We start from the raw sequence: 143,202 nt of genomic DNA, 5'->3' as shown, positions 1-143,202 counted from the left end.
CTGTGTTTTAAATTGTTGAAACTCTCCCTGGTGCCTTAAAGTGAAGGACACTTATTTATTTATTTATTTATTTATTTATTTATTATTATTATTATTAGTATTATTAGTATTAGTATTATTATTCTATATCCCGCCTTTTCCCCAGACCAGGACTCAAGGCCTCTTTCACAGATAAAATAGAAAAAGCTAAAACAAAACATAGAAAAGATCGTCTTTCAAAAGTAATTAAAGGCTGATAGCACCAAAACAATATAGAAAATATATATTAAAAATACAGATAACAAAAAGTAAAAAATAAAATAAAGCCCACATCAGAGTCCTAGCCCTTTCCAGTCAGATCCTAAATGACAAATCCTAAAGGAGGTTGTCACCTGCTGGCAAAAGGAGAACAAGGAGGGAGCCAGCTTGGCTTCTCTAGGGAGGACTTCCACAATCTTGGAGCAGATTGTACTATTGTACTATTAGTAGTACAATAGTAATAGTAATAGTACTAATAGTACTAATAGTACTATTACTAATTGTAATAGTACTAATAGTAATACTATTAGTATTAGTACTAATAGTAATACTATTAGTATTAGTACTAATAGTAGTACTAATAGCAATAATAATAGTAATACTAATACTAATACTAATAGTACTAATAGTAATAGAACTAATAGTACTAATAGTACTAATAGTAATAGTAATAATGGTAATGGTATGGTAATAATAATCTCTTCCATATGCAGAACTAAGATGCAGAACTAACAGTAACTCTTATTCAGCAAAATATTGTTGGAATCAATCTGTCATGCTATGGAAGCAGCAATCATTTTGTGAAAAGTGCTCCATTATAATGGGGGGAATGTACAAGATGGATTGAATGATCTAATAGACCTCACCTCTTCATTCTGTGATTCATCGAGAGCACTGCAAGTCTTAATTCCTCCCCCTGAGGCCTCCCTCTCATAATTTCTTTTTAGTTAACATCATCTTCCTAAGGTACATTAAAACAGAAATTATCCTACTGTTTTTAAAAAGAATTTTCTCAGAGAAAGTACATCTCAGCCAAAATGGGGGATGAATAATACTTAATAACTATACTTAGCATTTATCTAACAAATTGTAAGTATTCCACATTTCGGTAACCTTTGCAACAACCTCGCATTATCATCATCCCCATATTCCAAGTACCACATTCACTCTGCTTTGCAATATTCAAAGTAAAGTAGAAGCAGAGCTCCCCACCCCCACCCCCGTACAGAAAGTTTGGGGACTGAGTGGGCAGGGCTGGCGTACATGAGGACAGAGCTTATATGCACATTCCTGTTCCCATTCACATGTTCAGGTCAGTGGAGGCTGGTGGGGTGAACTGTGGGTGGGGCCAAGAGGCTCTCGTGGGCGGGACCAATGAGGTCACATGGGCTGGGGCCACATGGTTCTGGTTTTTGTCCCATCCTCCTCCCCTTGAAAAGGGACGTGGGTAGTGCTGTGGGTTAAACCACAGAGCCTAGGAGGTTGGTGGTTCGAATCCCTGCGACAGGGTGAGCTCCCATTGCTCGGTCGCTGCTCCTGCCAACCCAGCAGTTCGAAAGCACGTCAAAGTGCAAGTAGATAAATAGGTACCGCTCTGGCAGGAAGGTAAACGGCGTTTCCATGTGCTGCTCTGGTTCGCCAGAAGCGGCTTAGTCATGCTGGCCACATGACCCAGAAGCTGTACGCCGGCTCCCTCGGCCAATAAAGCGAGATGAGCGCCGCAACCCCAGGGTCGGTCACAACTGGACCTAATGGTCAGGATTCCCTTTACCTTTTGTGTTGTGTTTAGTCGTTTAGTCGTGTCCGACTCTTCGTGACCCCATGGACCAGAGCACGCCAGGCACTTCTGTCCTCCACTGCCTCCCGCAGTTTGATCAAACTCATGCTAGTAGCTTCAAGAACACCATCCAACCATCTCATTCTCTGTCGTCCCCTTCTCCTTGTGCCCTCCGTCTTTCCCAACATCAGGGTCTTTTCCAGGGAGTCCTCTCTTCTCATGAGGTGGCCTGTGTATTGGAGCCTCAGCTTCACGATCTGTCCTTCCAGTGAGCACTCAGGGCTGATTTCCTTCAGAATGGAGAGGTTTGATCTTCTTGCAGTCCATGGGACTCTCAAGAGTCTCCTCCAGCACCATAATTCAAAAGCATCAATTCTTCGGCGATCAGCCTTCTTTATGGTCCAGCTCTCACTTCCATACATCACTACTGGGAAAACCATGGCTTTTACTATACGGACCTTTGTTGGCAAGGTGATGTCTCTGCTTTTTAAGATGTTGTCTAGGTTTGCCATCGCCTTTCTCCCAAGGAGCAGGCGTCTTTTAATTTCGTGACTGCTGTCACCATCTGCACTGATCATGGAGCCCAAGAAAGTAAAATCTCTCACTGCCTCCATTTCTTCCCCATCTATTTGCCAGGAGGTGATGGGCCCAGTGGCCATGATCTTCGTTTTTTTGATGTTGAGCTTCAGACCATATTTTGTGCTTTTTTTACCTTTTACCTCCACTTGAAAGGTGTGGAGACAAAAGCATTGTGACTGTATAAGCTCTTATATACAGTGGTACCTCGGGTTACAGACACTTCAGGTTACAGACTCCGCTAACCCAGAAATAGTACCTCAGGTTGAGAACAGAACAGAAAACACACCACCACAACAACACAGCAACAACAGGAGGCCCCATTAGCTAAAGTGGTGCTTCGGGTTAAGAACGGACCTCTGGAACGTATTAAGAATGTAACCAGAGGTATCATTGTATATATAACATTTTAAAGCCATCACTGCCACCTATGGAAGCAAGTTCCATAATTTAACTATGCACTGCATGAATAAGCACATGAATCATCCAGCATTCATCTACATTGGATGTTCACAAGCTCTAATGTAATAATAATAATAATAATAATAATAATAATAATAATAATAATAATTTATTTATACCCCGCCCATCCAAATACCCGGACCAAAAATACACTAAGATGTCACACAGTAAAAACTTCCCTGAACAGGGCTGCCTTAAGATGTCTTCTGAATATCAGGTAGTTGTTGTTCTCTTTGACATCTGATGGGAGGGCATTCCACAGGGCAGGTGCCACTACCGAGAAGGCCCTCTGCCTGGTTCCCTGTAACTTTGCTTCTCGCAATGAGGGAACTGCCAGAAGAACCTTGGAGCTGGACCTCAGCATCCGGGCAGAATGATGGGGGTGGAGACGCTCCTTCAGGTATACTGGAGTTACGAGAGAGGGAGGAAAAACGTCTCTCCATCCCCTTGCTCCATGCCATACATAATTTTATAGACTTCTATCATGTCACTTCTAACCTTTTCTCTTAACTAAAAAACCCCAAACGCTGTGACTTTGCTCATGGGAGCGTTGTTCAATGCCCTTGATAATTTTCTGCACCTTTTCCATCTCAATAACATCATTATTGAGGAGAGGGGACCAGAATTAGACCCAGTATTCCAAATGTGGTTGCACCATAGATTTGTGTGATAGCGTTGCGATGATAAAATGGGCAGTTTTATTCTCAGTTCTTGCACTCCATGGGACTCTCAAGAGTCTCCTCCAGCACCATAATTCAAAAGCATCAGTTCTTCGGCGATCAGCCTTCTTTATGCTGTAGCACAATTTCAGGGCATTAGCTACCCCACCCAGTATGCTATCATCTGCAGACTGGATGAGCATCCCCTCAATTCCTTCATCCAAGTCCTTTATAAAGATGTTGAAAACTCTGGATCCAGGACAGAACAGTACAGCACCCCACTCGTCACTTTTCCCCAGGATGGTGATGAACCACTAGTGAGCACTCTTTGAGTTCAGTTAATCGACCAACTACAAATCAGCTACCACACACCAACTATCTATGCTCCTAAATTTGGTATTTCCTATTACCATTACCCCTCCACCTGCAGAGTAGTATCCTCAGCATCAGAGGATGGCTGCTTTTTCTCCAAAGAATGGGTCCGTTCTAAGTCTGCTCACCCCTTTGGGGGCTTAAGCCCCCTCCGCCTATCAGGATCCTAGCCTGCAGCCAGCTTTGGCTAATGGGGATGTAGGCTGGGGGCTTGGGATGTGCCAGAGGGCAGAGCCAAAGGAGCAGGTAGGATTCCCTTGGATCCACCCCTTGCCCATTTAAGCAGCCCACTACCTGTTTGTTCCTTTGCCAGGTTTTTTCCCTGCCTACCTACCCTCGCTTTAAGCTGATCGCCAGTGACTTTGCTGTGGCTACGGTGGTCGCCGTTCTTTAAAAGGAGCCGGGTAGAAATTTGCCCACCGGGCTAATGGGCACTGACGCGGTGGTTTTGCCTACCTCATAGCAATTGCCACAACTGGTTGGGCATTGGGGCAATCCTTTGTTTTGGATGGAGGGGTGGTTGTAGTCTCCACCTGCCCCTCCAAACTATCCCGTTAAAGGGATCTGGGAGGAGTGGTCATGTCTGCATGCCCAGGTGGAGCCAGGGCTGAAGGCACTCCCTGAGACAACAGTTCCTACGGGGTTCACCCTATTTGATGTAAATCTTGGGAATCCCCACCTGAATTGATCAAGCATCACCTCCGGCAGACGGGCCAGAAGTATTTAGATTGCCCCATGCCCAAGCCAGATTCTGAGTCAGCAGATACATCACTGTATTCAATAACGTTGTGGCCTGATTTGACCCCCAAACCAGCTTCATTGGTCTCTTATTTGCCTGGGTGGGGTAGGGAAACCCAATGCCTGGTCCCGCAAGGGATCATTTCCCTCTTTCTCAGAGTGACATCCTCCTTCCCTGAGACCCTCATTCTCCCTTCCAGCAGGGGAGCTAGGACACAGCTATAACGTCCCCAAAGACCTCGTCCAGCCAGTGGCGTAGCGTGGGGGGTGCAGGGGGGGCCGGCCGCACCGGGCGCAACATCTGGGGTTAGGGTTAGGGGGCGCAAATCCACGGGTTAGGGGGCGCAAATTACTTGCCTTGCCCCGGGTGCTGACAACCCACGCTACGCCACTGCGTCCAGCAACCTCTCGGTGCCTCGCAACTTTTCCATGTCAGACACCTTGGCCTCAAGGGAACGAACTCATCCCCAGAAAGCAAGAGCTCACTGCATTGCTAGGAAGATATCTGCACATGTGGCAGACAATGCAAAACACTGGGAAGCCTTCACCAACCCACCCTTTATGCTGGCTTTCTATTGCCATAACTGATTTATTTTTATTTATTTTTTAAGAGTTTATGGAGTTTGTTTGGGTAGCGGAGAAGAGAAGGCAGGTGGGGGTGCGCAAGCTTCCTTGCCCTGCTGCCAAACTCTCTCTGCAGTTTCCAAGGGGTTAGACAGTTCTCATGTTGCAAAGACTTCCATAAACTGGATGTTGTTTCACAGAAGAAGGGATGTTGTGAGTCGGCCTGAGATAAACTTAGCCTGTTTTCCCCTTGTTGTTGTGAGCTGCCACCGCCACTGCTCCCTGTTTAGATGCCTCATGGATGGGCAGCTTTCAATGGAGAATAGAAGAAGGCTCTGGTAACAGTAGGTGATCCTGCTGGGACATCTTCAGTGGAAATTACACAATGAACATTCATTTCCAGGTGGAGATTCTGGGTCTGGAATAATAATAATAATAATAATAATAATAATAATAATAATAATAATAATAATAAATTATTATTTGTACCCCGCCCATTTGGCTGGGCTTCCCCAGCCACTCTGGGCGGCTTCCGTAGAAACCAAAAATACACGAAAATATCACACATTAAAAACTTCCCTGAACAGGGCTGCCTTAAGTTGTCTTCTGAATGTCAGGTAGTTATTTATCGCTTTGACATCTGATGGGAGGGCGTTCTACAGGGCGGGTGCCACTACTAAGAAAGCCCTCTGCCTGGTTCCCTGTAACTTGGCCTCTCGCAGTGAGGGAACCGCCAGAAGGCCCCCGGCGCTGGACCTCAGCATCCGGGCAGAATGATGGGGGTGGAGACACTCCTTCAGGTATACTGGACCGAGGCCGTTTAGGGCTTTAAAGGTCAGCACCAGCACTTTGAATTGTGCTCGGAAACATACTGGGAGCCAATGTAGGTATTTCAAGACCGGTGTTATGTGGTCTTGGCAGCCACCCCCAGTCACCAGTCTGGCTGCAGCATTTTGGATTAGTTGTAGTTTCCGAGTCACTTTCAAAGGTAGCCCCACGTAGAGCGCATTGCAGTAGTCCAAGCGGGAGATAACTAGAGCATGCACCACTCTGGTGAGACAATCGGCGGGCAGGTAGGGTCTCAGCCTGCGTACCAGATGGAGTTGGTAAACAGCCGCCCTGGACACAGATTTGACCTGTGCCTCCATGGACAGCTGTGAGTCCAAAATAACTCCCAGGCTGCACACCTGGTCCTTGAGGGGCACAGTTACCCTATTCAGGACCAGGGAGTCCTCCACACCAGCCCGCCCCCTGTCCCCCCAAAACAGTACTTCTGTCTTGTCAGGATTCAACTTCAATCCATTAGCCGCCATCCATCCCATAGCGGAATCCCATAGCGGAATCCCATAGCAGGGGATGTTCTGCCTGGAAACACCTGTTGCCCCTGCACCTCTGTCTTGGGATATGTTTCTGGAAAGGTCTCCTCAGTTCTGATCAGTTCTTTAAATCATTTCTCTGCCTTCTTTTATAATCTCTCTGCCAGCTCAAAATATCATTTTGAAAGCCTGTGGAGGTTTTGTTTAGTTGCACTTCATCCAGCAATTCTGACAAAACCGGAGGAGAATGAATTATAGGAAGATTAACACAGGTTCAGAAAGTATTTTCCAGTAATTTTGTAAAGTGTAGGTGTGTAGTTATGTCCAGATTCTGAGTCAGCAGATACAGCACTGGTTTCCAAAAATAGGCACCACTTTCCTTTTTCACATGTGCTACACGTGCCCTATTTCTGTGCTTGTGCTTTCCAAAAATAGTACTCATAGGTGATTGGCTGTCATGAACACACTCATGAGGATTTTTCTGTCATCTGCGCTGCAGAAGTAGTATTATAGTGCAGGCATTCTCAAAATCTTTTTATAGCCTGTGCTCAGCAGGGAGGTTATCTCATTGACCATTCACAAATGCACTCCCCAGCCACGTGTGGTTGCATAACAGCCCGACAGCAATTGCAGCAAACGCTCACGTGGAGGAACACTGCTAGGAAAGCGTTTTGATGTTTTGTTTCATTGAGCAGCTGGAAGCTGAGCAAACACCACTGTTCCTGGGTGGCAACTGCATGTTCTCCGCAGAGAGCCAGCAGTTGGTGATGCGGTCAGTGGGGATCTCACAGAGGAGGGGGGGGGAGACAATGAATGAATTAAAAAGGCTTTCGGCTTAGAAGCTGAACTAAGCTTCCTTCTTCTGTGGTTGATCACACAGTCATAGAATCAAGGATTTGTAGAGTTGGAAGGGATCCCAAGCATAACCTAGTCCAACCTCTGCAATGCAGGAATCTCAGCTAAAGCATCCATGAAAGATGGCCATCCAACCTCTGCTTAAAAGCCTCCGAGGAAGGACAGTCCACCACCTTCTGAGCGAATCCGTTCCACTGGCAAACAGCTCTTAAGGTCAGGAAATTTCCCCATTTGTTTAGTTGGAATCTCCTTTCTTGTAACTTGAAGCCATTGGTTTGAGTCCTATCCTTGAGAGCAGGAGAGAACAAGTTTCCTACATCTTCTATGTGACAGCCCTTAAGGTATTTGAAGATGGCTATCATATCTCCTCTCAGTCTCCTCTTTTCTGGGCTAAACATACTCAGCAACTTCAACCACTCCTCATAAGGATTGGGTTCCAAACCCTTGATTATCTTGGTCGCCCTCCTCTGCACACCTTCCAGCTTGTCAATATCCTTTTTAAATTGTGATGCCTAGAACTGGACGCAGTATTCCAGATGTTGTGTGCCCAAGGCAGGATAGAGTGGTACTGTTAGTTCCCTTGATCTGGGCGCTAGACTTCTCTTGATGCCGCCTAGAATAACATTAGCCTTTTTTTGCTGCTGCATCACACCGTTGACTCATGTTTGTGGTCCACTAAGACCCCTAGATCCTTTTCACCCAACTTATATTTGTGCCAAGTGTGCCCCATCTTATATTTGTGCATCTGGTTCTTTCTGCCTAACTGCAGAACTTTACATTTGTCCCTATTGAAATTCATTGTGTTACTTTGGTCTCCAATCTGTTAAGGTCATCTTGAATCTTGATTCTGTCTTTTGCAGCATGGAACAGAATCATAGAATCATAATAATAATAATAATAATAAATTTTATTTATATCCCGCCCTCCCCAGCCGAAGCCGGGCTCAGGGCGGCTAACAACAATAAAACAGTACAAAGGTACAACATAAACAACATTCTAAAATCATTCATTATAAAAATTAATTAATTCAAGCCACTAGCAACCATTGGGCCAGAGCTCTGCGAAGATTGCCGAGGGAGGGAGTCAGGCTGTGCCCTGGCCAAAGGCCTGGTGGAACAGCTCTGTCTTGCAGGCCCTGCGGAAGGATGTCAAGTCCCGCAGGGCCCTGGTCTCTTGTGACAGAGTGTTCCACCAGATCGGAGCCACAGCCGAAAAAGCCCTGGCTCTAGTTGAGGCCAGCCTAACTTCTCTGTGGCCTGGGACCTTCAAGATGTTTTTATTTGAAGACCGTAGGTTTCTCTGTGGGGCATACCAGGAGAGGCGGTCCCGTAGGTACGAGGGTCCTAGGCCATATAGGGCTTTAAAGGTTAAAACCAGCACCTTAAACCTGATCCTGTACTCCACCGGGAGCCAGTGCAGCTGGTATAGCACCGGGTGAATGTGATCTCGCAGCGAAGACCTCGTAAGGAGTCTCGCTGCAGCATTCTGCACCCGCTGGAGTTTCTGGGTCAGTCTCAAGGGCAGCCCCACGTAGAGCGAGTTACAATAATCCAGTCTGGAGGTGACCGTCGCGTGGATCACAGTGGCTAGGTCAGGGCGAGAGAGGTAAGGAGCCAACTGCTTAGCTTGGCGGAGATGGAAAAATGCCGCCTTTGTTATAGCTGCAATCTGCGCCTCCATGGAAAGGGAGGTGTCGAAGATTACACCCAAACTCTTAACGGACGGTGCTGGCACTAATTGCGCCCCCGCAAGAGATGGGAGTTGCCCCCCCAATCCCATATCGCCCCGTCCCAGCCACAGGACCTCTGTCTTCGAAGGATTTAGCTTCAACCGGCTCCCACGTAACCATCCAGCCACAGCTTCCAAACATCTGGTCAGTGTGTCTGGGGCCGAGTCAGGATGGCCATCCATCAACAGATAGAGTTGGGTGTCATCGGCATACTGATGGCAACCCAGCCCAAAACTCCGAACAAGCTGGGCGAGGGGGCGCATAAAGATGTTGAAAAGCATCGGGGAGAGTATCGCGCCCTGAGGTACTCCACACACCAAGGAGTGGCGCGATGACAATTCCCCCCCAAGCGCCACCCTCTGTCCCCGACCAGAGAGAAACGAGCGCAGCCATTGAAGGACTGTGCCCTGGATCCCCACGTCGGTAAGGCGGTGGTCCAAAAGTTCGTGATCGACCATGTCGAAAGCTGCTGATAGATCTAGAAGAATCAGCAGCCCTGACCCGCCTCGATCCAGCTGTCTACGAAGGTCATCTGTTAGGGCGACCAGAGCCGTCTCGGTCCCATGACCAGCGCGGAAGCCGGACTGGAATGGGTCCAGAGCAGATGTTTCATCCAGAAACCTACCAAGCTGTTCAGCAACCGCTCTCTCAATCACCTTACCCAGGAACGGAAGATTCGAAACCGGGCGGTAATTGGATAGATCTAAAGGATCTAATGATGTTTTCTTTAAGAGCGGACGCACCACTGCCTCCTTCAGTTCCCCTGGGAATGTCCCGGTGCCAAGGGACAAATTGATGATATCCCCCAGGGAGGCCCGCACCTCGTCTGGACACGCTCTAATCAGCCAAGACGGGCACGGGTCGAGAGGACAAGTGGTGGGCTTTCCAGCTCGGAGGAGTCTGTCCACATCGGCTGGGGATATCTGGTCGAAGTGGTCCAATACTGGACCCGAGGACAGTCGAGGGGCCTCCAGTTCTTTTATTGTATCCAAATTGGCAGGGAGGTCATGGCGGAGCGACAAGACCTTCTCCGCAAAAAAGCTCGCAAATGCCTCACAGCCGTGTGTCAATTTGTTATTTAAATTTGGCTGTCCCTCAAGGGACGTTAAAGACCTAATAATACTAAATAATTGCGCTGGGCGAGAGCTAGCGGATGCAATGGAGGCCGAGAAGTATGACTTCTTAGCAGCCTTCACCGCCATCTCGTAGGTTTTCATAAAAGCCCTATAAGATGTTCTTGAGGCTCCGTCACGGGCACCCCGCCATACTCGCTCTAGCCGTCTGAGGTCCCGCTTCATTTTCCGAAGCTCCTCGGTAAACCAGGGAGCCCGGTTTCTGCGGGGTCGCAGAGGGCGCTTAGGTGCGATCTCATCGATGGCTGCCAGGAGCTGGGCATTCCAGCCCTCAACAAGCTCAGTCAATGAGTCGCCAGGGGGAGCAAGGTCCCGCAAGGCTTGGCGGAATCTCTCGGGGTCCATCAGCCTCTGCGGGCGAGCCCAAATTGGCTCGCCACCTAAGCAGGGTGGGGGTGGAAAGTCAATCCTGGCTTTCAGAGCGTAGTGATCAGACCATGGCACCTTCGTCGGAGGAGACATGATCACATCTATACCGACGCCAAAGATCAAATCCAGCGTGTGGCCTGCTTGATGTGTGGGGCCCGAAACAAACTGGGAGAGCCCTAGTGTCGCCATGGAAGACACCAGGTCCAGAGCCTGTGAGGAGGGAGTGGCATCGGCATGGATGTTGAAGTCCCCCAATACCAATAGGTTAGGGAACTCCAAGGCCCAGCCGGCCACCGCCTCCAGCAGGCCTGACAGGGTGGCTGCTGGTGCGCTAGGTGGCCGGTACACCAGCCAGACAGCCAAGCTCTCCTCGGAGCCCCACACTAGGCCAACACATTCGATGCCGGGGATCGATGGCGATGGTAGAGCCCTGAAAGGACAATCTTCCCGGATTAATAATGCATAGAGTTTGAAGGGACTCCAGGGTCATCTAGTCCAACCCCCTGCAAGGCAGGAATCTCAATAAAGCATCCATGGCAGATTGCCATTTATGAAGACATTGAACAGCCATGGGCCCAAGACAGAACCCTGTGGCATGTCACTTGTCACTTTCTTCCAGGATAATTAAGAACCGGGTGGCGCTGTGGGTTAAACCACAGAGCCTAGGACTTGCCGATCAGAAGGTCAGTGGTTCGAATCCCGTGATGGGGTGAGCTCCCGTTGCTCGGTCCCTGCTCCTGCCAACCTAGCAGTTCGAAAGCACGTCAAAGTACAAGTAGATAGTACAAGTAGTACAAGTAGTACCACCCTTTCCTAAAATAAGCATGAATTTTATTTTTTTAAGTGTCCCCGGATTCCTTGAAAAAAATCTGGTAACCATAGGCTAGTCAACCTGCTCTGTGCCTCTCCTTCCTCCAAGACAGGCCTTGGGTCATGGCCCAGCAGAATTGGCCCAGTGAGAAGCAAATGCCAGGGGAACTGAAGATGAAGCAGTAGCAGCTCCTGGTGGATCAAATTGCTCCTGTAAGCAGAGCAGACTGTTTTTTGTTTTTAAACTACTTTTCCGTGTGGTTATAAGCCCTGTGAGAAGGGCGAACTTGAAGGGCACAAGCTGCTTTGAAAGTGTGTGAGAGTGGGAAAGAGAAAAGTGCCAGGGAGAGGGGGGGTTTTGGGGGGAGGGAGAACAGGCCAGAAGAGAGAATTGCCAGTGTTTTCTAAATCCCTGCTTAGCTTACCTACCACCACCACCACGCTTTTGGGGCATTTTTAGAAACCATCATAGTAAAGTTTAATGAAACCTGTGTCACTGCTTTGTTGTCTGTTTGTGTGCTCGTGTAGCATGACACCCCAAAATCTGAGAGGCGCGAGATTCATCTGTCCTCAGATGTGGAAACAAACAGCAAAATGCATCTTCCCTGTAGAAAAATATCAGACAAGTTAGCAAAGGCATTAGAACACACATCATCTAAATCAGATATTAAAACACAACTACATTTTTAACCCGACACCCGTGGGGTTTCCTTTCAAGCAATGTTTCCAGTCCTTCAGGATCTCTTCAGGCCATAGCTGTCAACTTACAGATTTGAAAATAAGGGACCAGCAGCCTCGAAAATAAGGAATCAGCAGCCAAAATAAGGGATTTTCTGGGCACGGGTATGTTCAACTTCTGAGCCAAAGGCAGAAAGCCCAGCCAGCAGCCAAACAAAGCCTCATCAATAAGGGACAGCAACGGGACATGGCGCTGGGATAAGGGACTGTCCCGCCAAATAAGGGACGCTCGACAGCTATGCTTCAGGCCTCTCTTTCTCCTTGGTACACATTCCCTCGCTGTCGTTTTTCTTCTTCTGGCCGAAGGTCTCTCTTCAGAAGCTGCATCCACTCCATAATTTAAAGCACATCCCCTCAAATATCCAGGACACTGTCGTTTGTTAAGCGTTCCAGGAATTGTATCACTGTAAAGGCTAGTTCCCAGGATTCTTTGGGAAAAAGTAGTATGTGTATTCAGCCAAACTCAATTGCATGCATGCTTATCGTTATCTGATGAGGGAAGCCTTTTGACAAGACACTGCTGCATAATTTTATTGACTTTCACAGTGTGATTTTGGGAACATAAATATCTGCAAGCAAGAGCTGATTGTACACAGCTGAGTCAGGTTTGAAGGGCTACTAATCCACTTCACTTTACTCAAATGGGATTGAAACAAGGGAAACCTTTTATTTTATAGCACCGTCCTAACCGTGTCTGCTCAGAAGAAAGTCTTCCTGAATTCATGGGGCTTACTCTTAGGTAAGTGGAATTAGGATTGAATAAAGGATGGAATAAAGGAACACCTGAAGACATCTACTTCGAGTGCTCAGCTGGTGTCTGAAAGCAAGACTGGATGAAGATCAATAAACTGAAGCTTAATCCAGACAGAATGGAGGTGCTGTTGATATATAGAATCATAGAATCATAGAGTTGGAAGAGACCACAAGGGCCATCGAGTCCAACCCCCTGCCAAGCAGGAAACACCATCAGAGCACTCCTGACATATGGTTGTCAAGCCTCTGCTTAAAGACCTCCAAAAAAGGAGACTCCACCACACTCCTTGGCAGCAAATTTCACTGTCGAACAGCTCTTACTGTCAGGAAGTTCTTCCTAATGTTTAGGTGGAATCTTCTTTCTTGTAGTTTGGATCCATTGCTCCATGTCCGCTTCTCTGGAGCAGCAGAAAACAACCTTTCTCCCTCCTCTATATGACATCCTTTTATATATTTGAACATGGCGATCATATCACCCCTTAACCTCCTCTTCTCCAGGCTAAACATGCCCAGCTCCCTTAGCCGTTCCTCATAAGGCATCGTTTCCAGGCCTTTGACCATTTTGGTTGCCCTCCTCTGGACACGTTCCAGTTTGTCAGTGTCCTTCTTGAACTGTGGTGCCCAGAACTGGACACAGTACTCCAGGTGAGGTCTGACCAGAGCAGAATACAGTGGTACTATTACTTCCCTTGATCTAGATGCTATACTCCTATTGATGCAGCCCAGAATTGCATTGGCTTTTTTAGCTGCCGCGTCACACTGTTGGCTCATGTCAAGTTTGTGGTCAACCAAGACTCCTAGATCCTTTTCACATGTACTGCTCTCAAGCCAGGTGTCACCCATCTTGTATTTGTGCCTCTCATTTTTTTTGTCTAAGTGCAAAAAAAATGTTATGTTTTGTCTGGGTGGGGAGGTGGTTCAACATGTCTTGAATGCTCCTGCAGTTTTGGCTGATTAACATTCTATGTTAATGTGTTTGTGGGAAAGGGGTCAAAGGTTTGTTTTTGTTTTTGTTATTGTTATGCATTTTGTGTGCTCATTTTGTATTTCTATGTTGTGAATCACCCTGTGGTCTTTGAATGAAGGGCAGTATACAAAATAATAATAATAATAATAATAATAATAATAATAATAATAATAATAATAATAATAATACTTTATTTATATGCCACCCATCCGACAGGGTTGCCCGGCCATTCTGGGTGCCTCCCAACAAAAAATAGTAAAAAAAAATACACAACATCACACACTAAAAACTTCCCTGAACAGGGCTGCCTGTTTATCTGTTTGACATCTGCTGGGAATAATAATAATAATAATAATAATAATAATAATAATAATAATAATAATAGCTGATTGGTCAACCTTGTTGCTGATGAGTCCCTAAGACTGAGAGTTTGAGGCCCATCAGCTCCCCTCACCTGGTTTAACAAACCAGTCAACACCGTTCCTGAGGTTTGGCCGCTGTTGCATGCTGACAGCTTCTAGAAGCCACAGGTGAGAGCTGAGCGCATGGTGGGGAACAAAGGTGGATGACCAAAGCTGGACGAAATACCATAGGAGGAGCATGATGTGTCCCCCACCAGAGGTACTGCCCCTCCCCTAACACCCCATACACCCATCCTGTCAACATCATATAATATAATACCTCTGCTTTGGAAATTGCATTGGCTGCCAATATGCTGCCGGTTTTGCTTTTAGCATTTAAGTCCAGCAATTGCATTTCTCAGATATGGTATTGCTAAGTACTGTATGCTCCAAAGGCATGCTTGATTTCAGGGTTGTTGTTGCTGTTTTTTTGGTGTATGTGTTTTTATTAAGGCTTTCAAAGTTGTGACTCCAGTCTCTGGAATAAGTTTCCTGTTGAAATTAGACAAGCACCTCTCATTCTTGGTTTTAGATGAAAACTTATCCTTTTCCCTGAACTGTGACTCGGCCATTTCATAATGTATACTAAAAAGTGTGCAAGTTAATGTGTTTAAGGCTTGCTTTTAAATAGTTTTGCATGTATTTATTTCTGCTATGTGATTTGTTTTTCAAAACCTTTATTGTGCATTACTTCAGGAACATTTTGTGGGGAAGCAGATCATAAATTATTCAAAAAGTAAGTAAATATACATTTAATATGGAACAGGCTTATCACCCCTCAGTTCTCCAATAGGTAGGGAAAGAAGAAACTAGAAGTATACTCCTTCTTTTTCCTCTTGGAAGGTGTTCAGCTAGTAGCAGTAGCTTCCATAAATAGATACCTAGGTGATAGAGATAAATGGGAGAAGAGCTACGTCAGCAGAAAATAGACAGATTTCTGTCTGACCTTTATTTCCTCGGAAAGTCATCCCACTGCAAAAGTAGACTGCAGCATTAACTCAAATCTCATGCACATTCAAAGAACTTGCTTTCCCTCAAAGAATTCTGGGCATTGTAGTTTACTCCTCATAAATTTACAGTTCCCAGCCAACCCTTAAACTACATTTTTGCTTCTTTGAAACATCACTTTCTTTTGTAGACATCTGCTTGCATGATTTCTAGAACAGTTGCAGGGTTTCAGTATAATCCTTGAAGGAATAAAAAACATGAAAAGTGTAGCTTTAAGGGCCAAACATCAGAACTACATACTGAGGTTCAAGCTACACGTGATTCAAAAAGTGTGTTTGGGTGTCATATCACTGCTCAGTTTTACTCTTCCTACAAGCATATGGCTTGATAGTCCTCCAGGATGGCTGCTTTCAGCTTGCCTCTTAAGTTTGTGTGGGAATGTTCAGGGATACAGGAGAGGCTATATTGTTTGATTATATCCTTTCTAACTTGTGTTAACAAGTTCTACAATTTAGAAGAGAAACATTCCCCTTTTTAAACTTGCGTTTGTTCAGGCTTGCTAAAGTCTCTAAAATAAGTTACCTGGTAATTTCCCCTTTAGTCCCTCATAACAGAAATAGACACAACAGTCTTCTATAAAAGTATAAAAGAGTTTACTCACTCACATTCTGTTCACAGATGGATCTCAGAAGGCAGACTTAAGTTACAAAAGTAATATACCTGGAAACTATCCCATAAGGAGACAGCATCTTAGGCTAAGCAGATGTTGCTTCTTCGATTAATGTAGTCAGAGAGAGAGAGATGGCAGCCAGTCCTATAGTTTTGTTACCTGCACAGGTGAGGCCACACACACCTCTTGTCACATATAGAGGAAGTCTGTCCCAGCCTAGGAGGAAACAGGAAGCTCCAACTGGCTGGTCCAGACATCCCCTTTTTATGTCCACTCTAGGGATGTTGTACTTGACTGCTCTGTGTTTCACATCCCCCAGTTTGGACCTGAAATGTCAAGCCTTGCAGCTGGAAACCGTGGTGTGATGAGCGGCTGAGTTTGGCTTTTCCCTTTCCTGATGTGTTCCCAATGAAAACCACCCCATCCCAGCTGCTTGTTACCCAAGAAAAACACAGCACCTGGGAGATTGGACCATGTCAAAGAAGAGAAGAGACCCCTGTTTCCCTGTGTACCACAGTCCTCAGCAGTATTGGGATCAGGTGTCCTGATCACCTTTTTCAGGGCTTTATATCCAGGTGAAGTGTTAAGTTTGCTCCAGAAGGAATCAGTCCAGCTGAACCCTGTTTTGGAGATGTTCTCTTCAAGGATGCCAGAATGGAATTGTCCACACACAAGTCTAAGATGGACCAGAAATACAATAATCTGTCTGGCAAAAAGCAAATATCCTGGGCTTTGCCCAATGTGGACATTGAGGTAGTAAGTTGGTCTTTGTTTATCTGAATGTGGCCCTTTATTTGCTCATTAGTTTGGGACTCCATTGAAGCAGTGTTGCGACATTTTGCTTACTGCTGTAGTTTTGTTCTCCCTCATTGGGTATGTTGGTGTTTCTTGCTTTCTTTGGCAGATATTACAGTGGTGCCTCAGGTTACAAATGTGTCAGGTTACAAACTCTTCTAACCTGGAAGAGTTAGCTCGAGTTGAGAACTTTGCCCCAGGATGAGAATGAAAATTGTGTGCCGGCGGCACAGCGGCAGCAAGAGGCCCCATTGGCGAAAGCACGCCTCTAGTTATAAGAACAGTTTCAGGTTAAGAACAGACCTCCGGAACGAATTAAGTTTGTAATTAGAGGTACCACTGTATGTTGCTGCCATTTCCTATCAAGAATCTTATTTGTATTCACTCAGTGATCCTTTAGACCCAGAGGTGAGCAAGCTGCTCCAGTGCTGGAAGTGAACTCAGTATTAACTGGGTTAGAAAGTGGGATGTGTTCTGAGGTAAATTATTGTTGTTGTTTAGTCGTTTAGTCGTGTCCGACTCTTCGTGACCCCATGGACCAGAGCACGCCAGGCACTCCTGTCTTCCACTGCCTCCCACAGTTTGGTCAAACTCATGCTGGTCGCTTCGAGAACACTGTCCAACCATCTCGTCCTCTGTCGTCCCCTTCTCCTTGTGCCCTCCATCTGTCCCAACATCAGGGTCTTTTCCAGGGAGTCTTCTCTTCGCATGAGGTGGCCAAAGTATTGGAGCCTCAGCTTCACGATCTGTCCTTCCAGTGAGCACTCAGGGCTGATTTCCTTCAGAATGGATAGGTTTGATCTTCTTGCAGTCCATGGGACTCTCAAGAGTCTCCTCCAGCACCAGAATTCAAAAGCATCAATTCTTCGGCGATCAGCCTTCTTTATGGTCCAGCTCTCACTTCCATACATCACTACTGGGAAAACCATAGCTTTAACTATACGGAGCTTTGTTGGCAAGGTGATGTCTCTGCTTTTTAAGATGCTGTCTAGGATTGTCATTGCTTTTCTCCCAAGAAGCAGGTGTCTTTTAATTTCGTGGCTGCTGTCACCATCTGCAAATTATTACCCACAAATTATTGCCCTCTCCCTGTCAGGGCAAAGTAGAAGCTCTCAGCTTCTACTTTCAGCTTCTACTGGCTCTCAGAGGCCTCTCTAATGAACTTACAGGAAAACTCTATCATGTGCCTTTCTAGCAAACATGCATTGTTGGTTTAACTGCATTGTAAATATCCCATGCAGAGGACTGGCTCATATGATTCACACCATTTGGCAAGACTTGGAAGGAATTGGGACTTATGTTTCAGGTATTCACCTAACAGGTCTGAATTGTTGGGTATGGAAAAGATCTGTTTGCTCTTATAGGATGCGTAGAGCAAAAATGTGTGAAAATTGAGATATTAAGAAGTGAGCCATCTACATATTCAATCTGCTTCTCAACTTTATAGGTTGGTACCTTGGTTCTCAAACTTAATCCGTTCCAGAAGTCCGTTCCAAAAGCAAAGCGTTCCAAAACCAAGGCACGCTTTCCCATAGAAAGTAATGCAAAATGGATTAATCCGTTCCAGACTTTTAAAAACACCCCCTAAAACAGCCATTTAACATGAATTTTACTATCTAATGAGACCGTTGATCCATAAAATTAAAGCAATAAACAATGTACTGTGGTCAGACAGTCAGTCAATGAGTAGCTGAACTGGGTTCCACACAGTAACACACAAAAAAGAGCCGCAAAAACAAAAAAACAAAACAAATAGCAAAAGCAGACAGAGCTCAGCGTGGCACCCAAAGCGGAGCATGTTTGGCTTCCAAAAAAAGTTTGCAAACTTTGCAGTGTTGGAGTTCAAAGTTGTTTGAGTACCAAGGCGTTTGAGAACCAAGGTACCATTGTAATGAGGTTCAGCTCTCTACTGAAGAGTGTGATCTTTGCTTGGAGAAACTGCAGTGTGATCTATTGGACCTGTTGGTTAGCAGGTGAGGGTAGCCAGGCTCTTTGGCGGCAAGTAGTGCAGACAAGGGGATTAACATTTGTCCCTGGTGAGCAATCAAAGACAGCTTTGCAGTGAGGAATATGTAGCCAACATACCTAATACAGTGGTACCTCGGGTTACATACGCTTCAGATTACAGACTCCGCTAACCCAGAAATAGTGCTTCAGGTTAAGAACTTTGCTTCAGCATGGGAACAGAAATTGTGCTCTGGTGGCGTGGCAGCAGCAGGAGGCCCCATTAGCTAAAGTGGTGCTTCAGGTTAAGAACAGTTTCAGGTTAAGTACGGACTTCCGGAACGAATTAAGTACTTAACCCGAGGTACCACTGTATTCCCGAGGTACCAAGGGTGGCGCTGTGGGTTAAACCAGAGAGCCTAGGACTTGCCAATCCGAAAGTCGGCGGTTCAAATCCCCGTGATGGGGTGAGCTCCCATTGCTCGGTCCCTGCTCCTGCCAACCTAGCAGTTCAAAAGCACGTCAAAGTGCAAGTAGATAAATAGGTACTGCTCCAGCAGGAAGGTAAATGGCGTTTCTGTGCGCTGCTCTGGTTCGCCAGAAGCGGCTTAGTCATGCTGGCCACATGACCCGGAAGCTGTACGCTGGCTCCTTCGGCCAATAAAGCGACATGAGTGCCACAACCCCAGAGTCGGTCACGACTGGACCTAATGGTCAGGGGTCCCTTTACCTTTTACCACTGTATTGCCACCCAGCCCCAGCTTATAGAGATTATTTTGATGCAACATCCTTGAGTCCTCTGATGTTCACTATTCCAACCTATGACTAGCAGCCATGGAGTTGTCAAACAGGTGAGCTACCTTTCTGGCAAGTTGGCAATGAAATGCTTTGACTGGTTTTGAAACATGGTAGTGATGCCCAGCTGAGGAGATATATGGAAATTCCCCACTTATCTTCTTCAGATAGGTATGCCAACTACAACAAGCTATTGTTCTATTGCCGCATATTCACTAAGTGTTTCAAGCTAATAAAAGTTGTGACTTTTTAGACCATATTTTTGTTTCTCATCTTCATGCTGGGTATGGGGGCAACCAGTCTACCACTGCCCAGTGGCTATTTTTATTTGCTTTTTTGCCTGTTTCTTGCCTGTTTCCAGCACTCTGAGCCCTTTATAGTGATGAATGAGGTAAGGAAATGCCGCCACTCATTTCAAGCCTTGGTGATAAGTCAGGATGTTAATCTAAATTATTTAATAAAGTTTTAAGGTACTGCCAAGGTAGCTCTGTTCATTTTCCTCCCTGGATCCACTAAAGTTAATAACAGCAAAAAAAACTGCAGCGATACAAGCTGAACAGGAAGAGAGGAAAAATTGGGTTGCAGCTGTGGGTATGGTAAAGACGTCATTGTACCTTTTGTGTTGTGTGATTCATAAATTACTGCAATGGCATGTAAAACAATGTCCAGGGGTTCTGATCACATGGTGTTCCATGGATTCAAGACCCCCTTGGGCAGGAGAACTGTGAGGGCAATGTTCCTTATGGGGGGCAGCTATTGTTCAGCTGCAGGTCAGCACGGAGACTCAGAGACGAGCAGTAAAATGGATTCTTTATTCAAGGAAACAGAATACAAACAGAGAAACCCAGAGACGATCTGGGCCTCCCACTTCCCCCTAGGTCTCCTCCCTCGCCAGCTGTTTTCCCAACAGTCTTAAACTCCACTGGGGAAGGGGGTCTTCCGCTCTCTGTGCTCTTTGCACCGCTACCTGCAAAACTATTGATGCCCTTGGAGACAAGCGAGGGCTGAATACAGTAGGACTGACAGGGTCCTATGAATCTGTTGCAACCTCAGCGCCCACCTCCTCTTCGGCTGCCTGTCCTATGTCTGCAGTGCCTTCTGCCTCTTCTTCCTCTCTCTCACTTAAACCTAATAAAAAAAATCCTTCCAGTAGCACCTTACAGACCAACTAAGTTTGTTATTCATATGAGCTTTCGTGTGCATGCACACTTCTTCAGAGACACTGAAACAGAAGTCACCAGCGAGAGGGTGGGGAGGGGTATTACTCAGAAGGGTGGTGGGAATGGGTGATTGGCTGATAGGTGTGGTAAACAAGTTGACGACTGTTAATGTCTGCAGTTGGTCTTATAGGGAAAAGCAAAGGGTGAGATGGCCAAAAATAGCTTTATCATGTATAATGAGATAAGAATCCAATGTCTCTATTCAGACCAGGTCTCTCCATGGTTTAAAGTTTGGTAATAGGTTTATTGTAATCCAAGGCCTTCTATACAGAATTTCACTATTAGGTAAAAGCAGAAGTGATCTACTGGTGGCCTACAACACCACAACAAGCTCCTCAATAATTTTATTTGTCTCCTGGTAGCCCAACCACTGGAGGAGACTCTTGAGAGTCCCATGGAATGCAAGAAGACCTTGGATTCCTTTGTACCTCAGTTAAGAAACACTGGAGTTGTATCCACCATTGCACACCTGTAAATCAGGTGATCTGCCCCAATTTCTTGAGAAAATTAACATGGTGAAAATTATAAAGCATTTTCTGCCATAGCAAATCTGGCAATAAATTTAGCGGACTGCATTACTTTATGTTGCATTCGGTACCTGGTCAATTCATAATCATCATTATATTCTAAAGAGTAAATTGCTCGATTTGGTTTTGTTATATATTTCATGTTTCTGTTTGTGGCTTTGTAAGGACATTTGATAGCGTGTGCCAGTCCTGTGCGTTTCTATGATATCCTTGAGTAGACGGTATTGATTAGGCTAGCATTATAAAAGCAGCAAGCATTTACCAGATTTATTATTTATGCTACTAACCCTTTCCCTCTAGGCAGAAAAATAAGCTGAGCAAAACATTTTAAAACCTTCTGTTACGGCTCCTCCTAGTGGTACAAAAACGAAAATCACCCATGACAATTTCAGTAAGTGGTACCTCGGTTTTCGATCTGTCCCTGAAGTCTGTTCTTAAACCAAAGCCGTTCTAAAAGCGAGGTGCGCTTTCCCTAATGAGGCCTCCTGCTGCCGGTGCCCTTCCACCATTGGGCTTCCGTTTGTAGACCGAGGTAAAGTTCACAAACCGGAACACTAATTTCGGTTTTGTGAAGTTCGTAAACTGAATAGTTCGTAAACAGGGCTGTTCGTAAACTGAGGTACCACTGTATACATAAATAACTAGAATTTTTCACTGAATATTTGGCATTTTGTTTATTTACTAGTACCGTCCAGAATTTTTAGTAATATAGAATGTATTTTTAAATACAGTGGTGCCCCGCAAGACGAATGTCTCGCAAGATGAAAAACTCGTTAGACGAAATTTTCCTATTCGCTAGACAAATTTCCCTATGGACTTGCTTTGCAAGACGAAAACGTCTTGCGTTTTTTTTTAAAAGCCGCTTGAAGAGACGCAGTTGCGACGGACCATGCTTCGCAAGACGAAAAACATCGCAAGACGAAAAGACTCGCGGAACGAATTCTTTTCATCTTGCGAGGCACCACTGTACACTGGTACCTCGGATTACATACGCTTCAGGTTACAGACTCTGCTAACCCAGAAATAGTGCTTCAGGTTAAGAACTTTGCTTCAGGATGAGAACAGAAATCGTGCTCCGGCGGCGTGGCGGCAGCAGGAGGCCCCATTAGCTAAAGTGGTGCTTCAGGTTAAGAACAGTTTCAGGTTAAGTACAGACCTCCAGAACGAATTAAGTACTTAACCCGAGGTATCACTGTAGTGTAATTTGTGAGTAGGTGTGACCATTACACCATCTTGATTCAAAATGGTGCCTGGCACCCAAACATTGACCAAGACCCCCAACCCAGGAACCCTCATTCCAAGTTTAGTGATGGTACCTTGTGGCAGTTAAATCTATGCCAACAAAAAAAGGGTGAAGCATACCCTCCAACATTTCTCTGATGAATATAGGGGTGTCCAGTTCCATAATGATAATTTTGCTATTTATACCCCTCACATCTTACTGGGTTGCCCCAGCCACTCTGGGCGACTTCCAACATATATAAAAACATAATAAAACATTAAACATTAAAAAAAAAAACTTCCCTATACAGTATTGCCTTCAGATGGCTCAGGGGTCGGATAACTCCATACCCTCCAACATTTCTCCAATGAAAATAGGGACATACTAAGGAAAAGTAGGACATTCTGGAATCAAATCAGAAAATGGTATGACTCATCTAAATCAGGGATGTCCCTGAAAATACAGTGGTACCTCGGGCTACAGACGCTTCAGGTTACAGACTCCACTAACCCAGAAATAGTACCTCGGGTTAAGAACTTTGCTTCAGGATGACAACAGAAATTGCGCGGCAGCGGCACAAGGCCCCATTAGCTAAAGTGGCACCTCAGGTTAAGAACAGTTTCAAGTTAAGAATGGACCTCCAGAACAAATTAAGTTCTTAACCCGAGGTACCACTGTAGAGACACATGGAGGGTCTGGTGAAGTAAGGCCAAAGTGGTTTTCTCCCCCCCCCCCCATCTTGATTCGAAATGGCACCCTGTGTCCAATCAGATACTAGATCTGCTGCCTCACCTGTTGTGCAGTGACAGGGATGCCAGGGCTGGCAAGACAAGGACGACCCAGAGGAGGGAAGCAGTGGCTACTTGGGGTCCTTGAGGATTGGATCAGGACCACTCAGCACCCTCATGGAACAAGAAAAAGCACCAGAGAGGCTAGGGGCCAAAGGTCCAACAGGAGAGCAGGAAGACAACATGGAATACTAGGAGCACAGGGAAGAAGAGATCACACAGCCCTCCAACACAAGGGGGCTGTTCCCTGGAGGAACCCGACTCCCCACCGACACCTAAGAACCAGCAGGGGTGGAAGACTGCAGCATAGCTAGCCAGTGCACAGAAGCCACCAGCCCTGAGAATGGGGCTGAGAACATCTCCAGGGCCAGCACAGAACGTGGCCCCTGACCTCGGCTCCCAGCACCCACTGAAACACCCCCTCAGAATCCTCCATGCCATGTTTATTTATTTTTTAAAAAGATTTTTATTGAAGTTTCACAAATTATATAATAACAAACAAGACAATAATACAAAGAAACAAAAACAAGTATAATTTCAATCCCTTATTTTCTTGTAACTTACTTCCCCGACTTCCTCATACCTCCCCTTTCTGTATTCCAATTTCCAATTATTAATTGAGCAAATCCTCTCTCTTGTTATCCATTTAAATTTTTAGACTTTCTTTTCTTTTTACTTAATCATTACAGCTAGAAACCACATAGTTTCTAAACCCACGTCATTCTAACATTCAATAATGTTTCCTAAGATAGTCCTTGAATTTCTTCCAGTCTTCTTCCGCTGTCTCTCTTCCCTGGTCTCGGATTCTGCCGGTCATCTCTGCCAGTCCCATATAGTCTATCACCTTCATCTGCCATTCTTCCAAGGTGGGTAGTTCTTGTAACTTCCAATACTTTGTGATGAGTATTCTTGCTGCTGTCCTCCATGCCATGTTTAGAGACAATATCTTGGGAGGCAGCAAAACCTATGCCGAAAAAAGGAAGGAAGTCAGCCCTAATTCATGTTTCAGTTTGCCATCTTGATTTTAAATGGCAGCCAGGGTTTCAATATTGATTAGGATTGATACCCCCATCTCAGGAACCCTCGTGCTGGGTTTGGCAATATCTCAAGAGGTATCCGAATGCATAGAGAACAGATGGACAGGCAAGCCATATTCTGTAATATATAGTGGATTGAGTAGAAACTAAAAATATTGGCATCAGATTTTGCAAATACAGTGGCACCTCAGATTTAGAACTTAATTCATTCTGAAGGTCTGTTCTTAACCTGAAACTGTTCTTAACCTGAAGCACTACTTTAGCTAATGGGGCCTCCTGTTGCCGCCGCCGCGCAATTTCTGTTCTCATTCTGAAGCAACGTTCTTAACCCAAGGTAATATTTCTGGGTTAGCAGAGTCTGTAACCTGAAGCGTATGTAACCCGAAGTACCACTGTATTCATCATTTTTAAAATCCAGTTTAGTGCGATGGTTTCCCTTGTTTGCTACTTCCTCCTCTGGTCTAAATTAGCTACCTAGATGATCTAATCTAGTCAGGGATAATGTAATAAACTGGGTAATCTGCACAATGGGGTGAGCTCCTGTTGCTCTGCCCCAGCTCCTGCCAACCTAGCAGTTCAAAAGCACACCAGTGCAAGTAGATAAATAGGTACCACTGTGGCGGGAAGATAAACGGCATTTCTGTGCACTCTGGCTTCAGTCACAGTGTCCTGTTGTGCCAGAAGTGGTTTAGTCATGCTGGCCACATGACCCGGAAAGCTGTCTGTGGACAAACGCCGGCTCCCTCAGCCTGAAAGTGAGATGAACACCACAACCCCATTGTCACCTTTGACTGGACTTAACCGTCCAGGGGTACTTTACCATGTTTACTTTTACCTAATAAACTGTGTGATCTCATAATGCTATATTTGATGCTGTAATGTCATTGCCAGTGCCGGATTTACATATAAGCTAAACAAGCTACAGCTTAGGGCCCCGCTCTCTTGGGGGCCCCAAAAAAATTTAAAGGAAAAGAACTGGATGTACTTTGATAAAATACATTATTTTGTTATGTGCAAATGGCTTTAGATGCCTATTAGATCCATAAATTACCATATAGCATATATTCAACACAACAAAACAGTGACAATTTGTAGTTGACAAAGGACAGCAGGGCCCCATTACCTTCAGTAGCTTAGGACCTCATCAAACCTAAATCGGGCCCTGGTCACTGCACACCATTAAATAAAATATCGTACTACTGAAGTCAATTGAAAACGAGGGCAAACACTTTTCCCCAGAAGTGCTGAAAAATCAGCCCCAATAGGAGGTGTTTGGGGCAGTGATGCTGAAAATATACCGTATTTTTCGCTCTATAAGACACACCCGACCATAAGACGCACCTAGTTTTTAGAGAAGGAAAACAAGGAAAAAAATATTCTGAATCTTTTATTTCTGTGGAGCCTATTTTCAAAAGCTTGATTTTGCAAGTGAACAGTAGAAGCATTTTAACAGACATTAGTGCTTGGATTTCATTCTCTCACAGAAAACCCCAGAAAAAAAATTGGATCATCTGGCTGTTTGGAGAGACAGAGGCACATGGTTTGAGCAGTGATGGAATCCAAGACTGACGGAAGAGGGAAAACAAGAATAATGTTCTCCTGACTTTTTGTCAAGTTGCTCAGGGGGCTAAACAAGGGCTATCACACAACCACCTCACAACAACTCAGTGAGGTTAAGGTGGCCCTCTCTGCGCAGCGCCTCTCCAGCGAAGCAGGAGGAGAAATGGAGCCCCTTCCGTTTCTCCTTCAACTTCGCTGAAGGGGCGCTGCGCAGAGAGGGAGAGCTGCGCAGCGCCATTCACTCCATAAGACGCACACGAATTTCCCCTTACTTTTTAGGAGGAAAAAAGTGTGTCTTATGGAGCAAAAAATACGGTATGTTAAAAACCATGGTTGGGGGACGCGGGTGGCACTGTGGGTAAAACCTCAGTGCCTAGGACTTGCCGATCGTATGGTCAGCGGTTCGAATCCCGGCGGCGGGGTGAGCTCCCGTCTTTCGGTCCCAGCTCCTGCCCACCTAGCAGTTCAAAAGCTCCCCTAAGTGCAAGTAGATAAATAGGGACCGCTTTATAGCGGGAAGGTAAACGGCGTTTCCGTGTGCTGCGCTGGTGCTGGCTCGCCAGAGTAGCTTCGTCACGCTGGCCACGTGACCCGGAAGTGTCTGCGGACAGCGCTGGCCCCCGGCCTCTTAAGTGAGATGAGCGCACAACCCTAGAGTCGGACACGACTGGCCCGTACGGGCAGGGGTACCTTTAAAAACCATGGTAGCTGAAATCTAGCAATTGATTCTGCTGTTGCTGAGTTTCACACTTCCTTGCTTGGAAAGACAGGGATCGGAACCTCATTGCGCTCACTTCAAATACAACGCAAGCATTTCCACTCTGAAAGTTCTGCTTTAAGCGAGATTTCAATCCCAACCCCTTTTTGAGCCCCCCAGAACTCTCTGTACTCACGTGTCCCAAACCTGCCATGCCTTTGCTTTTGAATCAGAGTTTTACCCTGTAAATGCCATGGAAATAAATGGACTTGCATTTTCAATATAGTTAAGAGTTGGACTGTTGTAGGAGAAATGTGGACCTGATTGAGAAAGAGGGGGAAATCAGACACCAGGGTATCACAAAATCATAGTTCAGCACAAAAAGGGATGTTTAATTATCTGTACTGTTCAAACTGACACTGGCCAAGGATTGGAAAACATCATCCTTGAACTCCTTAGAAACCTGGAATATAACGCAAACTGAAAAAGTAACCCACAAATGAAGAGTCATGAAGAGAGGACTAGAAAAAGACAAATTTGTGGCTACTTGGTATTGTTTTATTGATCCAACAAAGACACCGATTTTACACCACCTCAGACACATGGAGACCTTTGGGAAACTGACTTGTGATAACTGCTGTATGCAAGGAAGATTCCAGAAGAACAGTGGACTATAGACCAATTCCTCGTGTCATTCCAAAATGCATAAACTTTTTATTCCCCCCGATTATTTTGACTGGGTATAAGGAACTTTCCTATGTTCCTAACCAGTTTAAGCGTATAGAGTGTATATGCACACTAGATACAGGTTGCTCTCACATCAGGCATTATTATTATTGTGGAATAGCTACACTTTATATGTTCACTATTTACAGGGTGTCTGCACAAAACAATCCGCTCCAGGAATCAACTGTAACTCTTCTCATCAGGAGGGCTTTAAACTGACTAATGTGGGGGAGGGAGACAGTGCTCCTGAAGGTAGGAGCCTATCAATTAATGAAGATGATCATCCAAATGTCATAGACCAAATGGAGAAAACAGCACACGGACCTAGTGGTGGGAGGAAAAAATCCTTAAATAAGAGACACGGGGGAATGATTAATGGACTTCAATGTCTGTACACTAATGCGCAAAGCATGGGAAATAAACAAGATGAGCTTGAGCTCTTGGTACAGCAAACTAAATATGACATAATAGGCATCACTGAAACCTGGTGGGATAAGTCCCACGATTGGAATGTAATAATGGGGGGATACAATCTATTTCAGAGAAACAGACCAGACAAGAAAGGAGGAGGAGTGGCGTTATATGTCAGGGATGTGTATACCTGTGAAGAGATCCAAGATTTAGATCCTCAAAGCCAAAGTGAGAGCATTTGGGTCAAAATTAAGGGAGAGAAGAATAACAGAGACCTCATTGTGGGAGTTTACTATAGATCCCCAAGCCAAACGGAGGACATAGATGATGCCTTCCTGGAACAGATGGCCAAGCATGCAAAAGGAAGGGAGATAGTAGTAATGGGGGACTTCAATTACCCGGATATTTGTTGGACGTCAAACTCAGCCAAGAGCATAAGGTCAAACAGATTCCTCACTGGCCTTGCAGACAACTTCATTGTCCAGAAAGTGGGAGAAGCAACAAGAGGAACAGCCATTTTAGATCTGGTCCTAACCAATGTTGATGACCTGGTTAGTGGGGTAGAAGTGGAAGGATCATTAGGCGCGAGTGATCATGCTCTTCTGAAGTTTACTATACAGCGGAAAGGAGCAGCCAAGCATACTAGGACTCAATTTCTTGACTTTAAGAAAGCCGACTTCATAAAACTTAGGGAAGTGCTGGGTGAGATCCCATGGACAACAATACTAAAAGGAAAGGGAGTTCATGATGGCTGGGAGTTTGTTAAGAGGGAGATACTAAAAGCACAACGTCAGGCAATACCAATGAGACGGAAACATGGAAGGTGCCTAAAGAAGCCAGGGTGGCTATCTAAAGAACTTTTAACTGAATTAAGATTAAAAAAGGATGTGTACAAAAAATGGAAAAGGGGGGAAACCACCAAAGAGGAATTCAAACAAATAGCCAGCACATGTAGACACAAAGTCAGAAAAGCTAAAGCACAGAATGAACTCAGGCTTGCTAGAGAGGTTAAAAGCAACAAAAAAGGCTTTTATGGGTATGTTCGTAGCAAAAGGAAGAACAAAGAAACTGTGGGGTCACTCAGAGGAGAAGATGGTGAAATGCAAACAGGGGACACAGAAAGGGCTGAACTACTCAATGCCTTCTTTGCCTCAGTCTTCTCCGATAAAGAAAACAATGCCCGACCTGAAGAATTTGGAGCAAATGATTCAGCAAAGGAAACACAGCCCAGAATAACTAAGGAGATAGTACAAGAATATTTGGCTAGTTTAGATGTATTCAAGTCTCCAGGGCCAGATGAACTGCATCCAAGAGTATTAAAAGAACTGGCAGATGTGATCTCAGAACCACTGGCAGTCATCTTTGAGAATTCCTGGAGAACAGGCGAAGTCCCGGCAGACTGGAGGAGGGCAAATGTTGTCCCTATTTTCAAAAAGGGGAAAAGAGAGGACCCAAATAATTACCGCCCAGTCAGTCTGACATCAATAGCAGGGAAGATTCTGGAGCAGATCATTAAGCAAACAGTCTGTGAGCACCTAGAAAGGAATGCTGTGATCACCAATAGTCAGCATGGATTTCTGAAAAATAAGTCATGTCAGACTAACCTGATCTCGTTTTTTGACAGAATTACAAGCCTGGTAGATGAAGGGAACGCAGTGGATGTAGCCTACCTTGATTTCAGCAAGGCATTTGACAAGGTGCCCCATGATATTCTTGTAAAGAAGCTGGTAAAATGCGGTCTTGACTATGCTACCACTCAGTGGATTTGTAACTGGCTGACTGACCGAACCCAAAGGGTGCTCATCAATGGTTCCTCTTCATCCTGGAGAAGAGTGACTAGTGGGGTGCCACAGGGTTTTGTCTTGGGCCCGGTCTTATTCAACATCTTTATCAACGACTTGGATGATGGACTCAAGGGCATCCTGATCAAATTTGCAGATGACACCAAACTGGGAGGGGTGGCTAACACCCCAGAGGACAGGATCACACTTCAAAACGACCTTGACAGATTAGAGAACTGGGCAAAAATAAACAAGATGAATTTTAACAGGGAGAAATGTAAAGTATTGCACTTGGGCAAAAAAAATGAGAGGCACAAATACAAGATGGGTGACACCTGGCTTGAGAGCAGTACATGTGAAAAGGATCTAGGAGTCTTGGTTGACCACAAACTTGACATGAGCCAACAGTGTGACGCGGCAGCTAAAAAAGCCAATGCAATTCTGGGCTGCATCAATAGGAGTATAGCATCTAGATCAAGGGAAGTAATAGTGCCACTGTATTCTGCTCTGGTCAGACCACACCTGGAGTACTGTGTCCAGTTCTGGGCACCACAATTCAAGAAGGACACTGACAAACTGGAACGTGTCCAGAGGAGGGCAACCAAAATGGTCAAAGGCCTGGAAACGATGCCTTATGAGGAACGGCTAAGGGAGCTGGGCATGTTTAGCCTGGAGAAGAGGAGGTTAAGGGGTGATATGATAGCCATGTTCAAATATATAAAAGGATGTCACATAGAGGAGGGAGAAAGGTTGTTTTCTGCTGCTCCGGAGAAGCGGACACGGAGCAATGGATCCAAACTACAAGAAAGAAGATTCCACCTAAACATTGGGAAGAACTTCCTGACAGTAAGAGCTGTTCGACAGTGGAATTTGCTGCCAAGGAGTGTGGTGGAGTCTCCTACTTTGGAGGTCTTTAAGCAGAGGCTTGACAACCATATGTCAGGAGTGCTCTGATGGTGTTTCCTGCTTGGCAGGGGGTTGGACTCGATGGCCCTTGTGGTCTCTTCCAACTCTATGATTCTATGATTCTATGATTCTCTTTCAAAGAACATTGCCTTTGTACCAGGCATAGGCAAACTCGGCCCGCCAGATGTTTCGGGACTACAACTCCCATCATCCCTAGCTAACAGGACCGGTGGTCAGGGATGATGAGGATTGTAGTCCCAAAATATCTGGAGGGCCGAGTTTGTCTATGCCTGCTTTATACCGTTCCCCTGTTTTTGTTTCCCTAAATTGAAGTGGGGGGAGATTATGATCAGGAATACAGCAGAGACAGAGACAAAGAGAGAGAGAGAGAGAGAGAGAGAGAGAGAGAGAGAGAGAGGAAGATTTTAACCCTTCCTGCACACAGAGTTGTCTTCCCTCCACCCAGAGCTGGCACAAGGAGGACTCATCACCTGGCCACAGAAAGTTAGAAGTCTGGAACCAGAGTAACTATTACACTTCTTGCTTAAGACAGAACAGCAATGGCGGGCTGCTGCTGCTACATTGTCTACATTTGGAAGAGCCCACAGATACAGCACCTGGAAATCAGTGACAAAATTATTCCCCTGCTGAAATAAATGAAATAATTTGTACATTCATTCAATGTCAAATGGCTGTTGCATGCAACCTTGTACCTTTTCACATTTTATGGCCTCTTGAATCACAGCAACACATGCTGCTGTTCACATGACCACCAGCCAAACCTTTGTGATGTAAGATAAATTTATTCAACCCCATTTTGAATTCCGTTCTGTATTTCAAATTGTGCCTTTAAATGTTCTAAAGCAACTTAATCTCAAATTGCAATAAAACTACAGGCTGGTCCAGGCTTCCCTTTGCGCTTTTAGGCACAAGTCCAGGTTTTTAAAGCTCTCTGCCTGAGTGTTCTTTCCTTTTCCCTGTCCCTGCGCTTTCTCTGGGAAAATCCGTCTTTTGCAGCTGAATCAGAGCAAACAGCAGTCAGGTTTTCTATGAATTGCTGTGTGCTCCGATTCAGTGGTAAAATGCAGGTTTTCATGGGGAAAGCACAGGGACCAAAAAAAACCACCACTCAGACATATAGCTTTAAAGCACAGATCTGTGTCTGAGAATTGCGGCGCAAAGGGAAGTCTGGATCAGCCTCAAACGGTTTTCTAGAACATACACCAGCTGAAAGTTTCCTTGCACAAGCTCCCATTGCACTGGTCTGGATTTGATTTCAAAAACAGGATAACTTTCTGCTGCAGTCCTGAATGCCCATGCAGAGATGCAGCCTATTGAACTCAAAAGGCCTCGCTCCCAGGTAACTGTGCTCAAGATTAGTTTGTTGGTGCACATAAAAGGAAGAAACAGGGCAGAAATTATTTTTATCTGTCACAACCTCTTTGGAGTAGTTAAAAGTAGTTTGGTTCTGGAAGCTGGAATGTTTAGCCAGCCCTTTCCTTGCTTGGAAGCCAGAGTTAGCAAGGTATGGAAAATAAGTCTGGGAGGTTGTTATGGAAACAGGTCCCTGAAGATGTTTTCTTTCCACAGACATTTCACAAGGCTGTACTCTGTCTGGCAGGCAGCTAAAAAGACACTTTGGGTCAGGGTATTTTGGAAAGGACTTCAGATCCCACCAGCTCCATGGGAACTAAGAATTCTTAGGCCATGTTTTCCTAACACCCAGGGCAATGGGAGATGTGCTGTGTTACTGGCAAGCTGGTCATCAACAGAGGCTGCTCACAGCAATCCTCAGACCTGTATCGCCTGAAAGTCACATTGGCACAAACGCCTGCACCAGAGCCAGGTTATTTTTAATGACTGGAGGTATCGGGTAAAATGGAGTGGAAGCTATTTTAAGTCAGTGTGAAACAGAAAACGTCGAAATACAACATGCTATGTTAATTCTGGTTTGTTGGTTTTTTAAAAAAAATACTTCAATAGAAAAAAAAATATGTTGATTTTAAAAGGCGGGGTCTCCGGGGCATATCCCAGTGCTTTTGCATTCTTGGGGCAGAAGACTGGAAAGTGGGAAGAGGTTTACTTCTTAATGGATATATTAGATAAAATACTGGTGGCATGTTTTGTCTTAGCTCCCCAAGCAAACAGTCAATTTATTCAAGTATTTCCCATCAAAGCAAAAAATTAAGATACCTGGAATATTCCTAAGGAATATTTCTCAGCCATTGGTTGTTGATGTTGGGGTGTGGGAGGGGGTACAATTTCCAGAAATTAAAAAGAAAGAGCCAGCCAGACAGTTCCTATTTGAAGCAGAATGTCTAGTTTGATCCAAAGGTACAAACACACAAGGTTGCAAACTCGATCCATCACATTCCTATCTGGCTTCAATGAAAGCAAGATTACATTTTGTTAGGCCTCTGTTTCCCCTTAATAACCCTGACACTCTTATAAAAATCACCTAGAAGACTTCTTCCAAAATTCCTGGGATTTTTTTCTGGCAGAGTTCCTTGTTTTCCATCATCTGCGTGCTGTGCCACTGCAAGGACAACAAGATCCAAAAACAACGTGCCCATGGAAATGTGGACTAGTATCATGATCCATCCAGTAGTGATGTATGGAAGTGAGAGCTGGACCATAAAGAAGGCTGATCGCCAAAGAATTGATGCTTTTGAATTCTGGTGCTGGAGGAGACTCTTGAGAGTCCCATGGACTGCAAGAAGATCAAACCCATCCATTCTTAAGGAAATCAGCCCTGAGTGCTCACTGGAAGGACAGATCCTGAAGCTGAGGCTCCAGTACTTTGGCCACCTCATGAGAAGAGAAGACTCCCTGGAAAAGACCCTGATGTTGGGAAAGATGGAGGGCCCAAGGAGAAGGGGACGACAGAGGACAAGATGGTTGGATAGTGTTCTCAAAGCTACCAGCATGAGTTTGATCAAACTGCGGGAGGCAGTGGAAGACAGGAGGGCCTGGCGTGCTCTGGTCCAGGGGGTCACGAAGAGTCGGACACGACTAAACGACTAAACAACAACAATTCATGATCCATAACAAAATAGTGTGGTGGCAGGTGGTGGAGAGAGGGTTAAACACTCCCACCTCAGATACTTCTACACTCCAAGTTCACTGGCTTGGCCCCATGATTAAGGGGGCCGGGGCCATATAGTGTTCACATGTCACACGACATGCTGAGGTCATGTGCACACGCCACACAACATGCTCATGATATGCATGCATGCAGCGCAACATGAGTGAGGTGAGCATGTCACACCACGTGAACACACAACCACCACTGAGTTTTTGAGGGCCTCGGCCCCCTCCTTTGAAATTTTGAAGGGCCTTTGCCCCCCCAAAAAACCACTCCTAGATGGCACCCCGGCTACACCCATCGCTCCCCTCTCAAAACTAATTTTCCTAAAAATATTTCAAAATATATATTTTTTAAAATATTCACTTACAGAACAGGAAGTTCTCCCGGAGGTAACTAGAGCTGTGACTTTTTCATTTCTTGAACAGAACTGCAGACTCAGAGGGGCTGCAACTCACTCACACATACAGAAAGAGACACAGAAAAAGAGGGTCTCCTGTCTTGATAATAATAAAAATAGTTTGGTTCACAATCCATACTTCAAATCTATATTCTTATCTCATTGTCAATACAATTAATAAATAGACCTAAACCTAAGGAGCAAGTTTCTTGCTCAATATCTTAAGGGAATTGCAGATGATACGATTGAAGCCAAACTGAGATATCTACTAATTGATGATGACCCCCTAAAATCACTCATGTTTGCCAGATTCCTGATCAGCGTCCTATCCCTAAAGAAGAGAAACGGTCTCCTGTGTGATTCGGACAACCCCTTTAAACCATGACCTGTGTTTTAGGTGATATCACCATTGTTTTAAACCATGATCTATGTTTTAGGCGATATCACCATTGATATCCCTGATTAATTTATGAGCAGAGGGCGATGTATAGGTTACAAAATTATTGTAATGTATGATGGTGGTTTCTGTTTGTATGATGGTGGTTTTTGTTTTTGTTTTGCTTCGGTTACTGTTTGTCTTCTGTAAGTTTAAATTTGGAGGTTTAAGTATAATATGTCAGTATGGGAAACTGTCGTGTAACAGGCCAATGGCCGTAATAAAGATCAATCCAATCCTAAACAGAAGAAGGATTACTGCAATGTGTTCACTGTGGGCCTGGTTCGGAAGTTGCAGATGAGCTTATTGCTCATCTGCTAAGCCAGAATAGAGTAGAACTATTACTTCCCTTGATTTGCAGTCTAGCCTAGCTTTAGCTTTTTGCTGCTGCATCACACTGTTGACTCATGTGAAGTTTTTTTGCCTACTAAGACCCCTCAATGCTTTATACATGTACGAGTGGCATGTATGTCCCCCGCCTTATATGTGTGCATCTGATTATTTTTTCCTAAAGAATAGAACTTTACATTTGTCTCTGATTTTGAATTTGTGTTCGTGTTTATTATAGATATAGATACCGTTGTAAACCACTTTGGTATTTTTTATGATATAGTGGTAATATACATATTTTTATAAATAAATAAGAATAGTATGGTATAGGGTTCAATTTTGTCTTATGCCCTTGTCCTCTGCTAAACCACCTTAGACCTCAAGCAACACTGGCAGGAATCTACTCAGTTTTTTTCTGCTTTATCTCAATCTCTCGAGGTAGATTCTTCTTCCAAACCCGTGAATTTTTCAGCATTCAGTCAGTTCTGGGTAGCTTCCTCAAAAACAGACACAGGAGATGCGATAGCCGTCTTCAGATAGCTACAGGGAAGATGGAGGAAGCTTGTTTTCTCCTGCTCTGGAGGGTAGGACTCGAACCCATGACTTCAAGTTACAAGAAAGGAGATTCCGGCTAAACATCTGGAAAAACTTTCTGACAGCAAGAGCTGGTTGGCAGTGGAACGGACTCCCTTGGGAGATGGTGGACTCTCCCTCCTTGGAGGTTTTTAAGCAGAGGTTGGGTGGCCATCTTGTCATGGATGCTTTAGTTGAGATTACTGCATTAAAGGGGGCGGGGGCTGGACTAGATAACTCTTGGGATCTCTTCCAACTCTATAATTCTAAGATTTTCAAAATAACCTTTTCCAGTGCCTCTCTCAGGGATGAGCTGCAAAACCTCTCTCGCGTTGTTAAATTATGTAAACTGTTTTGCATATTACTTATCTTAATGGAATACTACACAATGCATTATTTATTGTGTTTTCCCCTCACCTCTTTCACTCATATGCTCGTTTTTGTTGGGGGTCGTTTGCCAGCAAACCACCTGGACTTCCCCCCGAATGCGCACTCGGCGCATGAATGTATGCTCCACTGAACCACTGAAACCCTTGGCTCTCTCAGGAATACATGTATGGCACATGCGTTTTCAAAAAGATACATGTGATGCTTTTAAAAAAATAATGGTGGGGTTTTTTAAAAGGTGGACAGTCTACTGGAAGCATGTCAGAAAGGGCAAGACTGATAATGCATGCCAGCACTCAGTTTGCCGACAGGCTATTAGCACTTTGGCACAGTGTATGAAAGGAGGGGCATCACATCAACAGGCCTACTTACATTCATTATAAGGCCCTTTCCCAATGAATACAACACAAAAGCAGGATTCCCAGGCAATTAGAGAAAGCTCCCTTTGGGAACAGTTGTGTACACAGGAACATTTTCAGACTTTAAAATGAATGTGCTTAAGTCTGGGGGAGAGCTTGCTACGGCAATCACTTTCACACAAACACACTGCATTCATTTGTACATGTCAGAACATCTGAATGGTGTGTAGAAAACCCACTGCCAGCCTTCTTTTAATCTGTGCTATGTTTTTCCTCCTGCTCCAACATACTGCATACAACCACTAACATAGAGAATTCCATGTACATTTCATTCCAATTACTTTACTTTTTTTCTTTTCTACAAGAAAAGAATCATCTAGTCTCCAATCATGTTTTTTGGGGGGAAATGAAATGGGTTTTAAAGTTTTAACAGATGCAGCACTAATATTTTTCAGTGTGCACCTGTTAAAGTTTTAAACTCAAGACCTACGGTGCTCCTTTTCATCCCCTCTTTCTCACAGGCCTGTCCCAGCAGACTGAATGGTGTTGGCAGCCCCTGGAAGCAAAATTCCAGCTACTCCAGCCTAAGGGAAGGCAAGAGAGGGCAGCTTGCAAAATTAACCTCCAGGGAAATCAGCAAAAATATCACGAGCTCCTCCTATTTTTGGACCAAGCATGGTTGATCATAGACTTTCATCGCAAATAAATTAGTTCTCGGAGCTGTGTGTATTCACAAACAAGCACAACATGACACAACATGAATACAAAGGAAAATTTGTGAAATTGCATGCTGCAATGCTGAACGACAGCTTTCGTTACTCAAAGGCATTAGCCAGTGCTTAGGACTGATGTGGCTGTAAGAAATGTAAGGCTGGCAGTGGAACTTGAGGGCGTAGCAATTCCTAGCCTAATTGCAAACTTGATGTGGCATATTGCTTTTGCTTCTGTGAGTAGATAAGATAATAAGATCCATCCGCAGGCAACCGCTGGAAGAAAATCTTCTCCACCCCCAGAAAAATAAATAAATAACGGATACACAACAGGTAACGCCCTGTGATTGGGGAAGGAAATTAAGCAACTTATTATAGAAGTCAACGAAGCAACATAAATGAGGGAGTCGGTGTCCAAATCACAGCAGTCTTTATTCCAAGGAGCACAAATCATTTCCATTCAGACAAACAAGTGTTGTCATTCTTCTCTCTTTCTCCAATGCGAAGATGATCAGCTGCAGTTTTCGTCTACACAGCTTGAAGCCAGCAGGTTCAACTGAGGGCGATGGAAGTGATCACACCTCTGTCAACAACTTGTTCTCTTTACAGGCGTGGTTGCTGGCTGGAATAAAGTTGGAGTATTTTGCAGATTCTAAATCTTCCGCCTCCAGGAAGTCTGATTTACCGAGTGTCCGGTTGCTGTCACCTTTCTTGGGCTCCGAAGAAGGAGATTGCTGCTGTCCGCAAGTGACGTGAGTATAGCGGGACTGCTCCTCCTGGTCAGTTTCTCGGTGGTAGAAGTAGTTGAAGTTGGAGACAATGACAGGCACAGGAAGGGCGATGGTCAGCACGCCGGCAATGGCGCACAACGACCCCACAACCTTGCCCCCAATGGTCATTGGGTACATGTCTCCATAGCCCACTGTGGTCATTGACACTACTGCCCACCAGAAAGCATCTGGGATGCTAGTGAACAAAGAATCCGGGTCATCGGTCTCTGCAAAATACACAGCACTGGAGAAGAGAATCACGCCGATGAAAAGGAAGAAGATGAGGAGGCCCAGCTCCCTCATGCTGGCTTGCAGGGTCTTCCCCAAGATCTGCAGCCCCTTGGAGTGCCTGGAGAGCTTGAAGATCCGGAAGACCCTGACCAGGCGGATGACCCTCAGGATGGCCAAGGACATGGCTTGCTGCTGGCCTCCGTTGCTGCTGCTGCCCTGCGGCTGCTCCTTCTTCTGCTGCTCCTGAGCCAGCTCCGTCCCCAGCGTGATGAAGTAGGGGATGATGGCCACAATGTCAATGATGTTCATGATGTTCCTGGAGAACTCGGGCTTGCTGGGGCAGGCGAAGAAGCGCACCAGCAGCTCGAAGGAGAACCAGATGATGCAGAGCGTTTCGATGAGGAAGAAGGGGTCCGTGAAGAAGGGGCGGGCGCTCGACGGCGGGCGCGCGGGCGAGGGGGTCCCTCCGTCGGGCTGCAAGGAAAGCAAGTCGTCCTCTTCTGGCAGCAGGTCCCGGGGGGACTCCTCCCCGTAGCTGCCGCCCTTGCCCTCCAGGCGGAACTCGGGCAAGGTCTCCAGGCAGAAGATGACGATGGAGATGAGAATGACCAGCACGGAGACGATGGCGATGCCCCGCGCGGGGCCCGAGCTCTCCGGGTACTCGAAGAGGAGCCACAGCTGGCGCTGGAAGGGCTTCGAGGGCAGCGGCTTCTCGTCCTCGGCGATGAAGCCTTCGTCCTCGCGGAAGGCGCCGATGGCCTCCTCGCCCAGCTGGTAGAAGCGCAGCTCCTCCACGAAGAGGTCCAAGGGCACGTGCGCGGGGCGGCGCAGCCTGCCGCCCGACTGGTAGTAGTGCAGCACGGCGTCGAAGCTGCTCCGGCTGCGGTCGAAGAAGTACTCGTTGCGCAGCGGGTCGAAGAAGCGCGCGCGGCGCCGGGGGTCGCCCAGCAGCGTGTCCGGGAAGGCGGCCAGCGTGCGCGGCAGCGTCTCGAAGCGCAGCCCGGACACGTTCAGCACCAGCCGCTCGCCCCCGACGCCCGGCGCCTCCGGGGAGGAGGAGGAGGAGGGCGGCGCCGCCTCCTCCGCGCGGCCGGGGACTCCCCAGGGCGCGTCCTCCGGCCCCGCCATCGCAGCCCGACCGTGCGCCCTCGCTGCGCCCGCCGGGCTGGCTCGATCTCCCGCCCGGCCGCCCCGTCGGGCCGCCCGCCTCCTACCTTCGCGCGCCTCCCAAGGATGCCTCGCCCCTTCGCGGCTCCGCTCCTCCTGTTGCTGCTGGCGGGCTCCGGGCGCGTCTGGCGCTGGCTCGCTCCCCGCTCCCCGCCGGCGCTGCTTCGGCTCCTCCTCCCGCTGCTCCGCCCCGCCGCTCTCCTCCGTCGGACCGGCGGCACACCGCGCGCCTTTGCGCTGCCCGCTTCCTTCCGCGGAGGCACCAGAAGGCAGTGGCGTAGCGTGGAGGGTGCAGGGGGGGCCCGCCGCACCGGGCACAACATCTGGGGGGGGGTGCGCTCGCACTCGCAGCTCTCTGTCCCTACCGGGTTAGGGGGCGCAAATTACTTGCCTTGCCCCGGGTGCTGACAACCCACGCTACGCCACTGCCAGAAGGCCATCTATTCCGACCCCGGACCAGGATCACCCGATCTCCCCGCTCTCTCCCTCTGGACCAGGCGACGCAGGTGAGAGCTGGGCAGCGTCGCTACCTTTGTTCTGGCAAAAAACAGGACGGGGCGGGGCGGTAGGGGCCGAGTTTTTGTTTCATCTGCTGCTGAAAGTGACTTGAAAGCAATCCATTACCGTCTATCGCAGCCTAACGGGATGACCCCTCTGGAATTGGTCGCGCGTGCACAGGCATACACGTGAATTTGTAGTTACAGGTAGGTAGCCGTGTTGGTCTGCCGTAGTCAAAACAAAATTAAAAAATTCCTTCCAGTAGCACCTTAGAGACCAACTAAGTTTCTACTTGGCGAGGCGATTGTAAGACGAGCTGTTTGTACAAAGGCTACCAGTTGTGGAATGACCTTACTAAATGCAAACACAGGCTCCTCACTGGTGAGGCGGCAGGTGCACTCTGTGCATGCTCATGCCCTTCATTTCTGAGGCTTACATTTCCTCCTCACGTCTCCTCTGCTCATGTTTGTGGAAGGAGGTTTGCAGGGAGGAGGCGTTTGCCCACCTGAGTGATGGAAGTGGCACCTGGCAACTTCTCTCCTTTGCTAGCCCCCTCCCTTGCTGCTTTACGGCTTGCAGGAACAGGGCAAATGAGGGCACCTTGGAGGTGGCTCAAGGAGAAGCAGGGACTGCTTTTGTTTCTTTGTTCACCTGCCCTTTCACTCTAGGTCAGGCAGGGAGAACCACAACCATCATCCCTGACCGGGGCTGATGTCCAACATCTGGAAGGCCACAGGTTACCCATCTCCTCTTCTGTGAGGGGCAGATGTAAGGGCTGGACCCAGTGATCTGAAAGTAGGTGGGGAAGGAGATAAAGGGAGAGCGAGAGAAGCAGAGACAGGAGGGCAAGTATTAAATTGAAGCTAACTAAGGAATGAAAAAGGGACGCGGGTGGCGCTGTGGTTAAACCACAGAGCCTAGGACTTGCTGATCAGAAGGTTAGCGGTTTGAATCCCCGCGACAGGGTGAGCTCCCATTGCTCGGTCCCTGCTCCTGCCCACCTAGCAGTTCGAAAGCATGTCAAAGTGCAAGTAGATAAATAGGTACCACCTCAGTGGGAAGGTAAACGGCGTTTCCATGCGCTGCTCTGGTTCGCCAGAAGTGGCTTGGTCATGCTGGCCACATGACCCAGAAGCTGTATGCCGGCTCCCTCTGCCAATAAAGCGAGATGAGCGCCACAACCCCAGAGTCGGCCACGACTGGACCTAATGGTCAAGGGTCCCTTTACCTTTAAAGAGTGAGGAGTCTTGAGCAGAGATGAGAGGAGAGAGGGGGCAGGGCTTAGCAGGACATCACACTGAAGATGCCCTGGCTTGATGTGGTTCAGGAAGAAACAATGTGTTTCTTTAGCCAAAAACATGCCAGACATAGAGATGATTTTATACCGGACAAAATCAGTCAACTCTTTTGGGCTTTGTACACACATTACAGAGCCACTTGCTCTGTATCTGGTGTGTTCCCATTGTTGATGTGCAAAGCAGACTACACATGACATTAGCCACGATTCATATATACCCTGTAGTTTCTTGAGAAATGTTGTTGTTTGGAGCATTTGCCTTCAAACCAGCTTCCATCCAGTTTGCGCAGATAAGCCACAGTTGTGCTGTTTGAAGCAGCCATTGCACATTTGCAGATGACCCCTTCGTTGAAGGGAGTTCTGTGTGGGGAAACAAATCAGGTAATTCATGCGCATTGGGTGAAAATTCCCCTGCTCCCTCTCTGGTGTGTACACCAATGTAAAAAAAGGAGTTGATATTCAGCAGGGGGAAATGACCTTGAAGCATTTTAAACCAGTAATGTGTACATAGCCTTTTTCTCCTCCAGAGGGCATGGTTAGAGATACTGTACTCAGTCTTCTGTAAAGAGACTGAGCCATAGCTGGAGACAAGAGGGCTGAATACCCGGTATGTCATTGGAATAGGAGGACAAATATGTCAAGGGGTTGAATGTGAATTAAAGGCAGAAGGAGATAGCAGACGGGGTAATGATTCAGAGAATGCCACTAGATCAATGGGATGCAGGTCACAGAATGAGCATGAAGCGGAAATGTTCTGTACATGAATGATGTTCCTTGTGGAAGGAGATGAGGCATTTACCAGACAGAAAATTCTGCATTAGAGGTCAGATGGCTGAGCTCTTGGTGAAGCCAAGATCAAGAGTGTGGGAGGAGTCCGCCCCAGTGGCGTAGCGTGGGGGGTGCCGGGGTGCCGGCCGCACCGGGTGCAACATTGGGGGGGGGCGCGTTTGGCCGGCCCTTCGCAAGACAAAAGTCCATAGGGAAATCTCCAGGACAGCGGGGAAGCACAGCGCGTCTTCCCCACTGTCCTCGGACCTCCTCCGAAGCCTGGCGGCGGTGGGGCAGAGAGACCTCCTCCCGCCGCCAGGCTTCAGAAGGATGCTCCAAAGGCTGGCGGCGGGAGGAGGGCTCTCCGCCCCACCGCCAGCCTTCGGAAGGCTGCTCCGAAGCCTGGCGGCGGGAGGAGGTCTCTGCCCCACCGCCAGCCTTCGGAAGGCTCCTCCGAAGCCTGGCGGTGGGGCGGAGAGACCTCCTCCCGCCGCCAGGCTTCGGAAGGCTGCTCCGAAGCCTGGCGGTGGGACGGAGAGACTTTCTCCCCGCGTCAGCCTTCAGATGGCTGTCCTGAAGACTTGTGGTGGGAGCAGTGGCATAGCGTGGGGGGTGCAGGGGGGGCTGCCGCACCTGGCGCAACATCTGTGGGGGCGCGGAAGAGACTCGAGTGCTAAAATCCATGGGTTAGGGGGCGCAAATTACTTGCCTTGCCCCGGGTGCTGAGAACCCACGCTACGCCACTGGTCCGCCCTAAGCTGAAGAGTGAAAGAGGAAATTATGGAGAGGGGCTGGAGGCAGCTGAGTGAAGGGATTCTCAACATAGTAGCTAATGCCGTAGAAGACAGAATCGGGATTCAAGTTGACCTTAACAAACTAACAAAATTAATTACTATTGGGACAAAAGAAAGGTTCTGCACTAGGCAGGAAAAACGAGATGCACAAATATAAGATGGGGGTTTCCTGGCTTGCTAGCAGTACATGTGAAAAGGATCTAGGGGTCTTGGTGGACCACAAGCTTAATATGAGTCATCAGTGTGATGCAGCAGCAAAAAAAGCTAATTCTAGCCTAGGTTGCATCAACAGAAGTACAGTCATACCTCGGGTTACGAATGCTGAGGGTTGCATGTTTTTGGGTTGCAGACAGCGCCGAACCCAGAAGTACCAGAATGGGTTTCAGCGCATGCGCAGAAGCACAAAATGACATCATGCGCAGAAGCACCGAATCGCGTCATGTATGTGTGCAGACTTCAGTTCGTAGCTTCAGGCTATGAACTCTGCAGGTTGCGAAAGTGCCTCCCACACGGATCACGTTCGCAACCGGAGATATGACTGTATAGTGTTCGGATCAAGGGAAGTAATAGCAACATTGTATTCTGCCTTGGTCAGACCACACCTAGAATACTGTGGCCAGTTCGGCATTTTTAACTGTGTCATTCCAAAGCTCTTACACATTCCACGTTCTTCTTAAAACGTGCTTTGGTGAAGAGTCTCCTCTTCTCCAGGCGAAACATACTCCACACTGCTCTTTGAATCTCCAGTTTCCAGAGGTTCCATGCTGCTCTTTAAGCCTTTGAAAACCAGAGGTTCAAGGAGCAGTGTGCGTCCCCCTCCCAGAGCAAGTCCCACCCTCCCCAACTATCAGCTGATGGGCCCCAGCAAAGGAATAATCAGGAGCTCATTTTCAGTTCCCAGTTGTTCCCTTGAAGCCACAGCAGTACTTGCCCCAGAACTGATGTCACATATGATGTCAGAGGTGGGGTGGGTATGGTTTGAGGGGAAAGGCCTTGCAAACCATATTGGACTCCTGGCAGGCCCTGGTTTGGCCTGTATGGTGGATTACTGCATTGTAGGGGATTGGACTAGAATGACTCCTTCTATCCATACAATTTTATGAGTCCAAGTTCCCTGGCCCCTGAGTTTGGCAGGGGGTGGAGTCTAAAAGTGGCAGAATTTGGCAAGAAGGCCAACGCTGCTGCAGCAGCCTTTGGGGTGTGGTTTGTGGGAAGAGGGGCTTTCAACAGAGTCAATTACAACAGTGTCAGAGAAGCTTTCAGTGAGAGCAAGTAGCTGGGGGAAACAATAATAGAGTTAAATAATACATTATCCTGACTGTGTGAATGCAATGAAATAGCAGCTGAGGACTTTTAAAAAAGCCTTTGTTTACAGGGCAACTGGGCGCACTGTAAAGCACAATGCCAGTGAGATTGCAGCCCCCTCTTATCTCAGTTTGTGGAGGTCCCAACCCATGTATATTGCCATGGGTCCTGTTGACACTCCATAGCTCAGAGTAAGCCCTGATGGCAAGAGCCAGAGTCTTCCCCAGCCCCCCTACAAAAGTTCACCTAAATGTAAAGTAACATATGGAAATTTGTGCCAGGGGACTGTGCCCCAGGTTTTTCAAGTGCTTAGCACTTGAAAGGTGTCTGTCCCCTACAGAGCAGTGCGGAGAAGTCCATGCATGGAAATCCATCTTTATAGATGTTTAGCCTGGAGAAGAGGAGGTTAAGGGGTGATATGATAGCCATGTTCAAATATATAAAAGGATGTCACATAGAGGAGGGAGAAAGGTTGTTTTCCGCTGCTCCAGAGAAGCGGACACGGAGCAATGGATCCAAACTACAAGAAAGAAGATTCCACCTAAACATTAGGAAGAACTTCCTGACAGTAAGAGCTGTTCGACAGTGGAATTTGCTGCCAAGGAGTGTGGTGGAGTCTCCTCCTTTGGAGGTCTTTAAGCAGAGGCTTGACAACCATATGTCAGGAGTGCTCTGATGGTGTTTCCTGCTTGGCAGGGGGTTGGACTCGATGGCCCTTGTGGTCTCTTCCAACTCTATGATTCTATGATTCTAGATCAAACCTGGAGTCCAATGACATTTGCACAAAGGGCAAGCCGCAGAAGTCCTCTGAGAACCATCTCTCATTTCATAGACACTCATGACAACTGGATGCAAAGTAAGGAAAGCCAATGCTTTCAGCGAACTTTCAAAGACAAGAGGAGGAAATAGCTACAGATTGGTTTACAATTTAATTTTTATTTTAGTCCAAGGTTGAGGTCAGTAACAATGTGAAGACAAGTCTCACTTTTGTGCCATGATAAACCTGCTCCTGTGCCTTAATGGGGAGACAGATGATATTGTCAAATGACTGGGATACAGCTCTACATAATTCATCCCATTTCTCTTGTAATTCCTTCCCAGAGCTTTGAGAGAAGGATTCTTGTGCCATAATGGAACTGTATTTTTTTATATATAAGAAAAACCCCTTAATCTTTTATGGAAGGAGCACATGTCAAATGGCTGGGGGCTGTTGCATTTTTAATGCAAACTGCATATCCCAGGTTTGCTTTGAAATATTGAGAATGGTTCTCATACAGTTCTGCAGGCTAATAAAGATGCTTTGTAAATAAGGGTTCCAAAATAAGTGTACTGTATCTTTCTCTCTTTGCAACGTTTAACCAGCGAATGGCCACTGCAGTTGTAGAGGAACCATTCTTCCATCTTCTTGTCTATATTGTGGGAATGTTGAGGGTGGCAGGAGAGGATATATTATTAATATCCTTCCTATCTTGTGCTAGCAAGTTTCTTCACTTAGCAGAGTGCATTCCCCTTCTTACACAGCAGAGAGCTGGTTGCAAACTCGTGTGAGTTTCTTGAGACAATTCAATCTGGCTTGCCCAGATTGAGATATATTCTAATATTCCTGGTAAGACTCCTTTGGATCCCTCCTAAAAGAATAAAGACACAACAGTCTTATTCATAAGTAACAAAAAGTAGTTTTTACTCATGATCAGGCAGAGCTTTAGGCTTAAACAGGTTTACCCCATATGGGAGATAACCTGGGGGACTTGGCCTTTTATCAGGTCTGGAAAGGTCACGCCCACCTACCAGTCACATGCAAGGAAGGATGCTCCAGGCGAGGAGGAACAGGAAGTTCGAAGGGCTGGACTAACACCCCCCTGCATGGCCACTCTAGGAAAACAAGGAATGTTGTACTTGACTGCTCCCAGTGGATTATACTGTATATATATATATATCCCAGAAGTTAAGAAAAAATGACTGGAGATTCTGTATGTGATTCTACATATATCTGCATCTTCTTTTGGGAACTTCTACTGATACATACATGTACTCTTGCCATTGGTGTGTGAGATCCAGGGGGAAAGGCACACTGAAGGCCTCATTCTCCTTGATCCATAGTAGATGCTTCAAGAAATGAGGTAACTGAAGACCAGGCAAAATAGCTAGAGGTTAAAGGTAAAGGTAAAGGGACCCCTGACGATTAGGTCCAGTCGTGGCCGACTCTGGGGTTGCGGCGCTCATCTCGCTTTATTGGCCGAGGGAGCCGGCATACAGCTTCCGGGTCATGTGGCCAGCATGACTAAGCTGCTTTTGGCGAACCAGAGCAGCGCATGGAAATGCCGTTTACCTTCCCACCAGAGTGGTACCTATTTATCTACTTGCACTTTGATGTGCTTTCGAATTGCTAGGTTGGCAGGAGCTGGGACCGAGCAACGGGAGCTCACCCCTTCTGATCGGCAAGTCCTAGACTCTGTGGTTTAACCCACAGCGCTACCCGCGTCCCAAGCTAGAGGTTACTACACATTAAAAGGGATTCAAACAGGCCCTGTCCCTAGTCCCCTTCAAGGTTTTATTTAACTTTCTTATGGATATGATGCTCCTTCAGTCGCTATTGTACCCCCAAAATAGAAGACTGAGGCCATTTCTCAGTTGGGGGTCCCAAGAACCTGGGTCCTAGTTCTGGTTCCCGGAGCACCTGCTAATGGGAAGGTGGGTATGTGTTAGCAAATAAAACCAGAATAATGGCAGATGTCTAACATGGTGAAAACGTCAGAAACAAACCCAGGAAACTCAGAACTCCCCAAATCCATGGAAGATTTATTTGAAGAGAATTTCGGAAGGATTCCTACTCAGTCTGATTTTTATTTGGGGGGTAAAAACTGAAGGAAAACAAGTTTTGACTGTGATTCTCTGATTCAGGGTGGCATTGTTCTTTCTTCATATGCTCTTGACTGGAGTCAAGAGCAGAAAACACAAGTCAGTTTTAGACCAGATGTACCAATACGGACAGCAATGAAGTGTCTTCTCTTATCCAGGCTAAACCACTGTTCCTCATAAGCTTGGTTTCCACACCCTTTTCCATCTTGGTCACCCTTCTCTGCACATGTTCTAGCTTGTCATTATCCCTCTTAAACGGCAGAGACAAGAACTGGACACAGGACTCCAGGCAGTCAGACCAAAGCAGAACAGAGTACTGCTGATACTTCCCTTAATCTAGACACTGTGTTTCTGTCAATGCAGCCTACAACTGAATTCACTTTCTTTGCTGCTGCATCACACTGATGACTCAGGTTAAGCTTGTGGTTTATGAAGACCGTTAGATCCTTTTCACACATAGTGGTACCTCAGGTTAAGAACTTAATTCGTTCAGGAGGTCCGTTCTTAACCCGAAACTGTTCTTAACCTGAAGCACCACTTTAGCTAATGGGGCCTCCAGCTGCTGCTGCACCACTGCTGCACGATTTCTGTTCTCATCCTGAAGCAAAGTTCTTAACCCGAGGTACTATTTCTGGGTTAGCGGAGTCTGTAACCTGAAGCGTCTGTAACCCGAGGTACCACTGTACTGCTGTCAGGCCAGGTGTCCCTTATCCTGTATTTGTGCATCTGATTATTCCTGCCCAAGAGCAGGAACTTACAGTTGTCCCAACTGAAATTCATTTTGTTAGTTCTGACCCAGTTTCACAACCTGTTAAGCTCATATTGAATCCCGATTCCATCTTCTGAGGACGCCCATTTGGTGTCATCCACAAATGTGTTGAACGGCCATCAACTCCGTCATCCAAATAACTGGTCAGAGAGTATAGCAGGGCATCTGTTGCTGAAGAAATAAGGTTGCCTTCAATTTCTATGTAGGAGAGCCAATGCAAGTTAAGTGTAAATAGTGTTTGACTTGGATCTTGGAGGCTATGATTCAAATCTTTGCCCAGCTCAGTAGGAGAGCCAAGTCAGTCTCATCTCTAAGCCTGACCTACCTTGAGAAACTATGAGGCTAAAACAGTGATAACCTCCATGTCCCCTTGAAGTGGGTAGGATACACTCACTCCAGCTGCAAAAAGGTGCAACAAACTCCTGGGTTGCAGCTGTTGAGGACTCTATTATTGGTTTTAGTGCCCCAGCTGTTTAAAATGTTTAAAAGTGTTTTTAAATTTTGGTTTTCATTTGCCTTTGTTTGAAATAAAAGGGCATAGGATGTGCCTGGGAAGAGAGGAGCAGGGGAGAGCAATATATATAATGAGATGGAAAAACTGTTGAAATATACATTCAACAAGAAACCAGAAGCATTTTTAGTGGGCATTGTAGGAGATGATATAAACAGAAAGGACTGTAAGCTGTTTTTATATGCAATGACGGCAGCAAGAATATTACTGGCACAAAAATGGAAGTAAGAAGAACTACCGACGATAGAAGATTGGAGGATGAAATTGATGGACTATGCAGAATTAGACAAACTAACAGGAAGAATTCGAAACCTGCAGGACCAGAGATTCACAGAAGATTGATGTAAATTTACGGATTATTTGAAAAGTAATTGTGATGACCAGATTACATTTGTAGGTTCGCAAGAAGTTTTGTGAGGTGAATAATTTGAACTACAGTGGTGCCTCGCAAGACGAAATTAATTCGTTCCGCAAGTCTCTTCGTCTTGCGGTTTTTTCGTCTTGCGATGCACGGTTTCCCATAGGAATGCATTGAAAATCAATTAATGCGTTCCTAGGGAAACCGCCTTCAGACCAGGTCCGGGGGCAGTCTATCCCCGGACCTCTTCTGAAGGCTGGGGGGGGGGGACAAGGGCTTTTCTTCCCACCCCCAGCATTTTAAAAAACCCCGGGACAGCGGAGGACTTCTCCGCTGTCCGGGGCGATCTTAAAATGCTGGCGGGCGGCATTTTAAAATCGCCCCGGACAGCGGAGGACTTCTCCGCTGTCCTGGGCGATTTAAAAGCCCCTTGGAAGGCAGGCAGGGGGGACAAAGACTTTCGCCCCCTGCCCGCCTTCAGAAGGTGTTCCCGCCCCCCGCCCCACTTCGGAACAGCTTTCCGAAGTGGGGCGGCTGGGGCAGGCGTCCCCGCCCCCCCTCCCCACTTCGGAAAAGCTTTCCGAAGTGGGGCGGCTGGGTCAGGTGTCCCCGCCCCCCCTCCCCACTTCGGAAAAGCTTTCCGAAGTGGGGCGGCTGGGTCAGGCGTCCCCGCCCCCCCTCCCCACTTCGGAAAAGCTTTCCGAAGTGGGGCGGCTGGGGCAGATGTCCCCGCCCCCCCTCCCCACTTCGGAACAGCTTTCCGAAGTGGGGCGGCTGGGTCAGGTGTCCCCGCCCCCCCACCCCACTTCGGAAAAGCTTTCCGAAGTGGGGCGGCTGGGGCAGGCGTCCCCGCCCCCCCTCCCCACTTCGGAACAGCTTTCCGAAGTGGGGCGGCTGGGGCAGGCGTCCCCGCCCCCCCTCCCCACTTCGGAAAAGCTTTCCGAAGTGGGGCGGCTGGGTCAGGCGTCCCCGCCCCCCTCCCCACTTCGGAAAAGCTTTCCGAAGTGGGGCGGCTGGGGCAGCTGTTCCCGCCCCCCCTCCCCACTTCGGAACAGCGTTCCGAAGTGGGGCGGCTGGGGCAGCTGTCCCCGCCCCCCCTCCCCACTTCGGAGCAGCGTTCCGAAGTGGGGCGGCTGGGTCAGGCGTCCCCGCCCCCCCGCCCCACTTCGGGAAAGCTTTCCAAAGTGGGGCGGCTGGGGCAGATGTCCCCGCCCCCCCTCTCCACTTCGGAACAGCGTTCCGAAGTGGGGCGGCTGGGGCAGCTGTTCCCGCCCCCCTCCCCACTTCGGAACAGCGTTCCGAAGTGGGGCGGCTGGGGCAGCTGTTCCCGCCCCCCCCCCTTCGGAACAGCGTTTTAAAATGCTGGGGGTCGGGAGCGAAGCGCTGCCGACCCCCAGCATTTTAAAATCTCCCCGCGTCCCGGGGAGGTTTTAAAAAGCTGGGGGTCGGCAGCGAACGCTTCGCTCCCGACCCCCAGCATTTTAAAATCTCCCCGGGACAGAGACTTCTCTCCTGTCCCTTGGAGATTTTAAAATGCTGGGGGTCGGCAGCGAACGCTTCGCTCCCGCCCGCCAGCATTTTAAGATCGCCCGGGGCAGGCGGGGGGAAGGCAGGCGGGGGGGAGCAAAGACTTTTGCCCCCCGCCGGCCTTCAGAAGAGGTCCTCTTCTGAAGGCCGGCTGTGGGCGAAAGTCTTTGCTCCCGACCGCCAGCATTTCCCTATGGGCTTTCGTCTTGCGATGCAAGCCCATAGGGAAATTCGTCTTGCGAAGCGCCTCCAAAACAGAAAACCCTTTCGTCTTGTGGGTTTTCCGTCTTGCGAGGCATTCGTCTTGCGGGGTACCACTGTATTGCATAACTGGATAAAAAGGGAGACATTAGTTAAGAGAATTAAAGGCAATATGAATTTAAGAAATGCAGAAGAAATGATATAAATGGGGGATCATCAGAGGTGTTGATGGAAGTCCAAAAGATTGTATAAGTTGTGAAATTCGTTGTATGTATGACAATAGGTTTAAAAATGAATAAAAATTACTTTTAAAAAAAAGAGATCATCTTCTGAGGCCCTTCTTCGTGTGCTTCCTACATGAGAGGTCTGGAGGGTGGCAACACAAGAATAGGCCTATTCTGCAGTGACTCCCTGCTTGCAGAATGCTCTCCCCACGGCATTCCTCTTCAACCAGGCCATTGGCTGGTTAACATCTTATACTCCTTTTAAATGTGTTTGTGGGACGGGGGAGGGGGGTTACTGGTTTTTGTTTTTTATTCTTGTTTTATTATGCATTTTGCGTTTTTATATTGTATTTTATGTCGTGAACCATCTTGAGATCTACGGATGAAGGGCGGTATACAAATTTAATAAACAAACAAAGGCCGAAACTGTTCAGCATCGCTGGCACTGGTCTGGAACCAGTTGTAAGGATAAAAGAAGTGTAGACAAGCAACCGCCCTTGCAACCCAGCCTTGCTAATTCTGATACTGAAATCTGGAATTGCAGAATTCCACTGTATTCAGGAGGAACAATGCCTTTGTCCTACACATTGATAGAATTGAGTAAAAACCACGACCACTCAATGGTTAGGTATGTGGAAGAGAAATCAAAGGCAGCATTATTTCTAAAGTATTGATCCTCTACTGATCTGAAGTGCTTAGCTCAATGTTTTTAACATTTCTGAAAGCAAGGGACACAGATCCAATAGATACATACTCTTGAGCAGGGGTCTGGTACCCTCATTACGAAAATCTACAAAGGGATAATACAGAATTTTCCTGGCATATCGTACTCCTGAATAAAACAATTGACACCAGTATCGTAAAGGTTACATGATTTATATAGGGTTTTAGCTTTGTATGTACAGATTTCTTCAGAAATGAGTGCAGTGTAACCAGTCTGAAAAACTCCCAAAGTAGATTACATGTCGGTAACAGGCTTGGCTATTTTTGCTTCCTCAAGCTCAGCTTCCAGCCAGCGGAATGTGCGGTGGCGACGCAGGACTTCAATTGCTTTCTGTTCTATGGGAGTTGGGACAATACCCAAGTCCTCCAAGCCAGGAAGATCAGGGAACTTCATGTCTGTGGTATGGAACTTCAAACAAACAAAGAAGAAATGAGTGAACGGTGAGCCAATGATAAGTCCATCTCTCACACAGCTGTAACTTTACAAATCAAGTATGCAATATTATATCTTATTTTTTGGGTGGTTCTTTGGATTCCAAAGAGTTCATTAAGAGTTTCACATGAAACAGTCTGAAATCAAAAAGTTAACTTCAGCTACAAAATATACAATTAGATTTCCCCTATTTTAACATCTATCTCTTATACCTGGTCAGAGGCAAGAATATTTATTGAGTGTATTACCAAAGGACAGTTTGGATTCTATTTTCCTATCTGTGATTAGACTAGAGTCACAATTGTGACAACTTTTGTGTCTGGACTTAAGCTCCTGCAAAGCAGAAGACATACCTAAGGCTCTTTGCAAAGTTTCCACATTTTGCATTTGTCATATACAACACCCACCCACTCTTATTGTGGGATTGCAAACAATAACTTCTAGGGAATACCTGATCTCCGATAGACCCACCAACAGAAAGATGCATGCTGCTTATTAAGAAAAAAGGAAGGGTAACGGGAGATGAAGCCTTTAGAACTACATAGGTTCCAAAGACAAGAAAACAAGAAAGAAGCAGGAAAGAAAACTGCACTAAAGGGGAGGGGAAAACAGCAGCTCTTTAGGACCCCAGGGATTCCTCTCGTCTGGCGCCCAAACAATTCTCCTGTCAATCACAGCTCTGACATTGCTCATTGGCTAGAACACCAAAAGGTGGGAGCAGCCAGGCAGATTCATCCCACGGTAATTGCTTAGAACGGTCTTTACACATTTGCTTTATAACATTTTCTCTAGGACGTTAAATACTCTTTTAAAATGAAAGCTCAGAGTCAAGGCCCCCTGCTAGCTTTGGATCTGGTACATCTGTTCCCCCTGCATCTACCTCTTGGCAGTCTTGAATGGACTCAACAGTCTAAAGCCGTCTTTCCCAGCCTAAAGATCTCCAGATGTTTTGGAGACCAAGCATTCCTGACTGTTTTTCATAATGGCTGGAGTTGTAAACAGAAACATCTGGAGGGCATCACGTTTAGGGGGGCTAGTCTGGAAGAAGAGTACCTCTGCTTCCCCGCTCTCTACAAATAAGAAGTTTGCTTCAAGTAAGGCAGATTTAATTCATGGGTGGGCAAACTAGGGGCCGGATCCAGCCCAATCGCATTCTAAGCATGTTTTTACATGAGTAGAATGTGTCCTTTTATTTAAAATGCATCTCTGGGTTATTTGTGGGGCATAGGAATTCGTTCATATTGCCCCCCCCCAAAAAAAAATATAGTCTGCCCCCCCCACAAGGTCTGAGGAACAATGGACCGGCCCCCTGCTGAAAAAGTTTGCTGACCACTGATAACTGATACGTTGCAACTCAAAAGCTAAACACTGATTCCATCCCATTAATAAAATAAAAACTCCATACGTATGTAATGTTAAGAATGCATTCAACCCTAAAAATAACACTGAGAAAGAACACACACAGATAAACTTGTTCTGTATTCATATATATATATATATATAGAGAGAGAGAGATAGTTCTTATATTGATTATCATTCTGATATTTTGTATTAATTTGCATTTTGTTCCATTCTTAGCCACCTTAGGATTCGCAGGTGATAAGCAATAAACGAGATGAAAATGAAGGCAATCTTACCCGATCCACTTTGTCCCTTGTTATCCATGGCTCAAAAGGACTTATCTCAAAAAATCTTGCAAATAAGCTGTAATTCAAAGTGCCACAATAATTAATACCATGGCTGAACATAGGCAATGATCTAACTGTTCTTCTCTCAAATCAGCTAGTGAAGTTTCACTCGCTTCGAATTGCTCCACCAGACAAAACAGACTACTTTGTATTTATTAATTCTATCAACCAAAGTAACTGTTGAAAGGGAAAGTTAAATGAAGCCACAAGACACACGTGCTGAAGTTGGGAAAGTGCTGAGAGAACGGAGCTGGCACATCAAGTGAGGCTGGGAGAGGGCGGGACTGGAGCGACTTATGAGCAGAATTTGACAATTCCCTTAAAGGTAAAGGGACCCCTGACCATTAGGTCCAGTCGTGACCGACTCTGGGATTGCGGCGCTCATCTCGCTTTACTGGCCGAGGGAGCCAGTGTACAGCTTCCAGGTCATGTGGCCAGCATGACTAATCCGCTTCTGGCAAACCAGAGCAGCACAAAGAAACGCCATTTACCTTCCCACTGGAGTGGTACCTATTTATCTACTTGCATTCTGACGTGCTTTTGAACTGCTAGGTTGGCAGGAGCAGGGACAGAGCAACGGGAGCTCACCCCGTTGCGGGGATTCGAACCACCGACCTTCTGATCGGCAAGTACTAGGCTCTGTGGTTTAACCCACAGTGCCACCTGTGTCCCTGAAAATGAAATGAAACCTGAAAATGTTGTAACAGTAATTTCTGTTCTGCAAGTCTCACGGAGGGCATCCATCATGTTTGAGATGGTACCAACCTTTGGAGTACATATAGACAGGGCCAATTCCAAACGACTTCACCAGGTGGGATGGCAGATGGGGGGATGAAGGATTATGAAGGATATGATTTGGGTCTGCTGCCCTTCCTGAGCTTATTATTAGAGTAGTCCTTGAATCCATGTCTGCTCTTTACTGGATGAGACCTGCCACAAGGCTCCCAATTTCCATTGATGGAAAGGACTTCCTGGACCTGCTAAGTCATCAAGTATCTTGTGGCTACTGCATAACCTAGGTGAGGGCCTCATACCCAGAAAGATCAGGCCAAGGAATGAAGGAGGGAAGCCATGGCCAGGGTTCATGGCACCTTCCCTAGGACGCCAAATGCCCTCTAGGGGCCTCTGGAGAAAGTTCCTTTTTAAAATGATGGGGAGGGGGATTGTTTCTTCTCAAAACGCATTACGGTTCCCTCAGTGCGAGAAGTGAGGTTACAGGGAACCAGGCAGAGGGCCTTCTCGGTAGTGGCGCCCGCCCTGTGGAACGCCCTCCCATCAGATGTCAAGGAAATAAACAACTATCTGACTTTTAGAAGACATCTGAAAGCAGCCCTGTTTAGGGAAGTTTTTAATGTTTATTGTATTTTTCATATTCTGTTGAGAGCCTCCCAGAGTGGCTGGGGAAACCCAGCCAGATGGGCGGGGTATAAATAATTTATTATTATTATTATTATTATTATTATTATTATTATTATTATTATTATTATTATTATTATTATTACTACTACTACTACTACTATTATCCAGTTAAAAGCTTTCCTGAGAGCATTTTTGTTGCCAGTTCAAAGGTCCCAAAATAGAGCTACAGTAAGGGGGGGAAGTATTTGATCTGTGGAGGGAGCTGAAGGTTCGAGTAGCTACACATCAGCCTCGAAATCTTACTGACTTGGAGAGGATCTGCAAAGAGGAGTGGGACAAAATACCTCCTGAGATGTGTGCAAACCTGGTGGCCACCTACAAGAAACATCTGACCTCTTTAATTGCCAACAAGGGTTTTGCCCCCAAGTACTAAGTCATCTTTTGCAATGGCATCAAATACTTATTTCACTCATTATAATTATAATCTTTGACTTTTGTCTTCTGGGTTTATGGGGGTTATTTTCCTGTTGTTATTCTGTCTCTCAGAGCTACAATAAACCTACCATTAAAATTATGTACTGGTCATTACTTCGTCAGACGGCAAACGGGCAAATTTAGCAGGGGATCAAATACTTTCCCCCCTCGCTGTACATGCTCTTGCTTAGGGCTCTCTTCACCTTGAGTGACGGAAGGAAGGCAGATTCTCCTGGCACATATTTCTAATGCCACCTCCCTAACTCAACATTCAGGCTGCAGAACCTGAGCCCAGACTGATTACAGCTCAAGCTACACATGACACCTAATGACGTCCAGTTCTCTAAGGATCTAGGAGTCTTGGTTGACCACAAACTTGACATGAGCCAACAGTGTGACGCGGCAGCTAAAAAAGCCAATGCAATTCTGGGCTGCATCAATAGGAGTATAGCATCTAGATCAAGGGAAGTAATAGTGCCACTGTATTCTGCTCTGGTCAGCCCTCACCTGGAGTACTGTGTCCAGTTCTGGGCACCACAATTCAAGAAGGACACTGACAAACTGGAACGTGTCGAGAGGAGAGCAACCAAAATGGTCAAAGGCCTGGAAACGATGCCTTATGAGGAACGGCTAAGGGAGCTGGGCATGTTTAGCCTGGAGAAGAGGAGGTTAAGGGGTGATATGATAGCCATGTTCAAATATATAAAAGGATGTCACATAGAGGAGGGAGAAAGGTTGTTTTCTGCTGCTCCAGAGAAGCGGACACGGAGCAATGGATCCAAACTACAAGAAAGAAGATTCCACCTAAACATTAGGAAGAACTTCCTGACAGTTAGAGCTGTTCGACAGTGGAATTTGCTGCCAAGGAGTGTGGTGGAGTCTCCTCCTTTGGAGGTCTTTAAGCAGAGGCTTGACAACCATATGTCAGGAGTGCTCTGATGGTGTTTCCTGCTTGGCAGGGGGTTGGACTCGATGGCCCTGGTGGTCTCTTCCAACTCTATGATTCTATGATTCCTCACTCCCAAAAGCAAGCATACAGCAATTGCAAGCAAGCTGACAGAGATAGTAAATAGAGAAGAGGGATGTCTTAAGTTTTTCTTCTTTGCCAGTCATCTACCTCCCAAAAGCATTCCCCATCCCCAAACTACTTTGGGCTTGTGGAGAGAAACAGAGGTAACATCTCTTGCGTTCCCTCCAAAATCCAGGCCTAGTCCCCTGATGAAGAATGCAGCCTGCGCACCTGCTTTCAATGGCAGAGATGAACAGATCTGTGTGCGCACACAAGGGGAAAAAACCAAACAACCAACACAGGTATAGTTGGAGCCTCAGAGGTAACAACTTGTCAACAAAAAACATATTAAGACTTACTGATACAGAGGACGGGGCATAGGATATGGAAAGAAATGTCTGTGGAGTACTGAATAAGCATACTCTACGAGGTCGTGAAGGACGTATCTGTTAGGGCTGCAAAGGAACAGACATTAAGTTGTCAATTTGAGAAAGAGGCCTTGGTCTAAAATGGGGTGCTGGTACCACCAGGAAGGACGTGTGACAGCCTTTGTTTTAGCCACGGTGGTCACTGGTAATGAGCAGCTTTCACCAATCCCTCCCCACAAACCTACAACCAAACCTTAATTATGTAAAAATATAGCCAAAAGTACTGTCACAAAGGTTGCATGCCAATCTCTGCCAAGTGGTAGCAAGGGGGGTTCCAGGTGGTCATGTTTCCATAGGGAAGCAAGACGCAGCGAACATGCTGCGTCTTTAAGAAATATGGTTTATCTTACACATACAGTGGTACATTGGTTCTCGAACTTCTCACAACTGACTAACACAATATTCTTGTAAAATTATGCAGACTTTAAGGGTATAATAAAATTAGGGGTTCAGGTATGTGAACAGGGAAAAGAGCATTCTCCCCAAATGCTTACACAACTGCCTTTTGAAACTGCAATTTATGGAAAGGAGCTGCTGGCTGAATGTCCAATAAAAGAAGGTATCTGTAGTGAACACATACCATCTAAATCAGGCTTCCTCAAACTCGCCCCTCCAGATGTTTTTGGCCTACAACTCCCATGATCCCTAGCTAGCAGGACCAGTGGTCAGGGATGATGGGAATCTCAAAACATCTGGAGGGCAGAGTTTGAGGAAGCCTGATCTAAATCCACTGCAGAGTTTTTAATAAAAACAACAGGGGGCCAGGAAATGCCTGTAGTGATTTAAGGTGGTCTGAGTAAAAATAATAATAGTAACCAACAACCTACCCAGTCAATGCATAAGTTTTTCCTTTTGAATCGGGGTCCTTAATAGCACTAATTATAGCCTTTGCTACATCAACAACCTATGGGATGATATTTAAGAAAAATTAGCATATATTTTAAAGTTACCTTTTTTTAAGCAAGGTCAAAAATGTAATGAAATATATACAAAAGGAAAAGAGGTATGAAATATGCATCATAAACTATATTTTCCAACAATACCTACATAGATAGGCTGCTTCACAGTTTTCTTGCCCATAGCAATCATAGGCACGCCCCAAAACCAGCGCATGTCTGAATTAAGAGAGATAAATTATTGGAGGATAGGAGTGAGGCTGTTAAGAGGTCAAAGAGCAATAACAACAGTACTGGAAAGTAAAGATCCAAAATTTCCTTTATTTCCCCCCCTAAAAACTAGGTGCGCCCTATGGTCTGGTGTGCCCTATGGAGCGAAAAATACGGTAAGTACAAATGCAGTGTACTTGCTTGTTTCCCTGACCTCCTCACACCTCCCTTTTTTGTATTCTAAGTCAATTATTTGTTTTTTGTTTGTTTTGTTTTTAATTGTTTTTATTTTTGTTTTTTATTGTGATGTGTTGTTTTGCTATTGTTTAATTTGGTGGGTTTTTTTGCCTTTTTGTAAACTTAAAACCTTAATAAATACTATTTTTTAAAAAATGCAGTGTACTTGCATCCCTTGCTCTCTGATATTACTTTCTCTCAAGGAAACAAATTTTATGCTGCAAGGAGTGTACTTACTTGCATAATGGTTGAAAAACCTATCCTCTCTCCCGTACATTTCAGAAGGCTTCATAATGATGGCATCTGGAAATTCTTCCCTCACAACCTTCTCTCCAACGGCCTGCCGTCAGGTCATTAGAAAGTGATTAATTTCCCATGCAAGGTGCACAGTGCTATGAAACTATAATAAAATTTAGAGATACCCTTGGGTTTCACATTGCATACACTTGGGCTCTTTGGCATAATTTAATTAAAAAATAAAAAAATCCAGCCTAGGTTTACAAGAATATACAAATCTATATATTAACATATGGCAATGTAACAGTATTTTTTCTTTTCTTTTTTCATTATCACACACTTTCTTTTCTTTCATTCTTTCTTCCTCGCTCTCTCTTTTTATAAATGAAATTCTCTTAATAAAATATTATTATTATTATTATTATTAAAATGTTCCAGTCTATCGGACAGAACACATATTTAGCACCATGAAATATGTAACCTAGGAAACACAAGAATTAACAGCAAGCAGAATGAAGTCCGTGCAGACAGCAGGGTAACTACAATGAATGTAAAGACACAAAATTCATCAAAGGGCTTATCTACACTTCCGTTTGGGGACATGGGTGGCGCTGTAGTCTAAACCACATGCTGATCAGAAGGTCGGCGGTTTGAATCTCCATCACGGGGTGAGCTCCCGTTGCTCGGTCCCTGCTCCTGCTAACCTAGCAGTTCGAAAGCACATCAAAGTGCAAGTAGATTAATAGGTACCGCTCCAGCGGGAAGGTAAATGGCGTTTCCGTGCGCTGCTCTGGTTCGCCAGAAGCGGCTTAGTCATGCTGGCCACATGACCCAGAAGCTGTACACCGGCTCCCTCGGCCAATAAAGCGAGATGAGTGCCGCAACCCCAGAGTCGGCCATGACTGGACCTAATGGTCAGGGGTCCCTTTACCTTTACCTTTTACACTTCCATTTGCTCCAGCACTTTTCCCTAGGAAAACCCAGTTTAGGACTGAACTGGAGCAATCAGTAGTCAGGTTTTCAATGGATTGCCGTTTGTTCTGATTTATCGCTAAAGAGCAGGTTTAGGTCCAGTCGCGGACAACTCTGGGGTTGCGGCACTCATCTCGCTTTATTGGCCAAGGGAGCCGGTATACAACCTCCAGCTCATGTGGCCAGCCTGACTAAGCCGCTTCTGGCGAACCAGAGCAGAGCACGGAAACGCCGTTTACCTTCCCGCCTGAGTGGTACCTATTTATCTACTTGCACTTTTGATGACTTTCGAACTGCTAGGTTGGCAGGAGCAGGGACCAAACAACAGGAGCTCACCCCATTGCGGGGATTCGAACCGCCGACCTTCTGATCAGCAAGTCTGATCGGCAAGTCCACCCGCGTCCCTTGCAACCAGTAAGAAACACTGAGTGACTCCGATTACTTAAATTTGTGTACACTTGCAACCAGTAAGTGTACACAAATTTAAGTAATCGGAGTCACTCAGTGTTTCAAAAAAAATATTTTTTTGAAATATTTTTCAAAAGCAGCCTCATGGCCTCTAGGAAATCTGTATGAAAGGTGCAGACATACACAATCCAACAATCACACACACACACACACACACACACAGACACACACACATAACCACAGATAACACTGTAATTAATCATAGCAGAAAGTGAACAGATTAGTGTTAGCCACACATAAGAAAGGACAAAAGACACTCAAATCAATAGTTAACTTTCCCTACAAATTTAAACAAGAGTTTTAAAGCTGTTCAAACACTACGTAAACCTCATTTTGCTCTAGAAGAGTTTTTGGATTAGGAAATTTACTGAGTACCCTGAATCTACGTAATTATTACTAATGTGGAATATAGTGTCATATCTTAGCAACCATAAAAACTCAGCAATAATTCTTGAAGATTTTCTCACCCCAGAGGTTAAGAAGTCTCCCCTCAAGTCTTTTTGTCACTCTCTTCCTTGTCAAATCTAAAACAGCAACTATTGAGGGACCAGCAGGATTTAAATATACCTAATTCCAATCAAATTTTGGCTTCCTGTTGGGACCATTATGGGTTTTTTTGCACAGAATACCCTGAATATGGAATTGCAAAACACCAACATCTAAAAACAAACACAAACTAATGGAAAACTTACTTTATTTCTAAGGTATTTTGAAGGACTTTTCATGTCTGCATTCAGATGAGAAATGTGAACCAAAGTTTCTATCCCAGCTTCCTTTGAGAGCTTAGCAATTTCCCTGGGAATATTAACAAAGACGTCTTCATACTTAAAGTTTCTGGAATAAAGCATAAAGAACAGAATAAAAACCAAGCTCCTTCCAAAATTTAGCAAGTCATCATATCAGTTTTGATATCCCTCTTATCTACAGGACCGCCTCTCCTGGTATGCCCTGCAGAGGACCTTAAGGTCCATGAATAACCAGTTTAGAGGTCCCAGGCACTAACGAAGTCAGACTATCCTCCACCAGGGCCAGGGCCTTTTCAGTGATGGCTCCGACATGGTGGAATGCTCTGTCCCATGAGAGCAGGGCCCTTCAGGATTTAACCTCCTTCTGTCAGGCCTGTAAGACAGAACTATTCCACCTGGCCTTTAATCTGAATTCAGCCTGATCTTTTATTTCCCTTCTCTTCCCTCCCCTTCCCCTTTTATGAAGATTACCTGTTCTGAGACCCCACAGCTAATTCTCCCCTGGCCTCCTCGCTGGCCCAAGTAGGACCAATTCATCCAGCTAGCCCTGGGGATTATCTAATGCTTATTAGATGGATTTCCCCTAAACTGATTTCTGAACTTTGAATTTTATTGTTATCCATGTTTTTATACTGTATTTTATGCTGCTTTTACAATTAAGTGTTTTAAATTTGTTGTTAGCCGCCCTGAGCCCGGTTTTTGAACCGGGAAGGGCGGGGTATACCGTATTTTTTGCTCTATAAGACTCACATTTTCCCTCCCAAAAAGTAAGGGGAAATGTGCGTGCGTCTTATGGAACAAATACAGGCTGCGCAGCTATCCCAGAAGCCAGAACAGCAAGAGGGATCACTGTTTTTTTTCTTGTTTTTCTCCTCCAAAAGTAGGTGCGTCTTATGGTTTGGTGCGTCTTATGGAGCAAAAAAATGCGGTGCATAAAATTTATTTATTTATTTATTTATGGTGAAGAGCAGTGTCTAAGAGTGCAATCCTAAAGGAGTACAAAACCCCACAAGTTACTGGGTAGCCTAAGGTAACTCAGTCTTTTTCGGCAACAACCATGTGTGACTTGTGCAGCTCTGTGTTTTTGTTTGCTTTGCTCATTATGGCAAGTGTGCCACTGCCGTCTTGTGACCAAGGCAAACCCCAGCTTTCTTCTCAAAGTCAGTACTGGTCTTTATCTGCACAATTGGGGGATTAACTGGGGGTTATCCTTGCTGCGAGATCACATTCACCTGGTGCTATACCAGCTGCACTGGCTCCCGGTGGGGTACAGGGTCAGGTTTAAGGTGCTGGTTTTAACCTTTAAAGCCCTATACGGCCTAGGACCCTATACCTACGGGACTGCCTCTCCTGGTATGCCCCACAGAGGAACTTACGGTCTTCAAACAAAAACATCCTGAAGGTCCCAGGCCACAGAGAGGTTAGGCTGGCCTCAACCAGAGCCAGGGCTTTTTCGGCTGTGGCTCCAATCTGGTGGAACGCTCTGTCACAAGAGACTAGGGCCCTGAGGGACTTGACATCTTTCCGCAGGGCCTGCAAGACAGAGCTGTTCCGCCAGGCCTTTGTCAGGGCACAGCCTGACTCCCTCCTTTGGCAATCTTCACAGAACTTTAGCCTAATGGTTGCCATCAATTTGATTTGAATTAATTTTAGAATGAAATGATTTTAGAATGTTGTATTATTTTATTGTTGTGGCTTCGGCTCGGGAGGGCGGGATATAAATAAAATTATTATTATTATTATTATTATTATTATTATTATTATTATTATTACTACTACTACTACTACTACTATTATTATTATCTGGCTGCAACTCAGCAGCACAGGGTCAAACCAGAAAATCAGCTGTTACCCTTTCTTACCAAGGGCAACCAAAAATTGTGAGCCGTTGAAAAATGAAGACAAGATGTACTGAAAATGCCTTCCAGGGCCGTTGCAAACAGCACAGAGGTAATGGGCATGAGATGCTTTGAACAGACAGAACCCAGTCCCTCAACATGGCAGAAACATACGCCAGCTCTGAAGTTGAGAGAGTACTAAAGAATTGAGTCCTAAAAAGCAACAGCAAATAGAAAACCAACCACCCCTCCTTCACTTTCCACCATGCTGGCACAGGTCTGGTAGGCCACGGGATACACAGGGTAATAATAATAATAATAATAATAATAATAATAATAATAATAATATTATAATAATTTATTATTTATACTCCACCCGTCCAGCTGGGTTTGCCCAGCCACTCTGGGTGGCTTCCAACAGAATATTAAACAGAATAAAACTTCAAACATTAAAAACTTCGCTAAAAACACCCTTCAGATATCTTCTAAAAGTCATAGTTGTTTATTTCCTTGACATCTGATGGGAGGGCGTTCCACAAGGCGGGTGCCACCACCAAGAAGGCCCTCTACTTCTGGTCCCCTCCCCTCTGTCCTTTTGGACTTTTGGCTGGTTCCTAGATCTGGTTTGCAGATTTCCACAGATACAGCAGTTTCTTTCATGCGCAAAAGATGAAGGAATCTGAGCAGACAAGAAGGTATGAGAACTGTACATGCTTACAATATATGGGGTTGTAATTGCCTAATGCTGTCAATTTCTGTGTCTGAGAGAGGAAAGGGGCAGCTAAAGTCTTTTAAGTTTTGCCTCAAGAAGTACATCACTCATTTTAGACTTCATATTTGTGTTACAGTTTTCCATTCAAAAACATCTGTGCTAGGGGAATAAACCTTCTTCGTGCTTCCCCCCTGGGTCTTCGTCTCACTAGGTTGCATCCACAAAGAATATGTAAGGCATAAGAAACAGGGCTTTTCTCTGGAAAAAAATCAGATTGGACCCTAAAACCTCATACAGTTTTAGTTTTCTCTTTTTTAGAAGAAAAAATTATGATACAGTGGTACCTCTGGTTGTGAAGGGGATCTGTTCCGGAGGCCCGTTCGCAACATGAAAAGGGCGCAACACACAGCTGCGCGTCTGCGCATGACATCATTTTGTGCTTCTGCGCATGCGGCGAAACCCGGAAGTAACCCTTTCCGGTACTTCCAGGTCAACGCGGGACGTAACCTGAAAGAACATAATGTGGCGGTTCCCTCGCTGCAAGAAGTGTAGCTACAAGGAACCAGGCAGAGGTTCCTTCAGATGTGAAGGAAATAAGCAGCTATCTTCTCTTTAAAAGACATCTGAAGGCAGCCCTGTTTAGGGAAGTTTTTAATATTTAACGCTGTACTGTTTTTAACACTTGATTGGGAGCCGCCCAGAGTGGCTGGGGAAACTCAGCCAGATGGGTGGGGTATAAATAATAAATAATAATAATAATAATAATAATAATAATAATTATCATCATCATTACATCATCATCATCATTACATGAGGTATGACTGTAACTATCTTCAGTCTATGTGACCTCAATCTATCCAAGAGAGTCAAAGAAGAAAGTTACCTTGTTTCCCACTCTTTGCCAACAAGATTGATGACTACATTGCTGTGCTCAAGAGCCCTTCGGGTAGAATCTTTGTCACGCGGATCCCATTCCTGATAGCCACAGCACAAATCAAGAGAGAAATGAAATAAACGTACAAAAAGCCTTTCAGGAAGATGTTATTTATGGCCCGTACCAAACTTCCAACTATTTAGCAAGTGATCCCAGCCAATCATGAACCAGACTGGATTATTACAAAGAGCATACCATGAACAGGAGCTGTCCCAGGTCACCCATGGGTCGAAGGTACATGACGTCATAAGGCTCACAGCGATGTGGGACGATGACTTGGGAGCCGATACGCCCTAAAATTAGAAAGGGGTTTTAAAAGGAGAACTAGGGCATGATATTAATTGAGGATGTTCTATTTTAAGCACTCGGAAAACATCAATGCTTGGCTATATAACTCTACCTGCTGTAATCAATACAATAACTTTAATTCTTCAAAGGTGTTTTCAAAGGGGCTTCATGGAATCCACAATCCTAACACTACATATACCCTACAGAAGGGATCAGCAAACTTTTTCAGCAGGGGGCCAGTCCAATGTCCCTCAGACCTTGTGGGGGGCCAGACTATATTTTGAAAAAAATATGAACGAATTCCTATGCTTCACAAATAACCCAGAGATGCATTTTAAATAAAAGGACACATTCTACTCATGTAAAAACATGCTGATTCCTGGACCGTCCGTGGGCCGGATTTGGAATACAATTGGGCCAGATCCGGCCCCCAGGCATTAGTTTGCCTACCCATGCCCTACAGACATTTTAATTTTGATTTCACAGCTTCCCACAACACAGCAAGCTACTCTGGAAACTGGGGGAAATTTCAAAAGGGAACAGGGGAAAGGAGCAGCTGGGTCTACTTGATTGATTGACCTACTTAAAATGTTTTTAAAAGTCTGTTACTCCCCTGCTGGGAGTAACTCAAGTTCTTGAACACACTTAAAAGATGGCAGTTGCAAAACCAACATGGTGTTATTGGTTTTGGGGTGGGTGTAAATTAATAAATGGTAGGATTTTGATTATTTGATTATTATTAATGCAGAGGCTTTAACATGACAAAAGGTTTGATGGCCCATTTTAGAGGACTCTTGGGCCTGCAGGGACAGAGGTTGCCAAGGTGATGGGTGTGTGAGAGAAAGGTAACAAGAAAAGTGTATTTAGCAAGGTGTGCAGGGAAGAAGATGGGGGAACAGAGACAGAGACCCATCTTGGGCAGGCTGGAAAAGATGCCTTGGACTCCAGAGCCGCACTGCTGTGGAGAACAATACCGTGCTGGAAGATCTGTACTCCCTCTAGACTGAATGTGTAAATATGTGACTAAATCGTATTTCTTAGGACAGCCTCCACCATATCTTGATTGTCAAAAAACCCCCACAGATCCTGGGTGAGTGACCCCCCTGGAATCTTGCCACAGCTTGACAGCGATTGAAAGTGGCATTCAACCTTTGTAGGGGGGGGGGGACTCAGAGAAGAAAATCCTCACTTAGTACAGGTGATAAAAGGGTTGAAAACTACCAACTTGAACCATCACGGCTCCTTGGGGAATTAGCCTGTTTCCCATCCCTATCTGCCACCAGCATCTTGCCCGAAGGTCATTCATTTTTCATCGTACTTGAAATAGGTAACAGAAAGAAAAAAGAAGTTTGGTATTTAGGCACACAGTAACTATTGGGACATTTAGTGAACAGCAAGGCATGCAATCAGCTACAAAGGGTCTAGACCTTCACATTTCAAATATGTGTAAGCAGTACAAGATATTGAGTCCCAGGTCCCAGGGTCAAGCAACACTAGGAGGAATCGTAGACCTGCAGAGTTGGAAGGGACCCAAAGGGTCATCCAGCCCAAACCCCTAAGCTTTGTGAACTTACACATTGGTTTACATCTTGCAAGAGACACTATATCAGATTCATTTCCCTGTTAAATATCCAGACATCTCAAATTTAGTTTTGGAGAAAATTACCCAGGCGATTGACGACATATCGTCCCAGGAAGCCTGTAGCCCCAAAGACAGTAGCCGCAATGCCACTGACAGAGGAGCGCCCACTCCTTCCATGAGGAATCACCAAGTGATGAACTTGACGGTCTTGCTGGACAACAGGAAATGCAGCTGGAGAAGCACCATAGCCTAAAATACAAGAAAATGGAAGCGATACGTGAATAATAATAATAATAATTTATTATTTATACCCCGCCCATCTGGCTGGGTTTCCCCAGCCACTCTGGGCAGCTTCCAACAAAACACTAAAATACAATAACCTATTAAACATTAAAAGCTTCCCTAAACAGGGCTGCCTTCAGATGTCTTCTAAAAGTTTGGTAGTTATTTTTCTCTTTGACATCTGGTGGGAGGGCGTTCCACAGGACGGGTGCCACTACTGAGAAGGCCCTCTGCCTGGTTCCCTGTAACTTGGCTTCTCACAGTGAGGGAACCGCCAGAAGGCCCTCGGCGCTGGACCTCAGTGTCCGGGCAGAACGATGGAGGTGGAGACTCTCCTTCAGGTATACTGGACGAGGCCGTTTAGGGCTTTAAAGGTCAGTACCAACACTTTGAATTGTGCTCGGAAACGTACTGGGAGCCAATGTAGGTCTTTCAAGGCCGGTGTTATATGGTCTCAGCGGCCGCCCCCAGTCACCAGTTTAGCTGCTGCATTCTGGATTAGTTGTAGTTTCAGGGTCACCTTCAAAGGTAACCCCACATAGAGCGCATTACAGTAGTCCAAACAAGAGATAACCAGAGCATGCACCACTCTGGCGAGACAGTCCGCGGGCAGGTAGGGTCTCAGCCTGCATACCAGATGAAGCTGATAAACAGCTGCCCTGGACACAGAATTCACCTGCGCCTCCATGGGCAGCTGTGAGTCCAAAATGACTCTCAGGCTGCACACCTGGTCCTTCAGGGGCACAGTTACCCCATTCAGGACCAGGGAGTCCTCCACACCTGCCCACCCCCTCCTCAAAAACATGCGGGTGGCACTGTGGGTTAAACCACAGAGCCTAGGGCTTGCCGATCAGAAAGTCAGCGGTTGGAATCCCCGCAACAGGGTGAGCTCCCATTGCTCGGTCTCTGCTCCTGCCAACCTAGCAGTTCGAAAGCACACCAGTGCAAGTAGATAAATAGGTACCGCTCCGGCGGGAAGGTAAACGGCGTTTCCGTGTGCTGCTCTGGTTCGCAAGAAGCGACTTCGTCATGCTGGCCACATGACCTGGAAGCTGTACGCCGGCTCCCTCGGCCAATAAAGCAGGATGAGCGCCGCAACCCCAGAGTCGGCCGCGAATGGACCTAACAGTCAGGGGTCCCTTTACCTTTACCTTACCTTCAGTAGCTTAGGGCCTCATCAAACCAAAACCCGGCCCTGCCTCTGAGACTGTCCAACTGCCCCACCAGACACCGTTGAGGGAGTCTGGGAGGCTTTATTCGGATGAATAAAGCCGATAAACAAGGGAAAGTTTGGGGGGAAGTATGTGTACATGTACAGTGGTGCCCCGCAAGATGAATGCCTCACAAGACGGAAAACTCGCTAGACGAAAGAGTTTTCCGTTTTGGAGGTGCTTCGCAAAACGAATCTCCTATGGGCTTGCTTCGCAAGACGAAAATGTCTTGCGAGTTCCTGCTGGTCCCCCCCCCCTTTTTCTAAGCCGCTAAGCCGTTTATCAGCTGATCCGATCAGCAGATAAGCCGTAAAAGCCGCTAAAAGCGCTTTTGGGCATTGCATTACAAGAGGATCTGTCCTGGAGTGTCAACACAAGGGGGCTTGTGAAGAAGGCGCAGCAGAGACTGTACTTTTTGAGAATTCTAAGGAAAAACCATCTTCCGCAGAAACTGCTGCTTGCCTTCTATCACTGTGCCATTGAGAGCGTGCTCACTTATGGCTTATGTGTGTGATATGGAAGCTGTACTACTCGGGACAGGTTGGGGTTGTGCAGAGTTGTTAAGGCAGCAGAGAGCATTGTTGGCTGCCCACTCTCCACCTTAGAGCAGATTTATGCCACAAGGTGCCATAGGAAGGCACTGGACATAGTAAAAGATCCATCGCATCCTGGTCACTGTCTCTTCGAGCTCTTGCCGTCGGGACGGAGATACAGGACGATGAAGACAAGAACGAGCCGTCTTAATAACAGCTTCTTCTCCAGAGCGATCTCGGCCCTGAATGGGAAGCCCGGACTTTGAAAGTCATCTAATCTCCCTTGCTGTTTTATTCTGTATTGTTTTAATTAGTGTTTTTATAGTTGTTTTGATTTTGTGTGGAGTGCCCTACCTGGGTGGATGGAGCAGCCAAGTAATTTCGTTGTTCTGAGAGGGGGCAATGACAATAAAGATATTATTATTATTATTATTATTATTATTATTATTATTATTATTATTAGCGCTAATCCACTAATCCGTCAATGGGCTTGCTTTGCAAGACGGAAAAACCGCTAGACGAAGAGAATCACAGAACGGATTCTTTTCATCTTGCGAGGCACCACTGTACAGTGGTACCTCGGGTTAAGTGCTTAATTCGTTCCGGAGGTCCGTTCTTAACCTGAGACTGTTCTTAAACTGAAGCACCACTTTAGCTAATGGGGCCTCCTGCTGCTGCCGCGCCGCACGATTTCTGTTCTCATCCTGAAGCAAAGTTCTTAACCCGAGGTACTATTTCTGGGTTAGCGAAGTCTGTAACCCGAAGCGTATGTAACCTGAGGTACCTCTGTAAATAAAAAGAAGCGAGAAGCGGCTTTCGGGATTTTGCCCTTAGAAGCGTCCCGCCGCCTCTCGCCTAGCAGAGGGAAGGCGCCTGCCTCAGACTCCAGTGGCAGGGAGTTCCGAAGGGCAGGCGGAAAGCTTCCCAAAGAGGAGGCGCGTCGCCCAGGGGGGACCTCGCAGGCTCACCGGTCCCTGGAGCGGAGGAAGCGCCGCCGTGACCTTCCCGAAGGGCGGCCCTTCGGCGGAGAGGAGACCCCGCGCTCTCCCCCCTCCCCCCCGGCTACGAAGAGGGAGAGGAGGGAGGGACACCCCCCCCCATTCGCCTCCCCCGCCGCCCCCGCCTCTTACCCGCCCTCGGAGGAGTCAGGAGGGCCCTGCAGGGGAGCCGGGAGACCCGAGCGGAAGCCGCCATCTTGCCCCCGTCGCCTCGCCCCGCCCCGCGACGGGTGCCGCGCGAGGCCAATCGAGGAGCGATCGAAGGGAAACGGCCTCTCCGAAAGCGCGTCGGGCGGGGACGACGGAGCGCGCGGGAATTGATCTGCGGGTTTTCGACAGGGCGGGCGGGCGAATCTGTTTTCGGGTTTTTTTAAATAACAATAAACGACGGAATTGGGGTGCATTATTTTATATGAGGCACAGGTATTAAAGAAGGACCAGCAGTTCTATTTTGTTTTATTTTTATATTATTATTATTATTATTATTATTATTATTATGCATTTTTATCATTAAGGTAACTGATGCACATGAATGATGTTGAAGAGTAGTATCTCTGAAAATAAAAAAAATGCAGAATACAGGACTATAAGGTGTTTCCTAACATTTTAATGGAATTTGAATCGAGTTTCAGAAGGGGGGGAGGGAATCAAAGACTCCCTCGCCATCAGTGAAAAGGACTTTCTAAATGATTTACTTTCTATAAAAAATGACTGAACCTAAAGTTACCCAAAATCAAAGGGAAGGCCTTAAGACGTCAGCATCGCAGAAGATGAAATAAAATAAACAATTAGGAAGCATCCATCGCCAGGTGAAAATGACAGGTGAATTTTATAAATAAATAAAAACCCCTATAGTAATATTTTGATTCCAAATTTAGAACTACTTTTTTAATAATTACTGGAAGATGAACCTATTACAGATGTCTGGTGGAAATCTAGAATAATATTACTTTTGAAATCAGGTAAATATCCCAGTTGTATGGATTGTTGTAATTAATCAAGATGTGGAAATAGGTTTTTAAAGTAGTAGATAGGTAGCCGTGTTGGTCTGCCATAGTCAAAATAAAAAAATTCCTTCCAGTAGCACCTTAAAGACCAACTAAGTTAGTTCTTGGTATGAGCTTTCGTGTGCATGCACACTTCTTCAGATACACATCGTGTGCATGCACACGAAAGCTCATACCAAGAACTAACTTAGTTGGTCTTTAAGGTGCTACTGGAAGGAATTTTTTTATTTTGACTAGGTTTTTAAAGTTTGACGGGTAGACCATGTCATATAGCACCTAAGGTTATTAATTTGAATAATTAAATCAAGGAAGATAGCTGACTCTCTAAGGGGAGCATTAAATATAATTAATCACTGCAGCACTCCTACAGTGGTCCTTTCTATTCAAGCAACCAAAGCTTTTAATAAAGTTAATTGAGATTTTCTTAAGAGCTTATTAAAATTTCAGAAATTTGGCCCCCCAAAAATATAGGAATCATTAATCAACTTTAAAGCAACCATTTGGCTCATCTTCATATCAATGACAGGGATTGTAATATTTTTTTTCAAATTGTAATGGTATTAAACAAAGCCTTATCTCCACTTTTATTTGCTTTTTATCTAGAACCTCCTGCTGAACTATAAGAAATGACCCAGAAGTAGAGAATATCCAAATAAATCGCACGCAACACTGTATTTGAATATTTGCTTATTCTTTTATTATTAACAAACCATGGACAATCAACAAAGTAATCTATGTCTTTGATTTCGGATTTTGGCAGACGGTCGGGTCTTCAAATAAACTTAAAAGATATCAGAAATACTACATTTGAACAGAAATGGTTGTTTTCTGGGAAGAGAAAACAACTTATGCAAGAAATTACATATATATCAACACATTACAAGTCAATAAAATATTTGGTAGAGTAGAGATTCTCCCTAAAAAAAACTTGTAATGCTAGAAAAGACATGCAAAGGGATGTTTGGTCCAGCCAGTCGAAAACTTTCTGTTCCTCCTGGCTGGAGCATCCTTCCTTTTTCATGTGATAGAAGGTGGGCATGACCTAACCTGTCCAGGTAACAAGAGGATGAGTCACGTAGCACCCTTCCCTCTTTTTGACTTCCGTCTTCGTTTGACCAGCTATTAGCTAGGACTGCTCTGCTAGCTCTCAGCTAACAGAAGCACTTGGGTTATTACCCCATACGGGGTAGATCCACATGTACATATTTGTAACTAAGTCTGCCTTCGGGAATACAACTGTGAACTGATGTGAGTAAACTAATTTTATCATCTTTAAATAAGATTGGGGCGTCTTTATTCTGTTTAAGAGGGATTCAAGGGAATTTACCAAGAGCGTACAATTCAATCTGAGACAGATTGAATTGTATAATAGTGAGAGGCTCACACGAGCCTACAACCAACTATCTGCTGTTCATGTAAGAAAGGGGAATGTAACTCTGTTGCATAAAGGAACTTGCTAGCGCAAGTTAGGAAGGAAAGTAATAAACAAGATATCCTCTCTTGCCACCCTGAACATTCCCACATATTTTAGGCGCAGAGGGCTTCTCTTTTCCACAAAGGAATGATTAAAGGAGCCTTTAATTTCAGATCTCATGCCAGCCTTGGGCTAGCCTGGCCCCCTCCTTGCAGTGTTGACTGTTGCCATGGAAAAGCCAGTTTCTCCTGGTGCTTTGTGATGTCAGTCTGCATTCTGGCAAGTGGAGGGTAAGAGAGGTGACCAGAGCGTGGGGAGCTCTCAAAGAATATCCTGGAAGTTTTGGGCAAAAATTCTTCTTTTTTGGTGGGTGGGAATTCTTTTGGATGCTCGCGTTGATGTGATAGAGGTAGGCAAGGACCCTTGGTTCTGGAGTGAGCACATTTTGGGGAATTTAAAGCTGTGGAACTGGGTGGTGATAAGCAACATCTGCTGAAATTCCTTTTCCTCCAAGACTTCTGAAGGCATGTTCTCTTTCCCATTTGGTGACCCTACTGAAGAGAGCTCTTATTTGACCAGGGGGCAACCAGAGAAAAAGAATGAACTCATGAATTATTACCAGCTGCGTTGTACTTTTCTGTTCATCCACTCCAAAGATCGATCCAAATGGCCTTGCTGCTGTTTTGTCTGTTGTGTAGTAGGCATTATAAAGGTAAAGGGACCCCTGACCATTAGATCCAGTCGTGACCAACTCTGGGGTTGCGGCGCTCATCTCGCTTTACTGGCCGAGGGAGCCGGTGTACAGCTTCCAGGTCATGTGGCCAGCATGACTAAGCCGCTTCGGGCGAACTAGAACAGCGCACAGAAATGCCGTTAACCTTCCCACCAAAGCGGTACCTATTTATCACCAAAGCGGTACCTATTTATCTACTTGCACTTTGATGTGCTTTCAAACTGCTAGGTTGGCAGGAGCTGGGACCGAGCAACGGGAGCTCACCCCGTTGCGGGGATTCGAACTGCCGACTTTCTGATTGGCAAGTCCTAGGCTCTGTGGTTTAACCCACAGCGCCACCCGCGTCCCTGTAGTAGGTGTTAAGGATCAGGCAATTTCCCTTCTAGTGGGGCCCACCTAATTAATGAGAAGTGAATGAAAAATAGAATATTTGCATTTCTTCCAGGTGCAACGTTAAGAGAGTAAAGGGGAAAGTTCCTGTTGCTCTCACTCTTTGCCCTATTTCTGAGGTCACATGAGGAAATGTCTCAGCTGCACCTTTGTGTCAACCTAGCTCATGGATCTTAAATATTGGGCAGCTGTTATTTTAAACAGTTTAATAGGGCAATATGCTAGGCGGTCACACCAAAGGCACAAAGGAAAGCCATTTCCTCTTTCCCAGGCTAAACATGCCCAGCTCCTTCAACCATTCCTCAAAAGGTTTGGTTTCCACATCCTTGATCATCTTGGTCACCCTCCTCTGCACCCGTCCCAGCTCGTCAATATCCTTCTTAAAATGGTGGCACCCATAACTGATCACAGTACTCCATGTGTGATCTGTAAATTTATTTAACAAGTTAACAATAAATAAACATTAGCTTTCGGGCATGAATGTGAATTCTGCATAGCAGATCGGGGGGCACAGGAAGAGGAGAGGGAAGTTTTGTTGTGTAAATCTCAAGGATACTACACAGATCAACTTAATTAATAATTCTGTTCATCAAAATATATGTATTTTATGTCAGAAAAATTCTTTGTGAAGCGAGATGGGTGAGATGCACAGGAAATACAGAGTGATGGGCAAAAGTGTGTAATTTTAGAAAATCTCTGCTGTATCACATTCTCATTTTGCTCAATTAGTGGCACTCAGAATTGCAAAGGACAATTCCATTAGAGTAAATGGGAGTTGCTGAAGAGCATCCTGGTACTTAATTTCATTTCAACGGGTTTGGAAAAGGATAATTTTCCAATGGATTATGCCCAAGGATATTTGCTGTACTGGATTTGATGTTAATGCCCTACAACATAGTGGAGAGCTGTCAACAGCAATTTATTTTGTTCCTCTCTCATAGATTCTTTTATGTATATATATATATAGCAACTTATGGAAGCCATTCCTGGAAGTTGAGAGTGTCAGCAACTTTTCAGAGACGTCCCTTGGGCCTACAAATCGTATGAAAAAGAATGGTGGGTTTTTAGAAAAGGAAGAAAAAGGACAGAAATGTTACCAAAGCATAAGAGACTGAAAAATAATATTGGCATTCTTGAAGATGGTTGATATCTTGGTTGTATTTTTCTGCAGCTATTCCTAATTAGTTCATTTTGTGCTGGGGTTTTAGGTAGCTAATTTTTCTAAAGTCACTGGGGTATTGTGATTCATTGTTGGAGTGCTTTGATAAGTTAATAATGAGTTTCGTAGTTTCCTTGAATTATTTGCATTGCTAATTTTGATATTGTTCTGCTTTGGTTTTGCTGTCTCCTTTAGGCTTTCTTCGAACTGGAAAAGTGGAATGTAAATATAGATCTTTAAGAGAATCTGCTTCAGATAGTGATTGTAATACTGTTTGTTTAACACTTTTTATTATCCTCCAGAAGCTAAGCTACACAGGGTGGTATTCAATGACACAGTTCTGCAAAGTGCAGTGAACTTTCCAATCCTCTCTTCTTGTACTCGCTAAATCTGTTCTGGAGTCCCCCCCCCACCCAGGGCTAGCTACACCCCTGTTCCCCCCAACCCTCCATATCAGATTGGGGGGCACAGGAAGACGAGAGGGAAGTTTTGTTGTGTAAGTGTACATTCCTTGCACTAGTGAAAATACTTGGTTACCGCCCAGTTAGAGTAGCTAGCTACAGCACGTGTATTGTACCTAAAATAGCACAATTTCTCCCTTACATTTCCTTGTTATTTAAAGGGTTTGCAGAAGCTAGGATGGCATTTACCAAAGCCTAGTTAAATGTGATATCTTGAGCTATTTTAGAAGGTACAAAAATTGTGCATACCCAGTACTTTTTTTCTTTTTAAAAAAATGTGCAGGGGTACTCTAGTTTTGACTCAAGAAAATCACCATTTTATAGTTCAAATCGGGGGAAATAAATACAGTCAATCCACAAAAGAGTCACAAAATGTTTAGGGGTATACATACCCCTGCGTCCCCCCAGAAAAAGCACTGTACATACCTGTTCTTGTGGTTTAAGATCTTGTGCATATTAATGTCCCTTGTGTAGAAGCAGCTTGTCTGGTGGAGCAAAGCTGCCGTTCTAGCTTCTGGCCAGGGGTCTTGCTGTTGCTTAGAATGAGGGGTGAGGCATTGTGCCAATACAGCACTCTAGCTCAGTGGGTAGACCATTAGACTCTTAAACTCAGGGTTCGAGCCCCATGTTCGGCAGAAGGTTGGACTAGATGACCCTTGTGGTCCCTTCCAACTCTATACCTCCCCTCCCTCTCTCCCTCCTGGTAAACAGCATGAGACTCTGTCCTTATATAGTGGTGCCTTGCAAGACGAAATCAATTCGTTCCGCGAGTTTTTTCGTCTAGCGAATTTTTCGTCTTGCGAAGCACGAAATCCCATAGGAATGCATTGAAATTCAATTACCGTATTTTTCACCCCATAGGACGCACCGGCCCATAGGACGCATCAAGTTTTTTGGGGGGGATATAAAGGGGGGGAATTTATTTCCCCCCCCCCGGCGCTTGTGGGGCCGGCAGCGGGGAGAAGCGCTCTTCTCCCCGCGGCCCGCCTTGAGATCAGGTCCGGGGACAGCGGGAAGACACGCTGCGCCTCCCAGCTGTCCCCGGAGCTTGCGGGGCTGGCGTCGGGGTCTCCCCACCGTCAGCCTCCAAACCACTTCGGGAGACAGCGGGATGGCGGCGTTCCGCCTCCCTCTGTCCCCCAACCTTGTGGGGCTGGCGCTGGGGCTCTCCAGGCTTCAGCGAAAGCCTGCATTCACCCCATAGGACGCACACACATTTCCCCTTCATTTTTGGAGGGGGAAAAGTGCGTCCTATAGGGTGAAAAATACGGTAATGCGTTCCTATGGTCAAAAAAAGTCCAAACAAAGCCAAATTTGGTACAACAAGAGTTTATTAAGTCACACATACTGTAAAGAGCATTTCAAAAATTGAAGGAACAATAATTTAAGTTTCTAAACATGGCAGAAAAACATTTAAAAATCAACAAAGTGTACAGTACATTTTCTAAGACTCTGGCGGACCACTCAAAGAAGGTTCCTCTTCCACTCTTTGCTTCTTGCTGAAGAACCTTTCCATGGTCTGCTGCTTCATCCGCCTTTTCAGCACCTCCCTGAAAGGCGACATGACCCTCGTATCAAAAGTGTTCACAAGGTCATGTGCCACGTGCTTGTTAGGGTGGTGCCGCTGTGCAAAAGCCTGCACATCCTTCCACTTCATGCAAATGTCCCTCAGTTCTTTGGAGGACAGCAGTTCCTCAGTTGCTTCCTCCTCTTCCAGCGAGGCCTGCTCCTGCGCAGTCTCTGCCTGCAGTTCGACCAGCTCCACGGTGGTCAGCTCGTAGTCGTGCTCCTCCACCAGCTCGCTGACGTCCTCCTCTGTGACCTCCAGGCCCATGGTCCTCCCCAAGGCAACAATGTCCTGCACCACTGTTGACTCTGGTGCATCAGAGTCACTTGGTGCCACACAGTCCAGCCACAGGCTGCGCCAAGCGCAATTCAAATTTCTCTGGCTGATCCCGTTCCAGGCCGTGGTGATCATCTTCAAGCAGGTGACGATGTCGAAGTGGTCCTTCCAGAATTCCCGCAGGGTGATGGTGGTGCAATCAGTCACCTCGAAGCATCGCCTGAAAAGCTCCTTGGTGTAGAGTTTTTTGAAATTGGCGATGACCTGCTGATCCATCGGCTGGAGCAGTGGCGTGGTGTTAGGCGGCAGGAACATGATTCTGATGAAGCTGAACTCCTCCAACAAGTCCAACTCAAGGCCTTTAGGATGAGCAGGAGCATTGTCCACACAGAAATTCAAATCCAGAATTTTTTTAAAAAAACAACAACATGGCCCAATGGTCACAGAAAATCATAAAAATTAAAGAAAAACCACACAAGCTCCCAGATTCTTGCAAACTCCTCCTCAACTGTTCCCCCAGCCACCCACCACACAGAAATTCAAACCCATATTTTTTTTTTTAAAAAAAACCAAACAGAGTGGCCCAATGGTCACAAAAAATCATAAAAATGCAGAAAAAAACCACACAAGCTTCCAGATTCTTGCAAACCCCTCCCCAACACCAAGTCCTTGAATTCCAAACACCCCAACCCAAAATCCAAAAACCCCCCAAAAAGTTTTAAAAGTTTAACTTACCAAATGGCTGCAAAAGAAGTTTTGGAAAAGCTTCAAAAATCACCAAAGTCTTCAAAAACCTCAAAAAAGGCTACCACACCGCGTGCTATGAGTTGCTCCTCAAAGTCAAGTCGCAACTGTATTAACAGTGTTAAGAAAAAGGACACAAACTTGCACGACGTTTTCGTTTTTCGTCTTGCGAAGCAAGCCCATAGGGAAATTTGTCTTGTGAAGCAGCTCAAAAAACGCAAAACCCTTTCGTCTAGCGAGTTTTTCGTCTTACGAGGCATTCGTCTTGCGGGGCACCACTGTATCATATTCCGAGAGAACAATAAATGGGTCATATTTTAGGGTGGTATATTGAAAGTTCTCATAACCATTGCCTTTTTGCCAAATTCTTTAAACATTTTAACAAGAGCCAAGTAATTTCATTTCAGCATTTTCCCAACATTCATAAAACATTTCTAGTAATAATAATACAAAAAAGGACAATAGAATAAAAGCAATCCAGTCTTCTTCCAGCGTCCCCTCCCCCCGGTCCCGGGATTGTCAGTCCTTTTTATCCCAATAGTCTGGCACATTAACCTGGTGCCCTTATGTCCGAGGCCTTCAAATCTCTTCCATGTCCCTTTCGCAACTCTTCTTCATATTTTCCTTTCACTCGCGGGAACTCCAACTTTGTAGTGTTTTTGACCCTTTTCAACAAATCAGCCCCTTTCTCATAGTCCAGACTAAGCTCCATGTGATGTTTTAAAGCATGTTTCAGATTCCCTCCAAAATTGGAAATCCCAACAGCTCCAAACCTCTGACGGCCCATTGCCAGACTCGGAAAGTCCAAACATCCCTGCATAGGGGGGTCAGTCCAACCCCCCATTTCCAGTTCAATCCAAACTTTATCTTTCCAAGTCTGGTTTTTTCCAAGTTCATTTGTCAAATCCAAAAGCTCACTTTCCTGCTGGGCTGAAAGTCCCTCCATCCCTGGTGTCCCAGATTCAGCAAGGTCCTCCTCTTTCTGTTGTTCTGTCGTGGCACACTCCTGTTTTAATTCCTGAGTGGGCTCCATATAATTTTCCACTACTTGATCAAAGGCTCTGGCAGCTTTTGTCATAAAATCCATCTTCCGACTTAACTGATCCAATAGGGCACTTATATTACAGAAAGCACCCAACAGTGCTTCTGAAGGCATTGTCCTGCAAGGTCACAAAACTCTTTCCCACAGTTGTAATCAGTAAACAGTTGCAAGTTCCCAGGATTTAGTTACAATTTCATAGCTCCCCTCTAGGGGGAAAGACTTCTGGTTGTTCTTTTCCTTGAAAACAATAGAAACAGAGCTTCTTCTTTAAGATATTTTGTCCATATTTGTTCTTTTTTTTAAAAAAAGTGAAATTAAACAATGGAATCACAGTGTTTCCCTCCTTTTAACTATCTGTCAAAGCATTTATTTCTGGTCAATGAGCTTCAATTGTCAAATCTGACACCCCGCTCCAGGGTCAGGACAGTGGAAAATTACTTTACTTTAGCTTTATTTCCACAGGTTTAAACAACTCAATAACAGTCCCCCTTCTTCTCCTGCTTCCGAAGGGGGGTTCCGCAATTTTGAATGATGAAAGACGATCCTTTAAAAGTGATTTTTAAGGCTCTAGTTTACGTTGTCTTTGCTTTGTTATAACTACAAGAGAATGGAAGGGTGACTTCCTGTTTAGCCCTTTCCATTTCAGTACCAAATTGGGATAAATTTTAAAGTCCAAGTTCCTTTTATTTCGCCAATTCTTGTTTAAAATCCAGGTATTTAGCGTTCCAGTACTCACGGTTAGTTATTTTCAATGCCAAATTGTCCCAGGAAAAAGGCAGCGCTCTCCGGCAACGTGAATGTTGTGGTTTTGAAATCCAGAATTTTGCTTCTGCTTTTACAGAGTTTTATTTGAGTCTGTGTTTGTTTTTATTGACATTAACTTGTGTTGGTCTTTTACAAATACATAATTCCCTTCTGATTTGTAAAAGGTCTGGTGACTAGATACAAATAAACAAATCTGAATTAAGCTGAATATGGCCCCCTGGAAATTTAACTCTAGTTGTAATTCCTATTTATTGCAGATGACAGAGAGTATCGACTGGTTGCAGAGCCAGAGTGGATTGTGTAAAGTTGATCGTTATACTGCAAGTGATGAGGAGGACCAGAACTGGACAGTAAGAAATAGATAGTTATTTCGGCATAATTGCTTTCTGGAGACTAATGTTGTTGCTTCTTAATGTGATAGGACTGAAGATATGTTTTATCCTTTACGTTTGAGCTCAGGTGCCGACAGTATTTCCTGGGTTCGGTACACTATATGTGAATTGGGTTCTCTGACCCAGTGACAAAGAGCACACAGATTTGCATAAAATGTGTTTTCCTTTGCAGGTGGAGTGGAAGGCCCCCAAATAAGCCAGCAGCCACAAATGTACAGCCATACCTCGGGTTGAATGTGCTTTGGGATGAGCGCGTTTGAGTTGTGCTCCGCGGCAACCCGGAAGTAATGGAGCGTGTTACTTCCGGGTTTTGCCGCTTGCGCATGCGCAGACGCTCAAAATAGCGTCATGCGCAGAAGCACTGAAACATGACCCGCGCAGACGCACGGACACGGGTTACGTTTGCTTCTAGATGCGAACGGGGCTCCGGAACGGATCCCGTTCGCATCTAGAGGTACCACTGTAATGTCTACCAGACAGAATCTGAACTGGTGAAGCTTTTCCCCATAGTTCTGCTTCCATGCCAGAAAAGGGCTGTTGAATTTCTGCCTGCCACAGGGGTGTTAAAGGCACAAGAACATGGCTTCTCCCAGTACTAGCTCTAAGCCAAGGCCTAGGTTCCCATCCCATATCTACTTATCTAGGAGTAAGTCCCAAGAAAAAGAAAGAGACTTCTATTATAGCTTAGTTGCATCACACATTGGGGTTACATTCCAGAGGCATCACGTATACACGGAAATCATATATAGCTATTTTTTCGGCTGACAAGGGGCGGAAACCCCACAGGAAGCCTTACCCTGTTGTCTCCCTTGCCTTCCCTCACTCCTCCACATGTGAGCAGGGGTGAAGGAAGGGGGGTGCGGTGGATGCGGATCACCCCAGGTGTCACTACTGAGGGGAGTGACAAAATGCCGGACGGCACACTTTTCCTGGACCAGGCAATCAATATCCATTAGAATGGCACTTGGGACTTTTCAGTGTTTCCCAGAATCAAAAGAGCGAGGAAGTTGTACTTACTGACTACAGTGGTACCTCGGGTTAAGTACTTAATTCATTCCAGAGGTCCGTTCTTAACCTGAAACTGTTCTTAACCTGAGGCACCACTTCTCTGATTCAGGGTGGCATTGTTCTTTCTTCATATGCTCTTCACTGAAGAGCAGAAAACACAAGTCAGTTTTAGACCAGATGTACCAATATGGACTGCAATGAGGTGTCTTCTCTTATCCAGGCTAAACCACTGTTCCTCATAAACTTGATTTCCACACCCTTTTCCGTCTTGGTCACCCTTCTCTGCACATGTTCTAGCTTGTCATTATCCCTCTTAAACGGCAGAGACAAGAACTGGACACAGGACTCCAGGCAGTCAGACCAAAGCAGAACAGAGTACTGCTGATACTTCCCTTGATCTAGACACTGTGTTTCTGTCAATGCAGCCTACAACTGAATTCACTTTCTTTGCTGCTGCATCACACTGATGACTCAGGTTATGCTTGTGGTTTACTAGGACCGCTAGATCCTTTTCACACATACAGTGGTACCTCGGGTTAAGAACTTAATTCATTCTGGAGGTCCATCCTTAACCTGAAACTGTTCTTAACCTGAAGCACCACTTTAGCTAATGGGGCCTCCTGCTGCTGCCGCGCCGCCGGAGCACAATTTCTGTTCTCATCCTGAAGCAAAGTCCTTAACCCGAGGTACTATTTCTGGGTTAGCGGAGTCTGTAACCTGAAGCGTATGTAACCCGAGGTACCACTGTACAATAACCACGGGAACTAAACCGTTGTGAAATTGTCTTTTGTTTGCTGTTTAGACCGACTCAACCAAGCTTTTTCAGCAAACTGCCTCTGACCCGCTCAAAGTCCTAAGCTGGCTCCGAAAAGATCTGGAAAACTGTGCCATCGGAGTCCAGAATGTGTTGAATGCCAGTAACAACGCAGGGGGTGCAAAATCGAGAGACCCCTCCACGACGAGGCAAAACATGCCGCAACGCAATGTGCGTTCCCCGGGCGGTTTCAGTGTCTGCGATGAGGAATTCAGTGTGAACGTCAGCTCCAACAGGGCTTCGCCCACCTTTCACTTGTCCATGAAGACTTCTTGTCAGAAGGAATCCAAGGATGAAGAAAGCGATGGCTCTACTTCACCAAACACAAATCCTGATCCGGATGACGTATCTTTTTATTGCAATAGGCTTTCCAACCTTGCCATAGCTATGGCCCGGAAAGAGATGAACGACCGGTCAGATGGCAACAACACATGCATACATAAGTCGCTTTATGGCCCTGCTGGGGACCACAGCCACAGGTCTATCGGTGTGGGTACGGAGGACATCAAGCACAATGTACCACCCAAGATGTGTGAAGGCGAATATGAAGAAACCCCAGCTTCTAAGAAGAAGACCGCATTTTATTACAAAGAAGAAAATGCCGAAATACCCAATAAGAGTGACCCTTACAGGGACGAAATCAAAGGCTGCAACCGCAAGAAGCGCTTTGGTCCAGACGAGTACAGCAACTCCCTGAGCAAAGGCATATTGGTTTACGCCAACAACGTGGTTTCCGATATGATGGTCTCGGTTATGAAGACCATGAAGGTGAAGGTGAACGACTCAAACATCGCTTGTGCCGTGTTGAAGAAGGTTCTGCTGAAGCACTCCAAAGAGGTTGTCTCTGATTTCATCGACTCCTGCATGAAGAACTTACACGATGTCACTGGAACGCTCATGACCGACTCTGACTTTGTTTCCGCCGTGAAGCGAAGCCTCTTCACGCAGGGAAGTCAGAAGGCCTCCGAAATTGTCCAAGCCATGCTCAATCGGTTACACAACGCTTTGATTGTGCAGAAGCACGTGAGCGATAGGGGAAAGTCTCAGAGCATGGCCTTTGCCAGTGTCAAGACAGGCTCCGGACATGATGGAAAGTCTCAAAACATGAGGTTTTCTGCCACCAAAACAGAATCGTGCAAAGAGAAAGAAATGACCTGCGCAGAAACCGTGGGCAACCACATCATAAAGGAGGGCCTCACCATGTGGCACCAGAAACAACATGACGACTGTTCAAATCCCCAGTCATCAAAGGCTGGGTGGAATCCAGAAAACCAAGATCTTGCTAACCTCTCAACAGATTCTTGGGCAAGAGACCTGATTGTGACAGCCTTGCTGCTGATACAGTACCATCTCGTCCAGCAGGAGAATGCATTGAAAGAGGCCGAATGTGGCAGGAGCGGCAAGGCAGGTGGCACCGGGTTCGGGTTCTTGTCTCAAGACAAAGGTGGCAACGCCTGCACACTGCCTTTATCAAAACAGTTTGACTCGTTGAAGCAAAGCGACGACGAGCAGTCGGAGACGAATGCCGAGAATGACATGTCAAGTGTCGTAGTCATGCTCATGCAAAAGCTCATCAACGAGACGGTCAACAAATTAGGAGGAAACACTGGAACTTTGATGGCCGACGAGGCCTACAAGAGCACTTACAAATGCCCCGAGGGACCTGGGCCTTCAGGCACTTCCGAAGTAGACCACTCCTACGAGGAGGCCATTTCTGGACTGACCAAAATGATTCTGGACCAGTTTGACGTCAACAGGAAGGAAGGAGGCAGCGGGCCTTTCATTGACAACCTGGTGGATACAGTGACCAAACTGTGTCTCATGATAGCCAAATACAGCAATCCTGAGTCAGGTCTGGGGGATATGGGAGACGGGGAAGACGCTTGCGGGCCTCTGTATGCAAAGGGCACAGATTCTGCAGAAAGCCGAATAGGGTCAGGGGAAGACACAGTGTCTGGCCGCAAAGTGGTTGTAACCAACCAGAATGCTCCGGAGAACATTCAGAACAAACAGCTTCAAGCCATCCTTCAGTGGGTAGCAGCCTCTCAGTTGAACGTCCCCGTGTTGTACTTCATGGATGATGATGAAGAGACCCTGAATAAGGTACCGTATTTTTCGTCCCATAGGACGCTCCGTCCCATAGGGCGCACCTAGTTTTTTTGGGGGGAAATAAAGGGGGGGGGAAATTCCCTTTATTTTCCCCCCAAAACCAGGTCGGGGAAACCGAACCAGGTCGAGGAACAGCGGGATGGCGGCGCTGCGCCGCCCTGCTGTCCCCCGAGCTTGTGGGGCACTTATCCTGCTCACCAAGAGCTGTGAGTTTACAGTATGTTGGGACACTTTACACAGCTGAATATCTAAAGAACTTGACAGTGATCAACTACTGCAGACTTTTTACCAAGGACAGACTGAATATCTTTCCTTCCGAATTGCTTCAAGACAGATTTGCGGGTATTCCTTACTCTGCTAGATTATGCCCCTGTACAAATCAGGTAGAAAATCTATACAGTATATTCCACTGGCCTGCAGACTGTACAAGCCGGTCAGACAACAAAAGATTCTTCCTTTAATTGCAAACCCACACAATTTTATGTTAGGCACCTATTAGAGGATAGGATTCCAAGCATATCTGTCAGGGGTTCAGGAGCAGAGGCGAGGGCAAGGGAGGAAACAGAGAGCGAGGGGGAGGAGGCAGACGAAAGGATGAGTGATGACGACGACCCGAGATCTCCGAGCCTTTCCAGTGAATCAGAAGATTCACAAAAAGGAGCACCAGTGGCCAGGGCAAGGGGGGAGACTAGGGGGACACCCCAGGAAGAAAGAGCCAGAGGGGACTCAGAGGGGAGCAGTTGGAGATCGGGACCAACGTCACCGCCAGAGAGTAGGAAAGAGGAAGAGCGCCAGGGAGCAAGCGCTGGCAGCTCGCAACAGGAGGGAGGGCACGAGTCAGGAGTGGTCACACCTTCATCGGGGAGCGAAGTGACGGTTAGACGGAAAGTGGAAGGTTGGGCGCGCGCGCCAAGTTCAAATGCACAGGAAGGTGGCGCAGTAGGCAGCCCGGAAAGGGAGCCAGGTCCTAAAGCCCGGCGCAAGGAGACAGAAGGGTCCGGGGGGTCAGCGTCAGAAGAATCCCGGAAGGAAGAGACCCAGGGGGGCAGAGGGACCCAGAGGAGAACTGTCAGGCGGAAAAGGTGGAGCAGGGCTAGGATATTAAGTTGGTGCGCAAGGGGCGGAGACTCAGACGGAGCTTCGCCGATCTAAGCATAAGACGTAGGGTTGCACGCAGCAGCTCGAGAACGGAGACTGTAACTCAATAAAGACTTTTATTTAACGACCGCTGGCTAGCGTGATCCTCTGTGAGCTCGGATCTGGAAGTAACCCTGACAGTAAGCTCCGTCTCATTAAATTGTGGGCATCCACGGCCTCGCGGAGAGGAGAGAAAGCGGGTGCCTACAAGAGAGCTCACGAACGGCAGACAACATGACGGCCGAACAGCAAATAACGGAACTCAGAGAAGCAGTTTCACGACTGACTGCCGAGGCGCTGGCGTCCAGGAAGAGAGAGGAGGAAGCAGCTGCCGCCTACAGGGATCTCCAGGTCAGGTTGGACGTGCTTACGAAGCAAGGGCAACAGACACCCAAATCAGAGGGGAATGGGTTGGGGAGACGCACAGGCGGTCTAGTCTCGCACTTCGATGGGAATTTGCAACAGTACCCCAACTTTAGAGCAGACGTAATGTGTGCACTGCAACTACTGCACAAAGACTTTAGAGATGAACAAGAGAAAGTGGGGTTCATCATGTCCCATTTGCATGGAGACGCAAAAGCATGGCTGCGCAATTTGTGGAGAGATAAGGATCCTGCGCTCCAAAATGCAGACGCCTTTATTAAAGCGATGGATGGCTGTTTTTTATCAAGCATTGACGTGGATCTTGCCCGAAAGGAGGTGCATGGACTAAGGCAAGGGAGGGCCAGCGTAAGGCAGTATCATGCCCGCTTTTTCGCTTTGGTCAGTGCCCTGGAATGGGACAGAGATTCGGCTCCTGTCAGAGACCTTTTTTGGGAGGGCTTGCACAACTCGGTTAAAGATGAGATTGCGAGGGGGGAGAGACCCCGGACCACGCAGGAGATCGTTCAGAGGGCGCTGGCGGTGGGGGTGCGGCTGGAAGAACGTCCGTGGAGCAGGGACAAAGGGCGCAGCGGGCGCGAACCAGCCAGGGGCTCCTCCTTCCTTCCCAGAGAAGTAGCGCGTACGCAATCCACGCCTCCAACAGGAGGAGGGGTGGAACCGATGGAGGTTGGGAGTGCAAGGGCTCAGTCAGCAGCCAGAGCCCTAGCACCGGCAGCAGTGAAAGCGAAGCCTCCTAGAGGGACCAGGAAGTGTTATATCTGCGAGGATCCAGGGCATATGGCGAAAGAGTGTCCCCGGAGGCTCCACAAGCACACTGCAGCCTCAGCAATGGTGACTGCAGCAACGCAGCACGGAGAACCACAGCAGGGAAACGACGATGTCTGGCTGGAGGAAGAGGCACTGGGGCCCAGCCAGACATGTCAGTGAAGCAGTCCCCAGAGATTTTACCGCCCATGGACCCCCTCCCGCCCAAGCCAGTAGTGAGGCTCACCGCATCGCTCCAGCTACCCAATGGAATCACCATGGACGTGCCAATCACCGTCGACTCGGGAAGCAATGCAGACTTCATAGGGCAGGACTTTGTCGACCGGCACGCTATACAGTTGCTGCCTGCCACGCTGCCCCTGCAGGTCGTCACGGTGGATGGCAGGGAGCTGCTAGGGGGGCAAGTGGTGAAGCAGACGCCACCTATGGTGCTGCGGCTTGGAAATCACAGGGAAATCATCAGCTTCAACGTCACTCAACTCTCGGACACGCCAATTGTATTGGGCATGAGTTGGCTGGACAAGCACAGCCCGACGCTGGCTTGGTACCAGAGGCAGCTGACCTTCGGCTCTTCCTTTTGTGCTGAACACTGCATCATGCCCCAGCAGGAAGGGGAGCAAGAGGAGTCACAGATGCTGCTAGGCACGCTGCAAGCGATTCCCCACAAGTACGCAGAATTTTTGGAGGTTTTCTGCGAGAAGGAGGCAGACAAGCTACCCCCCCACAGACCATATGACTGCAAAATTGACCTGCTGCCGGGGGCGGCGCTGCCCAAAGGGAAGCTGTATTCCATGTCTGAAGACGAACTGCAGGAACTCAAAGAGTTCATAGATCATAATTTGAAGCGCGGTTTCATCCGAGAGTCCCAGGCAGCGGGGGGCAGTCCTGTATTCTTTGTGAAGAAGCGAGACACGCCCCAAAAAAGACTCGTAGTGGACTACCGCATTTTGAACAGTGTGACCAAGCCATCGGACTTCCCCATGCCCCGAATCGACGACCTCCTCGCAAAAGTACGCAAGGGCAGCGTGTTCACCAAGTTGGATCTGCGAGGGGCGTACAACCTCATTCGCATGCGGGAAGGAGATGAGTGGAAGACAGCCATGTTCACGCCCCTGGGCACCTACGAATATAGAGTTATGCCTTTTGGATTGCAAAATGGCTCCCACGTGTTTCAAGCTTTCATGCATCACGTGTTGGCGGGGCTCCTCTACAAGACGTGCGTCTGCTTCTTGGATGACATCCTGATCTTTTCGGAATCGCAGCAGGAGCATGACAGACACGTCAGGGAAGTGCTGAGCAGGCTCCAGCAACATAGGCTTTACGCCAAGCTGGAGAAGTGCCAATTCGACGTGACGGAGGTGGATTTCCTGGGCTACAAGTTGTCTGACAAGGGGCTCGCCATGGACAGCGCCAAGGTTCGAGCGGTGTTGGATTGGAAAAGCCCACGCAACCGGAAGTAGGTCCAACGGTTTGTCGGCTTCGCGAACTTCTATCGCAAGTTCATCAAAGGCTTCGCTATGCAGACAGCGGCCATCACGGACACGCTCAGTTCCAAGAAAAAGAAGTTCGTCTGGACAGCACAGGCGGAGCAGTCCTTTCAGGCACTCAAGCGTCTTTTCGCGTCGGAGGAACAGCTGCTTCATGTCGACCCCAGCAGGCCGATGAGAGTTGAAACAGACGCCTCGGACAGGGCCGTCGGAGCAGTCCTGCTGCAGAAGGACCCGCAGGGGGTTTGGAGGCCCGGAGCGTTTTACTCCAGGAAGCTCAGCAAGTCCGAACAGAACTACACCATCTGGGACAGGGAGTTGCTGGCTATTCATGCAGCGTTCAAAGCATGGAGGCACTTCCTGATTGGAGCCAAGCACACGGTGCAGGTCTGCACGGACCACAAGAATCTGGAGCACTGGCGCACGGCACAGTTCCTGAACCAGAGGCAGATACGTTGGGCTGAGTTCTTTGCGAACTTCGACTTCCGGATAGAGTATGTCCCGGGGGACACCAACATCATGGCGGACGCGCTCTCCCGTAAGCCACAGTATCTGGAGGACGCCACGCCAGCGGCCGCCATGCACATCTTCGCACCAACAGTGTGGGCGTGCGCTGCGGCGACAGTGGACCTGGAGGCGGTGCGACGAGCGTTGCAGAATGACTCCTTCGTGCAAGCAAAGATGGCAGAGATGCAAAGGGGCACGGCAGCGACCGACGGGTTCCAGCTGAGAGATGGATTGCTCATCCGCAAAGGGGCCATCTACGTGCCGGGAGACGAACTTCGCGCCAAGGTACTGCATCAGCTGCACGACGCGCCCACTGCCGGGCACTTTGGCAAGGAGAAGACGGTGGAATTAGTCGCCAGGGATTTCTGGTGGCCCGGAATGAGAGGGGAGGTCGCGGACTATGTGGCGAGGTGCGACACCTGTCAGAGGGCCAAACCAGTGCACAGCCCGCCGGCCGGACTGTTGGAACCGCTGCAAACTCCGGTCGAGCCATGGGAGAGAGTCGCCCTGGACTTCGTCACGGATCTGCCCAGCTCGAGGGGCAAGACGGCAGTGCTGGTGGTGGTGGACTTGTTCTCCAAGATGGCACATTTCATCCCGTGTGCGAAGGTGGCCACGGCGGAACAAACCGCCAAACTGTTCATAGACCACGTGTTCAAGGTTCACGGTCTGCCACGGTCTATTCTGTCCGACCGCGGGCGGCAGTTCATCTCGAATTTCTGGCAGAAGCTGATGGGCTTCCTAAACGTCAAGATCAACCTGGCGTCGGCGAGACACCCGCAGACCAACGGGCAAGCGGAGCGGGTCAATGCCATCATGCAGCAGTACCTGAGATGCTATGCGAATCAACAGCCTGCGACGTGGGTGGATTACCTGCCGCTCGCCGAGTTCGCCTACAACAACACGAAGCACGTGTCCACGGGGGTCACGCCGTTCTTCGCCAACAACGGGAGGCACCCCAGAACCTTCCCGGGACTGGAAAGACTGGTGGAGGGGGAGCCGCAGACAGCAGATGCGTTCGCGTCGGAGTTGCAAGAGGTTCACGATCAGCTGCGGCGGCACCTGGAGCTGGCCAAACACGCATACAAGGTGCAGGCAGACAAACACAGAAGGGTTGGCGAAGAGATCCATGTGGGAGACTGGGTCTGGTTAGCAGCCCACGCAGTGCCGGCCAGGTCGTTGGCCAAGAAGAAACTAGGGCATAAGCAACTGGGGCCCTACCAAGTCGAAGAGCAGGTCAACCCGGTGGCTTTCAGGCTGGCGCTTCCGGAGGGTTCCAGAATGCATCCGGTGTTCCACAGATCGGTGCTCACTCCCTACAAGGCACCGCACAGGTTTCAGGAACCCGGCACGGCGCCGAGTCCGCTCCGAGAGGGAACCAGGCAACGGGGAGTGGCACAGGAGGTGCGCCTCAATGAAGTCACGGAGATTTTGGACTCCAGATGGGGGGAAGAGGGGGTAGAATACCTTCTCGCTAAGGAGGGCACCCCGGCCAATGCCAACAGCTGGGTGCCGGGCTACGCTCTAGATGAACCTCTGCTCAAGGAAGAGTTTCATGCCCTCTTTCCCCATAGGCCAATGCCGGCGGACTTTTTCGACGACTGGCTTTTCACGCCCACGCTTTCAGCCAGCACGTTCCGGGGGTTCGACTCGGATGAGGAACCGACACGAGACGCCCGTTCCCCGGAGGGGTCACCCTCAGGATCTGCCTCAGAACCCTCGTATTGGTGGGATGATCGACCAGAGGAGCAGTGGCGCAGGGAGTGGCTGGAGGGTCCAGGACGAGCTACGCCTACAGAAGGAAGCGAGGGAGAGACCGGACATGGACGTTTTCGGGGACGACCAGGGTCTCAAGCACGGCGGCACAGAGATGGAAGCAGAGGTGACCGTCGTCGACGAGAGCAGGGAGGAAGAACCGGAAGACTTCGGATGGAGGCCCGCCACGGGAAGCGAACTGTACCCGACATTTGTCCCCTTGACACTGCAGCACCCAGTTCCCGCACCGGAAGGAGGGGAGGGGGGAAGAGGGGGCTTCGAGGGGGGGATGGATGTCAGGGGTTCAGGAGCAGAGGCGAGGGCAAGGGAGGAAACAGAGAGCGAGGGGGAGGAGGCAGACGAAAGGATGAGTGATGACGACGACCCGAGATCTCCGAGCCTTTCCAGTGAATCAGAAGATTCACAAAAAGGAGCACCAGTGGCCAGGGCAAGGGGGGAGACTAGGGGGACACCCCAGGAAGAAAGAGCCAGAGGGGACTCAGAGGGGAGCAGTTGGAGATCGGGACCAACGTCACCGCCAGAGAGTAGGAAAGAGGAAGAGCGCCAGGGAGCAAGCGCTGGCAGCTCGCAACAGGAGGGAGGGCACGAGTCAGGAGTGGCCACACCTTCATCGGGGAGCGAAGTGACGGTTAGACGGAAAGTGGAAGGTTGGGCGCGCGCGCCAAGTTCAAATGCACAGGAAGGTGGCGCAGTAGGCAGCCCGGAAAGGGAGCCAGGTCAGGAAAGGGAGCAAGGAGACAGAAGGGTCCGGGGGGTCAGCGTCAGAAGAATCCCGGAAGGAAGAGACCCAGGGGGGCAGAGGGACCCAGAGGAGAACTGTCAGGCGGAAAAGGTGGAGCAGGGCTAGGATATTAAGTTGGTGCGCAAGGGGCGGAGACTCAGACGGAGCTTCGCCGATCTAAGCATAAGACGTAGGGTTGCACGCAGCAGCTCGAGAATGGAGACTGTAACTCAATAAAGACTTTTATTTAACGACCGCTGGCTAGCGTGATCCTCTGTGAGCTCGGATCTGGAAGTAACCCTGACAATATCTTTTGCAGTTGCCAAGTTTCTTTCTGAGGCAGTCAGGATCAGAAAGCACTTTGTATTAGTTAAAGGTCTGGGACAAACTTAGTTTTATCCAACGCTCAAGTAGTACGTATGTATTTTGTATTTTTATGTACAGTACTGGAATCTATTTGTGGGTCTTTGGACTGTATTAAAGAATTGACTGACTAGGCAATGTTCTGTTTCCAGATGTTTTGGACTACAACTCCCATCAGGCCCAGCTAGCATGAGTAACGGTTAGGGAGAACAGACGTTTAGCTTGGAAAAGCTATGTTGACTTACCCCTGTGCTGCAGTATAGCGGAAGCTGGGCCTGATTGTATAAACTGGGCTTCCATCTTGAGTAGAATATGATTTTGGAAATGGGCTATTGGGCAGATGGTGCAGGAGGGTGGGAATGTGAAAGTTCTGGTGGGTGAATGTGAACCAATACCAGCGCCCCATCCACGCTCCCCAAATAAATCGCACTCATCGCTGTCTTTTCCTCCCAACAGCTTCAGCAACTCTCCACAGTGGCCGTGGACAGGGGCTACAGCGTCGGAGAAGTGATGCAGGCAGTTCTGAAGTATGAGAAGGAAAGGCAGCTGGGGGAGGCCTTGGGCAACTTTGTGCGGCTGCCAGTTCTGGACTGGCTGCTTCAAAACCTGTGAACACGACGGCCTCTCCCTGCGCCCTCCGAGTGCAGGCTTCTCTTCCGTCACAGCATTAATTTCCACAGCACTCATTTGTCAGATATGATGTTATGAGTTTTACTAAACCTTCCCCTGCTGAGCAGTCAAATGAATAAAAGGAAATACTTAAGTGGCGGAGCGGTCTTCATTCCTAGGCATTTCAACTAAAATGGGGCATTTGAGGGAAACTTTGGAACTTGCTCCTCCAGTGATGGCCACCAACTTAGATGGCTTTAAAAGAAGATTAGACAAACTCATGGAGGAGAGGGCTTTTGGTGGCTATGCTCTACCTCAGGCTTCCTCAAACTCGGCCCTCCAGATGTTTTGAGACTACAATTCCCATCATCCCTGACCACCGGTCCTGCTAGCTAGGGATCATGGGAGTTGTACAGGGGGCGTGCAGGTGTGGGGGATTCCCTGGTCCTGAATGGGGTAACTGTGCCCCTGAAGGACCAGATGGCGCAGCCTGGGAGTCATTCTGGACTCACAGCTGTCCATGGAGGCACAGGTCAATTCTGGGTCCAGAGCAGCTGTCTACCAGCTCCACCTGGTACGCAGGCTGAGACCCTACCTGCCTGCCAGAGTGGTGCATGCTCTAGTTATCTTCTGGTTGGACTACTGCAATGCACTCTACGTGGGGCTACCTTTGAAGGTGTCCTGGAAACTGCAGTTAATCCAGAATGCGGCAGCAAGACTGGTGACTGGGAGTGGCTGCCGGGACCACATAACACCGGTCCTGAGAGATCTGCATTGGCTCCCGGTACGTTTCTGAGCACAGTTCAAAGTGTTGGTGCTGACCTTTAAAGCCCTAAACGGCCTCGGTCCTGTATACCTGAAGGAGCGTCTCCACCCCCATCGTTCAGCCTGGAAACTGAGTTCCAGCTCCGAGGGCCTTCTGGCGGTTCCCTCATTGCGAGAAATGAGGTTACAGGGAACCAGACAGAGGGCCTTCTCTGTGGAACACCTGCCCTGTGGAACGCCCTCCCTTCAGATGTGAAGGAAATAAGCAGCTAGCTTCTCTTTAAAAGACATCTGAAGGCAGCCCTGTTCAGGGAAGTTTTTAATATTGAATGCTGTATTGTTTTTAACACTTGATTGGAAGCTGCCCACAGTGGCTGGGGAAACTCAGCCAGATGGGCGGGGTATAAATAATAAATTATTATTATAATATTATTATTGTAGGCCAAAAACATCTGGAGGGCCGAGTTTGAGGAAGCCTGCTCTTCCTCCACAGCTGGAGGCAGCAATGGTTCTGAATGCCAGTTTCTGGAAGCCACTGGAGGGAAGAGAAGCTCTTGGTTTCATGTCCCGCTCCATGGCTTCTCACAGGCATCCGGTTGACCACTCTGACAGCAGGATGCTGGACTTAGGTAGGCAGCCTGAACCAGCAGGCTGGATCTGAATTGTTTTTCTTGCGGCAGTTATTCTGTTGCAAATGTTTTAAATACTGCCTTCTTTGCCACCAATGCTATTTGAATTACCGTATTTTTCGCTCTATAACACACACCCGACCATAACACGCACGTAGTTTTTAGAGGAGGAAAACAAGAAAAAAAAATATTCTAAACGAAACAGTGGATGTATGATTTTTGTGGTTCATGCTGTGGCCACAGACATGTGATCTGACAGTGAGTTTGGAGTAGCCCAATGCAAAAATCCTGAGGATCCATGTGGATCCATGCTTTGTAACCACGTTTTTGCACCTCTGCAGCCCCAGGCAACAGTGGGTGCGTGATTTTTTTGGTGCAAGATGTAGCCATGGGCATGCTATGTGATCTGATGGTGAATTTGGGGTGACCCAGTGCAAAATTCCTGAGGATCCATGTGGATCCATGCTTTGTAACCACGTTTTAAGTGGGGAGGGAAGGAAAAGCACTCAAGGGACAAGGAGCACGCGTGAGGTGTGTGGAGAAGGATGCTGCTAATAATGCAGAAGAGGGGTATAAGAGGAGAAGGCTCCTCTCCTCTCCCACTTTGCTCCTTTAAAGCAAGCAGGCTCTGCTTTTCTTCCTCCTCTCCGCTCATCCCTGGCTTAGCAAGCTGAAAAACTTTGCTGCTATGTAGCGAGCTGAGTGAGGAGGAGAGAGGAACAGAGAGCCTGCTTGCTTTAAAGGAACCAACTGGGCAGGAGCTGCTTACACTCGTGTAAGTGGCTCCTCTCCTCTCCCACTTTGCTCCTTTAAAGAAGCAGGCTCTCTGTCCCTCTCTCCTCCCCACTCAGCGGCTCTTCTCCCGCTTTGCTGTTTCAAAGCAAGCCACGGAGGAGGGAAGGAAGGGGAACCATGGATCCTCTGCTCACGACTGCAGCAGATCCCCCCGCCACCCGTAGGCATTCACTCCATAACACGCACAGAAAGTGAGTGTTATGGTGCAAAAAATATGGTATATTCCGTCTCTTACAGTTTCTCTAGAGCAGAGGCTTATTAGCGAGGCCACAGAGCCCTTGACGTCTTCCTGCACTAATGATTTATAGTTTCACATGAGCACAAAAGTTATTTGACGGAGGAACCAGCCATACCCTCAGACTTCAAGTTGACACTGCAAGCCATCGTTTATGAATGCTTACAAAATTATGCGGGTGATCTGAGTTCAGATACCACTCCCATTGAAAGCATCATTTCCTCCTCTGAGCTCAAAATACTTTTTTTACAGAGTTCAAAACCACATGGCTCCCTCCAGTGCTTCCATTAGAAAGCAGTAATTTCAATATTATCGCAGCAATCAAGATTTTATGGCTACCTTAATCATTTTGCGACATCATCTGTGTTGTGGAACCTTGTGCTATTATGAGATTCCAACCAAGTCATGGCTAAACCGAATTTGGGAGCAAACCCCTCCCCCAGAATTGAGGCTTTCTGGTGAAAGGCTGATCCAGATATTGTTTTGTTCCAGGAAACTCACCAGAAACATAAAAGGTAAAGTTAAAGGACCCCTGGACAGCTAAGTCCAGTCAAAGGTGCAGCACTCATCTCACTTTTCAGGCCACGGGAGCCGGCGTTTGTCCACAGGCAGCTTTCCGGGTCATGTGGCCAGCAGGACTAAGCCGCTTCTGGCGAACCAGAGCAGCGCACGGAAACGCCGTTTACCTTCCCGCCAGAGTGGTACCTATCTATCTACTTGCACTTTGACGTGCTTTCGAACCGCTAGGTTGGCAGGAGCAGGGACCGAGCAATGGGAGCTCACCCCGTCACAGGGATTCGAACCGCTGACCTTCTGATTGGCATGTCCTAGGCTCTGTAGTTTAACCTACATCCCTATCCCATATATAACAGGCATTTAAAATGTGTGTGTGTGTGTACAGGGGTCTCACACAATGCCCCTTTATCACTCTTGTGCAAATTATAGGGCTCCTATCTATTGAATTGGGGTCACAGCGCAGAGCTCTGGTACCCCTATCTTGCTGCTCTTTCTGATTTTTTTTCTTTCTTTCTCTTTTCTGGGGAATGTTTCAAGTTGTGGGTTTTTTTTTAACACCTGTCGCTTCTGGTGTCCTTAACCACCCTGAGATTTATGGATATATGGCGCTATACAAATTTAATAAATAAAATACGGTACGACACTTTAAAAAACCAAACCCCTGACTGAAATAACAGCCCATGAGCTGTGCAAGAAATGTCTTGGAGGTTAGACAGAGGTCCTATGTCTTCACCTTGCAGTACTCACAAGTGAAATGTTCATCCACACCCTTGTTCTGATCAAAATTAATTTCTGTCCCCTCAACAGAGCAAAATATATTCTATTTGAACTGTAAGATAGTACCCATTTCCACTCATACAATCTTCCTCCACACCAAGAAATGTGCACAGACCGCATACAGACAGTTATGTTAAATTTCTGTTCTTGAACATTTTACAGCAAAAAAGTTACCTAAAAGCAGACCACAAATGATATGCAAAGAGGACTAGTCATTGCTTGTACTTGATGGGTGGCAAGATGCTTGTATTTTTGTGCATGACCTTCTCAGTCCTATGGTCTCTCTGTTCTCTTTTAACAGTTTTGTCCACCAGGGTTTCCAGTTCTTTTTCTGGAGTTTCTTGCTTGTTGGAATCCTCCTTTTCCTCTTCGTTTGCATCTTGGGAGGTTATGATGGGAGATAATTTCTGAATCGCAACGGATAACTTTTCAGCGGGATCAGATTTTATTTCTCCAGCAGATTGGTGCCGTGTGGTTTCATCTGCAGAAAAGGGGAGACACAAAATTTAAGGGGAAATGTATTACTTTAGAGAGCAGCAAATCTAGAATTGCTTTAGGACTTAAATACAATAAAATACAATAAATACAAAGAGGAGTGTTCAAGTAAGGTTTTGGCACCTGATTAAAACACTTTTGTATCCAGCCTTGTGGATGGTGGCATAGTTTAGAATTGTTTTTAACTGTATTAATCACTTTCTTGCAAACCACTTATTTTATATAGAGGTTATATATCGGTTATATATCAAGCAGCATGTAATTTGCTCAGGGTTCAAGCCCCACGTTGGGTGAAAGATTCCTGCATTACAGCGAACTGGACTAGATGGCCCTCGTGGTCCCTTCCAACTTGGCAGTTCTGTGAATCTAAGTGTTGAAAGTTGCAACACACACAGAAGCCACATTTCTCCTCTCGATCCTCCTCCCCATTCACAAAAATAAACGCAAACAATTAAGCAAAAACCTAGAAACATACATGTCCGCCACTGCTCTCTCTTGACAAATATTAATTATAAAAACAAGCTATCGAAACTGACAACAACAGCCTTCTCCTGGCTAGCTGCAACGAACGTGCTTTGAGGTGTGGCCTTAGGGAAACCAGCACTGAGCATGCTCAGACTGTACTCAAAGGCAGTCCTACTGGGCTGCCGCTTAGCCCTGGCAACAAGAGATAGAGAAGAAACCTCCAGCAAACACATGCCTTTTTCTCCTCCTAAGACACAAATAACAGGGGCCTCTTTCTCAAAGTGATGCTTTGGGATTGTGATGGGCAGAGAACAGCAGGTTGACAGAAATGTTTGCAGAGCTTTCCTGAATTTGGACAGAAGAGTAAAATGCATGTTGTACAGGGAAGAGTGTGTGGCTCTGAGATTTGTGGGGAGGGCTATGCCTCAGGGAGGCAGCCTCTGCTAGAGATACCTGTACCTGCTTGAGGTTTCTGTGAGTGGTGCAGGTAGTAATATAATAATTTATAATAATTTATTATTTATACTCCACCCATCTGGCTGGGTTTCCCCAGCCACTCTGGGCGGCTTCCAGCAAAACATTAAAATACAATAATTCATCAAACATTAAAAGCTTCCCTAAACAGGTATAAGTGCAGTGGGCTGAAAGAACAGGAAGGTTGAGTACACCACCAGGGCCGGCCCACCCATGAGGCTGACGGAAGCCGCCATCTTGGGCAGCAGAATCCCATGAACACCTTTGCTCACCCCTGCTGCCAACCGCCAGAGAAGCAAGGAGAAATGGCGGCAGCAGCAGCAGCTTCCAATGAGATCTCGAGATAGTTCTGCGAGATGTCTCTGGAAGCTACCACCACCTGGAGCAGAGACGGTGGGACCTCCCCGTTTTGTCTCTCCACACTACAAACATGTAGCTGTCCATCACTGATGGACTCTCTCCACCTTCATAATCAATCCCTGGGGAGATAAAGCTTCCTCTGTTCTCAGTCCCTCCTTTCTCCCTCTCTTTCCACGGCAAACATAGGCAACCAACGTCTATCCCTGAAACAGCTGGTGGTGAGGGGGAACTGGGCTCAGGAAACAGACATCAAATGTCCTGTGTTTTCTTAGCAAATGCAGTAGCAGAAGACAGACTTCCTCCAACCCCAAAGCAAACAGCGTATGTGTGTTTGTGTGTACATATCTTGACTTGGTCTTGGAACTGGAGGACACACCCAAGGAAAATGATGTTTACCGTATTTTTCGCTCTATAAGACGCACCAGACCACAAGACGCACCTAGTTTTTGGAGAAGGAAAACAAGAAAAAATAATATTCTGAATCTCAGAAGCCAGAACAGCAAGAGGGATGGCTGTGCAGTGAAAGCAGCAATCCCTCTTGCTGTTCTGGCTTCTGTGATAGCTGTGCAGCCTGCATTCGCTCCATAAGACGCACACACATTTCCCCTTACTTTTTAGGAGGGAAGAAGTGAGTCTTATAGAGCAAAAAATATGGTATATTTTCAGTTCATTCCCCCTGCCACCCCACATAAGTTTCTTTTCCCCCCAAAATTTTTTTATTAGTTTTCACAATATTATAAACAAACAAACACACAAGACAAACAAACATAAATCATAGCCTTATTGAAAATTACACTTATTAACTTTGTTAAGTGACTTCCTCGCTCCCCCTTGGTTGAATTTCATTGCATGTCCTTTTAACGGTTTTCCAAATCCCAATTCTTATGAAATTCAACTTAAACATTAACATCCTTAAATCTTCACCTTGTGGAATTAAACATATTAATTCATCACTTAACATAAAATCCTCAGACAATTAAGTATCTGCAAGCTATTTTCAGTTAATTTAACTTGACAAATTTAACTAGATAATCATTAAATTTATTCCTCTCTTCCTCACCCCACATCTGTTTCTGGGCTGACAGAGGCTGCTTTGACATCCAGGGAACAATTGGCATAGGCTGAGAGAATTTAGGAACCGGGTTACTGCCAGGAAGACAGTGGCCATCAGGCAGACCCCAATCATAGTCTCTGGACGATCACCGGTCTCCCGTGAAAACAGGATCAGTCAATTAGCGACACGAGCCTTAGAGACATTCCAAGACTCATGCACCCCCTTTCCAGCAGTCTCCGCAACGGAAGATTCAGACAGAAGAGCATATTTACAGCTGTATTCAACGTAGGTCAGAACAAAGGAAAAACATGACTGCTTGCATCCATGTCCAGGAAAACAGCCGGAACAAAAGCTATATACAAAACGGAAACTCCCAGTGAGCAGGAAGTAAACAGGCATGTGACACACAACAGTCATGCCTGACTCTTTTAAGGTGGAACGGAAACCATATCCTAACAGGGGGGCTATGTGGGGTCCTTTCCATTTGCGAGGCTCAGGCATGGACACCCGAGCTTGAGAGCACTTGTGATGTGGCAATTGCACGGCCCTCTGCTTTCAGAAATTGCCCACACAGGTGCAACTACTCCCTGGGAATATCTGAACAGAGAGGCATGGTCACATCATATGTTTTATCCTTCTTGCCACATTTTAGGGGAGCAGAAAATTGAGTTGTGTAGAAAGCAACAAAATGTGCAGCAAGGTAACCAAATAGATTCTGTGAAATGTATAGGTTATGCAAATTCAGTAAATGTGCATTGTTTCTGTTATTTTGTATAATCTGTTTTTCTAAACGCTATGCAATTTTGCAATAAATTACATGAAAAGAGTTTTATTTTTCATATTTTCCCCTGCTTCTGCCCATCATGGGGGGCATATATTGTGCTGTAGCCCCACCGTACAATCACTGAAAATCTTATGCAACAAGTCCTCTGGCACTGACTATTTCAAACATATCTTTTCGACCATAAAAGATGGAAACTTGCTGCTGCTTCTTTATTTGGAGCTGGAATTCTTTGGAAGCTGGGTTCAGCTACTAGTATCCCATAACGTGGCCTTTCTGGTTTCCATAACATAGAGAGAAGCAGACCTCAAGATGCTGCTGAACTTGGCAGGTGCTTCCTAGTGTTTTGGTTTTGGTTTGTCTCCCTCTGAAATACAGTGGTGCCTCGCAAGACGAAAAGAATCTGTTCTGTGATTCTCTTCGTCTAGCGGTTTTTTCATCTTGCGAAGCAAGCCCATTGACGGATTAGCGGATTAGCGCTATTAGCGGCTTTTAGCAGCTTATCTGCTGATCGGATCAGCTGATAAGCAGCTTAGCGGCTTAGAAAAGGGGGGGAGGGGAAAAAACCAGCAGGAACTCGCAAGACATTGTCGTCTTGCGAAGCAAGCCCATAGGAGATTCGTTTTGCGAAGCACCTCCAAAACGGAAAACTCTTTCGTCTAGCAAGTTTTCCGTCTTGCGAGGCATTCGTCTTGCGGGGCACCACTGTACCTATTTAAAGACAATTCATTTGGGGGGGGGGGAGAAAGAACCAAGAACTATGAGTCCACCTTTTTCTGGCTGAGCACTCTTATGGGCATTATCCTTCTTCTTCTCTGAGTCGCCTGACTTCATAGTAGGCTTGGGCTTTTGTTTTGCTTTATGTAACCATGGGTCCTGCATCCAGGAGTGGTGCATTGCATCTTCCGGAGTCATGCGCAGGGAAGGTTTCCATCTTGACATAAAACATATGGAGAACATCAGTATGGAGCATGATGCACATGTATTATACACATACAAACCTATGTGCATATGGGGTTTATTACTCACATTATCCTACACGTGACAGCACACGAAAACACCACACTCATATGGTATGACCTTAAAAGGTAAAGGTAGCGCTGACCATTAGGTCCAGTCGCGGACAACTCTGGGGTTGCTATGCTCATCTCGCTGTATAGGCCGAGGGAGCCGGCGTACAGCTTCCGGGTCATGTGGCCAGCATGACTAAGCCGCTTCTGGCGAACCAGAGCAGTGCATGGAAATGCCGTTTACCTTCCCGCCGGAGCAGTACCTATTTATCTACTTGCACTTTGACGTGCTTTCGAACTGCTAGGTTGGCAGGTGCAGGGACTGAGCAACGGGAGCTCACCCCGTCCCCGGGATTCAAACCGCCAACCTTCTGATCAGCAAGCCCTAGGCTCTGTGGTTTAGACCACAGCGCCACCCATGTCAGTAATTGCATTTTCACAGCAGTTTCATCACTGCATGTCACATAATTTACTCTGCAAAAATCTGAGTGTCTAATATATAGGCACTGCACCCCAAAAAAGGCAGAGGACCTCTTCTCCTTAGAGCCGGAAAGGAGAGAAAATGAAGAAGAAAGATAGATGAGGGAGTTCAGTTTGGGAATGCCAGAATGCATAGGTAAGTTTTTAACAGGTGGGTCCTAGGAGGCAGAGCTTCAAGGGGGCAAGAGATCTAACTTTAGCCACCTTTGCAGGCAGCCACCAATAACTCCCAAGCCACCAAGTGACTGTGGCCTTCTAAAATCATGTCTTTAATTCTGTCAACTCAGCTCACATGCTGACTGTGATCCCATCTAGTATCACCCTAACTTAGTGGTTTTAAATCTTGTCTATCAACGAACCTCTTCCCTGCATGTCTGCCGTGGGGCCCAAGCAAGTTTATGGAAAACATAAATAGGATAACTCTCCATTAGCGCATGGTGTGAACCAGCCACTTGGAACACATCCACTATGTTCTTTAAAGTTGCACATTCTTTGGGGAGATAATGCAGTGGTAGCCAAGCCGCCTTTCAGGAAAGTTTGTTCACCAGGACTGATATACTAACTGAGAAACCTCTGACAAACTTCCAAAGAACTCCTGGAGTCCCATGTGAAATATGGTGCTTCTTTCTGCAAAACATTGTCATTACATACTCTGGCAATATGGGGAATTAGCAAATCAAAATAAACCTTGCTACCATAACTGAGCAACAGACATTTAACCAACACTTAAGGACAGAAAAGCAGGATTTAAGAGTCTATATATGCAATGGGCAAAACAAATTCCTTTATGAGGAACGGCTAAGGGAGCTGGGCATGTTTAGCCTGGAGAAGAGGAGGTTAAGGGGTGATATGATAGCCATGTTCAAATATATAAAAGGATGTCACATAGAGGAGGGAGAAAGGTTGTTTTCTGCTGCTCCAGAGAAGCGGACACGGAGCAATGGATCCAAACTACAAGAAAGCAGATTCCACCTAAACATTAGGAAGAACTTCCTGACAGTAAGAGCTGTTCGACAGTGGAATTTGCTGCCAAGGAGTGTGGTGGAGTCTCCTACTTTGGAGGTCTTTAAGCAGAGGCTTGACAACCATATGTCAGGAGTGCTCTGATGGTGTTTCCTGCTTGGCAGGGGGTTGGACTCGATGGCCCTTGTGGTCTCTTCCAACTCTATGATTCTATGATTCTATGAAATGAAAGCTATCTTACACAAGGCACTTTTTCAGAAAATCCAGAAATGCACCATCATACGTTTTCAATACAGAGCTCAGTTCCCTTGTGTTCGGGTTTCTTATTCTCCCCCTACTATTTGTAAGATTCTTTGGAGTACCGCTGGAATCTTTAAAACATAAAAGCAACATTTTAAAACTGTATACACATTTGCATAATATTTAAAGTTTTGATGCTGGAAGGGTAAGTCCACAGAAGATTTAAGTCTGCCCAGATGATATTTATTTAGAACAGGGATGTCCAGCACTGTAATGTTGGGATGCACCCTATTCAATTGGAAGTACATTTTGCCATAAAAACCGATTCCTTATTTTTATGGTCAGACTCCATAACAAATGTGGTGCCGTTAGGAGCCAGGAATTCCTAGCAATGTAGCAAATGACCCCAGGTGTAACTTTGCTTAATTCACATGTACAGAAAAATACCTTACACTGCAGAGCTTACATGAAGCTTTTTGCTCTGTGGGTAAACTTAAAACCCACCTTGATTAAAAGATTAGAAGAACCACCAGAGACCTGGGAAGATTTTGGCAGCATAGACTAACAGTTTGCATCTCTGATCCAGAAGAGTGCCAATGTTGTTCACAAAACCAGTAATTTTCACTCGCAGAAAAATCTCTCGGAGATTAACGATTTAGTGCTTTAATATTTATGTATTGCAGCCAAAAGCTGCAACAAAAGCCTTAAGGGAATGAATAAATACTTAAAACACATCTCACCTTTCCATCTCTTCAAGGTGGTTTACAATTCAGAATAAAACAATTACATTCAAATCCACAATTTTTTTTAAAAAAACCCCAACCATCAGTCTAAATGTATTACGATAAAGGAAACCCAGTGCAACAGTAAACTAGCAATAGATACTTTATTATTGCTTTCCAAAAGCACAAGAGAGTAACTTGGTGCCTAAAGATAAAATAAATTACCGTATTTTCCGCCCCATAGGACGCACCGCCCCATAGGATGCACCTAGGGTTTTTTTTTGGGGGGGGATAAAGAAAAAAAATTATTTCCCCCTAGTCGTGGGGCTGGCGTGGGGGAAGCCCGAGCTTCCCCCGACTCCAGCCCCCAGAGCAGCCTGCTATCCGCAAGCCTAGGGAGCCCGGCACGAAGTCGTTCCGGTCTCCCCAGGCTTGCGGAGAGCTGTGCGAAGCCCGGGCGCACTCTTCAGCGCGCCCCAGGCTTTGAAATGCAGGCAGCTCTGCGCAGCGCTCGGGAGCCTGGTGCAACTTCGCGCCGGGCTCCGGAGGCTTGCGCAGAGCTTCCTGAAGCATGGAGAGCGAGAGGGGTCAGTGCGCACCGACCCCTCTCGCTCTCCAGGCTTCAGCGAAAGCCTGCATTCGCCCCATAGGACGCACACACATTTCCCTCCATTTTTGGAGGGGGGAAAGTGCATCTTATAGGGCGAAAAATACGGTATATTTCTGGGAGGCCTATTCCCCAATCCACAAGGCCAACACAGAAATGCTTGATCCCCAAGCGTGATAAGAACAACGAGCACTAAATGAATGTAGACAAGCTGCAATTATTAATTTTGCGCTAGTCTGCACTACTCTTAATTCCAAGGAAACGAAACCGAAGGTGTGTGTTAGCACCCTTGAAATCTGCGCCACTCAGAGGCTGGGGTGTGTATCTAGAGCAAATAAATATGCATTGCGACCCCTCTTGCACAAAGCACCATACAATATGAAGGTCTTTATTCCACAAATGCCCTGTCCACCATAATGATGGGCACTATGCGAGTACATCAATAACAGCAAGGGACTTACCAAAGAACGTTCGTCTTCTTGATGCAGTCTGAATGAAATCAGCTGGTGGAAGACCTAGTATCTTTAACACACACAAAAAGTCAGCCTGAAGAGCACCTCTGTTAAGTATATAACAAATTAATGGTCTTACACCTTTAACAGGAAGGACATGTTGATATAATGGCTGAGCTCTTTTTTATTCTAGCGCAGAGTCAGTTGAAAAGAGGGGGGAAACACCACAAACAGTAAAAATAAGTGTTCTGAGGAACTCATCAATGGTTCCATCTAACTGTTGGTATCTACCTGTACTGGATCTGATACTCCTCATCACCGTTATCAACAGCTAAAAATGAAAGTTATGCCTGGCACAAAACTGGGAGGGAGAACTAACGTATCAGGAGACAGAAATAAAGTTCAAAACTATCTTTAAAATCTGGGCTGGAACTAATAAAATCTCTGTACATCTAAATCAATTTAGAAACTGACTTTTATAATCAAATGAGAGTATATCTGTTAAATGGTACATTTTGAGTTTCATGTTCTTCACAAAGAGTACTGCCCTCCTTTTTCTGGGTCAACTCTATAGGCCTGTTGCATGCCATAAAGGGGCTTTTAATACTTGGGAGTTAGAGTGTTTAAATCACTTCACACACATAATCTGCTTGTAATCATTGAAACACCCAACAGGTCTGTGTTATTATCCCGCATTTCAATTCCCCGTCACTAGGTGATATTTTGGTCTTTGTGTTCTGGGTTGTATGAGTTCCTGTGGGGATATTAAACATTTTACAGGCACTCTAATGCCAGTGTAATGCCACTTGTATGCAAGTCATCACTGAAATGCAACATTTTATTTCATATTTTGCACAGAAAACAACTGTGTGTGTGCATCTTCGGAGACATACGCTAGCTAATTTGTGTTTAAAATGTTTGTGGTAGACATAATTTTTGTCTGACACATTGAATTCCTCAGACTTTAATAAAGGCGCACGGATAAAATTCACAGGTAATGAAAGAGATGCCTTCGTTTCATGTGAACAAGCATGACTGAAACATGGTGAGATGAGGGTAAGAACCTGTTCAAAAGGCATGGCTCAAACAGAAAGGAGAAGTACCATTACATGTAAAGAATGTGTATGCCTGGAAGGACATTCATGACTTGGAGCATGGAAGGCAGGTTGAGAGTATGGGGGGGGGGGAATTGTTGGAGAGGGTATGAACCGTGACCACACTTCCATGGAGTTGTGTCTCTGGAAGAGTAAACCTCTGCATGGCATCTGATTCGCAGTTGGACACATTGTCCCACCCCCTGGCTTTTTGCAGGAAACCCCAAGAGCATCTCTCACAGATGGCTGTCCAACCGCCGAAGACATCCATTTAGGGAGATTGCAGCACCTCTCAAGATAATTGTTCCCATTGCCAAATGCTGTTACCTTTAAGAAGTTTCTCCTGATAGTCAACTGAGATCTACCCTACTGTACCTTAAGTCCACTAGACCTAATCTTGCCTTCTGGAGTAGCAGGCGACAGGTCCTTGCTGTTTTCCATGAAAAACCCTTTCAGATATCTGAAGAATGCTATCACCTCAGCCTTGTCTTCTCCAGGAGAAATCAGCCCAACCTTCCATATTTGTTGTCCTGCTCTGAACATTCCCAACACCTACATATCCTTCTAAAAGTGCACAGTTTTCCAGATGAAGCCGAACTAGTAAGGAATAAAGTGGAACTTTATGTGACAAATCTTAGAGGAGTTTCAAAAACTACTTGCGATGTTGCAAGAAAGAAAGAAATCCCCTTTGTGAGCATGCATAAGTTCCTGTGTATAGCTAAACTTGTTCTTTAGAGTCTGGGTTGTTTCTGCACACCTGCTAATATTAAAATCAGAAGTTACCTCCATAATACATGCAAGCTGCTCCACTTCATTCTCCCCAGGAAAAAGTGGGTACCCTGTGTAGAGTTCGGCCATAATACACCCTAGACTCCACATGTCAATAGGGGTTGCATAGGGGTGACCAAGAATCACTTCTGGGGAACGATAAAATCGACTCTGGACATACGTATACACTGGAATAAAAAGGCAGGGAAAAAACATTGGACAGCCGAAAAAGCCCTGGCTCTGGTTGAGGCCAGCCTAACCTCTCTGTGGCCTGGGACCTTCAGGATGTTTGAAGACCGTAAGTTCCTCTGTGGGACATACCAGGAGAGGCGGTCCCGTAGGTATGAGGGTCCTAGGCCGTATAGGGCTTTAAAGGTTAAAACCAGCACCTTAAACCTGATCATGTACTCCACCGGGAGCCAGTGCAGCTGGTATAGCAGCGGGTGAATGTGATCTCCCGTAAGGAGTCTCGCCGCGGCATTCTGCACCCGCTGGAGTTTCTGGGTCACTGATCCTCGCCTCAATGCAAGCCCCTGAGCTCCTTATCTTAACTCCCATCATTTTGGTCTTGACCTCTGGTTTCCAACCTTTTTGAGTCCAAGGCTCCCTTGAGCAACTACATTCTATCTGCAGTCTATTTATTTATACATACTTTTCTAGAAGACCGTGTGTTGAACTATCAATATAGCAAAAGTTGATATTCTAGCTCACAGGTTTTCAGCCTTTTTGGGTCCATGGCTCACTTGACCAACTACATTCTTTCTGCGGCACCCCTGTGTGGCTCAGGAGCCCCTTGACTACAGAGCTGGCAGCCTCTCACTCCTTTCTGAACACCCTTCTTTGTGGAGTGTTCCTTCAGCCTCCTCTTTCCTCTCTCTGGGAGTCCTCTGGGCAGCAGCAGCCACCAACCCTGGTCTCTGAGCTGCCCCATCCACCCCAAAGAGAGGTACTGTCAGGGGTTCAGAAGCAGAGACGCAGAGAAGGGTGGAAACAGAGAGCGAGGGGGAGGAAGCCGAAGGGAGAATGAGTGATGATGACGACCCGAGATCTCCAAGCCTAAGCAGTGAGTCAGAGGACTCCCAAAAGGGAGCCCCAGTGAGCAGAGCAAGGGGGGGATCCGGGGGGACACCCCAGGAGGAAGGGAACAGAGGAGATTCAGAGAGCAGCAGCTGGAAGTCGGGACCCACGCTCAAGACTGAGAGCAGCAGGGAGGAAGGCAGCCAGGCATCGGGTTCCGGAGGCCGTCAGCAGGAGGGAGGGCACGAGTCAGGGGTGGTCACGCCCTCCTCAGAGAGCGAGGCAACGGTCAAGAGGAAAGTAGAGAGTTGGGCGCGCGCGCCAAGTTCAAATGCAGCGGAAGCTGGAGCAGTAAGCAGCCCGGAGAGTGAGCCAGGTCCCAAAGCCCGCCGAAAGGAAGCGGAAGGATCAGGGGGGTCAGCGTCAGAGGAGAGTAGAAGGGAGGAGTCCCAGGGGGGCAGAAGGACCCAGAGACGTAGGGAGAGGCGAAGGAGGTGGAGCAAGGCTAGGGTATTAAGCTGGTGTGCAAGAGGCGGGGACTCAGATGGGTCTTCGCCGACCTAGGGCAGAAGGTGTAGAGCTGCACGCTGCAGTTCGGAAATGAAACCTGTAACTCAATAAAGACTCTTTTAAAGTGGACGCTGTGTGGCGTGGTCCTATGTGAGCTGGGACCTGGTAGCAGCTCTGACAGGTACCTCCTCACGATGCCCCCCAGGAGTTTGGGAAGAGGATGCCCCCGCCTCAGGGGCCCAACAGAGACAGGCCAAAGGTGAACATGAGGCCAGCATCTTACTCACCTGGGGAGGCAGCCATGGGCGCTGCCTGGCCTGCATGGTGGAAAAACTCCCCTTCAGCACCGGGAAATCCGTTCCGCTTCCCAGTGGGAAGGAGTTGCGGTGGACCACATGGCCACCCACTCCCCTCCGGGGGCAGGGGACAAAGTCCCGCGTCCCCCGGAGGTTCCCAGCCATGTCATTTGTCTGCCAGCCAATTCGCTGGCTGGGGGAGCGTGGCTGGGCCACATTTGAACTGAGGCGTGAGCCGGATTGGAGGGCGCGTGAAGGATTGGTTGTAGGTGTGAGAGTATTTGGTGGCGAGCCTTGGGCTCGTGTGGCAGTTAGGCATTGGTTTGAAGAAGAGTTTGGATTTGATATCCCACTTTATCACCACCCGAAGGAGTCTCAAAGCGGCTAACAATCTCCTTTCCCTTCCTCCCCCACAACAAACACTCTGCGAGGTGTGTGGGGCTGAGAGACTTCAGAGAAGTGTGACTGGCCCAAGGTCACCCAGCAGCTGCATGTGGAGGAGCGGGGAATCGAACCCAGTTCACCAGATTACAAGTCTACCGCTCTTAACCACTACACCACACTGGCTCTGGGGGAGGGGAGGTGTGGCCATCACCTGCCCCTCCAAGCTTAAGGGTATTCCATTAAAGGAATCCGGGGGTGTGGAGCTTGTCCAAAGTCCGGGGCTGGGCTAGGGCCATGCCACGACCCCGTCGGGAACCCAGAGGGAGCTTGAGTTAGTTTGCATCGACAGGGCAGGCGTGATGGGCAGGAGTCAGATATAGTCGGGTCAATTCCAATGCCTAAGCCAATACCACTCACATTCTGTAACCAGTTACAGATAGGTAGCCGTGTTGGTCTGCCATAGTCAAAATAAAAAAATTCCTTCCAGTAGCACCTTAAAGACCAACTAAGTTAGTTCTTGGTATGAGCTTTCGTGTGCATGCACACTTATTCAGATACACTGAAGATCCTTCTATATAGTGAGAAGGTGGGGAGGGGTATAACTCAGAAGGGTGGTGGTAATGGGAGATTGGCAGATAGCTGAGATGAGCCTGTTGACGACTCTTAACGACTGTAATAGGTCTTACAGGAAAAGGCAAGGGGTGAGGTGGTGAGAAATGGCTTAGTCATGTATAGTGAGATAAGAATCCAATGTCTCTGTTCAGACCAGGTCTCTCCATGGTTTTAAGTTCTCACATTCTGTAACCAATAAGGTTGTGGCCTAAATTTGCCCAATAACATTAACCTAATATCTGTGTCCCTGTGTCTTCTTCATCAACGAGAGGGTGGTCTCGGGGTCTCGACACGCAACTCAGCTCCCAGGCAGGCCTTGCACACAGTAAGTACAAGAATGGCTAGCGGAACACCTGCTTGCCAGGTATCCTACTAGTTTGTCCATTCCCAACTGCAAGGACTGGCGGACTGGCTGGCTGGGAACCCTCGCCCACTGGCTTGCTTGCTTACTCCAAGGCCACCTCCGCTCCCAGCACTCTCTGCCCCCCGGGCAGCCCCAGAGGCACCATTCAGCTGAGGCGCTTGTAGCCAGGGCTGCTGCAACAAAGAGCCATGCAAGCCAATGGGGGGCAGAGATGTGAAAGGGCATCAGAGGAGGGAGGGAAGGAAAGAGGGACAGAGGCCAGTGTTGATGGGCCAGCAGGGGGATACTGTAGATAGTTATGCAAATAAGGGATCGAAAGTGACGTTCAGTGATTGGATAGTTTTAGAAAGTTGTTACAGTTACGTTGTACTGGAGCTCTATATAAGCAGGCCGACTGAACCCTTCAGTTCAGTTCTGTTCTGGCCTGTGAATAAACAAGAGTTGTTTGAAGAATCGCTGTGTCATCTGATATGTTCACCCACAACTTAACAGTTGATTTCCCTTTTTACTTCAAAAAAAACTATTTAAAAATTCATTGTGCCTTTGTTTCTTACTCCCTTGTGAGCTGCCCCAGGATTATAAATTTATACAGAAGATGTGGAATTTGAAGTACATAAGTAAATAAATCAAAAATTAATAAATCTAATAAAGAAAATTACATCTACTTGACTTTTCTGCAAACCTCTTTGGTGTTCATAGCAGCTTGATCCAAAGTCGATAACTTTAAATGAAACCTGCCCAGGTTGGGGTTGGTTTATTAATATGTTCTCCTAAAATGAGGGAAAGCGAAGAAGGGGGAGAGAAAATATCAACACACATCTATCAGGTTAGCAGACTAACAGCAAAATCATTTTTACAGGGAAAAAGCAACCAGCCTGCAAATATATGGTGGTGTCTGGTGAGAAATCCTCTTTTAGGTGTGACTTATTTTGTGGATGGAGCGTTCATACAGGAACGCAAAGGTCATTCATTTGTTGCTATATCAGAAAGAACTCAAACAATGCTTATAAATTACAGGTTGCCATTTTGCTCACATGGCTACATTCTGAAGAAGTATTGACCATTCCTTAGCACATGGGTAGGCAAACTAAGGCCCAGGGGCTGGATCCGGCCCAATCGCCTTCTAAATCCGGCCCGTGGACGGTCCAGGAATCAGCATGTCTTTACATGAGTAGGATGTGTGCTTTTATTTAAAATGCATCTCTGGGTTATTTGTGAGGCATAGGAATTTGTTCATTCCCCCCCCAAAAAAAATATAGTCTGGCCCCCCACAAGGTCTGAGGGACAGTGGACCGGCCCCCTGCTGAAAAAGTTTGCTGACCCCTGCCCTGGCACCTTTGAATGCTTAGCTCAGAAGGGCAGAGACCAGGTCAGAAAAGGGCAGGTTAGTCAGCCACACTGAGAACATGCCTCCCTGAGACTTTATCATGTTCCATAGGAGCCATGAAAATTAGCCCCAGAAAGGGAATCAACTGCTGCATAGAGTGGCCACATAAACCTGCTGGGCCACTCTGGAAAGGAATTAGAAAAGCCTTCCTTGATGGGGGTCATTTCCACCAACTTCAGATCTCACTTCTCTAACATTGAGCATATAGAACCCTGCATGAACAAATATACATTTTTTATACACCGAATGGCACATTTAAGCCAGGCTAAGGGTGGCAGCAGACCAATTACAGTGGTACCTCGGGTTAAGTACTTAATTCGTTCCGGAGGTCTGTACTTAGCCTGAAACTGTTCCTAACCTGAAGCACCACTTTAGCTAATGGGGCCTCCCGCTGCTGCCGCGTCGCTGGAGCACAATTTCTGTTCTTATCCTTAAGCAAAGTTCTTAACCTGGAGCACTATTTCTGGCTTAGTGGAGTGTGTAACCTGAAGCGTATGTAACCTGAAGCTTATGTAACCCGAGGTACCACTGAACAAGGGAAAGTGGTTTTAATATACAGTGTCTCATAGAAAACAGACCTTCATTAGGAGTCTGTACTAGAGGAAACGGAAATAAACATCATATCTCTAACATAAGCTAATGCTTTGGTCTATATATTTGGTCATATGACACTCAGTGATTTGGAAAATTCACTGAATGGTTAAAGCTTTCCAAACATCACTGCTGCATCAACATAAAACAGCTATTGTGATGTTGAATGCTTAACCATATGAGAGTCATCTACACCTCAGTATTTCATCACTTCCTTTTACTTTCAAAGAGGTCTAGTCAAGCTAGGTAAAAAGTAAAGGGACCCCTGACCATTAGGTCCAGTCGTGACCGACTCTGGGGTTGCGGCGCTCATCTCGCTTTACTGGCCGAGGGAGCTGGCGTACAGCTTCCGGGTCATGTGCCCAGCATGACTAAGCTGCTTACAGAGCAGTGCACGGAAACGCCGTTTACCTTCCCACTGGAGCGGTACCTATTTATCTACTTGCACTTTGACGTGCTTTCGAACTGCTAGGTTGGCAGGAGCTGGGACCGAGCAATGGGAGCTCGCCCCGTTGCGGGGATTCGAACCACCGACCTTCTGATCGGCAAGTCCTAGGCTCTGTGGTTTAACCCACAGTGCCACCCGCGTCCCTTGGGTAGACCCGCGTCCACCCAATGAAATCTAGTCAAGCTAGACATAACATTAAATAGTGGCAATGAGAGTTTTCCTTCCAATGCAAATAGCAGCTTCAGAGAAGCATTTATTTTTGCCAGGATAGAAAGCAAGAAGATAAGGGTTAAACTCCCCTTTGCTACTTGCAGCAGTAATCACCCCCAGCACCTACTATTTGCATATTTTTTTTAAAGTGCATGTTAAATGCAAATACACACATAATGTCCCATCTTGTTAGGACCTAACTGACCCCATTCATTCAAATGAACTCATTACACAGAAATACACACACACACACACACACACACGGGGGGGGAATACTGTAGAATACACAGTAGAATACACAGAATATGAAACAACACAGTTTAAGGGGGGGAATGTTTACATATTTTTCTACTCCTTGGTGTAAATAACAATCCATAATGTGCATGAGAGTTAAAAAATTAGCCACTGACAAGGGGCCCAGAAGATTTTAAGTGAGGGAGAGAAAAATAATGTTATGCAATTTTGGAAACAATAATCTTTAGTATTGTCTAAAGACTTGGACTAGAGGGACGTGGGTGGTGCTGTGGTTTAAACCACCATGCCGCTTGGACTTGCCGATCAGAAGGTCAGTGGTTCAAATCCCCGCGACGGGGTGAGCTCTCATTGCTCAGTCACCAGCTCCTGCCAACCTAGCAGTTTGAAAGCACACCAGTGCAAGTAGATAAATAGGTATCGCTGAGGTGGGAAGGTAAACGGCATTTTTTTGTGCTGCTCTGGTTCGCCTCATGACCCGGAAAAACTGTCTGCGGAAGCAGACAAACGCCGGCTCCCTCGACCTGTAAAGCGAGATGAGTGCCACAATGCCAGAGTCGTTCGTGACTGGACTTAACTGTCAGGGGTCCCTTTACCTTTAAAGACTTGGACTATGCTTCATTACACAAAATCTGCAATGATATATAAAATGGTTGTACTTACAGGCTTTAGATCACAGTGAATAATCTTTTCTGTGTACAACAACTGTAAGCATCTTAATATACAGAGGGTGAATCTACGAATCAAACCCAGTGTAAAACCTTGGAAATTATTTTTCTTGATTAGTTCATACAAATTTATACTGCGGGGTGAGAAAAAAAAAGTATTTACACATTATACTGTGAACAATTTTAAACGGCAGAATATATATATTCCTTTATTCTACTTCTGACGGAAAGGATAAAATCTGAACACAAGGCACTTAAAGTCGAAGACCATGTCAGAATATTTACACCCTTTGGAGCAAAAGTATGGCTATCTAGTTACCTCATAAAGGTTTCAGCATCTCTAATGGCAGCTGCTGAGCACTGTGATCAATGAAGCACAGCAGCTAATGATGATTGGAGTGAAAACTGAATTGGGCAGTTGTTGTTGTTGTTGTTGTTTAGTCGTTTAGTCATGTCCGACTCTTCGTGACAAGCTGGACCAGAGCACGCCAGGCACTCCTGTCTTCCACTGCGTCCCGCAGTTTGGTCAAACTCATGCTGGTAGCTTCAAGAACACTGTCCACCATCTTGTCCTCTGTCGTCCCCTTCTCCTTGTGCCCTCCATCTCTCCCAACATCAGGGTCTTTTCCAGGGAGTCTTCTCTTCTCATGAGGTGGCCAAAGTATTGGAGCCTCAGCTTCATGATCTGTCCTTCCAGTAAGCACTCAGAGCTCATTTCCTTAAGAATGGATAGGTTTGATCTTCTTGCAGTCCATGGGACTCTCAAGAGTCTCCTCCAGCAACAGAATCCAAAAGCATCAATTCTTCGGCAATCAGCCTTCTTGATGGTCCAGCTCTCACTTCCATACATCACTACTGGGAAAACCATGGCTTTAACTATACGGACCTTTGTTGGCAAGGTGATGTCTCTACTTTTTAAGATGTTGTCTAGATTTGCCATCACCTTTCTCCCAAGGAGCAGGCGTCTTTTAATTTCGTGACTGCTGTCACCATCTGCAGTGATCACGGAGCCCAAGAAAATAAAATCTCTCACTGCCTCCATTTCCTCCATTGGGCAGTTACCATGCATCAAAGCTGCACAAATGCCTGGATAGGTCCCCTTAATGACTTCTGATTTTTATATAATTTATTTATTAAATTTTCACCCGGATCTTCCTTCCAAAGGAGCCCGTGGCTGTAAATACTTTGAAAGTTTCATCAAAAAAGATCACTTCCAAGGGGTACAACACTGGAACACCATAAAAATCTTCCCGGTAGGAAATTAGTTCTACCATACCACAGCAAACCGTACCAGAACAGCTTGGGTTCTCAGATGACAGAAAAACCACCATCTTTCATTATGGTTATTCAAAAGAATAGAACCGTAGAAATGTGGAAATGAGAGGGAAATGCAGGAATCTCGACAAAAGCACCTATGTCAGATGGCCCAGTATCAACTTCAAATCATTCTCTTGTGTGTACGCGTGTGTATTCGTTTTAAAGATATAAAAGTTGGAGTTTCTAAATATTTTAAGGGCTCATAATACATGCATTCCAGTCTACACAAAAAGAAGAGGGAAAGGGGGGAAATTAGATTGTTTTTTAGACTCTGAAAATTAGTTTTTCATGATTTACCAGGAGCGACTGGAAATGCCAAAGATGGTGAGAACCTGTTTCAGCGATGGGATATGTCTCAGGCCAGGCCTGCTCAGAAGTTAGTGAGGCCCTAGCCCCAGCCTAGCAAAGACACTGAGACCAGGCTGAACTCTCAAAAGAACCCCCCAAAGTGTATTGCCTGGGTAAAGGGTGATGTTGTTGTTGTTTAGTCGTTTAGTCATGTCTGACTCTTCATGACCCCATGGACCAGAGCACGCCAGGCACTCCTGTCTTCCACTGCCTCCTGCAGTTTGGTCAAACTCATGCTGGTAGCTTCGAGAACACTGTCCAAACATCTCGTCCTCTGTCATCCCCTTCTCCTTGTGCCCTCCATCTTACCCAACATCAGGATCTTTTCCAGGGAGTCTTCTCTTCTCACGAGGTGGCCAAAGTACTGGAGCCTCAGTTTCAGGATCTGTCCTTCCAGTGAGCACTCAGGGCTGATTTCCTTCTGAATGGAGAGGTTTGATCTTATTGGCAAACCATGGGACTCCCAAGAGTCTCCTCCAGCACCATAATTCAAAAGCACAAATTCTTTGGCGATCAGCCTTCTTTATGGTCCAGCTCTCACTTCCATACATCACTACTGGGAAAACCATAGCTTTAACTATACGGACCCTTGTTGGCAAGGTGATGTCTCTGCTTTTTAAGATGCTGTCTAGGTTTGTCATTGCTTTTCTCCCAAGAAGCAGGCGTCTTTTAATTTCGTGGCTGTAGGAATCCTCAATTAAAGCCAAAGGTACTGCACTATTATGAATCTTGCTAATAACTGGGACTCACATTTGGGCCTATTCCCCATGGAACCCATGGATCAAGGGGCATCCAATGGACTACTCCCTCAGGATTGGCACAATGAATGATGCTTGAACGTTCAGGCTCCATATAAGGCAGTTTCATACTTTCAAAAATTATAAGTGGATCTGCAATATGCAACTTGATACAGAGCAATGATCAGATCTCCATTATACTGCTTAAAGAAATGTCTATGCTTGTGGAATGGAAATGTGAAAACTTAGTGATTGCTTCCCCTCCCATTCCCCCATCTCCAATTTGGGCATAAATATACACAACGGTTTACGTAATTGTTATTATAGATAAGGAAAAGTTGTCTTACCCTAACAGTTCAAAGGAAATGCAGAAATGATTACGGAAGTAAAAATATTCTTTCATGTGGACGACATTGTGAGCATTGTCTTCATCCTTTTGCCGTAGAGCATTGAGGATGCTGACTTCTACCAAGGCTTGATTATGAAATCTAAGTGCAACAGAAGGGTTTTGGTTTTCATTTTTTTACACAAGCTGAAGCTAGATCATTCCCGTGTGTTGTTGAAAATAGCACTTAAGGCAAATTACTCTTAGCACAGGCACACTACACAAAATACAAAGCTGAATGTGACTTTCTATACTTGTCTGATCACAGGAGGGCTTGTCCCATGTGCACTATGCGTGTTCCTCATCATGTGTTTAGTGTGAAGTCCAGAGGGGGCTTCTAACCATGTCAAGCAGTTAGAAACCTCCCCAAGATCTTCACACCAAAACTAGCCCTTGAAACAACTTACAATTTTGAAAACCTGAATATGAATTTTGTTTGTTTAGTCAGAAAGCTGTAACAATAATTTCTAAAATTTCTTGTTAGCTGAAAAAATTGTGCGAGTTTTCTGGCTAAACACTGATTAAAACCACTCCCATTTTCTGCTAAAATAATAAAACAAATCACAATTAAATATAAAAAAAATTTCTATTCAACTAACATCTAACATTGTGGAATCTTGATAAAGTTTATAAAACTTTTGACATACCGTACCTCTTTTTGTTCCTTATTATCTTCACTGCTACTTTTTCACCTGTCTTGTGGTCCAAACACTTCACAACATGCCCAAATGATCCTTTCCCAATAACAGCCAGTATTTCATATCTGTATGCGATATGATCACTTAGAACCTATACAAGGCGACAAAAAGTGGAAAGCAAAAGTAGTACGTGCCCTTGTATCTCTGGTGCTAAAAGGACCTAGGGTCCTAGCAGATCACAAGCTGAACATGCATCAACAGTGCAATACAGAAGAAGAAGAAGAAGAAGAAGAAGAAGAAGAAGAAGAAGAGGAGGAGGAGGAGGAGGAGGAGGAGGAGGAGGAGGAGGAGGAGGAGTTTGGATTTGATATCCCACCTTTCACTCCCCTTCAGGAGTCTCAAAGCAGCTAACATCCTCCTTTCCCTTCCTCCCCCACAACAAACACTCTGTGAGGTGAGTGGGGCTGAGAGACTTCAAAGAAGTGTGACTAGCCCAAGGTCACCCAGCAGCTGCATGTGGAGGAGCGGAGACGCGAACCCGGTTCCCAAGATTACGAGACTACCGCTCTTAACCACTACACCACACTGGCTCTAGAATGCTATTCTAGTCTGCATCAACAAATGTCTAGTGTGCAGATCAAGGGGAAAAATAGTACCTCTCTCTTCTGCCATACCTGGAATTCTGTGTCAAGTTTTTGGCACCACAATTTCAGAAGGATATTGACAAGCTGGAATGTGTGCAGGAGGAGGGTGACCAGGATGATCAAGGGTCTGGAACCCAAGCTGGTTGAGGGAACTGGGTATGTTTAGCCTGGATAAGAGGAGGTTGAGAGGAGATGTGATAGTCATCTTCAAATATCTCAAGAGCTGTCACATGGAAGATGGAGCAAGCTTGTTTTCTCTTGCTCTGGTAGGTAAGACTTGAACCAATGGCTTCAAGTTAAACAAAGTAAATTCCGACAAAACATCAGAAAGAATTTCCTGACGGTAAGAGCTGTTTGACAGTGGAACAGACCCCCTTGGGAGGTGATGGACTCTCCTTCCTTGAAAGTTTTTAAACAGAGGTTGGATGGCCATCTGTCATGGATGCTTTAGCTGAGATTACTGCATTGCACAGGGCTGGACTAGATGACTCTCGGGGTCCCTTCAAACTCTACAGTTCTGTGATTCAGTGACTCCATGAACAAAACACAAGTACATGTTCCATGCATTCATCACCCAGTGACATGTGGGTAGAAGGAACGCAGGGATTACAATAAAGACTCTGGCTCAGATTAAAATCTTCTCATTTTAGATCAAAATCCAAGCTGAAGAAGAATATAGGGCTGTAAATGCTCATCTCATATTTGAGGTGAGAATTTGTTGTTGTTGTTTAGTCGTTTAGCCGTGTCCGACTCTTCGTGACCCCATGGACCAGAGCATGCCAGGCACTCCTTTCTTCCACTGCCTCCCGCAGCTTGGTCAAACTCATGCTGGTAGCTTCGAGAACACTGTCCAACCATCTCGTCCTCTGTCGTCCCCTTCTTCTTGTGCCCTCCATCTTTCCCAACATCAGGGTCTTTTCCAGGGAGTCTTCTCTTCTCATGAGGTGGCCAAAGTATTGGAGCCTCAGCTTCACGATCTGTCCTTCCAGTGAGCACTCAGAGCTGATTTCCTTAAGAATGGAGAGGTTTGATCTTCTTCCAGTCCATGGGACTCTCAAGAGTCTCCTCCAGCACCATAATTCAAAAGCATCAATTCTCAGGCGATCAGCCTTCTTTATGGTCCAGCTCTCACTTCCATACATCACTACTGGGAAAACCATAGCTTTTACTATATGGACCTTTGTTGGCTAGGTGAGAGGTGAGCATTATGAGTCCCCAATATTCATATTTCTGAGCCAGGATTTATTAAATGCAATGAGAAAATTACTCTTCACTTCCTCTCATTGGACAGCTCTTACACAAGATGAACACCAATAGTTCTGCATTGTTTCCACAGTCACGGATGCCAAAGCAATACTGCACTTTCAGCCTCTTACCTTTTTGTAGGAGCCATGATCATCATCATAGGAACTGTTGTTCTCTGCATCAGGATAGGCTTCAATCTTTTTAGCTCCCAGTCCAAGAAACCACAGCTCTCTATATTCCTTAATCTCCCGCTGCTCATATGTTGTTAGCTGGTTTTTAAAATGTTTCAAGGCTTCTGATTTGGAGACAAAAATCAAACATTGGATATTGTGTTCATTTATTTATTGCACCTATAAATTCTGCCAAGGAACCCAATGCAGCTTACAATTTAAATACTAAAGCAAACAAATTGTACAAAATATTGATGGACCAACTTCAAGAGCTGATGGCAGTATCTTCCTGGCCTATAAATAACTTAACCATCATGTAATAAATAACTCATTTCCTCATGCTCCCCATCTCTCAGAATATGCTGTTTAAAGCAGTTCCCCAAAAATGCTGGCTATGGCTGCTGGGAGGTGCAGAATAAAAACATATGGAGAACACCGGGTTAGAGGAGGCTAGTTTAGTTTTAGTGTCCCTGCATCAGTGAGCTCAGTAAAGGTAAAGGGACCCCTGACCATCAGGTCCAGTCGTGGCTGACTCTGGGGTTGCAGCACTCATCTCGCTTTATTGGCCGAGGGAGCCGGTGTACAGCTTCCGGGTCATGTGGCCAGCAGGACTAAGCCGCTTCTGGCGAACCAGAGCAGTGCACGGAAACGCTGTTTACCTTCCCGACGGAGTGGTACCTATTTATCCACTTGCACTTTGACGTGCTTTCGAACTGCTAGGTTGGCAGGAGCAGGGACCAAGCAACGGGAGCTCACCCCGTCGCGGGGATTCGAACCGCCGATCTTCTGATTGGCAAGTCCTAGGCTCTGTGGTTTAACCCCCATCGCCACCCACTATTATTATTACCCCTGTAGTGCAAATTGGAGTGGGAAAACTGAAAGGCTGGCCTGAGATCTGCAAGTAAGTTCACAGTTGGGATGTGGTTTGAACCAAGGTTTCCCCACCACTACCCCATTTTATAGCTTATATACTGTATTTACCCACTCCAAGTCTCATTCAAGCAAGGTTATGCTTAAAATTCTACAAGGCAGACTTAAGCAGTATGTGGACCGAGAACTCCCAGAAGTGCAAGCTGGATTTTGAAGGGGCAGAGGAACCAGAGACCAAATTGCAAACATGTGCTGGGTTATGGAAAAAGCTAGAGAGTTCCAGAAAGACATCTACTTCTGCTTCATTGACTATGCACAAGCCTTTGACTGTGTCGACCACAGCAAACTATGGCAAGTTCTTAAAGAAATGGGAGTGCCTGATCACCTCATCTGTCTCCTGAGAAATCTCTATGTGGGACAAGAAGCTACAGTTACAACTGGGTATGGAACAACTGATTGGTTCAAAATTGGGAAAGGAGTACGACAAGGCTGTATATTGTCTCCCTGTTTATTTAACTTATATGCAGAATTCATCATGCGAAAGGCTGGGCTGGATGAATTAAGATTGCCTGAAGAAATATCAACAACCTCAGATGTGCAGATGACACAACCTTGATGGCAGAAAGTGAGGAGGAATTAAAGAATCTTTCAATGAGGGTGAAAGAGGAGAGCGCAAAATATGGTCTGAAGCTCAACACCAAAAATAGTAAGATCATGGCCACTGGTCCCATCACCTCCTGGCAAATAGAAGGGGAAGAAATGGAGGCAGTGAGAGATTTTACTTTCTTGGGCTCCATGATGATTGCAGATGGTGACAGCAGTCACAAAATTAAAAGACGCCTGCTTCTTGGGAGAAAGGCAATGACAAACCTAGACAGCATCTTAAAAAGCAGAGACATCACCTTGCCAACAAAGGTCCGTATAGTTAAAGCCATGGTTTTCCCAGTAGTGATGTCTGGAAGTGAGAGCTGGACCATAAAGAAGGCTGATCACCGAAGAATTGATGCTTTTGAATTATGGTGCTGGAGGAGACTCTTGAGAGTCCCATGGACTTGAAGAAGATCAAACCTCCTCCATTCTTAAGGAAATCAACCCTGAGTGCTCACTGGAAGGACAGATCCTGAAGCTGAGGCTCCAGTACTTTGGCCACCTCGTGAGAAGAGAAGACTCCCTGGAAAAGACCCTGATGTTGGGAGGGGGGACGACAGAGGATGAGATGTTTGGACAGTGTTGTCGAAGCTACCAGCATGAGTTTGACCAAACTGTGGGAGGCAGTGGAAGACAGGAGTGCCTGGCGTTCTCTGGTCCATGGGGTCATGAAGAGTCGGACATGACTAAGTGACTAAACAACAACAATTTACCCACTCCAAGTCTCATTCAAGCATTTGTCTCAATTTTGTCCATCAATTTGCTTCTGTTAAAAAAAAAATAGCATTCAAAATTTGTACCTGCTGAAGTCAGAGGCAGCTTTAGACTGTGGCCTTTTTCTGTTTCTGTCTTGCTGGACAGAACTATAGCACTGTTTTCACGAGGAGCTGAAGGAAATGATTGGCCTGGGGCTCTGTTTTCCTGCTAAAGAGTAATACGGTGCTTTGTAAAATACATGCCTTAAGTCCATACATCTCAGCCCCTTTTTCTCAGTCCATCTCTACAGTAAAATAATTTCAAATGAGTAATTCTCGTCTGATTAAAACAACAACAGAGGCCATCTTTAGACAGCTGTAATGAAGGCAATGAAGAGCCTTCTGCATCCTTAGGCATATAGGCACATATGTATGGACAGGAACTGGTATTTCTCTGCTGGGGGGGGGGTGTCAGATTTTCCCCACCTTCAGTGAAAAGGATGGACCAAAAGGGCTCAATGTTCCATGCAGAAAACTGGTTGTGTGTTCAGACCAAGAGACACCCCCTCCCTAGATAAACACACATTTGACTCAAATTTTAGATTTGGTTTTTGCCAGAATTTAGGCCACAACTTTATTGATTACAGAAGGTGAGTGGTTGCATAGGCTCTGGTTCGACTAGCTTTCTGCACCCTTGCAGGTAGCACTGACCCAGAGCTCTATCATAGATCAGCCAAAGGTGAACACCTGAGGTGGGTGAAAAGCCCGGGAACAGACTATGTTTACTCCCCAGATGCTCCCCTGGACTCAGGCATGGGCACAACCCCTTCTCGGGGGTTGACCAAACCAAGTTGAGTCCCTGGATTCCTTTAACGGAACACCCTTCACATAGGGATGGCGAGAGTGTTCTCCCATCCCTATCACCTGAACCAGAGCCTATCCACAACTTTACAAGTTGTGGCGATTTGCTACGCGGGAGGCGAAACCCAAATGGCACCAGCCAATCAGCCAAGTGGGGGAAATTCCTGCCGTGCCCCTGTCCCAATGACAGACGACACACGATGGCATAGCAAGGTCAAGCGCAAAATGCCCTAAATATAGGGAGAGGTGGGCGGGTGTTCCGATGCACAAGCCGAAAGAGGAAGCTCTGGGTCACGTGCATGGGTTTATATAGGTCCCTCAACCCGTTTAGACTGCACCCCATTGGCCAGATTAAACCCAACATCGAGGGACCTACCAATTGGGTGTTGTGACTATCCAATATACCCACCCACAACACAGGAGGCCAGTCTCCAGGTCTCACCGCAACACGTGCCTTCTTCTAGGGAGGACACACTCTACAGAACACACCCCATGTTTGTCTCAACATTCTCTTGGGGCCCTCTGTGTGTGTCTGTGCTCTTATCTTCTGCAAGAGGGCACCACATCCTGGATTTGGAGGCAAGGGTTACTGTATATAAGGCCTGAGCTTTTCTACCAGGCTAGGTAGGGTTCCTTCTACCATCAACATGATCTCTATTTACTAAAGAACTCAGAATATCTTCCTGCAATTTTGAAAATCTTAAGAATGCCTGGTAAACATCAACCTTTATAAAAAAAAATTCTGACACCATGAGATGCACGCATCTACATACACGATATTCTGCAACTTTTCTAACCACAACAATGAAACGTAAAAACGTAGTACTAAGCTCTGTCTGGCTTACCTGATGCAACGCATTGACATTCTGCAAGTTCTTGGCGGTTATTTGCGGAAGGATAGCATCTTGCTGCTGCGGCTTCACAGCACTTGAAACCAAATTGCTCTTAACTTGGCACTCCAGGTGCGGGAGCACACTTATGCTGCTATTTAATTTCTAATGGGATAAATAAAGTTAGCACAAAAAGAAATAGTTTGGATTTGGTTTCATAAAGTATTTAAAACATTAAAAAATAACTTTTGCGGGGTATATGAAATCATGAGCAAACAGATTTACACAGCAAATTGATTAACGAGTTTTGCCTGCTGCAAGAAGTGAACTAACTGCTCTCCTTTGTGTCCTTTAGTATAGGAAAATACTGGCTCCTGGACAAGCCAGAGGATTTAGAAGAGTAGAGTGGGTTTCTTCTGCCTGGCACAAAACAATAGGGCCACGGGGGTTGTTTAATTGGCCCTTGAGACAGCCCTGAACCGAGCCACCCTCTCCGTGAGTTCCTGCACGCTGCACTGGAAATCGCGTCTGCACAGATGCAGACACGCACACTCACACGTGTGTGTGATCCGGCCCAAGGAAGGATCTCTGCTGGAGTGAAGCGGCCCAGGCGAGGTAAACCTTGCCAACCCCTGCAATAGAATCCAGACCCTTCCCACAGAAGTTAGGAAAATAGACTGAGAGTGTTCACCAGGAAGTAATTTCCAGCAGCAACCTGAACTCCACATATGTGGAATCCTATTTGTAATATATTCAGGACAGGAAAGAAAAAATTTTTTTTTTTCAGGAAAGGGGAAATGACAAGGAATGGAGGCTAATTTTTTAATCAAAGTCCCACAGTTTCTCGGATGTTAATAGCCCAGAGACAGAAAAAAGACCAAGTCCCGACCAGAGAAGAATGGCAGATTAAGTTGACGGATTATGCCAAAATGGCAAAAATGACAGGAAGAATCAGAAACCAGGAACACCAAAATTTTAATAAGAAATGGGGGGAAATTATAATTTATCTTAAAAACCATTGCAAACAGTTAATTTTTTTAATAGGATTGGAATAATATTTGTAGTTTAATGTTGAATTTTGAATATATGGAGATGTAAAAGATTTGGATCATTATAAAAGATGCAGGAGAAAATGGTTAACAAAAGGACCCACAAAGGGGAGGAGGGAAGTTCAGGAAATTCTTTGGAATCATGTTTTTATGTTGGTTGTTGATAATTGACTGCAAAACTTTAAACTGAAAAACTAAATAATTTTTTTAAAAAATTAAACAAAGTTTCCCTCTCAGTTTATTTCAGAGTTGGCAAGTTTGCTTGGCTTTGCTTTATTATACTGCCATGCATTTTTCTTTCAAATGAATTGCAAAGCGGTTTACAAACCATACATAACAATAACAGAACAGAACATCACAAACACAGCATAAATCTCACCAAGCAATTAACAAATCATCAGCGAAACAATTACAATCTACAAAATACCATTAACGAAACAACTAAAAAAGATAGCTAAACAGCACAATTGCAACAAAAGTCATATTACAGGGTGAACAAATTAATACGGCATTTAGAATCACTAAAACAATATTAACAGATTTTACCAAAATAGCAACCCAAAAATAAACTAAGCACCCCCATAACTCATTATCTTTCACTCTGTTCAGTCCATTAAAAGACACAAACGCAGCACAGTGAAACCAACCAGTTGTAATGTAAAGCTGTTTGAAAGTGTGCTATATTATAATTGCCTGGAGACAGATGGAACTTGCCTTTTAGACTTCAGGATAAATAGACCTATATGTTTACTTGGATCACTTGTCCTGCTTTAATAAACTCATCAAGTATTTCCTCCCTCTTTTTTTAAAAAAAAGTGCACCTTTTTCTTTTCTTCAGAAATCATAGTAATAGTAATTTAGGACATGATTTATGAAGAGTTTTAAAAAATGCTAAAACATACATTTCAGAAAAAAACAAAAACCCAGAAATGTTTTTATTAGGCATTTTAACAATAAACATTCTAAACAAAACCAAAAGACTGTTTCTTTATGCAGTTACAGCAGCCAGAATCTTAATAGCGAAATATTGGAAGAACGAATCAACACCAACAAGAGAGGAATGGCAATTAAAATTATGTGAGTACTTGGAACTCGCTAAAATGACGGAGTTAATAAGAAACAAATCGGTAGATAAGGTTGAAAAATAATGGGAATGTTTTAGTAACTATTTGACAAAACACGGTTCCAATAATAACACTTGGCTGTGTCTAGAATAAATTTCACAGATAGAAAAATATTACTTTTTCACCCCAAGGTGAGGACAAACAATTAAATACAGATTAAAAATAGGAGTAAGTTGAATTGAAACCGCAAAGAGTTAGGCGAAAGTCAACAAAACAATAAATTGATAAGGGATTCAATCCAACATGAAGGATTTTGTGTACAAAATACCCTAGTATTGGTTTGAATTGGTTGAATATTGCTTATTGATCGATAGGAATTTTTAGTTTTAACACTTTTCCAGTTGTTTTTCTTTTCAATGTTATTATAAGTATATATTTATAATATCTTAGATTTCTAAACAATTTTACTATGTATATTGTAACATTCATCTTAGTCTAAGAATGCTGTAAGATTGACTTATCTTTCCCTTTTTTATGTTTTTTTGCTTTTCTTTTGTGAAAATTTTGAAAATTAAAAATTGAAAAAGTAATAGTAATTTAGCTAAATCATAGCAGCTTCTACTTAACACAGAATATACAAGTTAAAATATACTTCTGTTCCCATACCGTATGGCGGAATGCCCATATCACACTGCAACAGCCGTATTATGAACCAACATAGACACACACAGTTTGCAGGAAAGAAGCAAAACAAACTTTCAACAAGGGTTACCTTCGGCTGCACTCTGCGGTTCCTCCTCATTGGTAAACAACAGACGTTGAAGACATCACAAAAGTTTGGGGCACGTCTTTCACACCCCATAATGACAGAGCTCCATGATTTAGGCCTGTCTCCATTAAAATGTTCACTCTGAAAAGTGAAATCCAACACCACTCTTTTTCTAATCCAAAAATGTCACAGCAAGATGGAATCTATGAATAATATTAGTCAAGTGTTCTATTTTAAAAAACACAAAACAAAACATCAATCTTTAGTAGACTGATATTTTAATGTTTCTCTCACAACATGACCTCAGTAAACATGAAGGAAATTGTGAATATTCGCATATTCTGTATGCAGGTGTGTCAAGGAAATCCTGGAGATGTTAACAGGAGCACGTTTGTCAGTGAGAATAATGAATGAATCTTTATTTGCGACAGCCATCAGTAAGATGTCAGTGAGATTCATTTCTACAAAAATGTTTCCTGAGAACCAATATGTATAATTTCTTCTCTTGTTATTAAAATAAATATTATTCTCTTTCAAAAATAACAAGCACCACAGGCGATTCGGCCTCTACAGAAAAATTATAGGATTAGAACAGAAACATATATGTGCCTTTTTATAACTTTTACGGCTTGATTTTTATATATATATATATATAAAGCAGACCTCATTGAAAGTTTCTATGTAACTTTCTCATTTTGCTATTTTAAAAATGTCTATGACTTCAGGAACATAAAAAAATTCACATACGCCAATTATATTGCTTCAGAACTGGGGAAAATTGAGGATGAGAAAGCAAAAGACAAAAGAAAATTTAGAAAGTGTCAAAGGGGAAGGATCATCCCACGTGAGACAAAGATGAAGAGAAACATTATCAGAACATAAAAACAAGTTTGGTTTCAATTTTGTCACGAATAGCCCAACACCCTGAATATTTAAGGAAAAACCATCTTCCGCAGAAACTGCTGCTTGCCTTCTATCACTGTGCCATTGAGAGCGTGCTCACTTATGGCTTATGTGTGTGGTACGGAAGCTGTACTACTCAGGACAGGATGGGGTTGTGCAGGGTTGTTAAGGCAGCAGAGAGCATTGTTGGCTGCCCACTCTCCACCTTAGAGCAGATTTATGTCACAAGATGCCATAGGAAGGCACTGGACATAGCAAAAGATCCATCGCATCCTGGTTACTGTCTCTTCGAGCTCTTGCCCTCGGGACGGAGATACAGGACGATGAAGACAAGAACGAGCCGTCTTAAGAACAGCTTCTTCTCCAGAGCGATCTTGGCCCTGAATGGGAAGCCCGGACTTTGAAAGTCATCTAATCTCCCTTGCTGTATTATACTGTATTGTTTAATTAGTGTTTAACGTAGCAGTCAAGTAATTTCGTTGTCCCCGAAGGGGGCAATGACAATAAAGATATTCTTATTATTATTTCAATAAATTTCTACAACTATTTATTCAGTTATTTTAAAGTTGAACTGTCACCGTCACGAACTGGCTGGATGCAGAGTGGTAGAAGGAACCGGCTGGAAGAAGGCTCAGAGTCAGGGGGTTGGTGGTGGGATGGTGATGGAGAAGGAGAAGAGGGAGGAGGTGGTTTCAGAAGCTGAAGAGATAACAGGGTTTAGTGAGCTGGGAGAGTCTTCTTCTTTGACGATCACTCACAGCCAAGTACAGTCATACCTCGGGTTAAATACGCTTCGAGTTGCGCGCATTCGAGTTGCGCTCCTCGGCAACCCGGAAGTAACGGAGCGCGTTACTTCCAGGTTTCGCCGCTTGCGCATTCTCAGATGCTCAAAATGACGTCACGCGCATGCGCAGAAGCGTCAAAAAGTGACACGCTCGTGCGCAGACGTGCCATCGCTAGTTATGTTTACCACTGGATGCGAACGGGGCTCCGGAATGGATCCCGTTCGTATCTAGAGGTACCACTGTAAGATTGTCTTCCATAAACAAGGTTTTAACAATGAGTCCGTAAGTGACTGTGAAGGCCAATTCTGGATCCACATGTTCCACAGTGGGGACATTGGTTTCTGGGCAGGAGTTGATCACGGTGTGGATTTGCCAAGCATATCTTCCTCTTAGAATGTTTCTCCCTTGCATCCTGAGTCTGAATGTCTTCAAAGCCCATGACACCTTTCATAAAGGCTGTTCTCCAACTGGAGCGCTCACAGGTCAGTGTTTCCCAGTTGTCAGTGTTTATACTACATTTTTAAAGATTTGCCTTGAAACAGTCTTTAACCCTCTTTTGTTGACCACCAGCATTACGCTTTCCATTTTTAAGTTCAGAATAGAGTAGTTGCTTTGGAAGACAATAATCAGGCATCCACACAACATGACCAGTCCAATGAAGTTGACGTTGAAGAATTATCGCGTCAGCACTGGTGATCTTTGCTTCTTCCAGTACACTGGCATTAGTTCACCTATCTTCCCAAGTGATGTGAAACAAAATTCGGAGACACGGTTGATGGAAACTTTTGAGGAGTTGAAGATGACGTTTATAAGTGGTCCATGTTTCACAAGCATACAGTAAGGTTGGTAGTACAATAGCTTTGTAAAACAAGCATTTTGGTTTCCCTGAGAATGTCCCAGTCCTCAAACACTCTGCACTTGAACCAGGAGAAAGCTGGACTTTCAGAGCTCAGGAATTGCTGGATTTCGGCATCAATGTCGGCCCTTGTGGAAAGATAACTGCCCAGGTAGGAGATGTGATTGACATTTTCCAACGTCACAGAGAGCAGTCCAGAATCAGAGGCAAAAGTAGGGGGGGGGCTAAAAGGCAGAGATAATGCAGGCTGTCTCCCCGTCCTGCTGTGACCAGCTTCACCCCCGTCCCCGGTCTCCCAGGACCAGAAGAGATATGAAGAAGACAGACAAGGCGACAAAGTCTCAGATTGCTTAGGAAGGACCTGGGGAAGTAGGAGACTTCGGGAACTGTGGCAAAATTCAGATTTGTCCATCAAGCCTGAGTATTTGCCACACAGCACTATGCAATTAAAAATAGAAATTTACACCTCAGACAAAAGCAGCCATCCCAAAAATTCTAATGTAAGGTTTGAAGATTAGAGTTTTGAGGTCCTATGTGGAATATCAATTTGCAGAGACAATTTAGATTAATAATAATAATTTTATTATTTATATGCTGCCCAACTGGCCGGATCTCCCCAGCCACTCCAAATATTAAAAACACAATAAAACAGCAAACATTAGAAACTGACATTGACATTTCCTTGACGTCTGATGGGAGGACATTTCCACAGGGTGGGCCCCACTAGTGAGAAGGCCCTCTGCCTGGTTTCATCTTATTATTTAGGCTTCATATTTTAACCACATATTTAAAAAACATTTAACATGCGCTTTACGAAAAGGCACCTACACAGAAAAGGGATTAACAGGGCAGTCTGGTCTTGAAAGTCTAGGGGGAAGTACTGAATAGATCTGGTGTAAAACCAAGGGAGCTTTAAGGCAGAGACTGTAAATGGGTCCTGGGATAGCAAGAAGTGACCATCCGTCTGTCTCAGGAATGACACGTAATTTACAAAGGAGAGGTATAATTTGCTGAATGTGTTCTTCTGCTCTGCAGGTATGTTCTATTACAGTGGTACCTCGGGTTACATACGCTTCAGGTTACATACGCTTCAGGTTACAGACTCCGCTAACCCAGAAATAGTGCCTCAGGTTAAGAACTTTGCTTCAGGATGAGAACAAAAATTGTGCTCCGCCAGCGCGGTGGCGGCAGCAGGAGGCCCCATTAGCTAAAGTGGTGCTTCAGGTTAAGAACAGTTTCAGGTTAAATACGGACCTCCAGAACGAATTAAGTACTTAACCCGAGGTACCACTGTAGTTGCTTGTGCTGCTATGCTTAAATAAAGTGATTTGTGAACTTCTAGAACAAGAAAGTGTGGTTGCTCCCAGTTTGATTGCGGCTGTTGTGATAGCTTTCCGAAAGGCAGTGGTGTCCACTCTGCAAAAAACAGCTTCTGCACTACGGTAATGTTGACCAGTTCCTAGGCAGCATATCACTGAGAAGCACCTTTGATGTGACAGTCACCACTGGTGTGTTGACTTTGGGAACAGCTGGAAGATATGTCCTTAGGTAGATGGTGGAACTTACTGCAGAAGACGTGAGTAGCTTTTTGAAAGTTTATGCCATCCTTTGCATAGCAGCTTGTGGAAGCATATCAGAAACAGAGGTGTTGTGGAAGGAGGTGCTGCTGAATAAAGTAGATGCTATCTTTGCCAGCTGGATGCTGACTGTGTAGCTTCTTACTTTGCCAGCCAGATTAATCCAGCCAGAAATTTTCCACTACCCAGCAAGAAGCCTGGGAAGGGATGCCCCAAAGTAGTTCTTCCATGACCTCCTACTCCCCTGAACGCTCCTCTTCCTTTCTGGGATCCAAGCACAGCTGGAACTGAGGAAAAGTTACAAAGGTATTGGATCTTCCCCAGATTTTTCCTTTTTCCTGAGCATGTTCATCAGGATCCCTGCCTTATGAGGAGGATTTTTTGGGTTTTCAGGGTTCCTCTGTTTTCTGGGCAAGTTAAAAGGTACACGGGACAGTTCTGTTGGACGATGCAAGCTCTGTGCTCACAGCATGTTACAGAGGCCTGGAATTTCTTGGGTTTACTGCTGGTTGTCCCATGATGGTGTCTGTTTCTGGAACTTGATTTAGAAAGGCTACAAGACTGCTGAGTTCTAACCGCCTGTTCTGTGCCTACAGCGTGAGCAGTTTTCGGGCAACTCCTGCTCCCACTCCTAGAACAGCCTTCTGTTAGGGGATTTAACTCATATTCCCTTCATTTTGTCTTCAGGTGTAGTATTTGTTTGAGCTGATATGAGGGAAACACTTGTCCATTGGCAGCTTCCAGCCCTCACATACTTTTAGTCACAAAAAATTCAAAGACATTATTAAAATTAGCTTCTATTTATTCAATTTGAGTTTTCAAACTTGTGTTTTGGAGCTTCTATTCCCTGTATATTCTTCCTCTTCTACTTCTTCACCCCCCACAGCACCTTCTTCCTCTTCTACTTCTTCTTCATCTTCTTTCTCGTCCCCTACCCCCTCTTCTCTTTCTTTCCTCTTCTCTCGTTTTTGCTTCCCTCTCTATCTCTTAACCTATCCTCAACTTTACCAAGTTCTTTCTCATACCTTCTCAGGAATTTTTCCACCTCTTGGGTATCTGTCAGCTTAAATCTTTTGTCTTTAAAAAAGAAGGCAATCCCTGCCTTGATTTAGAAAGGCTACAAGACTGCTGAGTTCTAACCGCCTGTTCTGTGCCTACAGTCCCTATTTATTTGGAGTAGGATAAAGCTGTCCTGGTCAGGAAGAATGGCTGCAATTAAGATGAGTATTCTTCCAAGACTGCTGTTTTTATTTCAGAATATCCTGGTGATTAGGCAATGCTTAAGGATTGGCAGAAAACCCTTTCCAGATTTATTTGGCAAGGCAAAAGAGCAAGAATTAAATTTAAACTACTCACAGATCGAAGAGATAGAGGAGGGTTTGCTGTTCCGAGCTTGAAACTTTACTATGAGGCCTCGTGCTTTTGTTGGATTAAAGAATGGATTGTCTTGAAAAACACAGATTTGTTAGACCTTGAGGGATTTAACACTAGATTCGGTTGGCATGCATATCTGTGGCAGAATAAAGGGAGGGTACGCAAAGCTTCTCTAACCACATCATCAGAGGTTCGTTGCTTGAGGTATGGGATAGAAACAAAAGACTTGTTGAGAAAGACATCCCCTGGTGGTTATCACCAATTGACATAATAACAGTTAAAAAACTGAACATGGAATGTGAAAGATGGACTTATGAAGACCTGGTAAGATCAGAAAAAGGTTGGAAAATCAAAATATATGAAGAGTTAAAGGATAAATTAACAGGATGGCTACAATTTCACCAAATTAACGCCCTATGGAACGAACATAAAAAAACAGGAATGAATGAAAAAAAGTCCAGATATCAGGTGGAAATACTAGAAGGTAATTCCAAACTCTTATCCAAAATGTATAACCAACTATTAGACTGGGATACTAAGGAGGAAGAAATAAAGGAAGTTATGGTCAAATGGGCTATAGATTAGGGATATAACCTAGAATATGACAGGTGGGTGAAACTTTGGAACAAGGACATGAAATTCACAGCATGTGTTGGACTCCAAGAAAATATGGAAAAAATGATGTACAGATGGTACATTACCCCTGTAAAATTGGGGAAAATGTATAAGACCGGAGACAAAACATGCTGGAAATGCAAAACCAAAGAAGGTAATTTCCATCACATGTGGTGAACCTGCGAAGAAGTGAAAAGGTTTTGGGGACTCATTTATGATGAATTAAAAAAAAAATTTGAAATATACTGTAATGGAAATTGGGGTTGCTTGTGCGTAAACTGCAAACTGCTCCAAGCTAGTCGTATGGCTGAAACTTTCCCTGGTTTGACAGCCCTTGAAACGCGACTCTCTTAGTCACTGGCAGAATCCGTCAGTGGGCGTGACCTAAATTTCTTCCAACATAAAAGTTGCTTGACTCCAAGTCTCCTCCTAGATTCTCTGCGTGGAAGCCTTCTGCACAGCGTGGGCGTGCCAAGCGGAGGTCCTGTGCTCTCTCCGCTGATTTCACTGGAAGAGTCTCGGAGCCTCCCCTCCGCCGTACTCTCAGCTTCCCCTTTCTCCCTGGTGTCCCCTGGATTTCCTTCCCCCGAGGAAGCTCTCTCTCCTTGCTAGTTCCCTCCCCTGCATCACTGGAGCGTCTTACCTCTCCTCTTCCCTCTGATGGCAGTTCCCTGACATATACCTTCCCCAAAAAAACCAAAGCCTTCCTCCTGGGAATGGTCGGAGAGGAGATCAAGAAAGAAGACCAAACAATCTTCCAATATGCAACGGTAGCCGCCAGGATTCTGCTAGCGCAAAATTGGAAAACCCCTAATATCCCAACTGTCAGAGAATGGCAAATCAAACTATTTGAGCATATAGAATTAGCAAAGATGACACAAAAAATCAGGCACCAAAAAGGTGTAAAATTTAATAAAGATTGGAATAAATTTATAACATACATAGAAGCAAATTTAGGAAATATTAAAATCACAGTAGGTGTAACATAAAACCTGCGATGTACAGGTGTTATAAAATGACACTGCAGAAAGGTATGGTGGTTACATAGTCCAAAACCGAGATGGAGGGAAGTCAATCAATGTTATAATATGAATCAATGTTGGTTTGTTTTGCGTTTGTTTTTTCTTTGTATGTGTTGTTCTGTTTGCTTTTTCTTGGTTTGTACGTTTTTGTTCTTTTACTCTTTATGTTCTTGTTTTAAAAAGAACTCAATAAAAAGAAATTTTAAAAAAATGAAAACTGCTCGTAGAAAACGTAGAAAAGGAACAAGAAAAGTGGTTTGAGGCTATGTTGAGATGACTGTTCTGTGGAAGCAGGCAGAAATTCTATGTCAGTCAGAGCATAATGGAACTCCACTGCGTTGGGGCACCATGCCCCTTTAATCATGCAATCTAGACTGGAATATAGAATTTGTGCAAATGCTTTGTTTTTCAAGAGATAGAAAATAAAACAAATCCCAATTCCGCTATATAAACTGAAAGTGAATTCTGCTTCCATCTCTACGGTCGAAGACCAATTACAGTCCTAGCCATGTTCTTCATAATGACAGAGATGTTGTGGGAACCCAAAGAGGAAGGTTGGTTCAGGTATGGAGCACTTTTGCACTCAAGGAAAGGTTAACGTTTATTATGGCTGCATAGCCAAGGACACGTCCACAAGTCGGATGTGAATGTGAACATGGGTTGCTGTTTCTGAACGTTTCTCCGCCTTGGTTCACACATAAGCACTTTCCATTTTATGCCTCCCAAATGTATCTAATTGTTTCTGATCCACACTAGTGGATGGTACTTGATGTGAAGCCTTTGTGCTGTATGTTTTTTCTTTCCCTCAATTAGTGCTTCCCCATCCTCAATGAATTCTGGAAGAAGAGTCTGGATTTGATATCCCGCTTTATCACTACCCGAAGGAGTCTCAAAGCGGCTAACATTCTCCTTTCACTTCCTCCCCCACAACAAACACCCTGTGAGGTGAGTGGGGCTGAGAGACTTCAGAGAAGTGTGACTGGCCGAAAGTCACCCAGCAGCTGCATGTGGAGGAGTGGGGAATCGAACCCGGTTGGCCAGATTACGAGTCCACCGCTCTTAACCACTACACCACACTGGCTCTGGAAGCTTGAGGCCCCTTGTTGGCATGCACAGATATTTATTTATCTCTGCATATGCTCCTTGTTTTTCTCTCTAAAGAGTCTAGAAAAATATGTCAAAGTAAAGTTTAAAAAATGGTCATTTTTAAACAGCAAGTTCAACATAAAATGTGCATGTGTGTGTGTGTCAGAGAGCAAAGAATAGCCAGGCGTCAAGATATGTGCGGCACTGATTCACTCACAAAGGAGAGAGCAGAGAACCGATTGGGTGGAGGCAATCCACGTGGATGTTTTCTGAAGTTCCCTCCTTCCTAAGGCTTTCCCATTCTTACAGCTGTTTATTCCTAAGCACATTCCATTGAAGTGAAGCTTTACTATTTTTAAGCAAGGGCTGCCTTTACCATTGCAGCCTAATCTTTTCCAGCCGGCTGTTAACCTTGAAAGTTGTTGGGGGCATGGTGACAAAAAGCAAACACCACCAGAACCCACCCACCCAATTTTATGTTGAATTAACTTTGCTTAACAAATTTTGCCTGGGTCTAGTTTATTGTGGAAAAAGTGGGGGCTGCCAGTCAAATGAGGAGGATGCCATGTGGACGATACCAAAAATACTGAGACACAAGCAACTGCAAATCTGTGAAGAAGCAATCTGACTTAAAACACAGTGAATTAGGGTCATACACACATTCCCACCCACCCCTGGAGTGAGGTCAACTTCCTCAAGATGCAATCCCATGCTTCTGAGGAAAACACCAGCAGCTCTGCTTCAGGACCAATCAAGCCAGGTTCCCTCTTCACTGCAATCTGATCAACAGGTAGAGAGTGAACTGCTAAAAATAAATTAAACCCTATGTATCTCACCTGCGGATGCGGATGCCGGTCTTTATGATTTGTCAGCCCTAAGTTTCCTTTCTTGAATTTGTGTGTCAGGGATGCGTTTTCTTGGGGGATTAAATGAGGTACCTCCCGTTGTCTTTGGATCACGGCTTTGGGATCAGGTAGAGTCTGTAACAGCAAGCCAAGAAATTATGAGCCGCTTCCCATGGTGCACATTCTAAACCCTGAAAAGGTAACTTTGAACATTTCCCGGTCAGATGCTTTTGAATTATGGTGCTGGAGGAGACTCTTGAGAGTCCCATGGACTGCAAGAAGATCAAACCTCTCCATTCTTAAGGAAATCAGCCCTGAGTGCTCACTAGAAGGACAAATCGTGAAGCTGAGGCTCCAATACTTTGGCCACCTCATGAGAAGAGAAGATTCCCTGGAAAAGACCCTGATGATGGGAAAGATTGAGGGCACAAGGAGAAGGGGACGGCAGAGGACGAGATGGTTGGACAGTGTTCTCAAAGCTACCAGCATGAGTTTGACCAAACTGCGGAAGGCAGTGGAAGACAGGAGTGCCTGGCGTGCTCTGGTCCAGGGTGTCACGAAGAGTCGGACATGACTAAACAACTAAACAACAACAACAAGTCATAAACAAGCCTTTGGGAAATGTGCCCATTTCAACAGTGGGAGAGAGAGTATGTGAGCGACAAGGAGAGAGGGAAGGAAGGAGACAGGGCAGGTGAACGGGTTTGGTAGTTATCTTCCCTGCCTCACACACGTCTTATTAATTGTAGTATTGCCTCCTGCCAAGCGGCAGAATCGGGAACGGGGGCGGGCCCTGTTCTGGACCCCTGTTCACGTCAGCAGAAAGGCATGTAAACCCGCCCCACCCCACCCCTTTGGCATGATGGGGGCATGTGCATGATCACACGTCATTCAGACAGGCCTAAAATAGGAGCTACCTGTACAGGAGTACAGGAAGAGAGCTCTTCATTGGCCGAGGGAAGGGAGCATAACTGCAGATGATACTTATCTCTTTCTCCAGTCATTCCCCCCCCCCCAATTCTTAGGTGTTTGACCACTGCTTAGTTAGGGGTCAGCAAACCTTTTCAGCAGGGGACCAGTCTACTGTCCCTCAGACCTTGTGGGGGGCCAACTATTTTTTTGGGGGGGATGAATGAATTCCTGTGCCCCACAAATAACCCAGAGATGCATTTTAAATAAAAGGACACATTCTACTCATGTAAAAACACGCTGATTCCTGGACCGTCCGCGGGCCGGATTGAGAAGGCGATTGGGCCGGATCCGGCCTCCGCGCCGTAGTGTGCCTACCCATGGCTTAGTTCTATGAATAGATAGGTGGCAGTGATACAGACCCCTGAACCCCCAATCTATTCATACACACACCCTCACACGTCACCCCCACTTTTCTGTTCGTACAACTGAGCACACTACTAATCCATTCACTGGGTGTGATGCGTTTGAAAGGGAAGATATTGTTATGATTATTAATACCACACATTTTCACCCGATGGGACCCAAGGAGGCTTACAGATAAAAAACTAGAGCCACTAAAAACACAGAGAAATCAATCATTAAAAATCAACATTCACAAACACACATGTATTTCAACTTGCCTTGATATTTGCATTATTTGTAGCTATGAAGACGTGCAACATACAGTTTAGCAAATGAATTGTTCATGTATGCAATGGATCATTATAAATAATTATAAATTGACTGCTTACCAAAGGTAATTGGGCATAAGCTGCTTCACTTGATGCTTGATCTATCTTTGTTTTGCTTCCTGTGTGGCATATGTCTCCCTTAGGAGTCTTCCCTATTTAGAAAAATATAGGTTAGGAGTCTTTCTACACAGGAGGCATATCTAAGTTTTACTGGGCCTGTCACTTAAAGATAAAACTCAGTGTGTTCAATGAAACTTACTCCTAGGCAAGTATCCATAGGTAGGCAGACCATTGTAAGTGCCAAAGCATTCCCTAAAACAGGAAGAGTCAAACTTTGCAATCTTGAGAGATTTTATTCTCCAGATAGTGACCCAGGGGCCAGATGTGTATTGTTGTGAGTTTGGGTGGGGGGGGTTCTGTATCCAGGGAGCATGTGACCCAGGAGCTCAGCTGCAAGGCACCTAGATGGCAGGTTATCCCACACTAGGAACTTAGGTAAAGGTAAGCCCTAGGCTCTCTGGTTTAGACCACAGCGCCACCCACATCCCATACTAGGTGTTAAGCTGTGGGTGAACATATCAGACGACACAGCGATTCTTCAACAGCTCTTGTTTATTCACAGGCCAGGACAGAACTGAACTGAAGGGTTCAGCCAGCCTGCTTATATAGAGCTCCAGTACAACGCAACTGTAACACTTTCTGTAACTATCCAATCACTGAAAGTCACTTCCAATCCCTTATTTGCATATGTGGCCTGAGTGAAAACCATCTACAGTATCCCCCTGCTGGCCAAGGGTGAGAACTTCAGTACATAACTCTAGGAACTTAGGTTGGGTTTGAAAAAAATAAATAAATAAAGAGGGGAATCTATGCATTATGGTTTATGGTGGGGAGGGCAACTTCAGGTGAGACAGGCACCCATGAAAACAACTTAAGGCTGCAGTTCTAAATCTTATTAACACAATCTAAGTACACTTACCTGGCGGTCAGTCGTACTGAACTCACTGTATTGCACTGCTAGATAAAAACTGCAGTTGCGTGGCAAGACCCCGAACCCGCACCCCCCCCCTTTGTTGGAATAAAGACACTTGACACCAGTATTTTAGGTTAATGGGCTAAAAAACGGCGCAACTGTATTGGTTACAGAATGTGAGTGGTATTGGCTTAGGCCAGGGGTCTGCAACCTTTAAGACAAAAAGAGCCACTTGGACCCGTTTCCGAAGAAAAAAAAAACTGGGGGCCGCAAAACTCGTCATTATAAAAACAACTTGTTGTCACTTTTTTATTATTTCTTTGTTTGACCCCTCAGAATTACTCCTCCTCATAGAAATAAACGTTAAATTAACAAGTTACCTTTTTTGTGTGTGTGTTCTTCACTCCCCTTCAAAACAGTGACCAGCGTACATGCCCACTTTCAATACAGTGACCAGCGTACATGCCCCTTACAATGTAGCGGGCGGGCGGGAAGGTGACGTCGGGACGGTGCGTGACTAACGCATGCACCGCCCCCATGCGACGTCACAGCCAGTACAGCGCCCGCCACAGTGGGGAGTGTCGGGGCACATAATGCGCCTCCTCCCCTCACTAGTATCCGCCCCGGAGCCGCGGCAAAGGTGTAAAAGAGCCACATGCGGCTCCGGAGCCGCGGGTTGCAGACCCCTGCCTTAGGCATTGGAACCGAACCAACTATATCTGACTCCTGCCTGTCTGCAGGAGTCTTGGAAGGGTTAACCACCAGTAGGGGGAGCCCTGCTGATGCACATCAACTAGGAACTCCCCCAGGGTCACTGCTAGGGGTCGTGCCATGGCACCAGCACCCCGTCTGGACAGGATCACGCCCCCGGATTCCTTTAACAGAATACCCTTGAAATAGGAGGGGTAGGTGATGGCCTTGACCTCCCCTCACCTCCAATCTAATACTCCAATGCCTAACCGCCACCCGAGCCAAACTGCACGAGCACGAAAAAAGGAGCGAGTTCCCACCCACGGGCTGCTAAATAGAACACGCCACGCCCCCTGGCCACCCGGATTGGTCGGTCTGGGGCGTGACGCGGAGAGGACTCCCTATGTCGCGGGAGCTAGCCACACCCCCATGCACAGGGCGGGCTCGTGTCCAGCCCACAACTCGGGAAATGGCTTTATCTTCCATTTGGAAGACATCTGAAGGCAGCCCTGTTTAGGGAAGTTTTTAGTGTTTGAAGTTTTATTCTGCTTTTAATGTTCTGTTGGAAGCCGCCCAGAGTGGCTAGGGAAACCCAGCCAGATGGGTGGGGTAGAAATAAATTATTATTATTATTATTATTATTATTATTATTATTATTATTATTATTATTATTATTATTTCTTCCTTATGAGATAGTTTGTCATCTCAGGTGTGAGGTCAATCTGGTAAGTTTTACTTAAAACTTCAAGTTTCAGGGGGATACTGTAGATAGTTCAGGTCCACGTATGCAAATAAGGGATCGAAAGTGATGTTCAGTGATTGGATAGTTACAGAAAGTTGTTACAGTTGCGTTGTACTGGAGCTCTATATAAGCAGGCTGACTGAAGCCTTCAGTTCAGTTCTGTTCTGGCCTGTGAATAAACAAGAGCTGTTTGAAGAATCACTGTGACGTCTGATATGTTCACCCACAACTTAACAGATGCCTCATAGACATATGAAGAGTACACCAACCAGCTCTTCAACAGGATGCAAATTCTGGCCTCACTTTCACATGCATTGGTCTACTTCCCAGAGATCCAGCTGAATCCTATATGCTATGCTTGTTGAGTTCTGTCAAGCATGCAGTGAGCAGATTCACAGGAACCTTTGCGATTTTTCTGATGTTTACCTAAGCTGTTTGACGAAAAGCTCCTACGGAGGACAACTTTCATTTCAAAACAGAAGAGGCTTACAACCTAAGCTTTGCTTACCGCAGGGATCGGGCTGGCCTGATCCAATTCTAATTTTTTCTCCATCTTGCTTTGAGCTGTGAACAACAGCACTCCGTTCCCTTTCCTGTAAGAAAGAACAGGGAGAAGGAATGTATAACAAAGCCAGAGATTTCCTGTATATGTGAATGTTCTCCAGTGGAAAAGTAACAGATTATCAGGCAAAAGCACTGGTGCAACGTAATTTATTTCGCTAATTAGCACAAATAGACCCTATTCTAGCTCCAAACAGCCTGAGAGCAACGTGTAGAATCATACGACTGGAAGGGACCGCAAAGGTCCTATAGTCTAGCTCCCCGCCAGTGTAAGAAACCCACTGATAGGTGGCCATCCAGCCTCTGTTTAAAAGCTTGCAATGGAGGAGAGTCTTTCTGAGGCAGCCTGTTCTACTGTCAAACCACTCACATGGCTAGGAAGTTATTTCTAATGTTTAATTGACATTTCTTCTTATAGCCTGCACCTGAGAAGTGGTGATTAATTCTTTCCGCACACTTTAGGTCCTAAGGAAAGAGCTGCGTTACCGTAGTACAGTGGTACCTCGGGTTACATACGCTTCAGGTTACATACGCTTCAGGTTACAGACTCCGCTAACCCAGAAATATTACCTCGGGTTAAGAACTTTGCTTCAGGATGAGAATAGAAATTGCGCAGCAGCAGTGGGAGGCCCCATTAGCTAAAGTGGCACCTCAGGTTAAGAACAGTTTCAGGTTAAGAACGGACCTCCGGAACGGATTAAGTTCTTAACCCGAGGTACCACTGTACTAGTCTTGGAAAGGCAGGGAGTCCTTGCCTCGTAGCCATGTGATGGTAAGTCTAATGAGATGCATTCTTTATTCTGTGAGTCGGGGTATTGGGATGTCCTGTCACCTGGAATTCCCCTTAGTACATTTCCAGGCACCTTGCAGCTCATGAGGCATAGCTGTCAACTTTCGGATTTGAAAATAAGGGATCAGCAGCCTCACCTGTCCCGGGGACAGCCTACAGGATATCTAACAATCCAGGATAGCAAGGGGAAGCGGCGGGAAACGGCGCTGAAATAAGGGAATTTCCCACAAAAAAGGGGGAAGTTGACAGCTGGACTAGAAACATATTTTGAAAAAGGAACAGGCAATTTTGGAAAAGAGGTAGGCAATCTAAGGCCTGTGGGCAGGATGCAGCCCAATCACCTTCTAAATCCAGCCCACAGACAGTCTGGGAATCAGCGTGTTTTTACATGAGTAGAATGTGTGCTTTTATTTAAAATGCATCTCTGGGTTATTTGTGGGGCATAGGAATTCATTCATTTCCCCCAAAAATATAGTCCGGCCCCCCACAAGGTCTGAGGGACAGTGGACCGGTCCCCTGCTGAAAATGTTTGCTGAGGCTGAGGATCCATAATCCTGTGTTATATATATTGTGCTAAATGGGGAAACGAGACACAGGTGGCGCTGTGGGTTAAACCACAGAACCTAGGACTTGCTGATCAGAAGGTCGGTGGTTTGAATCCCCACGATGGGGTGAGCTCCCGTTGCTCGGTCCCTGCTCCTGCCCACCTAGCAGTTCGAAAGCACCTCAAAGTGAAAGTAGATAAATAGTTACCGCTCTGGCGGGAAGGTAAACGCCGTTTCCGTGCGCTGCTCTGGTTCGCCAGAAGTGGCTTCGTCATGCTGGCCACATGACCTGGAAGCTGTACGCCGGCTCCCTCGGCCAATAAAGCGAGACGAGCGCCGCAACCCCAGAGTCGGTCACGACTGGACCTAATGGACAGGGGTCCCTTTACCTTTAAATGGGGGAAATAAAAGGTATACAACTGCTGCAACATTAGTTTTGCTTACCTTTTGGTAGGCATTTGTTTTTTCTCCAGGCTTCAGTATAACAGGGAGCGCACTTGATCTGCCTTTTCTTATTTTTTCAGCCTTGGTGACAATCTTCTTCCTAAAGAGTAAACATGGAGAAAATTAATCATGCAAACATTGTAGGAACAACGTTATTCTAGATTTAGAAATATAAGCTGAAATAGTTTGGGGAAATAATTTGTACTGTACCATGCTTAGGAGAGTTTTTTTTAATGTAGAAAGGATAATAAATATTAAAAGTAAAATAAGATAAGAATCAGTAGCCATGTAGCCAGTTAGGACAATAAAAGTTTAACTAAAAGGAAAGAATATTGTGCAGGAACATAGGTTATATAATCAGGAAATAAGGATGGGGGGGAGAGAAAATGATTAGTTGAACTTGCACATTTTCACTGACGCTTTGTTCCTTTTAGTAAGCAGCTTGTTAAGTTGTGGGTGAACATATCAGACGACACAGCGATTTTTCAAACACCTCTTGTTTATTCACAGGCCAGAACAGAACTGAACCGAAGGGTTCAGCCAGCCTGCTTATATAGAGCTCCACTACAACGCAACAGTAACCATTTTCTGTAACTATCCAATCACTGAACGTCACTTTCGATCCCTTATTTGCATATGTGGACCTGAGTGAAAACTATCTACAGTATCCCCCTGCTGGCCCAGGGTGAGAACTTCCGTACATAACACAACTGGAAGTGTCCTTCCTATTATCACTGTTAATATTTAAAAATCAAACTTTGCTATCAATGCATGACCAGCAATAGTTCAGAGCTCACCAAGAAAACCAGGAAAACGTGGACCATTCTATGATTCAAATGGCCTTTTTCCTTCCTCAACAACGGCAATACACTCAGCTTCCTACACACTTTAATTCAGTTTCCCTCATATTTTAGAAGCTCACATTCTCCTTCTCAGGTGAACCCTACCCTCCATCACGTCCACAACACCCCCAACGCAGATCCAAATATGTTTAAGGGGGGGGCTCAGTGCTACTCTTTCCTTGCTTACTGCCACGGTTGAGACTCAAGAGCAGGAAGCGAACAACGCCTTCCTCCAGCTGCTGTTGGGACACATCCTTCCTGGTATCTCAGAGACAAATAATATACCCATGGGCACCAAGGGGGGATTAACACCGCCATGCCATTGTCGAGAATACCTGTGGTCCTTTCCTTTCATCCTAAGCGTCCGTTCTTGGGAATGCAGGCCTTACCCACGTAAATGTTTCCATTGGAAGCAGGAATAAGAAGTCAGCAGAAGTCAAGAGGAGGTTAAAGGTAAAGGGACCTCTGACCATTAGGTCCAGTCGTGGCTGACTCTGGGGTTGCGGCGCTTGTCTCACTTTTTTGGCCGAGGGAGCCGGCGTACAGCTTCCAGGTCATGTGGCCAGCATGACTAAGCCGCTTCTGGCGAACCAGAGCAGCGCACGGAAAGGCCGTTTACCTTCCTGCTGGAGTGGTACCTATTTATCTACTTGCACTTTGATGTGCTTTCGAACTGCTAGGTTGGCGGGAGCAGGGGCCGAGCAACGGGAGCTCACCCCGTTGCGGGGATTCAAACTGCCGACCTTCTGATTGGCAAGTCCTAGGCTCTGTGATTTAACCCACATTCCCAACCGCGTCCTTAAGAGGAGGTTAGGAGCAACTAAATTTCAAGACCTCCATCCTGATGCAAGTAACAAGTAAAAATGTAAACCACTTTGCCAGTTCATGTACAATCCTGGGACCCAGTACTAGCTGACTGGGGGGTAGTACAATGCTTTCAGTGGCAACAATCCAACCCTCTGCTTGCTGCTAATGTGCAAAGCAGTAGGGAGAGGGGATTTGCAAGGGCAAAATGGTGGCTTTCAACATTCCTCCAGCTGCTGCTTTTCTTCTGCAATCGCTCAAAGGACTGCAAGGGAAAAGGAGCAGAAATAGGATTTTTAAGCAACTCACTGTCATTTCTCCCCGACAGAACTCGCAGACTCCCTGCACTTCCATGCCACATTTGCATGTTGGCCACAAATGTGCCAGGGTGCAACTGTAACCTGAGAATCCCTTATTTGGCACCAAGCATGGAGTTCTGCGTGGGACGCAGGTGGTGCAATAGTCTAAACCACAGAGCCTAGGGCTTGCCGATCAGAAGGTCGGCAGTTGGAATCCCTGCGACGGGGTGAGCTCCCGTTGCTCAGTCCCTTCTCCTGCCACCCTAGCAGTTCGAAAGCACGTCAACGTGCAAGTAGATAAATAGGTACCACTCCAGCGGGAAGGTAAACAGCATTTCCGTGCGCTACTCTGGTTCGCCAGAAGCGGCTTAATCATGTTGGCCACATGACCCGGAAGCTGTACGCCGGCTCCCTTGGCCAATAAAGCAAGATGAGCACCGCAACCCCAGAGTTGTCCGCGACTGGACCTAACGGTCAGGGGTCTCTTTACCTTTTATGGAGTTCTGCACTCAGTGGCTGATCTTGATCTCCCTTGCATGGTGTGTGAAGCAGCCCCCAGTGCAACTCTGTAAGTATATGCTTACAGGTAGGAAGCCGTGTTGGTCTGCCATAGTTGAAACAAAATAAAAAAATTCCTTCCAGTAGCACCTTAGAGACCAAATAAGTTTGTTATTGGTATGAGCTTTTGTGTGCATGCACGCTTCTTTAGTATATGTTAGGGGTACTGTTCATAACAACTGGCCGTGGTGAGCATTTAGTGAGAATGTGCACATAATCTATTCCACAAAGAAGGGATTGTGCACATCCTCAGCCAATATAAGCCTTGGAGAATGGACATAGCTGCATTTTGTACGTTCTCCAAGAAATAATGTGATTCCGCCACCTCTATCTCTACTTCAGAAGTGTGCACTCTGCAACACCTGGGTTGCTTCTGGCCCGCTGCCTAACCTTACACGGCAAAAAAGATCAGAAAGAGGGAGTGGGGTCCAAGGAAAAGGATTCATTCTGGCCCCCTCCTTGAAGTCCAGTTTCCTTTTCAGCCCTTTCAGCTGTTCCCCAGTCAGCTGAGCAGCACTAGGGACATCACAGGGAGCGGAAAGCTTTATACTTTCCCTCTCATAAGCCTTCTGAGAATTGCCACCCATGCTGCTCTTAAGCCTGGTGCCAATTGTCACAGGAATCACATGGGAGGAATGAGTTAAACTGCTGATGAAAGGTAACTCAGCAGGGAAAAGACGATTGTGAATGTGAAAGACTTCTGGTCTCAGCCGTACCAGTCTGGGAAGCCCCTCTGAAGCGATTTTGCATGCCTCTGCCTTACCCCGGCCAGTTTGAAATATTCTCAGTTCTACTAACATGTTGGGGGGAGTCTATTACAGTGGTACCTCAGGTTACATACACTTCAGGTTACAGAGTCAGCGAACCCAGAAATAGTGCTTCAGGTTAAGAACTTTGCTTCAGGATGAGAAAAGAAATCGGGTTCCGGCGGCGCGGTGGCAGCAGGAGGCCCCATTAGCTAAAGTGGTGCTTCAGGTTAAGAACAGTTTCAGGTTAAGTACAGACCTCCGGAATGAATTAAGTATTTAACCGGAGGTACCACTGTACACTGTTTGTGTTACCATTGCTCATAATAGGATGTTAACAAATGAATCTATAGAGTTTTGCCCATTTTAAAATTCCTGTTCTGGAATGAAAGTTTATGAAAGCCGCACAAAATGGATGGTGTAGGAGAAACCTAGACGCAATGAATGAATTTTCCTACCTCGACAGAACTGGCTGAGATGTTATGAGCTGAGGAACTAAGGCATTCATCTTGTTTTCCGAACATTCCTCCATTGACCTTAACACAGAGAGAAAAGTCTTCCATGAGATTTCCAACGAATCACCAGTTTCCACACTGGGAGCCCCAGAGAGACTCAGGTTGCATGGAGTAGGGCAAGCAACAGTTCTCGGGGCACCAGTTCTGTCTTGATAGTCGCCTGTCTCCAACTTGTACTCAGCAACTCTTTGCTTGTTTTGCTCAATGAGTGATAGCTTCTTTTTCTGTGGCATTCCCACTACGCTCAAGAGCTCATCCCAAGAATGGCAAACGTCAACGAGGCACCAGAATGCCAGCTACCAAGTGAACTCGGCGCGTACCCAAATCAAAGTAGCGGCATCCTAATGTAACCTTTCGGTTTTGCCAATTTTTCTTTTCCCCCCACCCCCCCAGTATTTATAGCATCCAGAGAGAACAGTGGGATATAGAGGGTACATGACAGACAAGTAGAATTTTGCAGTGTCTGTGATGTAACAGTGTCACACATGTAAGGTTGGAATTCCTGAAGATATAGTGATCGCGCTTCACGAAACTGCCCGTCAACATTAGACATACGGAAGCAGTGGGCAGGAAGAGGGCCTTTTCAGAAGTAGCACACCTGTCCAGCCTTCCTCGGGCTGCTTGCCTGGCATCATCTGGGTGTCTCTGGGTGCCAAGTGAAGATCTTTTCATTCATTAATAATAATAATTTATTATTTCTACCCCACCCATCTGGCTGAGTCTCCCCAGCCACTCTGGGCGGCCTCCAATCAAGTGTTTAAAACAATACAGCATCAAATATTAAAAACTTCCCTAAACAGGGCTGCCTTCAGATGTCTTTTAAAGAGAAGCTAGCTGCTTATTTCCTTCACATCTGAAGGGAGGGCGTTCCACAGGGCAGGCGCCACTACCGAGAAGGCCCTCTTTCTGGTTCCCTGTAACCTCACTTCTCACAGTGAGGGAACCACCAGAAGGCCCTTGGAGATGGATCTCAATGTCTGGGCTGAATGATGGGGGTGGAGACGCTCCTTCAGGTATACAGGACCGAGGTACTGGGAGCCAATGCAGATCTCTTAGGACCGGTGTTATGTGGTCCTGGTGGCCACTCCCAGTCACCAGTCTAGCTGCCACATTCTGGATTAATTGCAGTTTCTGGGTCCCCTTCAAAGGTAGCCCCACCTAGAGTGCATTGCAGTAGTCCAAGTAGGAGATAACTAGAGCATGCACCACTCTGGCAAGACAGTCCGCAGGCAGGTAGGGTCTCAGCCTGCGTACCAGGTGGAGCTGGTAGAAAGCTGCCCTGGACACAGAATTAATCTGCGCCTCCATGGACAGCTGTGAGTCCAAAATGACTCCCAGGCTGCGCTCCTGGTCCTTCAGGGGCACAGTTACCCCATTCAGGACCAGGGAGTTCACCTAGACCTTTAAATAATTTAGGTCGCCTAATGTTCCATTTCAAATTTTATATGGCTCCTCGGCTCCTTAATGGCTTTGTGTTTTACCCTGTGTTTCAATTGTTTGTTTTTACTTTTCTGATTGCATGCCACACAGAGAACTTTATGTTATGACAGAGGTGAGGCTGTTTCAGCCAAGCTGCACTCACACT

At 46.0% G+C, this 143,202-nt stretch overlaps 4 protein-coding genes across 8 annotated transcripts; 1 reads left to right on the top strand and 3 right to left on the bottom strand.

Annotated features, from left to right (window-relative positions):
* Positions 1-36,957: 36,957 nt before the first annotated feature.
* Positions 36,958-38,673, bottom strand: LOC309532837 (potassium voltage-gated channel subfamily A member 6-like; the record flags this gene model as incomplete). Its single annotated transcript, XM_082223533.1, has 1 exon — positions 36,958-38,673. The coding sequence occupies one exon, from the start codon at positions 38,671-38,673 to the stop codon at positions 37,120-37,122; it is 1,554 nt and encodes a 517-aa protein (XP_082079659.1). The 3' UTR covers positions 36,958-37,119.
* A 12,010-nt stretch (positions 38,674-50,683) lies between these two features.
* NDUFA9 (NADH:ubiquinone oxidoreductase subunit A9) lies at positions 50,684-68,363 on the bottom strand. The gene is made up of 11 exons (XM_082223266.1): positions 68,214-68,363; positions 65,142-65,306; positions 63,383-63,480; positions 63,137-63,228; positions 59,650-59,791; positions 57,518-57,620; positions 56,985-57,052; positions 56,765-56,841; positions 55,869-55,964; positions 52,617-52,683; positions 50,684-50,955 (listed from the first exon to the last, which is right to left on the bottom strand). The coding sequence occupies exons 1-11, from the start codon at positions 68,275-68,277 to the stop codon at positions 50,782-50,784; spliced, it is 1,146 nt and encodes a 381-aa protein (XP_082079392.1). The 5' UTR covers positions 68,278-68,363; the 3' UTR covers positions 50,684-50,781.
* Positions 68,364-70,785: 2,422 nt separating this feature from the next.
* Positions 70,786-89,865, top strand: AKAP3 (A-kinase anchoring protein 3). 3 transcript variants are annotated; one of them, XM_082223088.1, is made up of 6 exons: positions 70,786-70,911; positions 72,567-72,681; positions 72,980-73,006; positions 77,897-77,989; positions 79,842-81,956; positions 89,559-89,865. In XM_082223088.1, the coding sequence occupies exons 2-6, from the start codon at positions 72,679-72,681 to the stop codon at positions 89,712-89,714; spliced, it is 2,394 nt and encodes a 797-aa protein (XP_082079214.1). In that variant the 5' UTR covers positions 70,786-70,911; positions 72,567-72,678; the 3' UTR covers positions 89,715-89,865. The 3 variants fall into 3 exon arrangements, with proteins under 3 accessions (XP_082079214.1, XP_082079215.1, XP_082079216.1); XM_082223089.1 differs by lacking the exon at positions 72,980-73,006; XM_082223090.1 differs by lacking the exons at positions 72,567-72,681; positions 72,980-73,006 and having other exon boundaries at positions 70,799-70,911.
* Positions 89,866-93,547: 3,682 nt separating this feature from the next.
* On the bottom strand, positions 93,548-142,064 carry DYRK4 (dual specificity tyrosine phosphorylation regulated kinase 4). Of its 3 annotated transcripts, XM_082223087.1 has the most exons (18): positions 141,561-142,064; positions 137,854-137,953; positions 136,022-136,106; positions 133,169-133,260; positions 131,457-131,600; positions 122,406-122,543; positions 119,536-119,685; positions 117,935-118,058; positions 115,578-115,741; positions 113,572-113,708; positions 112,882-113,022; positions 110,128-110,266; positions 107,259-107,346; positions 103,409-103,581; positions 101,541-101,601; positions 99,752-99,881; positions 97,828-97,991; positions 93,548-93,909 (listed from the first exon to the last, which is right to left on the bottom strand). In XM_082223087.1, the coding sequence occupies exons 1-18, from the start codon at positions 141,848-141,850 to the stop codon at positions 93,641-93,643; spliced, it is 2,589 nt and encodes an 862-aa protein (XP_082079213.1). In that variant the 5' UTR covers positions 141,851-142,064; the 3' UTR covers positions 93,548-93,640. The 3 variants fall into 3 exon arrangements, with proteins under 3 accessions (XP_082079213.1, XP_082079212.1, XP_082079211.1); XM_082223086.1 differs by lacking the exon at positions 122,406-122,543 and having other exon boundaries at positions 117,935-118,055; positions 119,536-119,687; positions 131,465-131,600; XM_082223085.1 differs by lacking the exon at positions 122,406-122,543 and having other exon boundaries at positions 119,536-119,687; positions 131,465-131,600; positions 141,561-142,063.
* Between the last annotated feature and the right edge of the window lie 1,138 nt (positions 142,065-143,202).

The sequence above is a fragment of the Podarcis vaucheri genome (assembly GCF_965113315.1).
Source record: "Podarcis vaucheri genome assembly, chromosome: 5".
NCBI classification, from domain to species: domain Eukaryota; kingdom Metazoa; phylum Chordata; class Lepidosauria; order Squamata; family Lacertidae; genus Podarcis; species Podarcis vaucheri.
Note: the sequence above shows the minus strand (reverse complement) of the source record. Positions and strands in the feature narration are given on the sequence as shown.

Excerpts from the sequence above, each read along its gene's own strand:
- NDUFA9 (XM_082223266.1), bottom strand. The coding sequence starts at position 68,277 with ATGGCGGCTTCCGCTCGGGTCTCCCGGCTCCCCTGCAGGGCCCTCCTG. Across the intron at positions 57,621-59,649 it reads CAAAATACCTTAGAAATAAA|GCCGTTGGAGAGAAGGTTGT; the intron begins GTAAGTTTTCCA and ends ACCTGACGGCAG. Across the intron at positions 57,053-57,517 it reads GTTTTTCAACCATTATGCAA|ACATGCGCTGGTTTTGGGGC; the intron begins GTAAGTACACTC and ends CTCTTAATTCAG.
- DYRK4 (XM_082223087.1), bottom strand. The coding sequence starts at position 141,850 with ATGCCACAGAAAAAGAAGCTATCACTCATTGAGCAAAACAAGCAAAGA. Across the intron at positions 131,601-133,168 it reads CTTATGCCCAATTACCTTTG|ACTCTACCTGATCCCAAAGC; the intron begins GTAAGCAGTCAA and ends TTGCTGTTACAG. Across the intron at positions 122,544-131,456 it reads ACCGGCATCCGCATCCGCAG|AGTGAACATTTTAATGGAGA; the intron begins GTGAGATACATA and ends TTCACTTTTCAG.
- AKAP3 (XM_082223088.1), top strand. Across the intron at positions 73,007-77,896 it reads TCGAACTGGAAAAGTGGAAT|ATGACAGAGAGTATCGACTG; the intron begins GTAAATATAGAT and ends TATTTATTGCAG. Across the intron at positions 77,990-79,841 it reads AGGAGGACCAGAACTGGACA|ACCGACTCAACCAAGCTTTT; the intron begins GTAAGAAATAGA and ends TTTGCTGTTTAG.